Source organism: Akebia trifoliata, chromosome 11 (genome assembly GCF_017979445.1).
Source record: "Akebia trifoliata isolate Shusen 1 chromosome 11, ASM1797944v1, whole genome shotgun sequence".
NCBI lineage: Eukaryota > Viridiplantae > Streptophyta > Magnoliopsida > Ranunculales > Lardizabalaceae > Akebia > Akebia trifoliata.
In genome coordinates this window covers 45,457,529-45,578,605 of record NC_141385.1, presented here as the reverse complement: position 1 = coordinate 45,578,605, position 121,077 = coordinate 45,457,529, and the positions used below count along the sequence as shown (strand labels likewise).

The following is a 121,077-nucleotide window of genomic DNA, read 5'->3' as shown; positions in this document are numbered from 1 at the left end:
GCATGTGGGCCAATGAGAATGTGGGTTCTTTAAAAATGTAATTATGATAAAACACAAGATAGATTATAGAACCTCCATATTAATTATCTCAGGGGGAAATTATATTGGCACAACGACTTGTACTTGCACCATGTCAAGATATCCCCCGCTAAGGTCATTCCAGCACAACTCTATATATTATTATAATTATATAAGAATGCAAATAACCGATTACGACAAAGAGTTTTTTTTTTTTTTTTTGTTTAATTTTCTTTTGAAAAGTAGTTTTTACAATTTATTTGAAAATGTAAGGTTTGGAAGGAGTTATTTCAACTTCAGGGGAGAATGTGTAAACAGAGCATGAGTTTATGGGGTTGGGGTCTATCTAGCCTCCATTGTTGTTGGAGATTCATTATCCATCAAATTGCTGAAATGTGGACATATTTCCGAGGGATTCCCAAGATTCAATGTTAAGATATCTGATTTGGGATTGGCTAGGGCATATGATGAGGAAACTGGACTAAGAGCCAGAATTATTGGAACAATGTAAATTACCAAACCCTCTCTTACCATATCTTTCAATGGGATATCAAGATTTATGATTGCCAATCTATTTTATATTATAATTTATTGTTTTGCAGGGAATACATGGCACCTGGGTATCTAATGCATGGTATCACAACACTAAAGGCAGATGTTTATGGCTTTGGAATGTCACTGTAGAAATTGTCAGTGGAGAGAGATATATTATTGATTTCAATCGAAATGGCAACTTTGATCACTGTTTGGACAAGGAACTAAACTTTAAACTCTCCCTAGATTTTGTTAGTGGAAGCATTAAAATTGATTGGACATGGTTGATTTTTTGTGAAAATTCACCTTCTTAGAGAAGTTTGAAGAATTATTGCTAAAATTTGTTAAACCTATATGATAAAACATAATTGTATATTCCACTTTACTATAGTTTTGTGGGGATAAATGTCATATGCCACCTACAATGGAGTGGGGTCTAGACTATCTCACTTTATTGTTTATCCTCTTTATTCTGTTCATTTTTGTTGTCTTTTCTCTCCTCCCCCTTTCATTAATATTCTTCTAATTTTACTATTTTTAATCTTTTACCCCTCTTTTCAATAATACCATCTAACTTTACTATATTTTCTCTTTTAACCTATTTTATTATCTTTTTTCATCTCCTCCTTTTTTAATAATAGCTCACTAACTTTATTATTTTTCTTTTTTTACCCTTTAATCTTAAAATTTTGTAAGAATAGCCTTCTAACTTTATTATTTTTCCGTTTTAACCACCTTAACCCCGACACAGGCGAACTTTAGTACACTCATATCTTGGGAAATGATATTATAAGCATGACAACCAAAAAGAAAAACAAAAAGTTGGAGTACAGTGCATAAGATGAAATATCATTTTGCACATTTAATACAAAGTATTTAAGGATTTGAGAAGTGGAACAAAATAGCAGTCATTGTAACAAGAAAGCATGGGACTAATTCCAATTTTTGGAAAAATAGAACTGATCTATTTGAAAGCCATTTTATTGCTCGTAATGGCCATATGTACAAAAGTAATTATAAGCAGTTGGTGTAACTGTTCAAACAGTTTAAGGACTTAAATAATGATATTATTTTAACAATTATTATTATCATTTTTAATTTATAGCACTTTCTTTTACAGGTATTTCATAATTTCAAATTTCAAATATGATTTTTAAATTTTTTGTGTGAAACATGATTTAGTATTATCTGTTGGCCTCACCTGAAAATTCCCAACAAATGATATGAAGCCAAATCTTCCATGTGTTGCGTTTGTATGTAGATAGGGGTGGAGCCAAATCTTACATAAACTTGGGTATAAATAATATCATTTGAATAAATATAATTCATTTTACATCTTTGTTTATTTATTTATTTATTTAATTCTTATTATTCTAGACTTTGGTAAGAACATTCGTTCTGAAAGGCCTAAAAATATGAAACAAATATTTGAGCGTTCAAAGATTGAACATAAATTTCTGAGTGAACATGAAATTGAAAAGAAGTATGATTTCCAAGTTGGTCTCCAAATCAGAACCATCAAACATCATCAGCTTACTGATCGAAAGGAAATTTTTTTTCTCTAGGGCTGCATATGACCAAGTATGATTCCTACGTTTCATCAAAATAATATCTAATTTGTTTGCTAACCCAAATCTTCTAACTAGTCATGCATTCTTCTTATAATAGCTTCTCCACCACACAAGGTCATAATCAGTGGTCTACTCTCATCGTATATGAGGTCATGATCGACAAGGCGAATACTAAATGTAATGGAAGGTAGGGTCCACAATATAATATATTAATATGATCAGTCACCCTTAATCCCTGATTATATGTCGGTGCATAAATTCGTGGATCCCCCCCTTGTCCATTATTATTATTATTATTGGATAAATTTCTCCTCACTGTTTCTTTTTTATTCCCTTACCCACAAATTTTCACTCCAATGATTTACACATGGCATTTCCAAAGATGAATTTCAAATTTTGGCAAAAATGTAAGGCCATGAAATAAATTTAAAATGCCTTGTGGCTGATAACAAGAATGGTTTCTTCAAATTTTGAGGCAGGGCTGGCCGCTTCTAAATTGGACTCCATTGCGACACTATGGCCAATCTAAATTAGAGTTGGTGGCTGAAAATCGACCACATACCCAACTTGCTATATTTTCATTTTTTTAACTAAAACACCTAATTTGGAAAAGTTGTAAATCATTAGCTCTTCGTGATTCTTACTCTTTTATGGAAGAGATCCATACAAGAAAACAAATAATATATAAAGAAATCATACTAATGACTCATGGGCCTATATGTACTACTCAAACTTGGAGGGAAAACGAATCGTAGAATATATTTTTTTGTTGAGTACCAAAGGGGGACATATGGCACCAAGAGATTCGAGTAAAGTATGTAGATCCGAGCCAATTCATTCGAGGGTAAACTCAATGGCTTGGCCACAAACCAATAATGGGTTTGGGTCTTACTTGATCAGAAAAATATTGGGTCAAAGATGCATAGTAGAATCGTTTAATCAGTTCAAATTTCTAAAAATCAGGGATTAGATCAAAAGTAGTTAAAATCTTAATGAGAAAAAATTCTAATGACGAGGGAATATATAAGGATTATATTAATCATATACACTCCCAAATCACCAATTAAAATTTACCTTCTAAATTAGATAAGGGTAAAATCAATAACAAGATCTAAAGAGATCCTAGGGTTTCATCTATATAAATACAGAAACATATGTACTAAAAGATATAAGTTCTTCCCGTCTACATTTTACACTATTTTTGTACTAAGGTTCTGACTTCTACATCGAAGAGGTGTTGTTGCAGGCACACTCAAGACACAAAGAGTGGAGATCACAAAGCATCGTCATAGATTCTAAGGTAATGCATGTTTTTACATCTACACAAACCTCATTGAAAGACCTACAATGTATCATATAAATACATTCTAAATTAACAAATAAGTGGAGGGGGAGTTGTCTAGAAGTCTAGCTTAAATACTCACATGCACTCAATTACTAGATTTGTTATTATCTTTCAATGAGACTAAACTTCAAAACTAAACTCTCACTAATACAACTCTACAAACCAAATAAACCCTTGGTTATCTTAAAGCATAATGGAACTTGTTAAATCTCTTAACAAGACTAACCTACAAAAAAAAATTAAAGGTAATTTACAAAAACGATAAAATTTGAAATGAACAATATTTTTATAACAAAAATACACATATTATATTTAAGTAAACAAATAGAAATATAATTATTTTATTATATAGTGATGAAATAAATTAAATCTTAAAGGGAAATATCATTGTACTAAAAATTTCTCAATACATTTTTCTTGCAGTTCTTTTTCCACAGTCCATAGAACATCACATTGAAGAAAAATAATCACTTCGTCCTCTTGTGTTCTAGTTTAGATCAGATTTGAAATAGTCAAGTCTTTGAAAAAGGATGGCAACTGAACTCCTAAACTTAAATAATTGGACGTAGAGGTATTGATGATGTGGCACACCCTCAACCTTTGATAATAGATAAAGAGGGCATTGGGAAAAATTGGCTACAGAGGATTTGCTCTAAGCTGAGATAGTGTCACGTTGGAAACTAAAGTCATGTCAGATTTCTAGCAATCATGGGCTAGATCAAATTTGAGAAAAATAAAAAAATAAAAGAAATATTTCTTTAAGTTCATTGAAAGCTTTAAAATAGATTGTCGCTGAACTTCTAATTTATAGTGTTAGATTTTACTGTTTTGTTATGTGGCACTTTCTCAACCATCAAAATACTACCACGGTTGAGGCTCTGAATCAAATCAACAAAGGCTAGGGATTCCCAAGGTTAACATAAGATGAGACCACAGATCTCCTTGAGATTATCCTTCTAGGGATTTGTACAATCTGTTTTAGGGAGACATTTTCATATATATATATATATATGGGTCCCGTTCGGCACCCTAAGTTTTACCACACACTTTAACAAACGCGTTTTGTCTTACATGGGTTAGAAGTTTCGGAATGAGCTGATTTTTGGTGAGGATGATCTCTATGGTGAGGAGATCATCCTCACCAAAAATCAGCTCATTCCAAAACTTCTAATCCCATCAAAATTGATTTACAAAAAATGGACGGTCCACGATTTTTCAACGTGTAAACATGGGGCTAAACATTTCAGAATGGGCTGATTTTTGGGGAGGATGATCTTCTAATCATAGAGATCATCCTCACCAAAAATCAGCTCATTCCAAAACTTCTAACCCATGTAGGACAAAAAACGTTTGTTAAAGTGTGTGGTAAAACTTAGGGTGCTGAACATTTCCCTATATATATATATATATATATATATATATATATATATATATGGAAATGTTCAGCGCAAAACATTTTGGCAAACATTTTGGCGCCGTTCGATTTAATGTAAATGAACGGATCAGATTTAATTTTACTGTTTTATAAAGTTATAAGTTAATTACAGCGCCGTCCCTCGTTTTCATCATATTTAGTGCGACGCCCCTCTCCTCTTTCAAACCGAACGAGGGTTCTGTTACCTTTCTCCTCTGTCGAACCCTCTCTCTCTCTCTCTCTCTCTCTCTCTCTCTCTCTCTCTCTCTCGCACTCTCGCTCCAGCTCTCTCATTCTCTCTCGGTCTCTCTCTCTCTCTCGCACTCTCGCTCCAGCTCTCTCATTCTCTCTCGATCTCTCTCTCGTTCTCGCTCGGTCTTTCACTTGCTCTCGGTCTCGTTTTTACTCTCTCATTCTTTTTCGTAGATGGAGTTGCAGAGACGTCGAGGTTCCGGGCATTCGTGCTTCGTCGATGGAGTTGCAGAGAGGTCGAAGTTGCAGCGGTTTGTGCTTCGTCGAAAGCGAGAGGGTTTGAGAGAGAGTGAGAGAGAAGGGCGTTAAGAGAGAGAGAGAGAGAGAGAGGTTTGAGAGAGAGTGAAAGAGAGAGAGAGAGAGAGAGAGAGAGGCGTTCTGTCGATAACGAGAAGGTTTGAGATAGAGAGAGAGAGTGAGAGAGAAGGGCATCGAGTGAAAGAGAAAACAGAGAGTTAAACTCTCTGAATTTTTTTTTTGTTTTGATTTTAAAGAGAAAGGGATGGGGCACTAATTTTGGAAAACATTAAGGATGTCAGTGTAATTTTCGTATAACTTATAAGTTATACGTTAAATCAAGTTTGAGCCGTCCGATCTCTCTATATCCGACAGTAGAAAAATGTTTGTCAAAATGTTTGTCAAAATGTTTTGTGCCGAACGGGACCCATATATATATATAGGGTCCCTTTCAGCAACAAACATTTTGACAAACATTTTGGCAAAACATTTTTCAAAACATGGGTTAGAGATTTTGGAATGGGCTGATTTTTGGTGAGGATGATCTCTATGGTGAGGAGATCATCCTCATAAAAAATCAGCCCATTCCAAAACTTCTAGCCCCATGTTTACAAGTTGGGAAATCGTGGACCGTCCATTTTTTGTAAGCCATTTTTTATGGGTAAGAGGTTTTGGAATGGGCTGATTTTTGGTGATGATGATCTCCTCACCGTAGAGATCATCCTCACCAAAAATCAGCCCATTCCAAAACCTCTAACCCATATTTTGAAAAATGTTTTGCCAAAATGTTTGTTGCTGAACATTTCCCATATATATATATATACAGAGAGAGAGAGAGAGAGAGAGAGAGAGAGAGAGAGAGAGAGAGCATGGTGGGGATCGTTAACCAAACAACCATATTTGTCAGCACAATGGCGCTTAATCTTAATTACTTCCAAACACTTCTACCTTCATCTTTCACTCCATTTGCACCAAGAATTTTTCCATTGAGACCTCTAAGCAGCTCTGGCACGACTCCTCCGCGTATCCATTGCCTTCCAATCACTCAAATATGTGTTCCAATGGTTTCTAGACGATCGGCTAACTACCAACCAAGCATTTGGGATTTTGATTTTATTCAGTCATTAAAGAGTGATTACAAAGTGACTACAGTATTGGATAATGTTTAATTAATTTGTTGTCTCTATTCTAGTTTTATTAATTTTAGCTATTAAATGATCATACTGTACTGATTCTTGCTACCCTTAATTCCACAGACGGAGATGTATGAGAGAAGGGCCAAGAAGGTGGAGGATATAAGGTGTATGATCAATGCTGAAGATGTGGGACTGTTAGATCGGCTAGAGCTGATCAATGAAATTGGAAGACTAGGATTGGGGTACCTGTTCGAGAAGGACATCAAGAGAACGCTGGACGTCATAGCTACCGAGAACAATAATGATGGAGCAGAGGAGAGTCTCCATGGCATAGCACTTCGCTTTTGTCTGCTTAGACAGTATGGGTATGAGATATCCCAAGGTATTAGTCCTTGTCCCTCAAATTTCAATTATCTAGTTAAGATGATATTAAATTTAAGACTAATCAGAACCAGTGATTGAGCCAAAAACCTGTCTAATTGGTCAGACCTAAGTTCACTTGTTGGAGGATTAATTTTAGTTTAAAGGACTTGTGAGTTAGATCTTCATTGAAGGATGATTTGTTTCTAGAGAAGAGCTTGTAAGTTGGATGTCCTCTAGAAGAATTAGGACTTGTGGAGTACAAATTTGCTGTTAATGAATCAATGGCATGATGCCACAGTGTATGAAAATTACTAAAAGCCGGACTTCTAACTTCTCAGAATTTTCTCCCTAAACTTTTTCTCCACCAACCAATCACACTCGCTTTTTCCAATACACATGGTGTCGTACCATTGATTCATCAGATTATGATAGAAATTCCTTAACAGGAAATTCTTACTCGGACTTGTGAGCTTGGATCAAATCTTTGGAAGATGCTTTGTCTTTAAACAAGAGCTTGTGAGCTTGATCTCCTCCGAGTCCTAGTGGGGAAATGATCCAAGCTCTATGATGACCTCACTAAGATATTTTAGATGTAGGATTAGAGCGACTTTTAGGTGAAAAAAACATTTATATTTTTTTGACTCATGGAAAAAACACATGATCCCAACCATGTAAATATAAAATCTACTGGTTAAGATTTATCTTCAAAATAAGTATTCTCAAGATTTATGTTTTCTGATATAATTGGATTCATGTTTATATGATTGAGATCAAAAGTTTTCTTATGAGTCATCGGACCCGACAACCCATTTTTTGTAGTGAACTAAAGACATTGGTTTTTAAAGTAAACAGATGTATCTTTGGTTAGTTCTAGATGACACTTTTCGCAAAACATCTTTTGGTTAAGCATATTTTAACTTACGGTGAATGGCTGGTCTTCCATGAAAACTAGTTTTATACACCATTGTAGACACTTGTCACTCTGGGTAAGGGATTCCCAATGATGAGCCATGCTCCAAGAGATCACTTTGAGCATCGAGTCCAACTTTGAAGTGGGCAGGTTACTTCAAAATTTTGAAGGAACCTACTTTTCTTATTACAAGACACGTGGCATTTTGAATTAATTTGAAACTTTTTCACCTAAGTGAGCTAACCCAATTTTAGGCCAACCACGCCATGCCAGCCTATAAAGGGTGCGAGCAGATCCTTGTAGTACGTGTTCCCTGTAGCGAACTTTTAAGTAAGAGAGATAATTGAAGACAAAAATCTAAGGCCACAGCCTTGTAAGGATCAGAGTGTAGATGAGTTTTGAAAAAAGATAAAAAAAAAAACAACTTTTTAAACATGATAAAGTGTTAGATTTTAGTTAAAATGACCAACTTATCCTTGTATATCTCAAAACGCCATTTAAGGGCTATTATACTTCACTGACAAAAGATAAAAAATAAATTAAAAAAAAAAAAAAAAAGTCCCAAAATACTTCTTCGTACCCTGAGCAACATCTGGAATTCATTCTGGAGTCTGAAAAGCATAAAAATAATAAATAAATAAATAAATTTGGGGACCTATCTGATTAGACAACACCCAATAATTACTAAACGCTTTATTTTTGTTGTCCTACCCACCAAACCAACTCAGTTTGGCCTCCAGTCCATAAAGGAAGCCTGGCCCCATTCCATCATATAATAAAAACCCCCATATCCATCAGTAGAAAAAAAAAAAAAAAAAAAGTCATTGTAATCCTCCCCCCTCCCCCGAAGAGAAACATTAAAAAACCTTTGGAAAAAACAAGAGGAACGTCCCAAAAATTCAGGGAACGTCTCCCATCATTTTATTCCCCTAAACCAATGTAAAACCTTGCCAAAATTTGGCTTCAAAAGCTTATATATATGGAAAATTACCTAATGGAGGCTGTGGAAGTGAGAGGGGTTTCTTTCTAAACAGTCCCTGACTTTTGGACGGTATTTTGTATATGTAAATGGTCCTTCAACCCCATCTCCCCTTATAATATTTGGAATATTAAGACTAGCATTTTTCTCATCTTGTTGACATATTTGGATTTTTTAATTGGGATTGAAATCATTTCCAATGATTTTTTATGGTTAGTGACCAAGGGAGAATGACATACTCTTAATTTTGAACGTTTAGATGTATTTTCAATCTTTTTTGATGATTTATAACTAAAAAAGATGAAAAAAGTAGGGATCTTAAAATTTTTGAAGATTTTGTTTTAACGTTTGATTCGAGTACTCATTTCTCAAATATAATATGCATTTTGGTATTTGGAAAAGATCTATAATGTCAGGGTAAAACAACTCAAATAAAAACCCACACCAAAAAAAAAAAAATCTGAATCGCATATGCAATGTCGAGATCACCGTTTTTTATTGTTAAAATCAACAAAAAAATTTTTTTGTTGAGATCAATTCTCTTACTATCAAAATCAACATTTTTTATTGTCGAGATCAACATTTCTTAACAAAAAATAAAAGAAAATACTGTTTAATTCGGAGGAGATATGTCAACAAAAAATAAAATAAACAACAAAAAACAGAAGAAAAAAAAAAGGGTGCTTGCAAGAGGAGCAATGGAGGCACAATGCCAAAAAGGCCCGAATTTAAAGGTCCTGGGCTGTCAAATTTTATAAAATTCTACAAACAAAGGGGTCGAATTGGCGTCGAATTTTTCATTGTTAAGTTTTTTTTCGACGAGTTAAAACTGTTAAATTAATGAAGGATGGCAAAAATTTGATAGCTCTAAGCCGTCAAATCTGAGAATATCTATAATTTCGACGGTCCTAGACAGTCAAAATTCTATATCTAAAATTCGTGAGACTTGACCCATCAATTTTTTCTGTCGAATTTTTCAGTTTTCATGTAGTGAGGGTCCTTTCCCTTCCCTTAAATACCTAATCCTACACAGTTTCACAAAAAAAAAAAAAAAGACTTATTTTGACTCTTTGATTGGTGTTGTAATTCAAGAAAAAGTACACAACTAAAGGATAAAGAAGGGAAATGATTTTCTCACTCCCCCATGACATACTAAAAATACTCTCCTAATGTGGCATGTAGTAGAACCATAGATCAGTTTGCCTCCGGTGTACACAACTGTAGGGCTGTCAACGGATGCTTATCGGTTCGGATACAACAATATCTAAATCCGAAAATTTTATATGATATCCAAATTTGAATTCGAATCCGACGGATGTTCTAAAATCTATCCGAATTCGAATCCGATTATCTTATTGGAGATCGTATAATATCTGATTAGAATTCAAAGAATTTGTATATATAAAAAAAAAATAGAAATTTTCCTTTTCCAATTGATTTTTCATTATTAAAAAAAGAAACTTATTATATATTATATTATTTATATAATAATAAAATAAAATAAAATATATTATATTATTTATATAAAAAATTAATCAAATAAAATAATATATATCATATATTATTTTAAAACGGATATCATCGGATTCGAAATGTTAATATCCGAATCTGTATTCGATAAGGATTTGAATATATAAAATTATTCGAATTCGAATCCGATATCTAAAATTTTCAGATAATATCCGATTTTTAGAATTCGAAATTGAATCGAATTCTAATTTTTGACTATCCATTGACACCCCTACACAACTGCACATATTTATAGGGATGTGAAGATGTGTATCCCGAGGCAAGAAATCTATGGTTCTAGCACATGCCATGCCAAGAGAGTATTTTGAGTATGCTACGTGGGGGAGTCAGATTATCATGACTCAATAAATAACTTGAAAGCTGAAATTGCCAAAAATAATACTAGAACTTGATAAATTTGGAGGTCCAACTCAAAACCAATTGGTAACGAGTGGAGAGGCTAGGAGTTTATAAGGAGAGAGACAAGGCAATGAGTGTCCCATGTGGGACTAAACTCAGCACGCCCCCTCACATGTGGGTCGGACTGGACCAAAGCACATGGAGATATGAATTGGGTAACGTGAAGGAGAAAAAGGCCCGTTCTGATACCAAGATAAATTTGGGGCAATTGATTTTGAGCTGGACCCCCAAACTTATCATGGTCACACACACAAATAACAACAACAACAGTAATAATCTTATTTTATCGTAGAGAAATTCATCATCTCATCCCAAATAGGATGGATCCGATCTTGACCCATCTCGTCAATTCGCAATCATCTACAAGCCATTTTCTTGATACCGGCATAATTCCACAACCCCCCAATCCAAATTGATTCCTCATTTTCTTTAGGATTCCTATTCTTATTGGAATCCCAATTATATCAACAATTAGAGCACCTTCGAAAAAAGGTTCTACTGTTACCCTACAAAGCACAACCTATCTGAGATCACATAGATATTATATAGCATTAAAAATGGAAATGTCAAGAAAAATTCACAACTATAAAATATTTATAACCAATTATGAAATGCTTCAACAAATAAAATTTAAATATCAAATTATTATTATTATTATTACTATGCTAATTTAACTATTTTCTTAACTATTGTGCTAAGAAAGGCATTACAGAAGAGTTCATTGCTTAAAAAATAATGCAACTAGATTGATGCATTTTTAAAATCAAATTTTATTTTATATTTTGTGAAAATAGTGTCACATCTATAATTCATTATCTTGATCTAGTAATAAAATTACATTTTTATGAGAGACAGATGTTTTTAATTGCTTCAAGGACGAGACAGGTAGTTTCAATGCAAGTCATTGTGAAGATGTTAAAGGAATGTTGAGTTTATATGAAGCATCTTACCTTGCCTTAGAAGGAGAAAATATCTTAGATGAGGCCAATAATTTTACAAGTAGACATCTAGAGAATATCAGGGGAGCCATAGTCCCAAGCGTTGCTAAACATGTGAGACACTTCTTGGAGCTCCCCTTGCATTGGAGGATGCTGAGATTAGAGGCAAGATGGTACATTGAAGTGTGCAAGAGTGAAGATTACATCCATCCTGATCTACTCGAACTGGCAAAGTTGGATTTCAATACGGTGCAAGCGATGCACCAAAAAGATTTGAAAGAAATGTCGAGGCAAGGACACAAAAATATAATCAAAATTTATTCTTGTTGGTCGTTTTGATCCAAGTTCATTTGAGGGGCATTTTTTTTCTTTTATAAATTTCAGTTGGTGGAGGGATCTCGGTGTGGGCTCCCACTCTGAGTTGAGGTTTGCTCGAGATCGATTGATGGAGTGCTTTTTATGGACTATTGGAGTGATTTTCGATCCTCAATTTGATAATTGTAGGAAAGGGCTTACAAAAGTCAATTGTTTGATAACAACAATTGATGATGTTTATGACGTCTACGGTTTCCTAGATGAACTTGAGCTCCTGACTGATGTCATTGAGAGGTTGGTAGGAGTTATGTCCTAATTAGTTAACATGCCACGTTATTATTCTAAGTATTCTTCATGTTTCATATTTTGTTGGTTATCTTTTTCAGGTGGGATATTAATGCAATGGAACAACTTCCAAATTATATGAAAATATGTTTCTTATCTCTATACAACACCATTAACGAAATGGCCTTCGACACTCTCAAAGAACAGGGTGTGGATGTCATACCATACCTAAAGAAAGCAGTGCTGCTTCAATCCTTCCATTTCAATTATAATTTTCTTTCTCTTGATTAATTAATTAGTTTGGCTTATATAATTAATTTACCTTTCTATTTTCTCATTTCATCGCAGTGGGCAGATTTATGCAAAGCTTACTTAGTAGAGGCCAAGTGGTATTATAACAATTACACACCAACATTGGAGGAGTACTTAAACAATGCATGGATTTCAATATCAGGGCCTGTCATTCTAGTTCATGCTTTTTTCTTGGTAAAGCAAGAAATCACTAAGGAGTCATTAGAATACTTAAAGAGATATCCAGACATTATACGATGGTCATCGATGATTCTTCGACTTTGTGATGATCTGGGAACTTCAACGGTATCTAAGTCACATACATTCAATGTATATTAATTACAATACTGGATGGAATCCTTCACTGAAAATTGTACTTCTATTTCCTATTACAGGCCGAGATGGAGAGGGGTGATGTGCCAAAATCAATCCAATGTTATATGCATGAAACTGGTGTTTCTGAGAAAGTTGCTCGAGCACACGTTAGACAGCTAATAAACGACATGTGGAAGAAGATGAACAAAGATCGAGTAGATAATTCCCTCTTCTCCCAACATTTTATAGGAATTGCAGTAAACCTTGCTCGAATGGCTCAATGCATGTACCAATATGGAGATGGGCATGGTGTTCCAGATCGAGAGACAAAGGATCTAGTCTATTCATTGTTGGTTGAGCCAATCTCATTAATGGAGAGATAAAAGCTACTAATCTTGTTCGTGCCAGTTTAGTAAGAATTTGTGTGTGTGTGTGTTTGTTTGTTTGTTTGGTTTGCTAATCAAGCAAAAACAAATTGCATATGAAAAATGATACAGTATAGAAGGAGGCGTAACCCCTCCATTACACGAAGGGGTTACACAAACCAGAAACTCGTAAACCCATCAAATCTCCTACAAGATCTCTTCTAACAAATCTTGGCATTTCCTCCATAGAGTTGAACATGGATGGGTTTCTAGTGAAAGATTTTTTGCTCACAGAATTTTTCATCACATGCTCTCCAGTGCGTGCCACGTCAAGCCTAGTGAGGGTAGCTTTGTAAGTTGGGGTTGCTATATGAGCTCATGTGATTGGTGCATCCCGGATTCTATGAGAATTGTGAGCAATTTTTTTTTTTTCAAGGGTGTTGGTCACATAATTTCCATCCCAGTAGAGATGAAGAATTGACCATGAACAATGGTTTAAACAATCTAATAACTTCATTTGACATTCATCAACAATCCATGGGAAGCAACCATCTTTCAAAGATGTAACCAGTCCAATTCAATAACCATCCATTGATCATTAATTTATATTTTTCGTTTATAAACCTTCTGCTACATTATTTGATGCAACAACAATGAAAAAAAAAAAAAAAAAACAACTAGCCCTCAACATTCATCATGCTTATATATATACATACTAGAGTTCACCCATGCCGTATCCTCTCTTTGCGGATACGATTTGAAAATAACACCAAATTAGTGAGTTTGGGGTATTATTGAAATTTTTTAAGGTTAAAAAGGTAAAAGACGAAAAATAATAAAATAAATAAAAAAAATAAATGAGGAAATATAGTAAAGTTATGAGGGGTGAAGTACAAAAAGAAATAAAGTAGGTCCTGAAAAATTATAACTTGATGGGTTAGAAGAGTATTATTAAAGAATTTTGAAATTAAAGAGGGTAAAAGATGAAAAACAATAAAAGAGACTATAAGGGTGAAAGAGAACATATATTTAAGTTAGAGGAGTGAAAATAAAGTTGATAATACAGAAAAAAATAATAATAAAATGATTGAAGTGGTTTTACACAAGTTTGTGTCTAATAAATATACCAACTCAGTTGTGTTTTATTATATAGATATATCTAATAATGCACCCACTCCCACTAAACTTGGCTTGAACCATTTGTTTTCAATTTGATCAAAGAGGACATTGGTTTGGACCAATAAAACATTTTCATTCGGTTGAGTTGAACTCAACAATAAAATGTTGAATTTGAAAATAGAAAGCAAGGATAGTGGGGACACTTGCCCCCACAAGAATTTTTGAAGTCTATGGATTAGTGGGCTATTGTGACATATTTTAGAGGTGAATAAAACAATCTGCCACTATTGCCCCTATAAAAAAAATTCCCTCTTAGTTATCCCCACAAAAAAATTTCTTGTCTTGATTGGCTCCACATGGGCAAAATCTTGGCTTCACCATTGAAAAAAAGTGCTGATGAAATTGATGATAAAAATGTTGAACTCAAGAATAAAAAGTGGTGTCGATACTGTAAATGTGATTTAAATTTATTTATTTTTATTTTAATGCTAGATAGATTTTCTCAAAATACCTAAAATTCATCTATTACAGTTATCAAATGGATACTTGAATAAAAAATTACTACAAATTCTTCAAAAAATTTAGAATCCAACTTCGTTTGTCATTTTTTTTGTCGTAAATCACCAAAAGAAATTGAAAAATACATCTGAATGTTCATAATTAGGAGCATATCATTATTCGTTTGTTATTCATGAGAAAACATTTGTCAAAAATGATTGCAATTTATCCTTGTTTGAAAACCTAAATATGTGAGAAACATGAGAAAAGTGTAGTTTAACTACTTCAAAAATATTGTAAGGAAGGATGAGGTTGAGGGATTGACCATTAATTTAGATATATAAAGATCACCAAATGTACTATTAAGATATTGCCCAAAAGTTGGGGACTATTTAAAAAGAAACTTTCTTACTAGAGAAATAATTGTGTTGTAATCTTTTAAGGTACATTGAGAACCACTGAATCATCTTTAGGATTAAATCAAGTGGTTAAGGTGTTTAATGAGTTATGTAACTACATCTATGCCTTCTCTATTTATTATCTACCTACAAGAGATCAATGTAATTGACTTAACTTCTTTTCAAACAACATTGTTGTCTTTTGTATTTCAATTATATTGTCGGTGATAAGGTCCCAATCATTCGATTTTGGGATCGTAATTGCACTAAGATTACCATTGCATAAATGGTAGTTCCTTTAAATAATTGCAAAATTATTTTATTTATCCAAATTAATAGAGCTAATGATATATTAGTGTTAATTGTAGCACACGTGGAAGTTATCAAATCGTGAAACAATTACGGTTACAATACACAAGCCGAAAGGAAGCATCCAGAAAAACCTCGAAGGATTTGGCCGCCACGTCACCTCGCCACCGCTAGGCATGACCGCGCCGCGGTCATCTCGAGGAATTTGTCCTCGAGATTTTCACAGAAGCTTCCAATTGCTTCGGTGGTTGTAACTGAATGGGTCGTTCGAAACGAATCATCCGAAAAGTTGACCCGATTACCTGAATACAAATGTTATAAATTAGAGGGTTGATTTTAGAGAAAGGTCTTCTCTTAGCTCTCTTCCTCTCTAATTTTTGGTTTTTCCTCTCTTTAATCTTCTTTTATTCTCTGTAATTTTCTTTTGGTTGAGATCTTGAGTGTAATGAGAATATCAAGAGTAAACCATTCATTGTTTGTGTAATTTTTGGGAGAGCTATAAAAGAAGAATTTTGGATCGATCATCATCTTCTTCACCCATGTTCTTTGATCTTTTATTAATTTATGCAATTTTAATTTCTGCGATGATTGGCTAAATTCTCATTAGAGAAGTTAAGGAAGCCAGAACAAATTAATCCCTCTAGTGTAGATTTAAATTCTTGCTTTGCTTACATGTTTTAATTCTGAAAATTCTATTCTGATTAAGGTAATCCAGCTTATAATTCTGATTCAACTTAGATAGTCATTACTTAGATAAGTTCAAGAATGGCTATGCTTTGTGAAAAATCAGAAGATAAGTTGGGCAATCTCAATCATGCTAGTGTTTTCATGATTATCTTTTAATTACTTTCAAGAATTTAATTGTTCCACCATCCGATTCATGAGCAATGACTTGCTCCATGGATTGAGTTGCATTTAGAATTTATCTACATTATGGATTCATTGTAAAAGCCTACTTGACTTCTCTAATCTCTCTCTCTCTTAGATTTTCAATCTTTCTTTTTAGTCTCAATTTCACTTACAAATTAGTTGCTACTTTCATTTCTGTTTTTAAACAAATCAATTTTATTTTTAAGAAAAATCTATTTTCTAATTCTGTTTTGGCCTTTTTATCCGAATGAAATTTTGAATCCAAACTGTCCCTGTGGAAGGAATTCGACTTGCCCAAAGTCTTAGTTCACATCTCTATCTCTACATTTATTTAGTAAGTTTTACAAACGATCAAAATGGCGCCGCTGCCAGGGACAGCGAGTTGATTCATTTTTCAATTTGGAAAGTATCCGAAACAGAACCGAACATGTTTTGCTTGAAACAGAAGCCAAACGAACAGAAAAAAAAATTAAAAAAACTTTCATTACAATCCTCAGGATATCAGAAACCATTTCCAATTTGAAAAATCGATTTTCATCAAAATTTTACCGCGCCGCGGTTGTCCCTAGGTGCTCTGCGGTGACGTGGCAATATTTTCTGCTGATTTTTGTTGAAAAAGCTTCTGGCATCATGGACATTGTAATGGTCATATTGATTTTTTCCTTAGTATTCTGATTTGAATAAATTTGTTATTTTCAGGTGGAGGACTCAACGGAAGTCAACGAAAATTGGTGAAAAAGACGACACGTGGAATTTTTATCCACTGAATTGATTTCCTCACTAAGAAGATCAGCAAACTCAAATTTCTCTGCATTTTATTTTTTTTTAAAAACCAACTTGTATTAGGAACTTGAACTTGTATTAAATTTTAATAGTATCCGAGAGGGCTCGGATTGTAATAGAATTAGGGACAGACGATAGTGGGACAAAACTATCTTAGCCCCTCGGGATCGTACACCAAATTTGGTGTTGGTGTCCTGAGTCGACTCAACTCGATCATCCCCCGTCTAGAACGGGAGGTAAATTTTGAAACACTCATGCATCACTCGCTAGTGAGTTTCTGTATTGCTTTTGAGTGACTAATCTGTACACATTGGATTGTACATAGTAACAAGGGCACCCTTACGAGGATGGCACCATAAGATAAGAATCGAAATTCATTACCGATATCTTGCCATTCTAAGAAAATCATATTCACAGCAAATTAATTAAGTAAAATTTGATTAGACTGGACTCTAGGTTCCATCGAGCTCATTAAGCAAAGCTAATCAAAAGTTGCACCAATTGCACTTCTTGATCGTAAACAGTGCCTAAGCACAATCTTGCCTTATAGTTCTACGTGAATTCAGGGGATAGATTACGTCTATTTAAGACGAGAGGTAATCTAAGAGTGCCATTGCTCAGCATTGTGCGCCACCTCTCATCTGGAGATTAAACTGGCTGTTCCGATTTTAGATATTTGGGTTGGAGGCTTTGATTAATCTTTTGAACCAGTTAGGAGCTGTCTAGTAATAGGCACCCAGTTCTCACGTGTGAATTTATCCCTCCTATTGTATGCAATTTGATAGTGTATGTTAGGTAGGAGATCGCAGAAAAATCCAATTGTATTTGATCCGGAGATCACAAGGTCTCACCCTTTACCTAAGGTTAGAAGAGAAAGCAACACCGTTCTCACTCCATCAGTCCCACAAATGGATCCACATCCACTTCCACCCCATCACATCCATGAGGATCAACGAACGCTCAATGAGTTGTTCGCACCTATTACTGCCAACCCTCCATCATGTATAATTTTACCTGCTGCTAACGTGGCACAATTTGAAATTCGGGCAGCTACCATCAATATGCTGCTCAAATTCCACGGTTTCGAAAACGAACAACCGTACAATCACCTCAATAAATTCTTGACCTTATGCCAAACATTCAAAAATGGTCACCTCGACGATGAGAATGTCAAGCTTAGGTTATTCCCTCTTTCCCTCGAAGACCATGCTGCGGCTTAGTTAAATTCATTGTCCTCCAACTCTATCACTACATGGGATGAGTTGTCGAGAAAATTCATGGCCAAATTCTTCCCTATGGCGAAGACGGAACAATTCAAAAATGCCATTCGGAACTTCAAGGAAAGACCGGATGAAGAATTCTCCTAGACTTGGGAAAGGTTCAATGACCTTCTTGTTAAGTGTCTGCACCATGGGATAGACAAAGCTCAATTGGTTAATTTCTTTTATCGAGGTTTCCCAACAGCCCAGCGCATTCTTCTCGAGTCTATGCATCAGGGTAAATTCATGAATCAAACTCCTAATCAAGCTTATGAATTCTTAGTCGAATTGGCTGAGAATGCTCGAAATTGGAACACAAACATAGGGGATTTTGATAGAGGAGATTTAGGAGTCAAGAAGCCGGGCATGTATGAAGTTAAGTCTGATCCTAAACTTAAGAATGTCATGAATAGCCTTGTGAGTAGCTTACAAAGTCTCAACAAAAAGTTTGACGCTTTCAGTGTCAAAACCAACTTTCAAGAAGCCACTCCAATCCTACAAGTTGCCATAGAGACATTTTCATGTCAGCTGTGTGATAATTTTAATCATTCTACGGAGAATTGTCCCACCTTGACTTTCTCACAGTCAGAGCAAGCCAATGTTGTTGGAAATTACAGCATGTATAGGAAACCCACTCTTAACTCCTATAGTCAGACGTACCATCCCGATAATAGGTTTCACCCCAATTTCTCCTATCGACAAAGTGAACTTATCTAATCAGGAGGTCCTCCAGGATTTCAGAAAAATTTCAATCGTCAAACTCATGCTAGTACGAACCTATCTTTGGTTCCGCAACAATCCTATTCTTCACCTCAAAATTCTCATCAACGGGCGATCGTTGTCGACCCTATGACCAATTACTCTCCTCCGGTTGCTCAATCAAACTCAGCATTAGAATCAATGATGGCTGAGATATTAAAGCAACAATAGCAACTCATACATCAACAAATCCAAACTACCCAGAGCCAGTCTCAGACCAACCAGGTCACTGGCAAGCAATCAAAAATTTAGAGGTTCAGATGGGTCAGTTAGCTTCATCCATAGGAGAGAAAAACAAAGGCCAGTTTCCCAGTCAAACTGTGCCTAATCCAGTAGGAACTATTCCAAAAGGACAGTATGATATCAATAGTCAGGCAGGTCCCTCTAATTCTGTCCAAGCCGTCCACACCTTACGATCTGATAAATTGGTGGACAATAAAGTTGAAATGCCTGAGGAGGTTCTATCCAAAGAAACGACCTCTAAAGCACTTTCCACAGAAAAAGAAGACCAGTCCAAGGAAACACCTCATCCTCTCGAGAGTCAAGTGATCATTCCCAAAGCCCCGTTCCCTCATAGACTTCTAGACAACAAAAAGGGAAAACAATTTGAAGGAATTTTAGAAGTGTTCAAGAATGTTCAAATAAATATTCCTTTCCTTGACGCAATTCGTCAAATTCTCTCGTATGCCAAATTTCTCAAGGATCTTACCACAGTGAAACGAAAAACTCCTGTGCCAAGAGAGGCTATGATGACAGTCCAGTTTTCCTGTCTGATTTAGCAGACAATTGTTCCTAAATTCAAGAACCCAGGCTGTCCTATAATTTCTGTGCACATCGAAGATACGATGATTGAGAAATGTCTATTAGATATTGGGGCTAGTGTGAATCTTCTTCCTTTCTCAATCTACCAGCAATTAGGTTTAGATGAACTTAAACCTACAGATATCACTCTGAGTCTAGCAGATAGATCGGTGAAGATTCCCAAGGGAATAGTAGAGGATGTGATTATCAAAGTGAAGGATTTCTATTTTCCTACCGACTTTGTAGTGCTTGACACTGAACCTGTCATTAACCCAAATTCTCATGTTCCAGTCATCGTAGGAAGACCTTTCTTAGCCACTTTCGATGCAGTTATCAAGTGTCGCAATGGTATCATGACCCTATCATTTGGGGACATGAAGGTCAAAATGAATGTCTTCCAAAATAAGTTTCAATCTACTGACATGGATGATTTAGAAGAAGTCAACATGATCGACACCCTAGTCAGTAGCACTTTTGAGGAAGCGGAGAACAAGGATCCACTAGAAGAGTATTTTGGCCAATTCGACCTTGAGTTCGATACTGAGAAATCCATCAGGGAGGTGAACTCTCTTCTTGAATCCGTCCCTATGATGGATTGGCAGCCAAAAATTCAAAATCTGTCCTCTCTCTCGTCATCCCCAATAGTGGAAGAAATTCCAAAGCTTGAGTTAAAGCAATTGCCTGATACGCTGAAATACGCATTTTTGGGTAATGCTGAAACCTTCCCTGTCATTATCTCCCCTACTTTAAAAAAATCACAAGAAAATCGGTTACTTGACGTTCTGTGCGAAAATCGAGAAGTTATTGGGTGGACCATAGCTGATATCAAGGGCATCAGTCCTTCTGTGGTCATGCATCAAATTCATCTTGAGGAAAATTTCAAACCATCGAGAGAACCACAGAGGCGATTCAATCCGGTGTTACAAGAGGTCGTCTGAAAAGAAGTCATCAAACTTTTAGATGCGGGTATTATATACCCCATCTCGGATAGTAAATGGGTTAGTCCAGTTCAGGTTGTCCCTAAAAAGTCGGGTGTCACAGTTGTGATCAATTAGGATAATGAACTCATACCTACTCGAGTCAAAATCGGATGGTGAGTTTGTATAGACTACCGAAAACTGAATACGATGACACGTAAGGATCACTTCCCTCTTCCATTCATCGACCAGATGCTTGAACGTTTAGCCGGTCATGCCTATTATTATTTTCTTGATGGATATTCAGGATACAACCAAATCCCAATAGCCCCAGAAGACCAAGAAAAGACAACGTTTACCTGTCTATTTGGAACCTCGCCTATCGACGTATGCCCTTTGGGCTATGTAATGCTCTTGTCACCTTTCAAAGGTGCATGTTGAGTATATTTTCTGATATGGTCGAAGACTTTCTTGAAGTCTTCATGGACGATTTTTCTGTATTTGGGTCTAGTTTTGATGACTGTTTGGATCATTTGAAGTTAGTTTTGAAAAGATGTCGAGAGAAGCACCTCGTGCTAAATTGGGAGAAGTGTCATTTCATGGTCACCTCTGGGATAGTGCTAGGACATATCATTTCCCATAAAGGAATTGAGGTAAACAAAGCCAAGGTCGATCTTATCGCAAATCTACATCCACCTAGAACTGTGAAAGAAGTTCGTTCGTTCCTAGGACACGCAGGGTTTTACAAAAGGTTTATCAAAGACTTTGAAAAAATTTCAAAATCCCTGTGTGATCTGTTAGCCAAAGACATTCCTTTCGAGTTTTCTACCGCCTGCTTATCGGCCTTTGAGAAACTGAAAACTGAGTTGACCTCAGCACCTATTATCCAACCACCCAATTGGGATCTCCCATTTGAGGTGATGTGTGATGCATCCGATTACGCTATAGGTGCTGTATTGGGGCAACGAGTTGAAAAACTCTCCCATGTCATCCAGTATGCCAGCAAGACGCTTAATGATGTCCAACTAAATTATTCCACCATAGAGAAGGAACTACTAGCAGTAATTTTTACCTTAGATAAATTCCGTTCCTATCTTATAGGGTTCAAAGTAGTAATTTTCACTGACCACGCAGCGCTGAAATACCTTCTTGCCAAGAAGGATGTGAAAGCGTGGTTGATACGATGGATCCTTCTTCTTCAAGAGTTTGATCTCGAAATTCGAGACAAAAAGGGATGCGAGAATGTGGTTGCAGACCACCTATCTAGGCTAGTAGTTAAACTCTTTCTGACTCTCTCCCAATTTTTGAAAATTTTCCTGACAAGCAAATCATGGCAGTTTCTATTTCTGACACACCTTGGTATGCTGACATTGTCAACTACCTGGTAACAGGTCAAACTCCCACCTCTTGGAGTAAACAAAATCACCTGCGCTTCCTCGCCTAAGCCAAATGGTTCTTCTGGGATGATCTGTATTTATTTAAATACTGCCCAGACCAGATAATTCGTCGGTGTGTTGATGAGAGAGAACAAAGTGGTATTCTCGAGTTCTGCCACAATCACGCTTGTGGTGGGCATTTTGGAGGCAAGAAAACAGTAGCTAAAATCTTACAGTGTGGTTTTTATTGGCCCACAATCTTTCGTGACGCTCATCTCTTTGCTAAATCTTGTGATATATGTCAACGTCTAGGAAAAATCAATCGAAGAAATGAGATGCCCCAACAACCAATTTTGATCATCGAAATCTTCGATGTTTGGGGCATTAACTTCATGGGTCCCTTCCCCATTTCACACGGATTCCAATACATTTTAGTCGAAGTCGACTACGTGTCAAAATGGGTTGAAGCCACAGCTTGTCGAACGAATGATCATAAGGTTGTTGTTCAATTTCTCAAAAATACTGTGTTTGCCCGATTCGGTACCTCTCGTGTTATCATTAGTGATAGAGGGAAACATTTCTGTAACCAAGTTTTTGAAAGTGTGATGCACAAATATTCAATCACTCATAAGGTAGCTACTCCGTATCACCCACAAACTAGTGGGCAGGTCGAAATTTCTAATCGTGAGATCAAAATCATTCTTGAAAAAACCGTCAATCCGACTCGTAAAGATTGGTCCTTACGATTATCTGATGCCTTGTGGGCCTACAGAACAGTGTTCAAAACTCCAATAGGAATGTCCCTTTATCGATTAATCTTTGGTAGAGCATGTCATTTGCCAGTCGAACTTGAGCATCGAGCTTATTGGGCGATCAAACATTTAAATTTTGATCTAGCGAAAGTCGGCGAGTTGAGAAAACTTCAACTTACTGAGTTGGAAGAACTAAGGAATGATGCGTACGATAACGCAAAGCTATACAAAAATAGAACGAAAGTCTGACATGATAGGCACATCCGGAGAAAATCTTTTCACGTAGGCCAGAGAGTGCTCCTGTATAACTCTCGCCTTCGTTTATTTCTAGGGAAATTAAAGTCCCGTTGGACTGGACCATTTTTTATTCACAATATTCACCCTCATGGAAACATCGAGGTACTCAATCCAGCCAATGGAAATATTTTTCAAGTCAATGGCCAACGGTTGAAGCCATTTCAGACTCTCCCTCATTCATCAGAAAAAGATTCATTTTTGAGTAATCCTGTGTACCAGGATTAGCTCTAATTTCATGTCTGGCTGAAGACATTAAACTTAGCGCTACTTCGGGAAGCAACCCTTGATTTCTGTACATATTCTACGTGATCATGTAGGATTTATTTTTTTCTTTATGCATTCACTCACTTTCTTTCAGGTGTATACCCTGTGTAGTGTGCTTTTCACTTTTACACCTTATGTGGAACATTTCTTTTGGTTGTACCCACAATTTTTGCAACGTAATGACATCCACTTTTAGGTATACTCTAAACCTCTACTCTTTAATCATTGAGGATAATGCTAAATTTAGGTTTGGGGGTGTGGGTTAGTACATTTCAATTTGTGTACATTATTTTCAATACATTTGTAAAATACCTTCATCAAAATGTTTATATGTACTGTCATTATACGAATTTTTAAAACCAGGCTCATGTCCAATTTGTTTATAAATTCTTATTCCTCAAAAATAAGATATTTTGAAAAACAAAATTCACGCCACTTCTGATTGTAATGAAAAAGTTATTTTGGATTAAGAGTTGTCTTCTTCGCTGTTTAGAATGAGAGGGAAAGCTTGAAAAATACTGAACTTTGACCTCCTTGTCTTTTGGTTGGCTGAATAGAAGAAAAACAGAACTGTAGTTGATATTTTTGAGACAATAACCATAGGATTAGACTGGGTACCTTGAAAAGGGCTACCTGCTTTTTGAAAAAAGAATATCGAAAAAATGATAAAGCATGAAAAATGTTGAAAAGAAAAGCAGAAAGATGTGAAAGTTAGAACTAAAAAAGTGCAAATTGTGAAAAGAGTCCAATGAGACCAAAATAGTTCAGTAGGGTGAAAGTCGTCAATGGTAAAAACGTGAGTACACTGGAATATCACAAATAAAGCCCCTTAGAGGTATTAAAGTGAACATCTATACTTCTCACAATCCTAGACAGGAGGCTCAGTTTCGAGTTAGAAGTTAGGCAAACCCAACCATCTTAACAGTTAAGAAGGGAAACCCTGTTCTGAAAAATCTTTGTTACAATCAGAAAAATTTGTGCACACACTCAAGATATTTTTGAAAATGAGGAATAAAAAGAAATTTTACTCAAATAGACCTTTGACTGGATTTTGAAAATTGGTGTGATGGCACTATATGCAATAATTTTGAAGTTGTTATCTTTCAAAATGTTAGAATTTTGTGGGTATATTCACTGCAAACCCTCACGAGTCAAACTCGTCCACTAGGGGTAACCTAGGGGTTCAAGAGCTTACTGCATAAGCTAAATGCAGTCGGGAACCTCATGAAAGAGGAGTTGTTTAGATTTAAGTTTTGCTCGGGACTAACAAAATTGAGGTTTGGGGGTATGATAAGGTCCCAATTATTCGATTTTGGGACTGTAATTGCACTAAGATTACCATTGCATAAATGTTAGTTCCTTTAAATAATTACAAAATTATTTTATTTATCCAAATTAATAGAGCTAATGATATATTAGTGTTAATTGTAGCACACGTGGAAGTTATCAAATCACGAAACAATTACGGTTACAATACACGAGCCGAAAGGAAGCATCCAGAAAAACCTCGAAGGATTTGACCGTCATGTCACCGCACCGCGGCTAGGCATGACCGCACCGTGATCATCTCGAGAAATTTGTCCTCGAGATTTTCACAAAAGCTTCCAATTGCTTCGGTGGTTGTAACTGAATGGGTCGTTCGAAACGAATCATCCGAAAAGTTGACCCGATTACCCGAATACGAATGTTATAAATTGGAGGGTTGATTTTAGAGAAGGGGTCTTCTCTTAGCTCTCTTCCTCTCTAATTTTTGATTTTTCCTCTCTTTAATCTTCTTTTATTCTCTGTAATTTTCTTTTGGTTGAGATCTTGAGTGTAATGAGAATATCAAGAGTGAACCATTCATTGTTTGTGTAATTTTTGGGAGAGCTATAAAAGAAGAATTTTGGATCGATCATCATCTTCTTCATCCATGTTCTTTGATCTTTTATTAATTTATGCAATTTTAATTTCTGCGATGATTGGCTAAATTCTCATTAGAGAAGTTAAGGAAGCCAGAACAAATTAATCCCTCTAGTGTAGATTTAAATTCTTGCTTTGCTTACATGTTTTAATTCTGAAAATTCTATTCTGATTAAGGTAATCCAGCTTATAATTCTGATTCAACTTAGATAGTCATTACTTAGATAAGTTCAAGAATGGCTATGCTTTGTGAAAAATCAGAAGATAAGTTGGGCAATCTCAATCATGTAGTGTTTTCATGATTATCTTTTAATTACTTTCAAGGATTTAATTGTTCCACCATCCGATTCATGAGCAATGACTTGCTCCATGGATTGAGTTGCATTTAGAATTTATCTACATTATGGATTCATTGCAAAAGCTTACTTGACTTCTCTAATCTCTCTCTCTCTCTTAGATTTTCAATCTTTCTTTTTAGTCTGAATTTCACTTACAAATTAGTTGCTACTTTCATCTCTGTTTTTAAACAAATCAATTTTATTTTTAAGAAAAATTTGTTTTCTAATTCTGTTTTGGCTTTTTTATCCGAATGAAATTTTGAATCCAAACTGTCCCTGTGGAACGAATTCGACTTGCCCAAAGTCTTAGTTCACATCTCTATCTCTACATTTATTTAGCAAGTTTTACAAACGATCAGTTAGTCTTTCACCTCCCACATGATTTATTAATTAATTTTCCCAAAATAAAATGTGAAGTGCTATAAACAACTTAACAGTTTATTAATTCTTACATTTTTAGTGTTCTTTGACTTATATTTATGTTCATGACATGCAGCCATATAACATGCTTTCGGGCATCATACACTGAAATTGAACATACATGGATCATATCTTCAATTTGCATACATGTCACATATGCCATTTTGAATAACAATAAATTTGAATACATATCTCTAATATGCATAATTAGCCTTATTTTACCCTAGATGACCCCAATCGATGATCCGTCAACATATCCAATGACTTTCAGTATAGACTGATCTTGGGCTGTTTGGGACCAATGCTTAAAATCTTCTAAATCCCATAACACCCTCAAACTAGATCACTAACTCGGATCAACCTTAATTCATATTTGAAATTATACATAGTTCCTAAACATAGATTACAAGGCCACTCCAACCGCAATAGAGGACTCGATTTGAATCCCTAGACGGAGGGGTGCCCACAGTACTCCAATGGTCCATATTATGGTATGTGTATGGTTTAGTGATTCTGTGGCACTATTTTCCATTAGATGACACCACATGATGAATTAAACCTAATGTTAGTTCTAAATCAGGTTAATAAGTTGAATTGTACGTTCTTTGTATGTTCCAAAAGATAATTGTGCCTTTTAATTTTACAATTAGTTTATTTTTAAACATTTCAATAAAGTATTACAATGAACTTCACGAGTACAACCATAGATTTTATATTTACTATTAAACTAATATTTCATAATATTTTTATAAAATATGAAGCTTACAATTATTTAAGAATTGGGATAATCTGACTACCCCACTTGGCAAACTCAATTGACTACCCTAACATGACAAGTTTGAAAATCGTAGATATATGCTCCTCGAGATACATGATTGCACTTCCCCATAAATAAATGTATCTCAAGGGAACCGTGTATCCTGAGGAGCACAGATCTATGATTTCCAAACCTGTCACATCAGGTAGTCAATTGAGTATGTCACGAGGTATAGTCAGATCTTCACAACTCATTATTTAATGTGCACTATCAACACTAATGGAACATGGTACATGCTTAATAAATTAAAAATGTAATAATACTCCAATAGCATATCAATTTAATGTGCACTGACGACACTAATGGACCATGGTAGATGCTTAATAAATTAAAAGGGAAAGTTACTTAATGATCCCTAGTGGAAAGTTTTCTTTCTAATTAGCTCTTGACTTTAAGGGATTAAGCAAATAATCTAATTGAAATGTTAAAATTGCCCTAACCATTCAAACTCACCATTTTCATCCAAGAAAATTGGATTTCCGACATTTCAATTGAGTTTTGGAGATTTCATTCCGATGAAAAGGATTTGAGAAAGAAGAAGAAGCCACTTTCAAGTATTTTGAAAATGTAAGTAAAAAACTAGGATTTTTCCATTCTTTTGTTTCATTTTTCATAAAAATTAATCAAAGATGGTTCTTTTGGTTTGAAATCATCTACACAAGTCGTTATGTCAAGTTTTAAGTCGATCTTTCAGTATTTGAGTTAGAAAAAAAAAAAAAAAATGAAAGTGGGTGGATTTTACAATGTCGATGTCGACAATTTTTATTTTGAGTTTGAGGTTTTTATTGTCGAGTTCGACATTTTTATAAAAACAAAAAAATTTGTCGATCTCACCAATAATTATTGTCGGCTTCACTAGTTTTAATTATTGTTGAGTTCAACAATAAAAATATTGAATTCAAAAATAAAAATTGTCCACCTCAACGATGTAAAACCCACTTGTTATCATTTTTTCGAGTTTTTCCAATTAAAATACAAGGAAAGATCAACTTAAAACTTGACATAACGACTTGTGTTGATGATTTTAAAACAAATGAACAATCCTTGATCAACTTTCATCCAAAAACGAAGTAAAACAATTGAAAATTAATATTTTATATACATCTTCAAAATGCTTGAATTCTCAAATCCTTTTCATTGGAATGGAATCTCCAAAACTCAATCAAAATGTCGGAAGTCCAATCTTCTTAGACGAAAATGGTGAGTTTGAATGGTACAGGCAATTTTATCATTTCAATCATGAAAAATGTCTATAGTGGGATTCATGGACTGAGTATAAAAGAGGGATTTGCTAAATGGACTATTTAACTAACCCATAAAAGACAAAGACTAATTAGAAAGAAAATCTTCTATCACGGACCATTAATCTCAAATGAAAAATGTGATCAAGCTTTAATAGCATATCATCTATAGGTTCTCCTAATTACTTATCATTTTATTCATAATTTAGTAAAAGATTCCTCATGGTTCCTTGCCGTAGTGAGTTGTAAGACTCAATGTAATTTAATCTAGTTTCTTTTATTGTATATAGGTAAGTTATCTTTGACTCATCGATTAAAATAATTTAAATCATTTAAAAAACCTATTTTTTAAAAGCAACTAGAAACGTTTATATTTATCACATGCCCTACACATGTTTTCATTTGAATTACTTCGAGAAAATGACCTTTATCATTTGGTGTTGTATATATACATATTTGGGTTATGGTGAGTAGGGCTATCAACGGATAGGTATCCGATCGGATATTGCTATATCCGAATTCGATTCCGAAAAAAAAATACTATCCGAATTCGAATTCGAATCCGATCGGATATCTCTAACAAACATTCGAATTCGAATCCGAAAATATATATCGGATATCCGATAATATCTGACCGATCGAAATTCGCAGTCAAAACCCACGGATTTCATCTGAAAAATCACTCCAGCGGATTTAGATCGGAAAGAGAGAGAGAGAGAGAATGTACCTGAATGCTCGTTGAGCGGAGTAGACGTGTCGGAGTTCGCACAGTTGAACTTGAAACCCACATATTTCCTTCAAAAAATCACTCTTATACTTGTACCTACATCTTTCACTCCCTTTGCACCAAAATGTTCTCTTTGAGACCTCTACAAAACAGCACTTGCATGGCTCCTCCTCAATACGTCCATTGTGTTGCCGATGCTCATCAAACCTGTGATCCAACGGTTGAGAGACGATCAGCCAACTACCAACCCAGCATTTGGGATTTCAATTTCATTCAGTCGTTAAAGAGTGATTATAAGGTGATTACATTAGCCCATAATGTTTTATGGGGAAAATATATGGAAATGGGTAAAATTTTTGGTCAAATTATGTAATTAGATTCGGCACCTAGATATAAAATTTTTTATCAGCAGTTTACCATTATACCCCTTTGATTTTAAAAGATTTGGTTATGCCGACTATATTTGGCCAAAATATTTGGTTACCTCTATAATTATCCTGACTATATATATATATACTAATTTTACTCTTGATTCAGCAGGGGGAGATGTTTGAGAGACGAACCCAGAAGATGGAGAATGTAAGGTGTATGATCAATGCTGAAGGTGTGGGACTGTTAGATCGGTTAGAACTGATCGATGGAATAGGAAGGTTAGGATTGGGGTATTTGTTTGAGAAGGACATCAAGAGAGCGTTTGGATGTCACAGCCAATGAAAACTGCACTCTTGGGACTGAGGAAGGTCTATCTCAAAAAAAAAATTAAAATTCGTTACTATTACAGCATTAAACTCGACGGCCAAGTCTCACGTTTATTTTAGCCAGCCCAATAAGTGAAAAAAAAAAATCGACAGCCCAACTCAACGAACCACCGAAATTAAAAAAAAAAAAAAAAAACACCTGAATCATCTTTACCGATTTCCTTCTCAGCCATCTCTGCGAAAATGAAATCAGATCCAACTGCAAATTCAGTTCTTCCATCCATACCCATTTTCCTCATCTCATCGAAAACGAAACCTGATCCAACTGCAGAGTCAGTTCTTCCATCTTTACCGATTTTCCTTCTTAGCCATCTGTACTAATTTTTGAGTTCGAAGAAGTTTCTTCCATTTCAATCGACGATCTCTCAATCTCCCATTTCAACACCGAACGATCTCTCAATCTCACTCACGTCCCTCAATCTCCCATTTCGGATTGATAACTCACTTCGTCAATGGCTCTAATCTCTCAGAGCTCAAAACGAAGAAGAAATCAAAGCTCAAAACGAAGAAGAAATCAGAGCTCAAGTGGAAAACCTTAAGAACTGAAGCTCACTTATCAGTGCCACCGATCAAACCACTCCAACTCTCATTTGTAAGCAGGGGCGGACCACGATTTTCTTTTAGTGGGGGCAAACTTATAGTTAACTGGAGGGGGAGGGGGCAAAAATTGTAGGGAGATGAGAAAGTGGGGGCAACAAGGTCAAATGGGGCATATCAGTAGTTCTAAATGCAGGGGTATCTCGAATTTAAGCATAAATTCAAGGGTATCTAAAATGCCCAGAAAAGTTGAGTGGGGGCAATTGCCCCCAATGTCTCCTTGCTAGCTCCGCCCCTGTCTGTAAGTCTCTCTCTCTCAAAACCCTAAAAGAACCCCTAAAAAACCACTCTAGATCTCTCTGTATGGTTTGTGTTATTGCCAGCCCTCTTGTAGCATCTTTAATTATGTCTGTATTTTATATTTGATGAATGATGGTTAAGCATCTTAGATCAATAGAGGTGGTTGCATCAATTTCAATGGATATCTGCTTTGGTAGTTCTATTCTTGCATTTATATGATAAATTTGTCGTAGATATCTTTTGTTTTTCTTACACAATTTAAAATAGCAAAACAATAAAATAAAATCTATCAAAAAGTTTAATGAATTTTGTTTGTTTGGCTTTAGTTTCTGTTGTCTCTAATTCTATAATTCGAAAAAAAAAAATGTTGTTGCCCATGTCTTAATTCATAAGGCTTAAGATGCTGATGATGATGTGCTCTTGCCATTGGTACTGCATCCAATGATTGTGTGTATGTGTGTGCGTGTGCTCTTGCCATTGGTACTGCATCATAAGTGAGATTTTTTAATCATTAGTGCTTTTATAACAAGATTAACTTCTTGAATGAGCTTGGAGATAATTGAACAAGACCTCTACAGAGCCATTAAGAGTACTCTCAAGAGTGGCAAGATTATTAGAGAAGTGAATGCTACTGCTGTTACCAATATCTTTAATGACTATATAGACCAATATCTTGCTGCAATGTTCTTTACAAATGCATCTCCAAGCTCCTAGCCAACAGAATGAAGAAGGTGGTTCACCAATTAGTTAATAGCAACCAATCTGCTGCCTTCACCAAAGGGTGTAAGAATCATAGACAACATCTTGCTTTGGAACTCCTAGATGTGCCATTAAAGTTGACCTCAGAAAAGCTTTTGATAATGTCTTTGCCAATCCAACACCTAATCCATTTATAAACTCCCTTTTATATCGATTTCTTGTTTTCTAATCCATTTATAAACTCCCTTTTAGATCCCTGAACAATGTTAGAGTTGAACACTTAGATATTCACTTCCTATCTTGTTGCCCTAAACACCTAAAGTTTATCTAAAGATGGATAAAGTTTGCAATTTTGCCACATTTTAATAGGTTGAAATTTGAAAATGGAAAGACAAAATACCGTCATTAATTCTCGCAATTTTTTACTCTCATGCTTTACAACTTTCCAATCTGGTCTTAGCCAGAAGAGAAACTCAGTTTGTTCAAAAGAAAGAAAAGGTGAAGTCCAATCAGTATTTTTAAAATCAATTAAGAAAATTTTTAAACCCTAAAAACGTGGTAATCTTGGAGGGGTTCTATTCTTTGTATTGTATGATGGTATCGATATACATCTATCTGTGAATGGCTCAAACACCCAATATGGTTTATTGCATATTAACCAAAGATTTGTCTTACTCTATATTGAACTTTCAAACTTCTTATCCCTGAAGAGTGAAGGCAATCCTAACCTGAATTTGTACTCTAATATGTTGTGTAATTTCTTCTTTGGTGCTCATCATCATCATCAAAGCCTCTATCCCTTAAATTGGTGCTAATTTTTTTTTCCTTCTTGCAGACTTAAAATCTTTGTTCCGATCACATTCCTTGCTTTTGCAATCTTGGTACCTGTGAATTGGACTAATGACACACTTGAGCAATCTAAATCTAGTCTGACTTACAGTGAAATAGATAAACTTTCTATTTCAAATATTCCCGAGGGATCACAAACGTGCGTAACCATTTTCTGTTGGTAAGCTGTTGTTTATTTTCAAAATATCATTGGCTAAGATGATGGATACAGACACAGTGCATTTCTTTGATCCCAAAATCCAGGATATGAATGTAGATACAGTTCTTTTAGTGTTTCCATCATGTTAAACTTAAAGAATCCGTTCTTAGAAAAAGTATGTTTTATTATTAAATAAAACATATTAGAAAAATTCCCTGTAAAAAGTATGTTTTATCATTTAGAAACTTCTAAGTGTGAAGGATTTAGTTTAGAAGATAACCAATAAATAAAATAATAAATAAGAAAATTGAAGACGAGGGCATTAGATGATTTTATATGGGTGTGGAAAAAACTTTCAACATTACTAATGTTTCTGTTCAGCCATCTGTACCAATTTTTGATCCGACACATCGGCCTTAACAAAACGTACAAGGAAGACATAGGGTGTAGGGACTGTTATGGTCCATTTAAGTGTGCCCAATATTTCTTTCTCCATGGCCAACATCAGATTTATTTTCAGCATAGCTATTAGCCGTCTAAACCCTCTGTTAATCCTTTATCTTCAGCTCACAAACCCTAAGATATCAGCTCCTAAAACCCATAATTATGGTACCATAAGAGAATCGGGGTGAAGCTTGGGGATGGCAGTCATACCAAGTTTTGGGAGACATACGGTGTAGGGATACCCCTCTAGCTTCACAGTTTTCAGAGTTGTTAGGGTTGTCACAAAAAAAAGGGCTTGCCCATTGCTTCATTCCTAAACAAAATTCGAGAAGGAGGGGGGGAGGTTTGGAGATGGTGGCCTCTTCGTTGGGTTCACTAGAGGGTTGTGTTGAGGAGTGGGGTGGGGGATGGGAGAATTTGGGTGGGCGGAAAAGATGGGGCTTTCTCGATTAGGTCATTCTATTCTTCGTTGTGGATCAAAGCTACCCTAGCTTCCCTTTTATTTGGGGTCCTAGAGTTCTGCCAATGGTTGCGTTCTTCATTTGGTGTGCCTTGGTCATTTCAAAGTGTCTTCGAAGTTTAGGCTCGTTGGCCAACTCATTTTTGGTGTGGAAGGAGCATAATAGCCGTGTCTTTGATGCAAGGAATGCGTCTAAGAGAAGCTTGTTGTGTCGTTCTTGGGTTTTTTATTTTTTAAATTTGTCGATTTCTCATCTTATTTAAACCGATTTCTATCATATCTAATATGGGTTGGATTTGTTGTCTTTGGTTCGTTATGCCTTTGAAGCAAAATGTTTGAGAAGTCAAAAGTTGCCTTCTTTGACTGTGTAATAGAACTGTGTATTTGGATTGTTCTTTCTGGGTAGTTGTTGTTTGGTTGCCTTTCCTTGTTTCTGTTTTTGATGCACATAACGTTATATCAATCTCTTGTTTTCTTTTCCCTAATTCAGTTCAATTTGTAAGCATTTTTCTCACCTTCTTTAGTATAAATTTATCAAGTCAGATAATCAATTGAAAAATGAAAGGTTGATGTTGACAAAGGTCTTTGCTATGTATAGTGCAAGTTTACAATTATGATAAAAGAGAACACTTTCAAAGAACTATCCGGCTTTGAACCAGTGTCTTGTGAGCATTAAAAACACTATGGTTTACATGGTCATATCCCATTTTGTTTTTCTGTTTGAAATTTTAGTAAGGTGATGTTGTTTTTCAGATGGAACAATTAAGCTTTATCACAATGGGGGAAGACCTGCTTCCAAAAAAGGCTTGGTAAGGTGTCCAATGTATTTTAAACTTCTACCAAAACAGGCCACGTAGACACTGTTCTTATGCTATAGGAAGAGGATGCCATTCTGGATCTTGTCTCTAAGAGAAGAGTGTTGATAATCTGACTTAGGCACGTGGCAACTCAATCAACTTACCTGACGTGACAGGCTCAATCAGAATCAGTATTACAGATGTTTGTTTCAATCAGAATCTTGAAGTCTTGCTTTTGATTAATTTGTATATCGCTTTAGTTAGATCTGATTAATCATTGTGATTTTCACTTTTTTCTTTCCCAAATCTGTTCAAGTTCTAATTAATGTGCTTTGAAACCAAATCTGGGGACTTGTATCTAATTAGTTTTGATTCTTGCAGGTTTATCTCACGTTATGTTGTGCTCTGATAGCTTCGGCTGCTGGTTACTCACAATAGTAGGATGCGTCGGAAGTATGATTTGGTTACTCTCAACTCCTCCACATGAGGAGGTAAGCTTGTTATCTCGCTTTTTTGTCACAATTTTTAGTGTTATGAGCTTAATTTTTGAATTTGGTTTACCTTTCTTGATGTACAGAAGACCTGCTTCCAAAAAAAGGCTTGGTAAGGTGTCCAATGTATTTTAAACTTCTACCAAAACAGGCCACATAGACACTGTTCTTATGCTATAGGAACAGGACGCCACTCTAAGAGAAGAGTGTTGATAATCTGACTGTGGCACGTGGCAACTCAATCAACTTACCTGACGTGACAGGCTCAAGAATCATAGATGTGCTCTCCTCGGAATATAAAATTATGAATCTCCATAAAAAGATGCAGTTTTGTATCACGAGAAGAAAAAGATGTCATTGCTGAATGAGATTGCTTGTTCGGATGGGGATTCCGTAACAACGGCCAATTGGATGTTGGAACTTGCAATTCACCGGTCAGAAGAAAAAAAAGAGAATCTGTTGAACGTAAAAGATTTATTTTAACTCCTATGTAATAAATGGCATTGCTCAAAGTTAGATAACCTTGATATACAATAGAAATCATGCTCTGTTCCTTAATAATTATATCCCCTTCATCTGAAGCTATGGCCTAAACTGGGTTGGGTCTGAGTCAGACCCACCCAGATGCATCCATTCCAGATATGAATTTACATTTGCTTTACTGGCATTCTTGATTCCAATAGTTTTCACACTGTATCCATCTGAACAAATCCAGTATTTTCACATACTTCTCTAGCCCAAAGAGATCAATAAACATATTTTCAAATGTCTCAACCATTATCATTGCTGGTTGATAAACCAATTTTAGGATTAAAAATGCTACTAGTAGTTAGGCCCAAAAAATGAGGGTTCCATGGAGTTCAAATCAGAACCAATCTTATTGGGCCTTTGTTTTTTGGATTCCCAAATGAAGCTTAGAATAGAAAAGAAAGATGCGAAAGAACTGTCTCAAGCCGACGAAAAATTGGTATTCGACGGCCTCTAGCCATCGAAAATATGTTATTCGATGGTCTAAAGCCGTCGTTATTGTTGTAAAAAATCTCCAATTCGATGGTTTTGGACCGTCGAATTTATGAAAATTCTATGGTCTCTAACCGTCGAATTTTTTTCGATAAGGCCTAATTCGACGGTCGAGGCTGACGAATAGTTACATAATTTGACGGTTTTGGGCCGTCGAAGCACTACGCTTTAGGCTCCTTAGACAATATGGATATGAGATATCCCAAGGTGCTTAACTCCTATCCCTCAAGTTTTAATTATCAAGCTAAACCATAGTTTTAAATGTTAATCGTAATCATAAAGTTAATTGGCTAGAAACGTGGTTGAGTCAACTCAACTGGATTTTGAGGTAACATGGTCGAAAAACGTGATAGCACCAACTCACTGAGTCAACTCAATTGATCATTTAGTCAATTCACCCCTCAAATTTCAAAAATAGAGTTCGGACCAAGGTTTCAAAACTTGTCTGAGACAAGATTACTTGGCCATGTCATCTTGAAAATGCACCGGGTCAGATTGGAAACTTAACCGAGATAATTAATGTACATATTAAATTTTTGTGAAGCGAAAAAACATTTTTTTATTAGTTTCAAAAATATTTCTAATTATTTAAAAATATTTATAGATTAATATAATTTTTAACTTATACAAATCTGACTGGTGAGTTGCCGACTCGACTCAGTAGAGTGGACATCTGAGTAGAGTCAAGCATTTGAGTTTTTAAAAAAAGTTAAGATGATACTTAAAATTAAAGTTAAGAATACCCAATAGTTGAAGTGATATTTAAATTTCCCAAAAGAGTTAACAATATAAAGTATTCATAAAAGTGCATTATTTCAAAAATGATTAATAAATACCATTTTTAATTTCATGTCTTTTGAAATTACAATTCTATATATTGTAAATAATCTAAAAGATATATAGTTCATTAATTTGATCTAATTATAGAGCTACATATATGTTTATGAGATATTAATGTTTTTAGTGGCTGCATGGATGAGATGGTTAATTTCAAAGCAAGCCTATGTGAAGATGTTTGAGGAATGTTGGGTTTGTATGAAGCTTCTCAATTTGCTTTAGAAGGGGAAATTATCTTTAGATGAAGCCAAAGACTTTACAACTATTTGTCTAAAGAAAATCAAGGGGTCCATAGGGCCAAACCTAGCTAAACAATTGAATCAATCCTTGGAACTTCCCTTGCACTGGAGGATGCCACGATTAGAAGCTAGGAGGTTCGTTGAAGCGTGCAAGAATGAAGATCGCATCCATCCTGATCTACTTGAACTTGCAAATTTGGATTTCAATATGGTGCAAACGGTACACCAGAAAGATATGAGAGATTTGTCGAGGTAAGGCCATACAAATCTTGAAACAAATTAACGAAATTTACGATAATTGGATCCTTATATATGCTCATTTTTTCTTCTTTGTCATGCATTCAGGTCGTGGAGGGATATCGGTCTAGGGTCCCATTCTGAGTTAAAATTTGCTTGAGACAGGTTGATGTAGAATTTTTTTTGGACCATAGGGATTATCTTCGACCCTCAGTTTGGTTATTTTAGGAAACAAATTACAAAAGTTAATGCATTTATAATAACAATTGATGATGTTTATGATGTCTATGGTACCTTGGATGAACTTGAGCTCTTTACTGAGGCGGTTGAGAGGTTCGTATATAATTAATATATGTTCTAATTACCTAACACGCCATTTTACTGTCTTAATTAGTCGTTGTAATTCAAATTTGATTGGTATTTACAGATGGGACATTAACACAATTGAACGACTTCCGAATTATATGAAGATATGTTTCTTATTTTTGTACAATACCGTTAACGAAATGGCTTATGATACTCTTAAGGAACAGGGTTGGGGCATCATACCATACCCAAAGAAAGTGGTAATATTACATCTTCTATCATTTTTTTAATTCATGAGTTTATAATTTTTCTAATAATTTTTTACTTTTTCTCAGTGGGCGGATTTATGCAAATCTTACTTAGTGGAGGCAAAGTGGTATTACAACAAATATACACCCACCCTTTGATGAGTACTTAAATAATGCATTGATTTCATCATCGGGGTCTGTCATACTAGTTCATACTTTTTTCTTTGTAAATAAAGAAATAAAAAAGGAGTCATTAGCATTCTTAGAGAGATTTCCAGATCTTATACGTTGGTCATCCATGATTCTCCGACTTGCTGATGATTTGGGAACTATTCAAAAGTTGGCAGTCACAATTTTGATTGTCGTTATAGTGTACAAGTAAGATTCCTTTACTGAAAAATTGTACTTCTGTTTTCTATTGTAGGCCGAGATTGAAAGGGGTGACGTGCCAAAATCAATCCAATGTTACATGCATGAAACTGGTGTTTCCGAGAAAGTTGCACGTGAACACATTACAAATCTAATCAGTGATTCATGGAAGAAGATGAATAAAGAACGAGTCGATGATTCCCTTTTCTCCCAAACTTTTATAGGAACGGCAGTAGACCTTGCTCAAATTGCTCAGTGCATGTACCAATATGGAGATGGGCACGGTGTTCCAGATCGAGAGACAAAGGATCGAGTCTTCTCATTATTGGTTGAGCCAATTTCACTATTGGAATGATAGAACCTCATAGTGGTCTTGTTGTTGCCTGTTTAATCATAATTTCTACATGTTTGCATTAATATTCAGTTAAACCCAAAAGGTTAAAAGGTGCATTGTTTGTGTGTTGGTTTTCATTTAAGAAACCAATTAGCACTATTGTATGTGCGTGTCGCATCTTATGTACACACCTTTTGAAATAATATTATAGTATGTATGAGGTGTATTGTATTTGTAATATATTTTCCCAAGACTACAAGTCATGCAAGTTTTATCCCCCCAGCACCGAATTATTGTGCATGTTTAGATCCACGAGTTGCCAGTCCATGATTTCTGTGTATTTGAAAAATAAATACATTGGTTTTGTGTAAATTTTCTTTAGAAAATGAAATGTTCATCAAATGTCAAAACATATTTTTATTATTATGTTAGAACATATTTGTGGATAAAAAAAAGAGAAAAATCTACTATGAGTATCTGTATAATAAAAATGAGCGCAATTTCGGGGAATAACATTTGAAGATCCTTAGAGAGACTCCACATTCTCATTGGTCTATGTGTATTGAAAATTATCTCAACGTGGGTAAAATGTATGTATTTTTGTAAATTTGGATACCTTGCAATGCACATGGGCCAATGAGAATGTGGGATCTTTAAAAATGTAATTATTATAAAACATAATAGTGGGTCCCACTCTTTTGGTCACAAAATTTATACCCGCATAGACAATGTATGTATTTTTGTAAATTTGGATATCTTGCAATGCACATGGGCCAATGAGAATGTGGGATCTTTAAAAATGTAATTATTATAAAACACAATAATAGGTCCCACTCTTTTGGTCACAAAATTTATACCCGCATAGATAATGTATCTCGATGATATGTTTTACATTTTTTCTTCTTCCTCTTTTTAAAAATAGTCCTAATTTTATTCTCTTGCTTTTATCATTTAACAATATTACCTCTTCAACTTTATTGTCTTTTATTTTTCTCCCCATTTCTTATAATATGTCTCTAATTTTATTATTTTATTATTTTTTAGACCATTAATCCCAATTATTATTTTTAATAATACCTCTTCAATTTATTTTATTTTATTTTTCTCTTTAACCCTAAAGAGATGGCCATAGACAAACTCTAGTTGTTTATATTTTTATTTTTAAAAATAGATGGGTATACTTTTATTTTTAAAAATAAATAATAATTCAAAAATGTTTAACATTTTGTGTTCACCTACATTCAACACTACTACTACTACTAGACTGTTATTATTATAAGATTAATGTTAGAGTGGCCTTTGAAGAGGACACACGGGGATATCTTGATGTGGTGGCACGTACATGCCTATAGATGTGTTTTCTCTAAGATACAAGTAAAATGCATTTACGGACATGTGCGCTGCCACATCAAGGTATCCCTGTTGAGGTCATTCTAGCACGACTATATATTATTATAATTATCTAAGAGTGCAAATAAACGATTATGACGACGAGTTTTTTTGTTTTTTTTGTTTTTTTTTTTTTGAAAAGTAGTTTTATAATTAATTTGAAAATGCAAGGTTTGGAAGGAGTTATTTTATCTTCAGGGGAGAATGTGTAAACAGAGCATGTGTTCATGGGGTTCTATCTAGCCTTCATCGTTTGTTGGTGGTTCATTGTCCATCAAATTGCTGAAATGTGGACATATTTCCTAGGGATTCCCAAGATAGATTCTAGAAACTCTATATTAATTATCTCAGGGGGAGATTATATTGGCACAGCAAATTTTACTTGCACCACACCAATCCTTTTGAAACTAATATACATATGAATTGGTGTCTTATAAGTAAAATTTAGTGTGTTAATAAAAGCACTCCTATTCAGCTATTCCTTCGGACACCGAGGCTTTTTGGATCATGACCAATAAAAGTCGGTGAGGCAGCCTAAGTTGTCTGTTTCCACGGAAAAGGAATCAACTTTAAATTTTATAATATAAAGTTTAGAAACGCCTTTTTCCGCACTAAGTCAGGAAAGTGTGAGTGTATAATTAGTTTCAAAACCACTCTCAAACACCTAACTGTTCTTGATTTCTACTATTTGCAATGATTTGAAGCTCTTCTCAAACCAAATTACCAGAATCTGAGCAATAAAGAGTATGTACATGTGTTCAAAGTTCAATTCATGCTTTTATCTGATCTCACTATGTTTTTTTTTTTTATATTTTATAATATCTTGTTTTTCTCAATTTAAAAATAGAACTCATTTCAGAATGCAAAAATAGCTTAATTTGTTTAGTATCAATTCGATCTCAAAGTAACAAAATTATGTTTAGACTTAAATTTTTTTTTCTTTCCTGTTAGAAGCTAGATTAATAGATGCTACAATGACATAATATCATTTTATATTAATAAAAACATTTATATTGTTAAAAATCCTTTATATATTGGAAAACAAAACACTTAAACCCACAGAATTATGCACTTAACAGGGAAATTCGAAACAGGGATTGTGTTGGTTCATGTTGAATTCACATGGGAGGAGTCTAGTTTTAAAACTATAAGGGTAGTAGAATCTTATGAAATATATGGTCCTTAGGATTTGCACCAATAGATTCAATTTTGTGGATATAAAGACACCAAACTTAGAACTTATAGCTCACAACTCTAATAGTATTTATGCAAATCACTTGTTTGGGCACACTTAAACATAGATGTTAACACATGGAGTGACTACATTAAAAAGGGGTAAATTCGACACTAAGGTCACTTGAAATTGTTGAACTTCTTACTTAGTTAGGGCATTTCCTTACTTGTTTTTATATTGAGAGAAAGAAAAGATTACAGATTTGGAGAATTTACAAGTATACCCTCATATTCTACAAACACCAAAACTGCTAAACACACACCCATAGACAAACAATGAACACCTAACAACAAGGTTTGTTAAATTTAACCAAATTCGATAGACCTTGGTGTCGAATTTCCCCCTCTTTTATTTTTTTTTCACGTAGTGTGTTAATGATATGTTGAGCGACAATCAAAATTGTGACTGCCAACTTTTGAATAGTAAAACTAATTCAGATCATCATCGACATTGTCTACAATGTATTTCAATTAATGGTCATGATCGATTGTAAACTTTGTGGATAAATGCAGAGATATAGAAATTAAGAAATGGACTTTGGGTAAGTCGAATTCGTTCCACAAGGACAGTTTGGATTCAAAAACTCATTCGGATAAAAAGGCCAAAATAGAATTAGAAAACGGATTCTTTAAAAATCAAATTGATTTGTAAAAACTGAGAAGTAAGTAGCAACTAATTTGTAAATAAAATTAAAACTAACAACAGAGATTGAAGATATAAGGAAAAGAGCTTAGAGAGGTCAATTCAACCTTTGCAATTCATCCAAAATGCTGATTTATTCTATTTATAACTCAATCCATGTAGCAAGTCATTACTCGTGGATCGGAAGATAAATCGAATTAAACATTGATGGTAACCAAAGAGTATTCATAAGAATCCCAAACTTAAATAAGATTAGCTGACTTATACTTCAATTCTTCACATAGCATGATTGTTTTTAAGCTTATCTAAGTAACAATCATCTAAGCTTGATTTGAATGTATAAGTTTGCTGATCTTATCCTAAGAGGATTCTCAGAATTAACTTGTAAAGCAGAAAGAAAGAATTAAAACAACATAAGTAGGATGAAATTGCTCTGGCATTCTTGACCTCTCTAAAGAGAGTCTAGTCGATTATCACAAGAGTCATATTGCAACAGTAATAAAAGTAAGAAAATAATAGATGGAGAAGATAATGTGAAACAGTGTTGCAATGTACTTTTTTCTTTGATGGTCTCTCAAAAGAGTTACAATAGATGTTCTCACTACACTCAAAAGCTTACCCAAAGGAAAATTATAGAGAATTTAGGAAAGAAAAACAAGAAATTACAAAAGAGAAGAAGGTCCTTTTCTTTGAAATCACTCTTCCAAATTATAATGTTCGTATTCGAGTAATCGGAGTGATTTGACGGATAATTTGATTCAAATGACCCAATCAGCTACAACTACCAAAGCAATCAGAAGTTTCTGTGCGAATCTCGAGGATAAATTCCTCGAGATGACTGCGGTACGGTCTTGACTAGCCGCGAAGCGGTGACGTGGCACTTAAATCAGTTTTGCTTCGGCTAATTGTTCCCTCTTTGCTCGCATGTTGTAATAGTAAATATTACACCTTTTGTTGGTTTCCGAATATACGCTTTTCACCTAAAATCAGTAATAAACTATTGTTAGCTACATTAATTTGGGATTTGAATGTAATTTATTATTATTTTAAGGGAACTAGTATTTAAACTTTGATAATCTTGGTGAAATTACGGTCCCAAAGTAAAATTATCGGGACCTTATCAATGTAGAAAACTCCTTGGATCATATATGACTAAAAAAAATGAGGAATTAATTGAATTTAATAAGTTCTGAATAATAAAAGAAGTTCATATGTTTCATGATTTAATGGTTGGATATATTACAGATAACAAGAAAGAGCGAAGCAATGGCTGACCCACTCATGAGTGCTATACTTCAACTCCTTGTGCAACAAGTATATACTTCCCTTGAAAATCAGAAAAAATTCTTAACTGAATACAGAACTGAATTAAATGAAATGATGGAAAAGTTTGATGTAATGAAGAACTTTCTGTACGACATTGAAAAGCTTCAGAGTAATCATGGTCCCTACCATTCTGTCAAGAAATTCATGGATAAATTGAGGGAATTTGTTTATGATGTCGATGACATACTAATAGATTGCCGGATTCGAGCTTCCATGCATCGGAAATTGTCTCCAAGTGAATTAGTATTTCGAAGTGGAAAGGGAAAGGAGTTGATGGAAATTAAAAAACGCATCGAACAGTTGGAGAAGCAAATGAACACTTACCTACATCCGATCATAGCTCAGATGGCTCACAAGAGTAGCGAAGAAAGTAACAGAAATATGGGATGCACCACAAAAAATTTAAAGCAATCAGAGGTAATCGGCTTGATAGAGGACACGGAAAATATAAAACAATGGATTGTTCCCATAAACGGAGAGCAAAATCGAATTGGAATTGTGGGGATGGGTGGTGTGGGTAAAACAACGATTGCTCATAAGATCTTCTATGATGAACAAGTTGGCAACCATTTTGAGAAGAGGATTTGGGTGTCGATGTCTCAAAATGTTGACGTGAGAGAGGTCATGAGGAGTATATTGGAACAATTGGGAGAGGATGACATTAGATCTGCTCGAGGTGATCACTTGATCAAAATTCATCAAGCTCTCCAAAATGAGACTTATCTCATCGTGATGGATGATGTATGGAGTGCCGAAGGTTGGTGGGATCAAATATCCGAGGGCCTACCAAAAGGGGAAGGATGTAGTAGTTGCATCATAATCACAACAAGAAAAAAAGAAGTTGTGAAAAGCATGGGAGTTGTGAAAGAACGGATTCACCGACCAAAAGTTCTTGATGTAAATGAGAGTTGGTTATTATTCCACAAAGTTGTGTCTTCAGCAAGCAGAGGCAAACGTTTGAATTGTCATCTGGAAGAAGTTGGGAAGGAAATTGTGAAGAAATGTGGTGGTCTTCCACTAGCAATCAAGAGAATAGGAAAATTTCTGTCGACAAAAGGCGAATCCCCTGCCGAGTGGAAAAAGATTGACAATGATTTTCGCAATATGTTGGCGAACGAAATAGACCGTTTTTCACTAATGGCATCTCTACAACGGAGCTATGATGATCTTCCGGCTCATCTAAAATATTGTATCCTATGTTTCTCTATTTATCCCGAAGACTATGAGATCAATGCTGAACAGTTGGTTTATTGGTGGGCCGGAGAAAGTTTCGTCAGTGGAAATGACCCTAAAACCGCATTAGAATTGGCCTTTGACTGCTTATCAGAACTGAATAGTAGATGCCTAGTTGAAGTTGTGAATCAGAGGGGTTACGATGGAAGAGTCTATAGCTGCAAAATGCACAAAATTGTGTGGCATATGATCATTAGAATGGCCAAAAAAGAGGCATTCTGTTGCTTTGATCAAAGAAACAGGCAAGTATTTGATGTAAATTCTCTCCATTTGGGTTTTACAAGTGAAATTAATGTGAATCCACTGAAAAAAAGTAATTCAAAGCTACGGGCCTTGCTAGGCTTTCAGTTCAATTTCTGTTGGAATAGTGAATTGGCGACAGTAAAGTCTCTCAGAGTGTTGGATCTTTCACACAATAAGCTAAAAGGTTTTAATATTAAGGATTTATTAGACTGGATCATATCGCAAAAACGGCTAGCATATCTCAACCTGCAAGGAGTTGTTGGACTGAAAGGGCTGCCAAATTCGATCAACGAACTCCGAAACCTTCAATTTTTGGTCTTGAGCGAGTGCAATGGCCTAGAAAGGCTTCCTCCTTCCATCACAAGTTTACAAAAGCTTACAGTATTGGACATTGGGAATTGCTCTTCTCTTCAAAACCTTCCACAGGGATTGGGGAAACTCTCCAATCTTCAAGTGTTATCCGGATTCAAGCTACCAAGCCCAGGTTACAATGGCTGTTGCCTTGGCGAGCTCAAGGGGTTGAGCCAACTCAGAATCTTACGAATAAACATTAGTGGGAGAGATGAAGTTGGAGAGGATGAACTTGATGTCCTGTCACATCTCCATCAACTTCAGGTTTTATCATTCGGCACAAAAGATTGTGTGGATAAACAGATTCTACAAAAGCTGGATAAGCTTTGTCCGCCCCCACATCTGCAAGAGCTTGATATTCAGTACTACAATGGAGACATTCTTCCAAAATGGGTCAATCCTTCATCCCTTCCCGAGCTCATATTTCTTTGTATCAAGAATGGTGAAGTACAACGCATGAGTCCTGACTTCTATGGTAGTATGGACGGAACTTGGAAAATAGAAGGCCTGTGTTTGAAGAACTTGCCAAAACTGAAGGTGGAGTTGGAGATTTTGCGGGGTGTGATGCCGTTATTAAGGTATGAGGAAGTTCATGACTGTCCTATGTTGCAGTCATCATCTGCTTGTCAAGTTGACAACCCTGACTTCGAGAGGAAAGAAGCGGAAGAGATTGAAGATGGAACGATTGAGAACAGGCATGAGGAAAAGAACGAATACAAATATTCCTTTGAGGAAGAAAGCGAAGATGAATTTTCCTCTGAATTGCCTAATTATGAGGAGAATATGCCTACTATTCCCACAAAAACAACTGCTTCTTTGATAGGTATGAGTTTGAACGATCTCCAATATATTATCTCGTTGTGCTTGTCTTGAATTTGGCTTAGTTAATACTTTTCTTTAACACTTACCGCTTGAAACAGGACCCGTAGACGTAGATTTGACTAAAGGATCTATCACTTACAAACAGATAGTAGAAGGTACTCGAAATTTCAGTCCTGAGATGGAGATTGGCAGAGGAGGTTTCGGGACAGTTTATAAGGTTTTGTATCTGTGGAAGCATAAATCACTTTGGATTTTTCACTGGCTACATTATATGCCAAAAATGTTGTTATTTAACTTGAATGCAGGCTGAACTGCAAAATGGGAGTGTAGTCGCAGTGAAGAGGTTTTCACGAAGCTCAAAGCAAGGAACCCATGAATTCAATAATGAAGCAACTTTCCTTTCTTCCTTGGAACATCCAAATCTTGTCCGACTTTTGGGATGCTTTTCACCTGGTGACAATCGTCGAGGCCCTTTCTCCAAGATTTGGGGTCGGCAAAAAAATTTGTATATAGCGAATGACGAATATTTTCTAATATACGAGTACATGGAAAATGGTTCCCTCTGTCGTCTACTTGGTAATCCAGAATAGCCTATCTATGATTTGTCTAAATACACCATATTTTTTTTCTTTTAGAAAATTTTAGCGTCCAGTGGCATTGGTCTCAAATGAACCAATGAGATAGTGATGTGGGAAGACAGATACAGATTACCGAAACAATTGGTTTTCCTTTACTTTCTCTTTTTTATTTTTCAAAAACGGAAATTGATTCCTCCTATAGCCTATATCTCTTTCACATGTCACGATCTCATCTGTTGTATCCAATGATGTTGGACCCTACAAGACTTGGGAGATGACCAAATGTTAACAATTTACGAGTTTATGGAAAACAATTCTCTCCAACATGCTTTATTTGGTAATCCAGAGCAACCTCTCATTGATTGTTTAATTTTAATTTCCCCTTAAAATGTGATGAGTAGAGATTGGGTGATCAACAGGTCCAGGATCCGAGTTGTTACTTAACTGGGAAACAAGGTATAAGATTTGCCTTGGAATAGCGAAGGGCTTAGCTTACCTCCATGGAGAATTGGAACTGAAGATTGTTCATAAGGATATCAAGCCCAGCAATGTTTTGTTAGACAGAAACCTCAATGCTAAGATATCTGATTTTGGATTGGCTAGAGAATATGATGTGCAAAACACACAAACGACCAGAGCAGGAGGAACACAGTAATCAAACAAATCCTCAATTTTACATTCAAAATTTTCACTTTCATTGAGACAATATAAACGCCTTCCCAATCTGTTTTTCTCTTGCAGTGGATACATGGCACCTGAGTATGCAATGCGAGGTATATTAACAGAAAAAATAGATGTTTACAGCTTTGGAGTCGTCACCCTAGAAATTGTTAGCGGGAAGAGTAATGCAGGGGAGCATCCGAATGAGATGGAATTCCTTTTGGACAAGGTATTATATTATTAGCATATATATATTTGCTTATCATGGGTATCCCCACCCTTCAGGTGAGATTAATCCCGTGGTCACATGCACCACCCCTTCGGAAAGTCCTACATGCAATTAGTTGGGTCAACTGGACCCTGGAGGGTGGCCCCAAGGAATTCATTGCTTTGTGGGGTTTCGAACACTTGACCTACCCTTCTTGAGGAGCTTATCAAGGCTTGGCTTGCCACTAGGCCAACCCCTTGGGTTCAAGGGGTTACTCGGCCTAATATGAAAACAACACATCTCACTATATTATTGTAAATATATGAACCACTAATCAGATTATGTTATGGTGTGAGACTACAGGCCTACGTTTTGCGCAAGGAGGAGAAGCTTTTGGATTTGGTTGATGGAGCTGTTGTAGATGGACCGGGCTATTCAGAGGATCAAGCAAGCATGATGTTGGAATTAGCAATGAAGTGCACTGATTGGTCCCCTACGCTCAGACCTACAATGTCTGAAGTGGTGAGCATTCTTGAAGGCAACAAAACTATAGAGGAGGTTTCTGCCACTAACCAATCCATCTCAACCAATCCCCATGATAATCCTTCTCTCTCTACTGGAAAGCCCAGCACTTCCACTTGGAAAATGGGCTGGCTGAGACGTAAAAAATTACCCAAATATGGTGAGAACTTTACACTTACTGATATGGCTACCCACTCACATTCCCACTAGGCACTTAATGATAATTTTTGTTTATTTAACACATTTCCCTTCAAACAGAACTCCAGGGTCCAGAGCTTATAAAAAAATCTATTACCTTTCAACAACTAGTAGATGCTACTCAAAATTTCAGCCCTGCCAATGTAGTTGGCAAAGGAGGTTCAGCAACAGTATACAAGGCATTCTTTCTTTTATGGAAGCTTACATCTTTTTAGCCCCTTTTTTTTCATTTGTTTCATATATTAGCCAAATGCATCGTTTCCCATGAATGCAGGCTGAATTGAAAGATGGGCTCGTACTGGCAGTGAAGAAACTTTATCAAAAGTCAATGCAAGGAACTCGTGAATTTATGAGTGAAGTAACTGTCCTTACTTCCTTGAAACACGAAAATCTTGTCCAACTTTGGGGCTGGTGTTTAGGAGATGACCAACTCTTGCTAATTTACGAGTACATGGAAAACAATTCCCTCGCCCATACTTTATTTGGTAATCTATAACAACCTCTCATGGATTGTTTAGGTGCCCCATGTTTTTTCCCCCATAAAACGTGATGAGTGGAGATTTGGTGATCAACAGGTACAGGATCCAACTTGTTATGTAATTGGCAAACAAGGTATAAGATTTGCCTTGGAATAGCAAAGGGCTTAGCTTACCTCCATGGAGAATCAGAACTGAAGATTGTTCATAGGGATATCAAGGCCGGCAATGTTTTGCTTGACAGAAACCTCAATGCTAAGATATCTGATTTCGGATTGGCTAGGGCATATGACGTGGAAATCACACAAATGACCAAATTTGGCGGAACACAGTAAGTAAACAAATCCTCTTTTTACCACATCAATTTTACATTCGAGCATATCACTTTCATTGTGAAAATGTAGTCTTAATAGCACTTCCCAATTTGGATGCAAGAGTTGTGATTCATGAATACTTCTAACATGGTTTGGTTGTTTCTAGGTTATTTAGATATTTCCCCAATCTATTTTATATTGTAATTTTTGTTTCTCTTGTAGTGGATACATGGCACCTGAATATGCAATGCGGGGTATAATAACAGAAAAAATAGATGTTTACAGCTTTGGAGTCGTCACCCTAGAAATTGTTAGCGGGAAGAGTAATGCAGTTGAGAATCCAAATGAGGAGACGGAATTCCTCTTGGACAAGGTATTATATTATTAGCAACAAAATATGTTACCATGCTTCAGGATTTGTAAAGTTAATGCAAATGAGTTTCGCTCTCCCTCTACCTAATATATATATATATATATATATATATATATATAAATATATATATATATATATATATATATATATATATATATATATATATATATATATATATTTTCTTATCATGGGTATCCCCACCTTTCGGGTGAGACTAATCCCATGGTCACGTGCACCACCCTTTCGGAAAGTCCTACATGCAATTAGTTGAGTCGAGGGTCAACTGGACCCTGGAGGGTGGCCCCAAGGAATTCATTACTTCGTGGGGTTTCGAACACTTGACCTACCTTCTTAAGGAGCTTGTCAAGGCTTGGCTTGCCACTAGGCCAACCTCTTGGGGTTACTCTGCCTAATATATTATTGTAGATATATGAACCACTAATCAGATTATGTTATGGTGTGAGACTACAGGCCTATGTTTTGCGCAAGGAGGGGATGCTTTTGGATTTGGTCGATGGAGCTGTTGTAGATGGACCGGGCTATTCAGAGGATCAAGCAAGCATGATGTTGGAATTAGCAATGATGTGCACCGATCAGTCCCCTACGCTCAGACCTACAATGTCTGAAGTGGTGAACATTCTTGAAGGCAAAAAAACTATAGCGGAGGTCTACCGCTAAACAATCCATCTCAACCAATCCCCAATATAATCCTTCTCTCTCTACTGGAAAGCCCAGCACTTCCAATGGTGTAGTTGTTGCATAGAGTGGGATGGAACTTAAGCTCTTCCTTACTGATTTGGTTATATATGTACTTGGTGAATCAGCTACTTGTGCTTGTATTTGTTTTGTGCTTTGATATCTGTTTGTTGTATCTAGTATTGGTAATGGAAGAATATATGGTACCTAGGGGTCGTTTGTTAAATAAGTGTTAATAGACTATAATTGTGGAAATTGTATAAGTGTTAAGAATGTTGTCTGTTTACCTGTTTGAATAGTGTTGAATTGATTCAAATTAAATATTGCAACAACAAAATATTGTTGGTTAGTTACTACTAAAAGCTGATAAAATGACCATATTACCCTTTTCAATCACAATATACTCTATTTGATTATTTTAGTTGTTAATTCAATCACACATAATGAAAAGAGCATAAATGTAAAAGATAATATGTTTTGATATTCTAAATTATGTACATAATTCATTATACCAAAATTTTAAATTACAAGATAATAACGTTCTTATTCAATTTTAAATTTGTTCATACAACACGCACAATCTTCTCTCTTGTAGTAGCAATTGGAGCAGTCCACTATCTTATTTCAAAGATGAAAGAACTTAATTTTGGGTGAATAATTTTCGATGGAAATGAATGATGGGTAATTATAAAAACATCTCGCGAATTAATAAGGGCAAACCAATTATTTTTGTCTTATATAGGTTAAAATTTTTGGAATGAGCCAATTTTTGTATGGATGATCTATATGGCCTGGAGATAATCCTCACCAAAAATCAGTCCATTCCGAAACTTCTAATCTCATTAAAATTGATTTTCAAAAAAAAAAAAATGGAAGATTTACAGTTCTTAAACTTATTTTGATGGGGTTAGAAATTTCAAGATGGGCTGATTTTTGGTGAAGAAGATCTCCTCATCATAGAGATCATTCTCACCAAAAATCAGCTCATTCCAAATCTTTTAACCCATATAAGATAAAATAATTCGACTATGGTTTGGATTGTCCTTATTAATAAGTGGGATGCTTATATAATTATTCATGAAAGATAGATGAGGATATGATAGGTAATATCCTTTTAAGTATAAGGGTATACTGGTCCTTGATAAAAAAGACTGGTACTTACCAATTCAACAAAAAAAAAAAAAAAAAATTAAGTGAGTCAACTTCACTTATTTTTCAGTTGTAAGTGCCCAAAAATAGAGTAAAAAACATGTTGATTTGTCAATAAGTGTTGAGTTATTTTCTTTCAACATTAAATGCTGAAAATAAGCGCGAACGAATAACCCAAGTTTTATGTAAATACTTCTTTTTTAATTTTGGACTTATTTTGAGTTGATTCCTCTGAGTGCTTCCGGCTCTGATGGGGAGTGAGAAACGCTCATTCTATCATTTGGTCAATGCTGTGAAAAAGTATTTGCCCAAAGTGCAATTTTTCCGTCACATATTATGGTGCGATTCTAATATTACCCTCAACTCCTCAAAAGTAACAAAACCCATTATCGTTTTTTTTTACTCAAACCTCAAAACAGAAACTGAGAGAGAGAGTCTCTCGTTTGGAACCCTCGACAGAACCCTCAAGAGCAGATCTCTCTCCCTCCGGAAGAATCACCTACGCCTGGCGATTACGACGGTGAGTTGTCCACGGCAAAAGCTTAAGAAAGCCAGAGCTTCTTCCCATACAACTCTCTTCCTCTCTCTACTATGGTCCAATCAGAGGAGAACATCATCCTTTCAAATCTCTCTTGGACCGTTCAATCTATCTGATCTTGACGCCAACATGGTATGGAGGAGTGATGATCAAGTGAACCAATTTTGTGGTTGGAATACCACAGATGATAAAGAAGAAGCAAAGTGGGACCTGTCGTATTTCTTCTTCAATCATCGATGGTACAGAGCAATCTGCCTTAAAGGCCATCCGATTGGATACGTATTTGTGAATCAAGGTCAAAATAATGAGAGAAGTAGAGGAGAAATTGCGTAGGCTCTTGCATCTAAGTATTGGGGACGAGGGATTCCAACCCTAGCTATGAAGATGATGGTTTCCTCTGTCTTTGCAGATTTGCCTGATTTAGAGAGATTGAAGCTCAGATTGACGTGGAGAACGTGAGATCACTCAGAGTGGTTTTTGAGGGAGGGTGTTTTGAGGAAATATTTGTTTCTTAAGGGGCGAACTAGGGATATTGTTATGTATAGCGTTCTTAGATCTGATGTAGTTGATGGTGTGTAATGTGTTGGATGAACATTGAGAACAACGTCAATCAAGTTTATATTTATGTATTTATTTTCGGGGTAATTATCAAAAAAATACAAAAAAAAAAAGTATTTATGAAAACAAATCGAATTTTTCAAATATTTTTAAAAAGATACAAAACCGGTCTTTAAAAGACCGGTTTTTCTCTCTCCTCAAAATTTTTCAATAAACTCTCTCTCCTCTAATATTTAAAAAAAAAAAATGAAAATTTTTTAAAACCGGTCTTTGAATGACCGGTTTTTATCTCTCTTAATTAATCTCTCACCATTTCTCTCTCTTCAATTATTTAAAAAAAACAAACGAATTTTTTTTTAAAAAGTTTTTCTCTCTCATCATTTATTTCTCACTTTTTTCTCTCTCCTTAAAATAAAAAACGAATTTATTTTTTAAAATTTTTTCTCTCTCTTCATTCATTTATTTCACCCATTTCTCTCTCCTATTATTTAAAAAAAATGATTTAAAAAAAAAACGATTTTTTTTTAAAAAAAATTTCTCTCTCTTCATTCATTTCTCTCACCCCTTTCTCTCTCCTATTATTTAAAAAAAAAAGAATTTTTTTTTAAAATTTTTTCTCTCTCTTCATTCATTTATTTCACCCATTTCTCTCTCCTATTATTAAAAAAAAAAAACGATTTTTTTTTTAAAAAATTTCTCTCTCTTCATTCATTTCTCTCACCCCTTTCTCTCTCCTATTATTTAAAAAAAAAAACGAATTTTTTTTTAAAATTTTTTCTCTCTCTTCATTCATTTATTTCACCCATTTCTCTCTCCTATTATTTAAAAAAAATGATTTAAAAAAAAAAAACGATTTTTTTTAAAAAAAAATTTCTCTCTCTTCATTCATTTCTCTCACCCCTTTCTCTCTCCTATTATTTAAAAAAAAACGAATTTTTTTTTAAAATTTTTTCTCTCTCTTCATTCATTTATTTCACCCATTTCTCTCTCCTATTATTTAAAAAAAAAATGATTTTTTTTAAAAAAAATTTTCTCTCTCTTCATTCATTTCTCTCACCCCTTTCTCTCTCCTATTATTTAAAAAAAAAAACGAATTTTTTTTAAAAAAATTTTCTCTCTCTTCATTCATTTATTTCACCCATTTCTCTCTCCTATTATTTAAAAAAAAAGATTTAAAAAAAAAAACGATTTTTTTTAAATAAATTCGTTTTTTATTTTAAGGAGAGAGAAAAGAGTGAGAAATAAATGATGAGAGAGAAAAACTTTTTAAAAAAAAATTCATTTGTTTTTTTTAAATAATTGAAGAGAGAGAAAGGGTGAGAGATTAATTAAGAGAGATAAAAACCGGTCATTCAAAGACCGGTTTTAAAAAATTTTCATTTTTTTTTTTAAAATATTAGAGGAGAGAGAGTGCATTGAAAAATTTTGAGGAGAGAGAAAAACCGGTCTTTTAAAGACCGGTTTTGTATCTTTTTAAAAATATTTGAAAAATTCGATTTGTTTTCATAAATACTTTTTTTTTTGTATTTTTTTGATAATTACCCCTTTATTTTCAAAGAACCTGATGTAATATATTTTTTATTTTTAAATTATAATTTAGGGGTAATTATCAAAAAAATACAAAAAAAAAAAGTATTTATGAAAACAAATCGAATTTTTCAAATATTTTTAAAAAGATACAAAACCGGTTTTTCTCTCTCCTCAAAATTTTTCAATACACTCTCTCTCCTCTAATATTTAAAAAAAAAAAATGAAATTTTTTTAAAACCGGTCTTTGAATGACCGGTTTTTATCTCTCTTAATTAATCTCTCACCATTTCTCTCTCTTCAATTATTTAAAAAAAACAAACGAATTTTTTTTAAAAAAGTTTTTCTCTCTCATCATTTATTTCTCACTCTTTTCTCTCTCCTTAAAATAAAAAACGAATTTATTTTTTAAAATTTTTTCTCTCTCTTCATTCAATTATTTCACCCATTTCTCTCTCCTATTATTTAAAAAAAAAACGATTTTTTTTAAATAATAGGAGAGAGAAAGGGGTGAGAGAAATGAATGAAGAGAGAGAAATTTTAAAAAAAAAAAAATCGTTTTTTTTTTTTAAATCATTTTTTTTAAATAATAGGAGAGAGAAATGGGTGAAATAAATGAATGAAGAGAGAGAAAATTTTTTTAAAAAAATTCGTTTTTTTTTTTAAATAATAGGAGAGAGAAAGGGGTGAGAGAAATGAATGAAGAGAGAGAATTTTTTTTAAAAAAAAAATCGTTTTTTTTTTAAATCATTTTTTTTTAAATAATAGGAGAGAGAAATGGGTGAAATAAATGAATGAAGAGAGAGAAAAAATTTTAAAAAATAAATTCGTTTTTTTTTTTAAATAATAGGAGAGAGAAAGGGGTGAGAGAAATGAATGAAGAGAGAGAAATTTTTTTTTTTAAAAAATCATTTTTTTTTTTAAAATCATTTTTTTTTAAATAATAGGAGAGAGAAATGGGTGAAATAAATGAATGAAGAGAAAGAAAAAATTTAAAAAAAAAATTCGTTTTTTTTTTTAAATAATAGGAGAGAGAAAGGGGTGAGAGAAATGAATGAAGAGAGAGAAATTTTTTTTTAAAAAAAATCGTTTTTTTTTTTAAATCATTTTTTTTTAAATAATAGGAGAGAGAAATGGGTGAAATAAATGAATGAAGAGAGAGAAAAAATTTTAAAAAATAAATTCGTTTTTTATTTTAAGGAGAGAGAAAAGAGTGAGAAATAAATGATGAGAGAGAAAAACTTTTTAAAAAAAAATTCGTTTGTTTTTTTTAAATAATTGAAGAGAGAGAAATGGTGAGAGATTAATTAAGAGAGATAAAAACCGGTCATTCAAAGACCGGTTTTAAAAAATTTTCATTTTTTTTTTTTAAATATTAGAGGAGAGAGAGTGTATTGAAAAATTTTGAGGAGAGAGAAAAACCGGTCTTTTAAAGACCGGTTTTGTATCTTTTTAAAAATATTTGAAAAATTCGATTTGTTTTCATAAATACTTTTTTTTTTTGTATTTTTTTGATAATTACCCCTATAATTTATAACAATAGAGAGAGTCTACTGGCACACCAACTTTTACTTACAATACACCAATCCTAATGAAATAAATGATTATGTACTTATGATTTTGTTGTTATTAGTAAAATATTGGCATGGTGACACAACCTCTTTAAAAATATCTAAATAGAGGTTTTTTTATATAATAGATGTTATATTTTTACACAGATTTTATTTTTCGTATGTCCAATATTTAAGAGAAGTTTTATCGATTTTTTTTTAAAAGAAGTATATTTTGAGTTTAAAATGATGTTATAATATTTTTATTGAATAAAAATAATAATTGTTACTTTTTTTTTAACAAGTTGTTAAGTTATAGTGTAAAAAACAGTAATTGTTACATATAAGGGCATTCTGATCATTTTAATATATCCCAAGGTGCTTAACTCCTATTCCTCAAGTTTTAATTATCAAGTTAAACCATAGTTTTAAATGTTAATAGTAATCATAAACTTAATTGGCTAGCAACGTGGTTGAGGTAACATGGTCGAAAAACGTGATGGAACCAACTCACTGAGTCAACTTAACTGATCATTTAGTTAATTCACCCCTCAAATTTCAAAAATAGAGTTAGGACCATGGTTTCAAAAATTGTCTGAGACAAGACTACTTGGCCATGTCATCTAGAAAATGCACCGGGTCAGATTGGAAACTTAACCGAGATAATTAATGTACATATTAAATTTTTGTGAAGCAAAAAAACATTTTTTCATTAGTTTCAAAAATATTTCTAATTATTTAAAAATATTTATAGATTAATATAATTTTTAACTTATACAAATCTGATTGGTGAGTTGCCGACTTGACTCAGTAGAGTGGCATCTGAGTAGAGTCAAGCATTTGAGTTTTAAAAAAAAGTTAAGATGATACTTAAAATAAAAGTTAAGAATACCCAATAGTTGAAGTGATATTTAAATTTCCCAAAAGAGTTAACAATATAAAGTATTCATAAAAGTGCATTATTTCAAAAATGATTAATAAATACCATTTTTAATTTCATGTCTTTTGAAATTACAATTCTATATATTATAAATAATCTAAAAGATATATAGTTCATTAATTTGATCTAATTATAGAGCTACATATATGCTTATGAGATACAGATGTTTTTAGTGGCTTCATGGATGAGGTGGGTAATTTCAAAGCAGGCCTATGTGAAGATGTTAGAGGAATGTTGGTTTTGTATGAAGCTTCACAATTTGCTTTAGAAGGGGAAATTATCTTAGATGAAGCCAAAGACTTTACAACTATTCATCTAAAGAAAATCAAGGGGTCCATAGGGCCAAACCTAGCTAAACAAGTAAATCAATCCTTGGAACTTCCCTTGCACTGGAGGATGCCACGATTAGAAGTTAGGAGGTACATTGAAGCGTGCAAGAATGAAGATTGCATCCATCCTGATCTACTTGAACTTGCAAAGTTGGATTTCAATATGGTGCAAACGGTACACCAGAAAGATATGAGAGATTCATCGAGGTAAGGCCATACAAATCTTGAAACAAATTAACAAAATTTATGCTAATTGGATCCTTATATATGCTCATTTTTTCTTCTTTGTCATGCATTCAGGTGGTGGAGGGATATCGGTCTAGGGTCCCATTCTGAGTTAAAATTTGCTTGAGACAGGTTGATGGAGAATTTTTTTTGGACCATAGGAATTATCTTCGACCCTCAGTTTGGTTATTTTAGGAAACAAATTACAAAAGTTAATGCATTTATAATAACAATTGATGATGTTTATGATGTCTATGGTACCTTGGATGAACTTGAGCTCTTTACTAAGGCGGTTGAGAGGTTCGTATATAATTAATATATGTTCTAATTACCTAACACGCCATTTTACTGTCTTAATTAGTCGTTGTAATTCAAATTTGATTGGTATTTACAGATGGGACATTAACACAATTGAACGACTTCCGAATTATATGAAGATATGTTTCTTATTTTTGTACAATACCGTTAACGAAATGGCTTATGATACTCTTAAGGAACAGGGTTGGGGCATCATACCATACCTAAAGAAAGTGGTAATATTACATCTTCTATCATTTTTTTAATTCATGAGTTTATAATTTTTCTAATAATTTTTTACTTTATCTCAGTGGGCGGATTTATGCAAATCTTACTTAGTGGAGGCAAAGTGGTATTACAACAAATATACACCCACCCTTGATGAGTACTTAAATAATGCATTGATTTCATCATCGGGATCTGTCATACTAGTTCATACTTTTTTCTTTGTAAATAAAGAAATAAAAAAGGAGTCATTAGCATTCCTAGAGAGATTTCCAGATCTTATACGTTGGTCATCCATGATTCTCCGACTTGCTGATGATTTGGGAACTTCTACGGTATATCAACTACATTTTCTAACATTCAATATTTGTCGTTATAGTGTACAAGTAAGATTCCTTTACTGAAAAATTGTACTTCTGTTTTCTATTGTAGGCCGAGATTGAAAGGGGTGACGTGCCAAAATCGATCCAATATTACATGCATGAAAATGGTGCTTCCGAGAAAGTTGCACGTGAACACATTACACATCTAATCAGTGATTCATGGAAGAAGATGAATAAAGAACAAGTCGATGATTCCCTTTTCTCCCAAACTTTTATAGGAACGGCAGTAGACCTTGCTCAAATTGCTCAGTGCATGTACCAATATGGAGATGGGCACGGTGTTCCAAATCGAGAGACGAAGGATCGAGTCTTCTCATTATTGGTTGAGCCAATTTCACTATTGGAATGATAGAACCTCATAGTGGTCTTGTTGTTGCCTGTTTAATCATAATTTCTACATATTTGCATTAATATTCAGTTAAACCCAAAAGGTTAAAAGGTGCATTGTTTGTGTGTTGGTTTTCATTTAAGAAACCAATTAGCACTATTGAATGTGCGTGTCGCATCTTATGTACACACCTTTTGAAATAATATTATAGTATGTGTGAGGTGTATTGTATTTGTAATATATTTTCCCAAGACTATAAGTCATGCAAGTTTTATCCTCCCAGTACCGAATTATTGTGCATGTTTAGATCCACGAGTTGCCAGTCCATGATTTCTGTGTATTTGAAAAATAAACACATTGATTTTGTGTAAATTTTCTTTAGAAAATGAAATGTTCATCAAATGTCAAAACATATTTTTGTTATTATGTTAGAACATATTTGTGGATAAAAAAAAGAGAAAAACCTACTATGAGTATCTGTATAATAAAAATGAGCGCAATTTCGGGTACCCACATTTGAAGATCCTTAGAGAGACTCCACATTCTCATTGGTCTATGTGTATTGAAAATTATCTCAATCGTGGGTAACATATATGTATTTTTGTAAATTTGGATACTTTGTAATGTACATGGGCCAATGAGAATGTGGGATCTTTAAAAATGTAATTATTATAAGACATATAAGTGGGTCCCACTCTTTTGGTCACAAAATTTATACCCTCATAGACAATGTATCTCGATGATATGTTTTTACATTTTCTCTTCTTCCTCTTTCTAAAAATAGTCCTAATTTTATTCTCTTTCTTTTATCATTTAACAATATTACCTCTTCAACTTTATTATCTTTTCTTTTTCTCCCCATTTCTTATAATATTTCTCTTACTTTATTATTTTTTTCTTTTTTAGACCATTAATCTCAATTATTATTTTTAATAATACCTCTTCAAATTTTTTATTTTTTATTTTCTCTTTAACCCTAAAGAGATGGGCATGGTCAAACTCTAGTTGTTTATAAAAATGGATGAGTATATTTTTATTTTTAAAAATAAATAATAATTCAAAATGTTTAACATTGTGTTCAATTACATTCAACACTACTACTACTACTAGACTGCTATTATTATAAGATTAATGTTAGAGTGGCCTTTGTGGAGGACACACGGGGACATCTTGATATGGTGGCATGTACATGCCCATAGATGTGTTTTTTCCGAGATACAAGTAAAATGCATTTACGGACATGTGCCCCACCGCATCAAGGTATCCCTGTTGAGGTCATTCCAGCACGACTCTATATATTATTAGAATTATCTAAGAGTGCAAATAAACGATTATGACGACGAGTTTTTTTTTTTTTTTTTTTTTTTTAAATAGTTTTTATAATTAATTTGAAAATGCAAGGTTTGGAAGGAGTTATTTCAACTTCAGGGGAGAATGTGTAAACAGAGCATGTGTTCATGGGGGTCTATCTAGCCTCCATCGTTTGTTGGAGGTTCATTGTCCATCAAATTGCTGAAATGTGGACATATTTCCTAGGGATTCCCAAGATAGATTCTGGAAACTCTATATTAACTATCTCAGGGGGAGATTCTATTGGCACAGCTACTTTTACTTGCACCACACCAATCCTATTGAAACTAATATACATATGAATTGGTGTCTTATAAGTAAAATTTAGTGTGTTAATAAAAGCACTCCTATTCAGCTATTCTGTCGGACACCGAGGCTTTTTGGATCATCACCAATAAAAATCGGTGAGGCAGCCTAAGTTTTCTGTTTCCACGGAAAAGGAATCTACTTTAAATTTTATAATATAAAGTTTAGAAACGCCTTTTTCCGCACTAAGTCAGGAAAGTGTGAGTGTATAATTAATGAACTCTTTTTTCCTCATCAATCTATTCTTTTTCACTTGTAAGCTGTAACCAATTTTTCTTGTTAGTTTCCAAAACCACTCTCAAACACCCGACTGCTCTTGATTTCTACTATTTGCAATGATTTGAAGTTCTTCTCAAACCAAACTACCAGAATCTGAGCAATAAAGAGTATGTACATGTGTTCAAAGTTCAATTCATGCTTTTATCTGATCTCACTATCTTTTTTTTTTTTTTTTTTTTATTTTATAATATCTTGTTTTTCTCAATTTAAAAATAGAACTCATTTCACAATGCAAAAGTAGCTTAATTTGTATAATTGTATCAATTCGATCTCAAAGTAACAAAATTATGTTTAGACTTAAATTTTTTTTTTCTTTCCTGTTAGAAGCTAGATTAATAAATGCTACAATGGCATAATCTCATTTTATATTAATAAAAACATTTATATTGTTAAAAATCCTTTATATATTGGAAAACAAAACACTTAAACCAATCTAAACCAACAGAATTATGCACTTAACAGGGAAATTCGAAACAGGGATTGTGTTGGTTCATGTTGAATTCACATGGGAGGAGTCTAGTTTTAAAACTATAAGGGTAGTAGAATCTTATGAAATATATGGTCCTTAGGAGTTGCACCAATAGATTCAATAGTATTTATGCAAATCACTTGTTTGGGCACACTTAAACATAGATGTTAACGCATGGAGTGATTACATTAAAAAGGGGTAAATTCGACACTAAGGTCACTTGAAATTGTTGGACTTCTTACTTAGTTAGGGCATTTCCTTACTAGCTTTTATATTGAGAAAGAGAAAAGATTACAGGTTTGGAGAATTTACAAGTATACCCTCATATTCTACAAACACCAAAACTGCTAAACACACACCCATAGATAAACAATGAACACCTAACAACAAGGTCTGTTAAATTTAACCAAATTCGACAGACCTTGGTGTCAAATTTCCCCCTCTTTATTTTTTTTTCATGTAGTGTGTTAATGATATGTTGAGCGACAATCAAAATTGTGACTCTGCCAACTTTTGAATAGTAAAACTCAGTCATATCATCATTGACATTGTCTACAAAAGAAGTTCATATGTTTCATGATTTAATGGTTGGATGTATTACAGAGAACAAGAAAGAGCGAGGCAATGGCTGACCCACTCATGAGTGCTATACTTCAACTCCTTGTGCAACAAGTATATACTTCCCTTGAAAATCAGAAAAATTTCTTCACTGAATACAAAACTGAATTAAATGAAATGATGGAAAAGTTTGATGTAATGAAGAACTTTCTGTACGACATTGAAAAGCTTCAGAGTAATCATGGTCCCTACCATTCTGTCAAGAAATTCATGGATAAATTGAGGGAATTTGTTTATGATGTCGATGACATACTAATAGATTGCCGGATTCGAGCTTCCATGCATCGGAAATTGTCTCCAAGTGAATTAGTATTTCGTAGTGCAAAGGGAAAGGAGTTGATAGAAATTAAAAAACGCATCGAACAGTTGGAGAAGCAAATGAAAACTTACCTACATCCGATCATAATTCCGATGGGTCGCAAGACTAGTGAAGAAAGTAACAGAAATATGGGATGCACCACAAAAAATTTAAAGCAATCAGAGATAATCGGCTTGATAGAGGACACAGAAAATATAAAACAATGGATTGTCCCCATAAACGGAGAGCAAAATCGAATTGGAATTGTGGGGATGGGTGGTGTGGGTAAAACAACTATTGCTCAGAAGATCTTCTATGATGAACAAGTTGGCAACCGCTTTGAGAAGAGGATTTGGGTGTCGATGTCTCAAAAATTTGATGTGAGAGATGTTATGAGGAGTATATTGGAACAATTGGGAGAGGATGAGATTAGATCTGCTCGAGGTGATCAATTGATCAAAATTCATCAAGCACTCCAAAATGAGACTTATCTCATTGTGATGGATGATGTATGGAGCACCGAAGGTTGGTGGGATCAAATATCCGAGGGCCTACCAAAAGGGGAAGGATGTAGTGGTTGCATCATAATCACAACAAGAAAAAAAGAAGTTGTTAAAAGCATGGGAGTTGTGAAAGAACGGATTCACCGACCAAAAGTTCTTGATGTAAATGAGAGTTGGTTATTATTCCACAAAGTTGTGTCTTCGGCAAGCAGAGACAAGCGTTTGAATTGTCATTTGGAAGAAATTGGGAAGGAAATTGTGAAGAAATGTGGTGGTCTTCCACTAGCAATCATGAGAATAGGAAAATTTCTGTCGACAAAAGGCGAATCCCTTGCCGAGTGGAAAAAGATTGACAATGATTTTCACAATATGTTGGCAAATGAAAGAGACCGTTTTTCACTAATGGCATCTCTACAACGGAGCTATGATGATCTTCCGGCTCATCTAAAATATTGCATCCTATGTTTCTCTATTTATCCCGAAGAATATGAGATCAATGCCGAACAGTTGGTATGTTGGTGGGTCGCAGAAGGTTTCGTCAGTGGAAATGACACTAAAACTGCTTTAGAATTGGCCTTTGACTGCTTATCGGAACTGATTAGTAGATGCCTAGTTGAAGTTGTGAATCAGAGGGGTTATGATGGAAGAGTCTACAGCTGCAAAATGCACAAAATTGTACGGGATATGATCATTAGAATGGCCAAAAAAGAGGCATTTTGTTGCTTTGATCAAAGAAACAGGCAAGTATTTGATGTAAATTCTCTCCATTTGGGTTTTACAAGTGAAACTAATGTGAATCCACTGAAAAAAAGTAATTCAAAGCTACGGGCCTTGCTAGGCTTTCAGTTCAATTTCTGTTGGAACAGTGAATTGGCGACAGTAAAGTCTCTCAGAGTGTTGGATCTTTCACACAATAAGCTAAAAGGTTTTAATATCAAGGATTTATTAGACTGGATCATATCCCAAAAACGGCTAGCATATCTGAACCTGCAAGGAGTTGATGGACTGAAAGAGCTGCCAAATTCGATCAACGAACTCCGAAACCTTCAATTTTTGGTCTTGAGCGAGTGCAATGCCCTAGAAAGGCTTCCTCCTTCTATCACAAGTTTACAAAAGCTTACAGTATTGGACATCAGGAATTGCTCTTCTCTTCAAAACCTTCCTCAGGGATTGGGGAAACTCTCCAATCTTCAAGTGTTATCCGGATTCAAGCTACCAAGTCCAGGTTACAATGGCTGTTGCCTTGGTGAGCTCAAGGGGTTGAATCAACTCAGAATCTTACGAATAAACATTAGTGGGAGAGATGAAGTTGGAGAGCATGAACTTGATGTCCTGTCACATCTCCATCAACTTCAGGTTTTATCATTCGGCACAAAAGATTGTGTGAATAAAAAGATTCTACAAAAGCTGGATAAGCTTTGTCCACCCCCACATCTGCAAGAGCTTGATATTCAGTGCTACAATGGAGACGTTCTTCCAAAATGGGTCAATCCTTCATCCCTTCCCGAGCTCATATATCTTTGTATCAAGAATGGTGAAGTACATCGCATGAGTCCTGACTTCTATGGTAGTATGGACGGAACTTGGAAAATTGAAGGCCTATGTTTGAAGAAGTTGCCAAAATTGCACGTGGAGTTAGAGATTTTGCGGGGCGTGATGCCGTTATTAAGGTATGAGGAAGTTCACGACTGTCCTATGTTGCAGTCATCATCTGCTTGTCAAGTTGACAACCATGACATCGAGAGGAAAAAAGCGGAAGAGATTGAAGATGGAACGATTGAGAACAAAAATGAGGAAAAGAGTGAATACGAATATTCCTTTGAGGAAGTTCACGACTGTCCTATGTTGCAGTCATCATCTGCTTGTCAAGTTGACAACTGTGACGTCGAGAGGAAAGAAACAGAAGAGATTGAAGATGGAGCGATTGAGAACAAGAATGAGGAAAAGAGTGAATACGAATATTCCTTTGAGGAAGTTCACGACTGTCCTATGTTGCAGTCATCATCTGCTTGTCAAGTTGACAACCGTGACGTCGAGAAGAAAGAAGCGGAAGAGATTGAAGATGGAATGATTGAGAACAAGAATGAGGAAAAGACTGAATACAAATATTCCTTTGAGGAAGAAAGCGAAGACGAGTTTTCCTCTGAATGGCCATATTATGAGGAGTATATGCCTACTACTCCCACAAAAACAACTGCTTCTTTGATAGGTATGAGTTTGAATGATTTCCAATATATTTTCTCGTTGTGTGCTTGTCTCAAATTTGGCTTAGTTAATACCTTTCTTTAACACTTACCGCTTGAAACAGGACCTGTAGACATAGATTCGATTAGAGGATCTATCACTTACAAACAGATAGTAGAAGGTACTCGAAATTTCAGCCCAGTGATGGAGATTGGTAGAGGAGGTTCTGGGACAGTTTATAAGGTTTTCTATCCGTGGAAGCATAAATCTCTTTGAATTTTTCAATTGCTACATTATATGCCAAAAATGTTGTTGTATAACTTGAATGCAGGCTGAACTGCAAGATGGGAGTGTAGTCGCAGTGAAGAGGATTTCACAAAGCTCAAAGCAAGGAACCCATGTATTCATTAATGAAGCAGCTTTCCTTTCTTCCTTGAAACATCGAAATCTTGTCCGACTTTTGGGATGGTGTTCAACTGATGGCAATCGTCGAGGCCTCTTCTCCAAGATTTTGGGTCGGCGAAAAAAATCGTATTTAGCAAATGATGAATATTTTCTAATATACGAGTACATGGAAAATGGTTCCCTCGCTCTTTTATTTGGTAATCCAGAACAGCCTATCTATGATTTGTCTAAATACACCATATTTTTTTCTTTTAGAAAATTTTAGCGTCCCATGGCATTGGTCTCACATGAACCAATGAGATAGTGATGTGGGAAAACAGATACAGATTACTGAAACAATTGGTTTTCCTTTACTCTTACTTTTTTATTTTTCAAAAACGGAAATTGATTCCTTCTATAGCCTATATCTCTTTCACATGTCGCGATCTCATCTGTTGTATCCAATGATGTTGGACCCTACAAGAACGTGTTTTTTTTCTTTTTTTTGCTTTCAGGAAATGGAATGAGTAGAGATTGGGATCTTACTGGTGCAGATTTAGCATATAAGTGGAAATTTGATTGGAAACTTGATTGGAAAACAAGGCATAAGATTTGCCTCGGAGTAGCAAAGGGTTTAGCTTACCTCCATGACGGAGTGAGCATGAAGATTGTTCATAGGGATATCAAACCTAGCAATATTCTGCTTGATGGAAGTTTCAATGCTAAGATATCTGATTTGGGATTGGCTAGGGCATATGATGGCGAAGCCGGACTAAGAACCGGAATTATTGGAACAAGGTAAATAACCAAACCTTCTCTTACCATATCTTTCACAGGGATATCAAGATTTATGATTGCCCCAATCTATTTTATATTATAATTTATGGTTTTGCAGGGGATACATGGCACCTGAGTATCTAATGCATGGTATCGCAACAGTAAAGGCAGATGTTTATGGCTTTGGAATTGTCACTCTAGAAATTGTCAGTGGGGAGAGATATATTATTGATTTCAATCGAAATGGCAACTTTGAGCACCGTTTGGGCAAGGTACTAAACTTAAAACTCTCCCTAGATTTTGTTAGTGGAAGGATTAAAATTGATTCGACATGGTTGATTTTGCGAAAATTCGCCCTCTTAGAGAAATTTGAAGAATTATTGTTAAAGTTTGTTAAATCTATATAATAAAACACAACTGTAGATCCTACTTTGTTATAATTTTGTGGGAATAAATGTCGTACTCCATCTACAGTGGAGAGAGGTTCAAACTATCAATCTTTATTGTTTGTTCTCTTCACCCCATTCAACTTTATTGCTTTTCCTCTCCTCCCCCTTTCATTAATATCCCTTTAATTTTACTATCTTCCTCTTTTACCCCCCTTTTCACTAATACCCCTCTAACTTTTCTATCTTTCCTCTTTTAACCCACTTTATTGTCTTTTCTCATCTCTCCCTTTCTTAACAATGGCTCACCAACTTTATTATTTTTCTTCTTTTACCCTTTAATCTCAAAATTTTGTACAAATAGCCCTCCAACTTTATTATTTTTCCGTTCCTTAACCCCGGTATGGGCGAACTTTAGTACACTCATATCTTGGGAAATGATATTATAAGCATGACAACAACAACACTCCTCATACCAAAAAATAAAAAAACAAGTTGGAGTACAGTGCATAAGATGAATATCATTTGCACATTTTAATACAAAGTATTTAAGGATTTGAGTAGTGGAACAAAATAGTGGTCATTATAACAAGAAGGCATGGGACCAATTCCAATTTTTGGAAAAATAGAACTGATCTATTTGAAAGCCATTTTATTGCTTGTAATGGCCATTATGTACAAGAGTAATGATAAGTGGTTAGTATAACAGTTCAAACAGTTTACGAGCTTAAATAATGATATTATTTTAACAATTATTATTATTATTTTTTTAATTTATAGCACTTTCTTTTACAGGTATTTTCATAATTTCGAATTTCAAATATGATTTTCAAATTTTTTGTGTGAAACATGTTATTTCAAACATGATTTAGTATTATCTGTTGGCCCCACCTGAAAATTCCCAACAAATGATATGAAGCCAAATCTTCCATGTGTTGGGTTTGAATGTAGATAGGAGTGGAGCCAGGATTTTATCGTAGTGGGGCAAACAATAGTTGATGGTACAATTGAAGAGCTTGAAGATGAATAGTCATAGATTTTTGGTTGGAAGTTGAAGAAAAGGATATTTAGGTCTTTTTCAATTAGTCTATGAGAGAAGGCACAATCAAGAGGCAATGTCATCTTAAAAAACTGAAAAGGGGGGGCAAATGAGGGATGTAGTCCGTCAGTTGAAAATACAGGTTATCACAAAGTTCTGTGGGGGCAACTGCCCCCATAGGCTCCTTACTAGCTCTGCTCCTGTATGTAGACAGACATTGGTTTTGTGCACTTTCCTTAAAGATGCACACCTTAAGGAAACAACAGTTTCATGAAGAACACTTTTTTGGTACTAATAGATGAACAACGAAAATATAAATATAGAAAAGGAAACTCGATCTGTGACTCCACCATTGTCACATAGCGTCACCATGTTACATAAGCTACCTTGGTTATAAATAATAACATTTGAGTAAATATAATTCATTTTACATCTTTGTTTTTTATTGCCTAATATTTTTATTTATTTAATTCTTATTATTCTAGACTTTGGTAAGAACATTTGCTCTAAAAGGCCAAAAAATATGAAAGAAATATTTGTGCATTCAAAGTTCAAACATTTGTAATATTGATGTAACATAAATTTCTGAGTGAACATGAAATTGAAAAGAAGTACGATTTTCATTGTGGAACAACTTCACAATATGCAAGCCCAGGAGCATTTGGTCATAACTTTGACTCTTTCAGGTTTTCAATCGACATTGTTTGATGTAATAGTTGTTTTCACCAAGGAAACTCTCAAAAACAAGAAAATGTTGAAAGAAACAGGGTATAACTGTTTAAAACACATCAATTTTAACATTTGGACTTCGAATTAATTTGATCAATATATTAAGAGTAAATTACATTTCTCCAGGTCAGAAATCAATGAAATTCGTAAAATTATTTTTACTAGTTTGTATGTCACACTTCCTAATTTGGCAAGTTAACGCAATGTACTAAGGTTAAGACAGCACAACTCATTATATTGCTGGATATGTATGTACTGATCAAATACCTGTATGGTGTGAGACTGTAGGCCTATGTCTTGGCTAAGGAGGGGAGGCTTCTGGATATGGTTGATTCAACTATCTTATCTGAACCAGACTTTCCGGAGGAAGAAGCGAAAACGGTGTTGGAATTAGCAATGTTGTGCACTAAGAGGTCCCCCAAACTCAGGCCTACAATGTCTGAAGTGGTGAGCATTCTTGAAGGCAAAGCCAAAATACCCTTCTCAACGGATGCCTGTGGTAGTTCTTCTCGCTCTGCTGAAATCCCCAGCACTTCCAAGGTACGGATATCTAATACCTTTTTTTGCCTATCGTGGTCCCCCCCCCCCCCTCCCTGCTCGGGTGAGACTAATCCCATGATCACCCGCATCGCCTCCTCGGAAAGTCCTACATGCAACTGGTTGAGTCAAGGATCAACTGGACCCTGGAGGTTGACCCCAAGGAATTCATTGTTGCCACCAACTCCTTGGGGCTCGTATATCTAAGGCCTGAGTTGTAAATAGAGGCATGAAATATAGCTCTCCCCTATTTGGCTCCTTATTTTGGTTTTATATGTGGTGTGGTGTTTCACCTCTCCTTAATCACCCCAACTTAGTAAAGGCAACAGACAGTATTGTGCTTCTATTGGTCTGCATAATGTATGATGCATGCTTTCAACTATCTGTCCCTATTGATAATGTATGAATTTGTGCTTCTGTTTTATACCTTTGAATCTTATAGGAACGATGATAGGCCTTGCTCGAATTGCTCAGTGCATGTATCAATATGGAGATGGCACGGTGTTCCAGATCAAGAGACAAAGGATCGAGTCTTTTCATTATTGGTTGAGCCAATTTCACTATTGGAATGATAGAACCTCATGGTAGTCTTGATGTTGCTTGTTTAATCATAATTTCTATATATTTACTTTAATATTCAGTTAAACCCAAAAGGTGCATTGTCTGTGTGCTGGTTTTCATTTAAGAGACCAATTGGCACTAATATATGTGCGTATCGCATCTTATGTACACACCTTTTGAAATAATATTATATTATGTGTGAGCTGTATTGAATTTGTAATATATTTTCCCAAGACTACAAGTCATGCAAGTTTTATCCTCCCAACACCGAATTATTGTGCATGTTTACATCCATGAGTTGCCAGTCCATTATTTCTGAGTATTTGAAAAATAAATACATTGGTTTTGTGTAAATTTTCTTTAGAAAATGTGATGTTCACCAAATGTCAAAACATATTTTTGTGGATAAAAAAAAAGAGAAAAACCTACTCTGAGTATCTGTATAATAAAAATGAGAGGGGACCCACATTTGAACATCCTTAGAGACCACACATTTTCATTGGTCTATGTGTATTTAAAATCCTCTCAACGTGGGTAAAATGTACATATTTTTGTAAATTTGGATGCCCTGCACATGGGCCAATGAGAATGTGGGGTCTTTAAAAACGTAATCATGATAAAACACAATGGTGGGTCCTACTCTCGGTCACAAAATTTTGCAACCATATATAAATCATGATTGAAGGTCTCAAAGCACATCACAAATTTGACCTCCATCATGGCCCCTCAAACAAGTAAGAAAACATAAAAAAAAAGTAGATTTCAGATCACTAAGGAATCTGGTGATATCCAAATGAGACTTAATTAATGGGGCAACCCTTTTCCTTTTATTTTTCCTATCCATTATATATTGATTCCGCTTCCTGATTATACATAAATGATCGGTCTCCAAATGTGAGCATATAATCCTTTTTTTTCTTTATTGATAGATACCATCACATCACTTTCTTTGTACCTTCTTAAAGATCTACCCTGGGATTGTTGAGTAAATGTCTTGTTTTCTGTTATGCTATGCAGAAAAGGTCAATGATGTAATATTTTCTTAAGGGACTTTCTGTTTTGGGGTGTTTTACTTATTTTGATAACTCTTGATTATATAAATAGAGATCTTTATACAGTAAAACTTAAGAGAGAAAATAGTGATTGTTCTTATTTTATTATGTAGATGTAGGCAAAATCATATAAATCCTTGTATTTTGTGCGATTGTGTTATCTTTGTTATTGCAATTTTTTCACAAGGATTATTTTGTAACATTGATGTTAGATCATATATCTAACTTCCCATAATGGAGATGTACATAATGCTATATATCTATTACATCATCACCTCTTACAATTGGAATATCAATAGCTAAATAGTTTCGCATATTGAATTTCTTTAAAAAAAATTCGATATATATCTTTTGAGACAAACTCTACCATTTATCAAGATTGGTTTCAAATTATCTAATCATTATAGTTACCTCACCCATATCTTTTATTATGAAGTTTCTACTGAAAATATCCAGTCTTGTGCAATAAACCTAAATCATTACCAATGAGCAAGTTATCGTCTTAATCAAAATATACTTACTATCACTGATTTTTAGATATAAATACTGATTAATAATATTTTCCTTACATCTAAAAGAGATTATGGTGTCATTATGTTTAAGGTAAAGCTGTTGAAAAGTTTATTTAAGACTATACATAGACTTTTTAAGATTTTATACCTAGTGTTTCCTTTATATTTTGAGAAGCTCCAAAGGTTGCTCAATACAGAATTTTCCTTTTTTAATTCCCATTAAAAAAATAATTTTGACATCCTTATCCTATAAAATTATGATTCTGAATTAATCATTCTTAGATAATAGCGAACATGTATCTCTTTAATCAATGCCTACTTTTTTAAGTGAAATACTTGGCCACAAGTCTACTTTTACATCGTTCATATTGCCTTTAGTATCTTACTTTGTATTGTTGGGTGAAAAATGCTCATCATATTTGTAAGGTGATTCTTATCAAGTATAAGAACAATTAATGGTATTATGACCTAAGACAGAAAATGCTAAGTGCCCTATGAACGTCCAAGTTGGTCTCCAATCAGAACGATCTAACATCATCAGCTTACGATCGAAAGGCAAAAAAGATTCTCTAGGGCCTCATATGACCAAGTATGAACCCTGAAGCCAGAGAAAGGGTTCAATCACAATCACAATCACAATCACAAGAGGATGAAATGATCACTCCCATACGTTTCATCAAATTAATATCTAATTTGTTTGCTAACCCAAATCTTCTAACTAGTCATGCATTCTTGTTATAATAGCTTCTCCACCACACAAGGTCATAATCAGTGTTCTACTACTCTCATCGTATATGAGGTCATGATCGACAAGGCGAATACTAAATGTAATGGAAGGTAGGGTGCACAATAATATATTAATATGATCAGTCACCCTGATTCCCTGATTATATGTCGGTGCATAAATTCGTGGATCCCCCCTTATCCATTACTATTATTATTATTGGATAAATTTCTTCTCTGTTTCGTTTTTTATCCCTTACCTACAAATTTTCACTCCAATGATTTACACGTGGTATTACAAAGGATGAATTTCAAATTTTGGCAAAAATGTAAGGCCATGAAATAAATTTAAAACACCATGTGGCTGATAACAAGAAGGCTTCCTTCAAATTTTGAAGCGGGACTGGCCGCTTCAAAGTTGGACTCCATTGCGACACTATGGCCCAATCTAAATTAGAGTTGGTGGCTGAAAATTGACCACATACCCAACTTCCTATATTTCCAATTTTATTTTAATTAAAACACCTAGTTTCGGAAAGTTGTAAATCATCAGCTCTTCGTGATTATTATTCTTTTATAGCTCGTGGAAAAGACCTATACAAGAAGATAAATAATATATTAGACAAATCATGCTAGTGACCCATGGATTTGTATGTGCTACCAGGGGCGGAACCAGGATTTTCTTGTAGTAGAGGCAAACTATGATTAGTTGTATAGTTGAAGAACTTGAATGGAGGGAAGTGAGGGTGTGGGGGCAAATGGAACATGTAATTAGTTAAAAATATAGGGGTGTGTCAAAGTTCTGTGGGGGCAATTGCCCCCACCAGCTCCTTAGTAACTCCGCCCCTGTGTGCTACTCAATCTTGGAGGGAAAACGAACCGTGGAGGATATTTTTTATTGAGCACCAAAGGAGGACACATGATGCTTAGGGATTTGATTGAGGTATATAGATCCAAGCCAATTCATTCAAGGATAAGCTCGATGGTTCGGCCACAAATCAATCATGGGTTCGGATCTCAGTTGATCGAGAAAATATTGGATCAATGACACATAGTAGAACCATTTTATTAATCCAAATCCTTAAAAATCAGGGATTAGATTAAAAGTGATAAAAATTTTGGTGAAAGAAAGTCCCAATGAAAAAGGAATGTATGAGTACGAAATATTTGTTAGATACCCCCTAAATCACCAATTAAGATCTACCTTCTAAATTGGATAAGGGTAAAATCAATAATAAAATCTAAAAGGATCCTAGAATTTCATTTAAATAAATACAAGAACATATGTACTAAAAGATTTGAATTCTTCCCATCTGAATTTTATATTATTTTTGTATTAAGGTTCTAACTTCAACATTAAAGAGGTTGTTGTAAGTACACAAAAAATATAAGGAGTGGAGATCACGAGACATCGTTACAAATCTCAAGGTAGTGAAGTTTTTGCATCTACACAAACCTCATTGAAAGACCTACAATGTACCACATAATTACATTTTAAATTGACAAATAATTGGAATGGGAGTTCTCTAGAACTCTAGCTTGAATACTCACTCACATGCACTCAATTACTAGATTTACTATTACCTCGCAATGTAACTAAACTTCAAAACTTCAACTCCCAAGAATACAACTCTCCAAACCAAACAAACTCATGGTTTTCTTAAAGCACAATGGGACTTGTTAAATCTCTTAACAAGATTAACCTACCAAAGAAAAATAATAATAATTAAAGGTAATTTATCAAAACAATAAAATTTGAAATGAATAGTGTTTCGATAACAAAAATACACATCTCATGTTTAAGTAAACAAATAGAAGTATAATTGTTTTATTATAGAGTGATGAAATAAACTAAATCTTAAAGGGAGCTATCACTATACTAAAAATTTCACTATACATTTTTCTTGTAGCTCTTGTTCCACAGCTCATAGAACATCACATTGAAGAAAAATAACCACTTCGTCCTCTTGTGCTCTAGTTTAGATTAGATTTGAAATAATTAAGTTTTTGAAAATGGATGGTCACTAAACTCCTAAATTCAAATAATTAGACGAAGTCGTATTGATGATGTGGCACACCCAACCTTTGATAATAGATAAAAGGGCAGTAGGAAAAATTGGCTACATAGGATTTGCTCGAAGCTGAGATAGTGTCACGTTGGAAACAAAAAAATAAAAGAAATATTTCTTTAAGTTCATTGAAAGCTTTAAAATAGATAGTTGCTGAACTTCCTAATTTATAAGGTTAGACTTTACTGTTTTGTCATGTGGCCCTCTCTCAAACATGGTTTTTAAACTCGTCCGAGACCGAGATGTGTCGCTCGAGTTAACTCGGTATCGCAGCCTAACGAGACCAACTCACAATGAGTCATGAAACGACCGCGTATCGTGAATTATGCGAGTCGTCTTGGACGATATTTTCTCAAAACTCATCCGAGACGAACGAGATATTCGAGACATTACAGTTTTTTCATTAACTCGCGAGACAAACGAGTTGACTCGAACGAGATTTTGAAAATCTCGTCCGAGTTAACTGAATTTAGATTTTCAAAACTAAATGTAAAGTTTATATTTAGGTGCAAATGGATACGGATGGAAAATTATAATTGGTTCGGTTTTGGATCAAATCTATTTTTTGATAAATATCTAAAGGACCAGTATCCTTAATCCTTTTGCCCTTGATGGGTTGGGTTTGATCCGATCCATTGGCAATCTTAGCGGAATGACTTCCGATTCAATAAGAAATCTGAACCAAAAATCATATTGGATTGGTTTATGGGTAAATCATATCCAAATCCAATAATAGATGTGGATTGTGGATCAGTTTTATTGAAATCCGGTAGGAGAATCCAATTGGACCACCCTTTTTCTGATTTTAAAAACAATAATAATATTGAAGTGACCTCAAGCTTGGACCTCACATTAACACATCTAGTCATAAAAGTGTCATAGATAAAATAAAAAAAAAAGCATCTATGGCTCCTATCCACTTTCATGTCAAGATTTGTGATATGAGATCCAATCTTGAGGTCACTCTCGCACGACTCCAAAAACAAGGCCAACACAACATAGGAAAAGATGAAGCATTTTTCAAATTTAACATTCAAAACTTGAGAAGGGATAACTATGGGTGTGTTAATAAGAAAAAGATAAGTTATTTTTTCCCATATTTTAATTTTATATTTTTTTTAGGGATTCATTTTTTAATAGGAATCAATTCTGAATTTTTCCTGAATTTTTCAGATTTTTTAAATGGTTAAAAACCATTATTTCAATGTTGAACGAGACGAGATGTATCGTTCGAGTCAACTCGGTATCGGAGGTGAACGAGACGAGACCAAATACCGAGTTTAAAAACCATGCTCTCAACCGTCAAAATACTATCACGGTTAAGGCCCTGAATTAAATTAACGGATGCTAGGGATTCCCAAGGTTAACATAGGATGAGAACCACAGATTTCCTTGAGATAATCATTCTAGGGATTAGTACAATCTGTTTGATATATATATATATATATATGCAGAGAGAGAGAGAGAGAGAGAGAGAGTTCATGGTGGGGTTGATATATATCTATATATATGCAGAGAGAGAGAGAGAGAGAGAGAGTTCATGGTGGAGTTGGTTAACCAAATAACCATATTTGTCAATACAATGGCGCTGAAGCTTAATTACTTCCAAACACTTCTACCTTCATCTTTCACTCTCTTTGCACCTAGATTTTTTCCATTGAGACCTCCTTTAAGCAGCTCTGGCACGACTCCTCGGCATATCCATTGCCTTCCAATCACTCAAACATGTGTTCCAATGGTTTCTAGACGATTGGCTAACTACCAACCCAGCATTTGGGATTTTGATTTTATTCAGTCATTAAAGAGTGATTACAAAGTGACTACAGTATTCGATATTGTTTAATTAATTTGTTGTCTCTATTCTAGTTTTATTAATTTTAGCTATTAAATGATCATACTGTACTGATTCTAGCTACCTTAATTCCACAGATGGAGATGTATGAGAGAAGAGCCAAGAAGGTGGAGGATACAAGGTGTATGATCAATGCTGAAGATGTGGGACTGTTAGATCGGCTAGAGCTGATTGATGAAATTGGAAGACTAGGATTGGGGTACCTGTTCGAGAAGGACATTAAGAGAACGTTGGATGTCATAGCTACCGAGAACAATAATGATGGAGTGGAGGAGAGTCTCCATGGCATGGCACTTCGCTTTCGTCTACTTAGACAATATGGGTATGAGATATCCCAAGGTATTAGTCCTTATCCCTCAAATTTCAATTATCTAGCTAAGATGATGTTAAATTTAAGACTAATCAGAATCAGTGATTGAGGCAAAAACTTGTCAAATTGGTCAGACCTAAGAGAAGAGCTTGTAAGTTTGATGTCCTCTAGAAGAATTAGGACTTGTAGAGTTCCAATTTGCTGTTAATGAATCAATGGCATGATGCCACATGTATTAAAATTATTAAAAAAATCGAACTTCTAACTTCTCAAAAAATTTCTCCCTATACTTTTTCTCCGCCAACCAATCACACTTGCTTTTTTCAATACACGTGGCGTCGTACCATTGATTCATCAGCTTAGGATAGGAATTTCTTAACAGCGAATTCCTACTCAGCCTTGTGAGCTTGGATCAAATATTTGGAAGATGCTTTGTCTTTAAACAAGAGCTTGTGAGTTTGATCTCCTCCGAGTCTTAATGGGGAAATCATCCAAGCTCTATGATGACCTCACTTAGAGATTTATAGACGCAGGATTAGAGTAACTTTTGGGTTTAAAAAAAAATATATATTTTTTTACTCATGAAGACTGACTCATGAAAAAAACACATGATGCCAACCGGGTAAACATAAAATCTATTGGTTAAGATTTATCTTCAAATTAAGTATCATCAAGATTTGTGTTCTCTAGTAACATATGAATCCCGACAATTGGATTCATGTTTATACATTTGAGATCATATGTTTTCTCATGAGTCATCGGAGCCCAACAACCCATTTTTTGTAGTGAACTAAAGACATTGGTTTTTAAAATAAACAGATGTCTCTTTGGCTAGTTTTAGATGACAATTTTCACAAAATTTCTTTTCATGAAGTGCATTTTAACTTACAGTGAATGACTGATCTTCTATAAAAATTAGCTTTATATGTACCATTGTAGACACTGGTCACTTTGGGTAAGAGATTCCCAATGATGAGCCATGCTCCAAGAGATCACTTTTAGCATCAAGTCTAACTTTGAAGCAGGCAGGTCACTTCAAAATTTTGGAGGAACCTACCCTCTTCGTTACAAGATGTGTGGCGTTTTGAAATTATCTCATGCCCCTACATTTCTGTCAAAATTTAGAAAACTGCCTTAAAATGCCACGTGTAATTCAATGGAGAGTATTTCTTCAAAATTTTGATGCGGCCCAACCACTTCAAAGATTTTTCCTTGAGCATTCCTTGAAGCAATCTATGAGATAAGGCCAACCACGCCAACATCAGAGCGATAAAGTGTTGGATTTTAGTCAAAATGACCGACTTATCCTTGTATATCTCAAAACGCCATTTAATGTCTAAAATACTTCACTGACAAAAGATAAAAAGATAAATTAAAAAAAAAAAGTCCCAAAATACTTCTTTAGACCCTGAGCAGCACTTGGAATTCTTTTTGAAGTCTGAAATTCATAAAAATAAAAATAATAAATTTGGTAGCCTATCTGATTAGACAACACCCAATAATTACTAACTACCACCAAACCAACTCAATTTGGTCTTCAGCTCATAAAGGAAGCTTGGCCCCATTCCATCATACAATAAAAAACCCCATATCATAAGTAGAGAAAAAAAGTCATCGTAATCCAAATCCCACTACCGAAACCTCATGTGACATCATGCGATTAATTCATCCGTTTGACACGTAAATTTATAAATAGAAAAATCTTTGTTTTATTTATTTATTTATTTTTGGTACCCTACCACCAAAAAATACTCAAGTTGGCATCTTAAAATTAACCCCACCCCCACCCCCACCCCCACCCCCAAAGAGAAACATTAGAAAACCTTTGCGAAAGACAAGAGGAACGTCCCAAAAATTCAGGGTGCGTCTCCTATATTTTTATTCCCCTAACCAATGTAAAACCTTGCCAAAACTTAGCTTCAAAAGCTTATATATATGGAAAATTACCTAATGGAGGCTGTGGAAGTGGGAGGGGTTTCTTTCTAAACAGTCCTTGACTTTGGAAGGGTATTTTGATAGGCCTATTTAGTAAAATTTTGTATATCTAAATGGTCCTTAATATTTGGGGTATTAAGACTACCATTTTTCTCATCTTATTCACATATTTTGGTTTTTTAATTGCGATTGAAATCATTTCCAATGATTTTTTATGATTAATGATCAAGAGAGAATGACACCCTTAATTTTGAACTTTTAGATGTATTTTCATTTTTTTTTTTTTTTGATGATTTATAACTAGAAAAGATGAAAAAAGTTAGGATCTTATATTTTTTGAAGATTTTGTTCTAACGTTTGATTCGAGTATCAATTTCTCAAATATAATACGCATTTTGGGTATTTTGAAAAGATCCATAATGTCGGGGTAAAAAAAATCAAATAAAAACACAAAAATAAAAAAATAAAAAATAAAGATCTGAATCACATTTGGAATGTCGAGATCACCATTTTTTATTGTCAAGATCAACAATTTTTTTTTTTGTTGAGATCAATTCTTTCACTATCAAAATCAACATTTTTTATTGTCGCAATCAACATTTCTTAACAAAAAATAAAAGAAAATACTGTTAAATTAGGAGGAGATATGTCAACAAAAAACAGAAGTAAAAAAAAAAAAAAAAAATTGCTCGCAAGAGGAGTAATGGAGGGTTCTTTCCCTTCCATTCAAGACCCAATCCTACACAATTTCTCAGAAAAAAAATAAAAAATAAAAAACCGAACGAAGACTTATTTTGACTCTTTGATTGGTATTGTAATTTAAGAAAAAACACATAACTAAATAAAAATAGAAAATTCCTAAGGATAAAGAAGGGAAATGATTCTCTCACTCCCCCACAGCATACTCAAAATATTCTCCTGATGTGACTTGTGTTAGAAACATAGATTTGTTTGCCTCTGGCGTACACAACTGTAGGGCTATCAACGGATGCTTATCGGTATGGATACAACAATATCCGAACTTGAATCTGAATCCGACGGATGTTCTAAAACTCAATCCGAATTCGAATCCAATTATCTTATCGGATATCGGATAATATCTGATTAGAATTCAAATAATTTGTATATATATATATATATTAAAAAAAACATAATTTTTCCTTTTCCAACTAATTTTTCATTATTAAAAAAATTTATTATATATTATTATATTATTTATATAAAAATTAATCAAATAAAATAATATATATCATATATTATTTTGAATAAGATATTATCTGATTCGAAATGTTAATCTCTAAATCCGTATTTGATAAGGATTCAAATATGTAAAACTACCTGAATTCAAATCCGATATCCGAAATTTTCGGATAATATCCGATTTTTCGAATTCGAAATTGAATTGGATTTGAATTTTCGACTATCCATTGACACCCCTACATAGATTGCACATATTTATAGGGATGTGCATATGTGTATCCCGAGGAAAGAAATCTTTGGTTTTAGCACATGCCATGCCAAGAGAGTATTTTGAGTATGCCACATGGGGGAGTCGGATTATCATGACTCGATAAATAACTTGAAAGCTGAAATTGCCAAAAATAATACTAGAACTTGATAAATTTGGAGGTCCAACTCAAAACCATTTGGTAATGAGTGGAGAGGCCAGGAGTTTATAAGGATAGAGACAAGGCAATGACTGTCCCATGTGGGACTAAACTCAGCACATCCCTTCACATGTGGACCGGACTAGGCCAAAACACGTGGAGATATGAATTGGTAATGTGAAGGAGAGAAAGACTCGCTCTGATACCAAGATAAATTTGGGACAGTTGCTTTTGAGCTTATCATGGTCACACACACAAATAACAACAACATCAATAATAATCTTGTTTTATCCTTAGAGTAGAGAAATTCATCTTCTCATCCCAAATAGGTTGGATCCATCTCGTCGATTTGCAATCATCAACAAGCCATTTTCTTGATACGGACATAATTCCACAACCCCCCAATCCAAATTGATTCCTCATTTTCTTTAGGATTCCTATTCTTATTGGAATCCCAATTATTTCAACAATTAGAGCACCTTCGAAAAAAGGTTCTACGGTTACCCTACAAAGCACAACCTATCTGAGATCACATAGATATTATATAGCATTAAAAATGGAAATGTTAATAAAAATTCACCACTATAAAATATTTATAACCAATTATGAAATGCTTCAACAAATAAAATTTAAATATCAAATTATTATTATTATTACTTTGCTAATTTAACTATTTTCTTAACTATTTGTGCTAAGAAAGGTATTACAGAAGAGTTCATTGCTTAAAAAATAATGTAACTAGGTTGATGCATTTTTAAAACTATGCTTATATATTAATCTTCTAGATGAATATTAAATTTTCTTTTATATTTTTTGAAAATAGTGTCACATCTATGATTCATTATCTTGATCTAGTAATAAAATTACATTTTTATGAGTGACAGACGTTTTTAATTGCTTCAAGGACGAGACAGGTAGTTTCAAAGCAAGTCTTTGTGAAGATGTTAAAGGAATGTCGAGTTTATATGAAGCATCTTACCTTGCCTTAGAAGGAGAAAATATCTTAGATGAGGCCAATAATTTTACAAGTAGACATCTAGAGAATATCAGGGGAGCCATAGTCCCAAGCGTTGCTAAACAAGTGAGACACTTCTTGGAGCTTCCCTTGCATTGGAGGATGCTGAGATTAGAGGCAAGATGGTACATTGAAGTGTGCAAGAGTGAAGATTACAGCCATCCTGATCTACTCGAACTGGCAACATTGGATTTCAATATGGTGCAAGCAATGCACGAAAAAGATTTGAAAGAAGTGTCAAGGCAATGACACGCAAATATAATCAAAATTTATTCTTGTTGGTCGTTTTGATCCAAGTTCATTTGAGGGGCATTTTTTTTCTTTTATAAATTTCAGTTGGTGGAGGGATCTCGGTGTGGGCTCCCACTCTGAGTTGAGGTTTGCTCGAGATCGATTGATGGAGTGCTTTTTATGGACTATTGGAGTGATTTTCGATCCTCAATTTGATAATTGTAGGAAAGGGCTTACAAAACTCAATTGCTTGATAACAACAATTGATGATGTTTATGACGTCTACGGTTTCCTGGATGAACTCGAGCTCCTGACTGATGTCGTTGAGAGGTTGGTAGGAGTAATGTGCTAATTAGTTAACATGCCATGTTATTATTCTAAGTATTCTTCATGTTTCATATTTTGTTGGTTATTTCTCTCAGATGGGATATTAATGCAATCGAACAACTTCCAAATTATATGAAAATATGTTTCTTATCTCTATACAACACCGTTAACGAAATGGCCTTTGACACTCTCAAAGAACAGGGTTGGAACGTCATACCATACCTAAAGAAAGCAGTATTGCTTCAATCCTTCCATTTCAATTATAATTTTCATTCTCTTGATTAATTAATTAGTTTGGCTTATATAATTAATTTATCTTTCTATTTCTCGTTTCATCGCAGTGGGCAGATTTATGCAAAGCTTACTTAGTAGAGGCAAAGTGGTATTATAACAAATACACACCAACATTGGAGGAGTACTTAAATAATGCATGGATTTCAATATCAGGGCCTGTCATACTAGTTCATGTTTTTTTCTTGGTAAAGCAAGAAATCACTAAGGAGTCATTAGAATACTTAGAGAGATATCCAGACATTATACGGTGGTCATCGATGATTCTCCGACTTTGTGATGATCTGGGAACATCAACGGTATCTAAGTCACATATTAATTTTCACATTCAATGTATATTGATTACAATACTGGATGGAATCCTTCACTGAAAATTGAACTTTTATTTCCTATTACAGGCCGAGATGGAGAGGGGTGATGTGCCAAAATCAATCCAATGTTATATGCATGAAACTGGTGTTTCTGAGAAAGTTGCTCGAGCACACATTAGACAGCTAATAAACGACATGTGGAAGAAGATGAACAAAGATCGAGTAGATAATTCCCTCTTCTCCCAACATTTTATAGGAATTGCAGTAAACCTTGCTCGAATGGCTCAATGCATGTACCAATATGGAGATGGGCATGGTGTTCCAGATCGAGAGACAAAGGATCGAGTCTTCTCATTGTTGGTTGAGCCAATCTCATTGATGGAGAGATAAAAGCTACTAATCCTGATCATCCCTTTAGTAAGAATTTGTGTGTGTGGTCGTTTGTTTGGTTTGTTAATCACGCAAAGAAAATTATATGTGAAAAATGATAAAGTATAGGAGGCGTGACCCCTCCATTACACGAAGGGGTTACACAAACCAGAAACTCGTAAACCCATCAAATCTCCTACAAGATCTCTTCTCACAAATCTTGGCATTTCCTCCATAGAGTTGAACATGGATGGGTTTCTAGTGAAAGATTTTTTTCTCATAGAATTTTTCATCACAGGCTCTCCGTGCGTGCCACGTCAAGCCTAGTGAGGGTTGCTTTGTAAATTGGGGATGCCATATAGGCTCATGTGAATGGTGGATCCCGAATTCTGTAGAACTGTGAGCAAAATTTTTCTTTTCCAATCTCATGCACATAGGAAGCAATGGTGTTGGTCCCATAATTTCCCTCTCAGTAGAGATGAAGAATTGACCATGAACAATGGTTTAAACAATCTAATAACTTCATTTGACATTCATCAACAATCCAGGGGAAGTAACCACCTTTCAAAGATGTAACCAATAACAAACAGTCCTACTCAATTACCACCCATTGACCATTAATTTATATTTTCCGTTTATAAACCTTCCACGAATGGGACACCCCATGATTTTTTTAGGAGCACAAGAGGTCTCAGGCAAGGGGATCCCCTTTTTCCATTCTTGTTTATCATTGTGGCAGAAAAACTTGGGAAGATGATGGAGAGAGGGGTGGCAAATGGTTATTTCTCGGGGTTCAAAGTAGGAGAAGGCACTATTTCTATTCCACACCTTCAATTTGCATATGATACACTAGTATTCTTAGACGATTTCTATAGATCAAACAAGGAGATTAGGTGGTTTATTATGTTGTTTTGAAGCGGTGTCAAGCATCCCGGTAAATATGAGGAAAAACAAGATATTTTCGGTAGGTATGGTTAGATGTGTCACTCTTTTTGCAGTTTCGTTGGAATGGAAGGTTGGTAGACTACCTTCTTATTTGGGGATTTCGCTAGGGGCCCCATGTAGGAGGGTGGTAGTTTGGGATCCGATAATAGAAAGAATAGAAAGGAAACTAGCAGCGGGACAAGCTAACTCTCTCCAAAGGGGTAAATTGACTTTGATTAAAAATATGCTATCTAGTATCCCAGTCTATTTTCTCTCTGTACTCTCGATGCCCCAAAATGTGGAAATAAGACTAGATAAGATTCTTCGTAATTTTCTATGGCATGACAGAAAAGGGAGTAAAAAACATCACTTAGTCAATTGGAAATAAGTGTGCTCAGATAAGAAACACGGCGGCCTCGGTATTAGGAGACTCGAGACAATGAACATGGCTTTGAAGGGGAAGTGGCTTTGGAAGTTTGGGACTGACGTGAATAGTTTGTAGAGACAAGTTGTAGAGAGCAAGTACGGCTCGAATCAGATAGGGTGGGAAAGTAAGCCAGTTAGATATTCACATGAATGCGGGATGTGGAAAGGCATTATGAAGATCATTTCATTATTCAAAATGAGAATCAAGTTCAAAGTGGGTCAACGCAACCGGGTAAGATTCTGGGAAGATATCTGGTGTGGGAACCGTCCCCTTATAGAGGTATTTCCAACTCTGTACTCCATATCCTAAAAAAAAAGGCTCCCAATCACATCTTTCCGATGTTTGATAGAGGGAGAATAGGCATGAGAGTTTGGCTTTCGGAGAGGCATCGATGAATTGGACATTGACGAAGTTGATAGATTAGTTGATGACACTTCATGCATCGAATTGAGTACGGGCAGAGAAGATGAGAGAGTGTGGACGGCTAGTAAGGATGGTAAATTATGTCCTTCTATCACTCTTTGTGCAACAATGGAGCTACCTCATTTCCGCATGTCTCAATTTGGGGGTCGACAGTGCCAAATAAAATTGCTTTCTTTACATGGACAACGTCTTTAGGAAGGATTCAAACAATGGACTTTTTGATGCAGCGTGATCTGTACGGGGCGAGTTGTTGTGTGCTTTGTATGGATAATAGAGAATCATGGGATCATCTTCTCCTTCATTGTAAGTTTGCACATGGTATTTGGGCTCACTTCTTTAAGCTTTATGGAGTATTAACTTGCTTACCTAAAATAGTAAAGGATCTATTCGCTTGTTGGTCGACAATTGGTTTCTCATTTGGTGGCCCGATAAGGTTGTTGTGGAGTATTACACCATTTGCAATTTGTTGGGGGGGGGGGGGGGGGGTGGCTCGAGAGAAATAGGCGCATTTTTTAAGGGAAACAGAAAGATTGTATAGATACGATTATATCTATTTTGGGTCTTATTTTTTGTTGGTCCAAAGTCTATAAAGAGTTTAGAGGGATTTTCTTCGAGGACTTTCTTTATAATTGGGATGGGATTCGGTGTATTTCGTGTGAGTAACGTCTTATTTGTAAGGTTTGGCTAGGCTGGTCACCTCGACTAGCCTGGTGTTTTTTTGAATGAAATGTTATTTATCAAAAAAAAAAAAAACACATTATTTGATGCAACAACAATGAACATAAAAACAACCAGCCCTCAACATTTCATCATGCTTATATATATTAGAGTTCACCCGTACCGTATCCTTTCTCAGTGAACACAATTTTAAAATAACATCAAATTAGTGGATTTGAGGTATTATTGAAAAAATTTTAAGTTAAAAGAGTAAAAGACGAAAAATAATAAAAATAAGTTAAAGAGATAAATGAGGAAATATAGTAAAATTATAGGAGGTGAAATATAAAATAATAAAGTAAGTCCTACACAATTATAACTTAATGGGAGGATTAATTACATAAAAGTAAAAAAAAAAAAACGTTGGAAGGATATTATTAAAGAATTTTGAAGTTAAAGAGATTAGAAGATGAAAAACAATAAAAGAAGTTATAAGGGGTAAAAGAGGAAATATATTCAAGTTAGAGGAGTAAAAAAGAAAGTTGAAGGATAAAGAGAAAAAAATAATAAAATGATTAAAGTGGGTCCCACACAAGCTTGTGTCTCATAAATTACCAACTCAGTTGTATTTTATTATATAGATACATCTAATAATGCACCCACTCCCACTAAACCTAACTTGAACCATTCGTTTTCAATTTGATCTAAGAGGACATTGGCTTGGACCAATAAAACATTTTCACCTAGTCAAATTGCATCGACACTAAAATGTTGAACTTGACAATAGAAAGAAGGGGTGGATTTATAGTGGGGGCACTTGCCCCCACAAGAATTTTCGAAGTCCATGAAGTAGTGGGCTATTACGACAGATTTTAGAGTGGATAAAAAAATCTGCCACTATGGCCCCCAGAATAAAAATTTCCACTCTAATTAGTTGTCCTCACAAACAACTAATCTTTTAAGGTACATTGAGAACCACTGAAATCATCTTTAGGATTAAATCAAGTGGTTAAGGTGTTTAGTGAGTTATGTAACTACATCTATGCCTTCTCTATTTATTATCTACCTACAAGAGACCAATGTAATTGGGTTAACTTCTTTTGAAACACCATTGTTGTCTTTTGTATTTCAATTATATTGTCAGTCTTTCACCTCCCACGTGGTATATTAATTAATTTTCCCAAAATAAAATGTGAAGTGCCATAAACAACTTAACAGTTTATTAATTCTTACATTTTTAGTGTTCTTTGACTTATATTTTATGTTCATGACATGCAGCCATATAACATGCTTTCGGGCATCATACACTGAAATTGAACATACATGGATCATCTCTTCAATTTTCATATATGTCACATGCTATTTTGAATAACAATAAATTTTATTACTTATCTCTAGTATGCATAATTAGCATTATTTTACCCTAGCTGACCCCAATTGATGATCCGTCAAAATATCCAATGAATTTCAATATAGACTGTTCTTCGGTTGTTTGGGACCAATGCTTACAATCTTCTGAATCCCATGACTAGATCACTAACTCAGATCAACCTTAATTCATATTCAAAATTATACATAGTTCCTAGACATGAATTAGGAGGCCACTCCAACTGAAATAGAGGACTCGATTTGAATCCCCAGATCTAGGGGTGCCCACAGTAGTCCAATGGTTCATATTATGGTATGTGTATGGTTTAGTGATTCTGTGGCACTATTTCCGGCCCCTTAAATGACACCACATGATGAATGAAACCTAATGTTAGTTCTAGATAAGGTTAAGTTGACTTGTTCTTTGTATGTTCCAAAAGATAATTGTGCCTTTTTATTTCACGATTAGTTTATTTTTAAACGTTTCAATAAAGTATTACAATGATCTTCACGAGTACAACCTTAGATTTCATGTTTAATATTAAATTAGTATTTCATAATATTTTTTTATAAAATATGAAGTTTAGAATTATATTCAGAATCATGATAGCCTGACTACCCCACTTGGCAAACTCAATCGATTGCCCTGACATGACAAGTTCGAGAACTGTAGATTTAAGCTCCTCGAGATACATGGCTGCACTTCCCCATAAATAAATGAATCTTGAGGGAATTGTGTATCCCGAGGAGCATAGATCTATGGTTCTAGAACTTGTCACGTAAGATAGTCAATTCAGTATGTCAAGTGGGATGGTCAAATTATCACGACTCATTATTTAATGTGCACTAACGACACTAATGGACCATGGTACATGCTTAATAAATTAAAAACGTAATAATACTCCAATAGCATATCAATTTAATGTGCACTAATGACACTAATGGTCCATGGTAGATATTTAATAAATTAAAAGGGAAAATTATTTAATAATCTCTAGTGGAAAGTTTTCTTTCTAATTAGTCCTTGATTTTTAGGCGCTAAGTAAATAGTTCAATTGAAATGTCAAAATTACCCTAACCATTCAAACTCACCATTTTTATCTAAGAAGATTGGATTTTCGACATTTCAATTGAGTTTTGGAGACTTCATTCCGAATAAAAGGATTTGCAAAAGGAAGAAGAAGCCACTTTCAAGTGTTTTGAAGATGTATGTAAAAAATTAGGATTTTTCAACTCTTTTACTTCATTTTTCATAAAAATTGATCAAGGATAGTTCTTTTGGTTTGAAATCATTTACATAACTAGGTTATGTAAAGTTTTAAGCCAGTCTTTCTTGTATTTGAGTTGAAAAAATCTAAGAAAACAAAAGTGGGTGAATTTTACAGTGTCGATGTTGACAATTTTTATTTTGAGTTCAATATATTTATTGTTGAGTTTGACATTTAAAAACAAAAAAAAAAAATTGTCGACCTCACTAGTTTTAATTATTGTTGAGCTCAACAATAAAAATATTGAACTCAAAAATAAAAATTGTCGACCTCGACGATGTAAAATTCACCCGTTATCATTTTTGAAAGTTTTTCCAACTAAAATACATGGAAAGATCGACTTAAAACTTGACATAACGACTCGTGTTGATGATTTCAAAACAAATGAACTAACCTTGATCGATTTTCATCCAAAAACAAAGCAAAACAATTGAAAAATAAATTTTTATATGCATATTCAAAATGCTTGAAAATGACTTCTTCTTCCTTCTTAAATCCTTTTCATCGGAATGGAGCCTCCAAAACTTGATTGCAATGCTGAAAATCCAATCTTCTTAGATGGAAATGGTGAGTTTGAATGGTTAGGGCAATTTTAACATTTCAATCATTAAAAATGTCTATAGAACTTGATCGAAATGCTGAAAATCCAATCTTCTTGGATAAAAATGGTGACTTTGAATGGTTAGGGCAATTTTAACATTTCAATCATTAAAAATGTCTATAGTAGGATTCATGGACTGATTAGAAAAGAGGGATTTGCTAAATGGAGAGTCAAGGACTAATTAGAAAGATAATCTTTTGTCATGGACCATTAATCCCAAATTAAAAACGTGATCAAACTTTAATAACATATCATCTATGGGTTCTCCTAATTACTTATCATTTTATTCATAATTTAGTAAAATATTCCTCACCGTTCCTTGCTGTAGTGAGTTGTAAGGCTCAATGTAATTAATCTGGTTTCTTTTATTGTACAATAGATAAGTTATCTTGGACTCATCGATTAAAATAAATTAAATAATGTAAAACCCTATTTTTAGAAAGCAGCCAGAAACGTTTATAGTTATCACTTTAGATTTACATGCCCTAAACATGTTTTCATTTGAACTACTTGGAGGAAATGACCCTTATCATTTGGTGTTCTATATATATATGGGTTATGGTGAGGATTATTAATCAAAGCAACCACAGATATTATTACAATGGCTCTTAATCTCCACCTCCTAACACTCGTACCTACATCTTTCACTCCCTTTGCACCAAAAATGTTCTCTTTGAGACCTCTACAAAGCAGCACTTGCATGGCTCCTCCTCGATACGTCCATTGTGTTGCCAATGCTCGTCAAGCCTGTGATCCAACAGTTGAAAGACGATCAGCCAACTACCAACCCAGCATTTGGGATTACGATTTCGTTCAGTCGTTAAAGAGTGATTGTAAGGTGATTGCATTAGTCAATAATGTTTTATGGGGAAAATACACGGAAATGGATAAAACTTTTGGTCAAATTATGTAATTAGATTCAGTACCAGGATATAAAATTTCTTGTCAGGAATTTACCATTATACCCCTTTGATTTTAAAATGTATGGTTATCCTGACTATATTTGGCCAAAATATTTGGTTACCTCTATAATTATCCTGAATATATATATATATATATATATATATATATATATATATATATACATACATACATACATACATACATATATATATATATATATATGTATGTATGTATGTATGTATGTATGTATGTATATATATATATATATATATATATGGGAAATGTTCAACACCCTAAGTTTTACCACACACTTTAACAAACGTTTTTTGTCCTACATGGGTTAGAAGTTTTGGAATTGGCTGATTTTTGGTGAGGATGATCTCTATGATTAGAAGATCATCCTCCCAAAAAATCAGCTCATTCCGAAATGTTTAGCCCCATGTTTACACGTTGAAAAATCGTGGACCGTCCATTTTTTGTAAATCAATTTTGATGGGGTTAGAAGTTTTGGAATGAGCTGATTTTTGGTGAGGATGATCTCCTCACCATAGAGATCATTGTCACCAAAAATCAGCTCATTCCGAAACTTCTAACCCATGTAGGACAAAACGTGTTTGTTAAAGTGTGTGGTAAAACTTAGGGTGCCGAACGGGACCCTATATATATATATATATATATATGTAGAACAGCGTTCCTAAGACTCATATTGGGACTCACATTGCGACACACCGTTTTGTCTTATATGGGCAAAAATATTTGGAATGGGCTGATTTTTTGTGAGGATGATCTCTATGGTGAGGAGATCATCCTTGCCAAAAATCAGCTCATTATGAAACTTCTAGACCGTCCAATTTTTGTTGAAAAATTATAGACCGTCCAATTTTTGTAAATCAATTTTGATGGGGTTACAAGTTTTGGAATGGGATGATTTTTTGCCAGGATGATCCCCTCATCACAAAGATCATCCTCACAAAAAATCAGTCCATTCCAAATATTTTTGCCCATATAAGACAAAACACGTTGTCTATATGTGTGTTGAAATGGTTGTCCTTTATATATATATATATGGGTCAGGTTCAAAGGACAACCATTTCAACACACATATAGACAACGTGTTTTGTCTTATATGGGCAAAAATGTTTGGAATGGACTGATTTTTTGTGAGGATGATCTCTGTGATGAGGGGATCATCCTGGCAAAAAATCATCCCATTCCAAAACTTGTAACCCCATCAAAATTGATTTACAAAAATTGGACGGTCTATAATTTTTCAACAAAAATTGGACGGTCTAGAAGTTTCATAATGAGCTGATTTTTGGCAAGGATGATCTCCTCACCACAGAGATCATCCTCACAAAAAATCAGTCCATTCCAAATATTTTTGCCCATATAAGACAAAACACGTTGTCTATATGTGTGTAGAAATGGTTGTCCTTTGAACCTGACCCTATATGTATATATATATATATATATATATATATATGGGAGGCGTTCGGATGCCTCCGTTTTATCAGTTGTTTTAACAAAAGAAACCCGAGCGTTAGATATTTTTGAATCGGACGGACGAGATTGCATTTGCGTTTAAGTTATAATATATGGTTTTTTACAGCGCCATCCCTATTGTTTCTGATTATTAGTGCCACCTCCCCGAGTGAATTACAACGACAGTCTCTCTCGTCTGTTCTCTCTGTTCTCTCTCGTCTGCTCTCTCTAAACCCTCGAACGCCTCTCTCTCTCTCGCTCGCTCGCTCGCTCGCTCCGCTGAAACCCTCTATCTCTCTCCCTATATATATATATATATATATATATATATAGATTTCTCATCAAATCCATTAGACAGCAACATCTTTCATATTAGCTGCGCCTGCGCGATAACAGTTGTACACGTCAGATGCCACATGGGACTAAGATCTCCCGCCAATGACATTTTCTACTGTTTCAGCGCTTCGTATATAAAAGCACAAAACTCCACTCTTGAACTGCTCGTCTCTCTCTCTCTGCGATCAGGGCGAGTAGAGGTACACAACGCATTATCTCCCTGTTTCTGCTCGTTTTCTTGATAATCTATAGGTTCGAACAAATTCTCCTGTAAATTATCGTTTATCATGTAATTGATACTTCTACAATTTTCTTTATGACTTTGTTCTGATTTATCGGAGGAAATGAAGATCAAATCTGGATTTCTTTTTTATGTTCTGCGTTTTTGCAATTTAGTTTGTTATTGTGCTCGAATGAAACGAGCTCCGCTTTGGAAAGTAGAGCTTAGGAGAATCGAGAACACAACAAACAGACAGGTGAAGGAGAACTCTCTGTTCTTCTCTTATTTAATTGTGCCAGGGAGGTGGCACTAAATATTATAAAATAGAGGGATGGAGTTGTAAAAATCTTATAAATCTATAACTTAAACGCAAAAAACAGCGCGCTGTTTTTTAATTGTGCCAGGGAGGTGGCACTAAATACTTAAAATATAGGGATGGCGCTGTAAAAAACTCATAAATTATAACTTAAACGCAAATTCAATCTCGTCCGTCCGATTCAAAAATATCTAACGCTCGGGTTTCTTTTGTTAAAACAACTGATAAAACGGAGGCATCCGAACGCCTCCCTATATATATATATATATATATATATATATATATATATATACTAATTTTACTCTTGATTCAGCAGGGGGAGATGTTTGAGAGACGAACCCAGAAGATGGAGAATGTAAGGTGTATGATCAATGCTGAACGTGTGGGACTGTTAGATCAGTTAGAACTGATCGATGAAATTGGAAGGCTAGGATTGGGGTATCTGTTTGAGAAGGAAATCAAGAGAGCGTTGGATGTCACAGCCAATGAAAACTGCAATCTTGGCCCAGAGGAAGGTCTCTATGCCATGGCACTACGCTTTAGGCTCCTTAGACAATATGGATATGAGGTATCCCAAGGTGCTTAACTCCTATCCCTCAAGTTTTAATTATCAAGTTAAACCATAGTTTTAAATGTTAATAGTAGTTATAAAATTAATTGGCTCGAAACATGGTCGAGTCAACTCAAATGGATTTTGAGGTAACATGGTTGAAAAACTTGATGGAAGCAACTCACTGAGTCAACTCAATAGATAATTTAGTCAATTTGTCCCGCAAATTTCAAAAATAGAGTTAGAACCATGGTTTCAAAAATAGTCCGAGACAAGATTACTTGGCTATGTCATCTTGAAAATTCACCAGGTCAGATTGGAAACTTAACCGAGATAAGTCATGTACATATTAAATTTTTGTGAAGAAAAAAATAATTTTTTTATTAGTTTCAAAAATATTTCTAATTATTTAAAAATATTTATAGATTAATATAATTTTTAACTTATACAAATCCGACTGGTGAGTTGTCGACTTGACTCAGTAGAGCGGACATCTGAGTAGTGTCAAGCATTTGAGTTTTAAAATAAGGTTAAGACAATACTTAAAGTTAAATTTAAGAATACCCAATATAAAGTATTCATAAAAATGCATTATTTCAAAAATCATTAATAAATACCATTTTAATTTCATGTCTTTTGAAATTACTATGCTATATATTGTAAATAATCTAAAAGATATATAGTTCATTATTTTGATCTAATTATAGAACTACATATATGTTTATGAGATACAGATGTTTTTAGTGGCTTCAAGGATGAGTTGGGTAATTTCAAAGCAAGCCTATGTGAAGATGTTAGAGGAATGTTGGGATTGTATGAAGCTTCTCACTTTGCTTTAGAAGGGGAAATTATCTTGGATGAGGCCAAAGATTTTACAACTATTCATCTAAAGAAAATCAAGGGGTCCATAGCGCCAAACCTAGCTAAACAAGTGAATCAATCCTTGGAACTTCCCTTGCACTGGAGGATGCCGCGATTAGAAGCTAGGAGGTACATTGAAGCGTGCAAGAATGAAGATCACATCCATCCTGATCTACTTGAACTTGCAAAGTTGGATTTCAATATGGTGCAAGCAGTACACCAGAAAGATATGAGAGATTCGTCGAGGTAAGACCATACAAATCTTGATACAAATTAACAAAGTTTACGCTAATTGGATCCTTATGTATGCTCATTTTTTCTCCTTTTTCATGCATTCAGGTGGTGGAGGGATATCGGTCTAGGCTCCCATTCTGAGTTAAAATTTGCTCGAGACAGGTTGATGGAGAATTTTTTTTGGACTATAGGGATTATCTTCGACCCTCAGTTTGATTATTGTAGGAAACAAATTACAAAAGTTAATGCATTTATAACAACGATTGACGATGTTTATGATGTCTATGGTACCTTGGATGAACTTGAGCTCTTTACTGAGGCGGTTGAGAGGTTCGTATATAATTAATACATGTTGTAATTACCTAACACGCCATTTTACTGTCTTAATTAGTCATTGTAATTCAAATTTGATTGGTATTTACAGATGGGACATTAACACAATTGAACGACTTCCGAATTATATGAAGATATGTTTCTTATCTTTGTACAATACCGTTAATGAAATGGCCTATGATACTCTTAAGGAACAGGGTTGGGACATCATACCATACCTAAAGAAAGTGGTAATATTACATCTTCGATCATTTTTTTAATTCATGAGTTTATAATTTTTCTAATCATTTTTTATATTATCTCAGTGGGCGGATTTATGCAAATCTTACTTAGTGGAGGCAAAGTGGTATTACAACAAATATACACCCACACTTGATGAGTACTTAAATAATGCATTGATTTCATCATCGGGGTCTGTCATACTAGTTCACACTTTTTTCTTTGTAAATAAAGAAATAAAAAAGGAGTCATTGGAATTCTTAGAGAGATTTCCAGACCTTATACGTTGGTCATCGATGATTCTCCGACTTGCTGATGATTTGGGAACTTCTACGGTATGTAAACTACATTTTCTAACAATTCAATATATGTCGTTATAGTGTTCTAGCTAGATTCCTTTACTGAAAAATTGTACATCTGTTTTATATTGTAGGCCGAGATTGAAAGGGGTGACGTGCCAAAATCGATCCAATGTTACATTCATGAAACTGGTGTTTCCGAGAAAGTTGCACGTGAACACATTACACATCTAATTAGTGATTCATGGAAGAAGATGAATAAAGAACGAGTCGATGATTCCCTTTTGTCCCAAACTTTTATAGGAACGGCAGTAGACCTTGCGCGAATTGCTCAGTGCATGTACCAATATGGAGATGGGCATGGTGTTCCAGATCGAGAGACAAAGGATCGAGTCTTCTCATTATTGGTTGAGCCGATTTCACTATTGGAATGATAGAACCTCATAGTAGTATAGTTGTTGCCTGTTTAATCATAATTTCTACATATTTGAATTAATATTCAGTTAAACCCAAAAGGTGGATTGTTTGTGTTGGTTTGCATTTAAGAAACCAATTGGCACTATTGTATGTGCGTATCGCATCTTATGTGCACACCTTCTGAAATAATATTATAGTATGTGTGAGGTGTTTTGTATTTGTAATATATATTCCCAAGACTACAAGTCATGCAAGTTTTATCCTCCCAACACTGAATTATTGTGCATGTTTAGATCCACGAGTTGCCAGTCCATGATTTCTGAGATTTTCTTTAGAAATGAAATGTTCATCAAATGTCAAAACATATTTTTGTTATTATGTTAGAACATATTTGTGAATAAAAAAAGAGAAAAACCTACTATGAGTATTTGTATAATAAAAATGAGCATGATTTCGGGGTTCCACATTTGAAGATCTTTAGAGAGAGACTGTGCATTCTCATTGGTCTGTGTATTGAAAATTATCTCCACGTGGGTAAAATGTATGTATTTTTGTAAATTTGGATACTCTGCAATGCATATGGGCCAATGAGAATGTGGGATCTTTAAAAATGTAATTATGATAAAACACAATAGTGGATCCCACTCTCTTGGTCACAAAATTTATATCCCCGTAAATAATGTATCTCGATGATATGTTTTACATTTTTACATTTTCTCTTTTTCCTCTTTCTAGAAATAATCCTAATTTTATTCTCTTTCTTCTATCATTGTACAATATTACTCGTTCAACTTTATTGTTTTTTTGTCTTCTCTCCACTTTTTATAATATATATGTATCTAACTTTATTATTTTTCTTTTTTTAGACCTTTAACCCCAATTGTTATTTTTAATAACATCTCTTCAATTTTGTTATTTTTTCCTCTTTTATCCACTTAACCCTAAAGAGATGGGCATGGACAAACTCTAGTTGTTTATAAAAATAAATGAGGTTATTTTTATTTTTAAAAATAATAATAATTCAAAATGTTTAACATTTTGTGTTCAACTACATTTAACACTACTACTACTAGACTGCTATTATTATAAGATTAATATTGGAGTGGTCTTAGTAAGGGACACGCAGGGGACATCTTGATGTGGTGGCGTGCATATGCCCATAGATGTGTTTTTTTCGAGATACAAGTAAAATGCATTTATGGCTATGTGCGCCACCACGTCAAGATATCCCCGTTGAGGTCATTCCAGCACGACTTTATATATTATTATAATTATATTAGAGTGCAAATAAACGATTATGACGACAAGTTTTTTTTTTTGAAAAATAGTTTTTACAATTAATTTGAAAATGTAAGGTTTGGAAGGAGTTATTTCAACTTCAGGGGAGAATGTATAAACAGAGCATGCGTTTATGGGGTTGGGGTCTATCTAGCCTCCATCCTTGTTGGAGGTTCATTGTCCATCAAATGGCTGACATGTGGACATATTTCCTAGGGATTCCCAAGATAGACTATAGAAACTCTATATTAACTATCTCAGGGGGAGATTCTATTGGCACAGCGACTTTTACTTGCACCACACCAATCCTTTTGAAACTAATGTACATATGGATTGGTGTCTTACAAGTAAAATTTAGTGTGTTAATAAAAGCACTCCTATTCAGCTATCCTGTGGGACACGGAGGCTTTTTGGATCATCACCAATAAAAATCTGTGAGGCAGCCTAAGTTGTCTGTTTCCACGCAAAAGGAATCAACTTAAAATTTTATAATATAAATAAGAGTTCGACTAGCCTTACAAACATCGTGAGAAAAAAAGGCCTTATTAAGTCTTTTATGTCGTCAAAAAAAACCTCGAGATTCTTTAAATAGTGATCGAGATCTTTTATAAATCTCGAGGTCTTGTTGACGGTGGATGAGGCTTAGTAACGCCTTTTTCCTCACTAAGTTAGTCAGGAAAGTGTCAATGTATAATTAATGACCACCGACTCAAAGACAAGTGTCGACTGTCGACTGTCGACCTCTAAAAAATTCCCATCTCTTGAACTCTTTTTCACTTGGAACCAATTTTTTACTCTCAAAAACCCAACTGTTCTTGATTCTTCTATTTGCAATGATTTGCAGTTCTTCTGAAACCAAACTACCAGAATCTGAGCAATAAAGAGTATGTACATGTATTCAAAGTTCAATTCATGCTTTTATGTTACTGAAACCTTCTCAATAGATTATAGATCTGATCTCACTTTGTTGTTATTTTTTTATTTTATAATTTCTTGTTTTTCTCAATTTTAAAATAGAACTCATTTCAGAATGCAAAAGTAGCTTAATTTGTATAATTGTATCCAAATGATGATTTAGCCCTAGTGGGTATAATTCTTCCTTAATCTTTCTGAATCGATTCGACCTCAAATTAACAAAATTATGTTTAGAATTAATTAAATTTTTTTCCTTTCTTGTTAGAAGCTAGATTAATAGATGCTACAATGACATAATCTCATTTTATATTAACAAAAACATTTATATTGTTAAAAATCCTTTATATATTGGAAAGAAAAACACTTAGACCAATCTAAACCGACCGAATTATGCACTTAACAGGGAAATTTGAAGCAGGGATTGTGTCGGTTCATCTCCAATTCACATGGGAGGAGTCAAGTTTTAAAACTATAAGGGCAGTAGAATCTTATGAAATATATGGTCCTTGGGATTTGGACCCATAGATTCAATTTTGTGGATATAAAGACATCAAACTTAGTACTTTAGCTCACAACTCTAATAGTATTTATGCAAATCACTTGTTTGGGCACACTTTTAACATAGATGTTAATGCATGGAATCACTAAAACTGCTAAGCACACACCCATAGACAAACAACAAACTCCTAACAACAAGGTCTGTTAAATTTCACCAAATATGACAAACCTTGGTATTGAATTTCCCCCTCTTTTTTTTCTTTTTTTTCCATGTAGTGTGTTAATGATATGTTGAACGACAATCAAAATTGTGACTCTGCCAACTTTTGAATAGTAAAACTCAGTCAGATCATCATTGACACTGTCTACAATGTATTTCAATTAATGGTGTAGACAACTCCTTGGATCATATATGACTAAAAAAATGAGGAATTAATTGAATTTAAAAAGTTCTGAATAATAAAAGAAGTTCATATGTTTCATGATTTAATGGCTGGATGTATTACAGAGAACAAGAAAGAGCGAAGCAATGGCTGACCCACTCATGAGTGCTATACTTCAACTCCTTGTGCAACAAGTATATAATTCCCTTGAAAATCAGAAAAATTTCCTCACTGAATACAAAACTGAATTAAATGAAATGATGGAAAAGTTTGATGTAATGAAGAACTTTCTGTACGACATTGATAAGCTTCAGAGTAATCATGGTCCCTACCATTCTGTCAAGAAATTCATGGATAAATTGAGGGAATTTGTTTATGATGTCGATGACATACTAATAGATTGCCGGATTCGAGCTTCCATGCATCGGAAATTGTCTCCAAGTGAATTAGTATTTCGAAGTGGAAAGGGAAAGGAGTTGATGGAAATTAAAAAACGCATCGAACAGTTGGAGAAGCAAATGAACACTTACCTACATCCGATCATAGCTCAGATGGCTCACAAGAGTAGCGAAGAAAGTAACAGAAATATGGGATGCACCACAAAAAATTTTAAGCAAGCTGAGATAATCGGCTTGATAGAGGACACGGAAAATATCAAACAATGGATTGTCCCTATAAACGGAGAGCAAAATCGAATTGGAATTGTGGGGATGGGTGGTGTGGGTAAAACAACTATTGCTCAGAAGATCTTCTATGATGAACAAGTTGGCAACCACTTTGAGAAGAGGATTTGGGTGTCGATGTCTCAAAAAGTTGATGGGAGAGAGGTCATGAGGAGTATATTGGAACAATTGGGAGAGGATGAGATTAGATCTGCTAGAGGTGATCACTTGATCAAAATTCATCAAGCTCTCCAAAATGAGACTTATCTCATCGTGATGGATGATGTATGGAGCACCGAAGGTTGGTGGGATCAAATATCCGAGGGCCTACCAAAAGGGGAAGGATGTAGTAGTTGCATCATAATCACAACCAGAAAAAAAGAAGTTGTGAAAAGCATGGGAGTTGTGAAAGAACGGATTCACCGACCAAAAGTTCTTGATGTAAATGAGAGTTGGTTATTATTCCACAAAGTTGTGTCTTCGGCAAGCAGAGACAAGCGTTTGAATTGTCATTTGGAAGAAGTTGGGAAGGAAATTGTGAAGAAATGTGGTGGTCTTCCACTAGCAATCAAGAGAATAGGAAAATTTCTGTCGACAAAAGGCGAATCCCTTGCCGAGTGGAAAAAGATTGACAATGATTTTCGCAATATGTTGGTGAACGAAATAGACCGTTTTTCACTAATGGCATCTCTACAACGGAGCTATGATGATCTTCCTGCTCATCTAAAATATTGCATCCTATGTTTCTCTATTTATCCTGAAGACTATGAGATCAATGCTGAACAGTTGGTTTATTGGTGGGCTGGAGAAGGTTTCGTCAGTGGAAATGACCCTAAAACCGCATTAGAATTGGCCTTTGACTGCTTATCGGAACTGATTAGTAGATGCCTAGTTGAAGTTGTAAATCAGAGGGGTTACGATGGAAGAGTCTATAGCTGCAAAATGCACAAAATTGTGCGGGATATGATCATTAGAATGGCCAAAAAAGAGGCATTCTGTTGCTTTGATCAAAGAAACAGGCAAGTATTTGATGTAAATTCTCTCCATTTGGGTTTTACAAGTGAAATTAATGTGAATCCACTGAAAAAAAGTAATTCAAAGCTACGGGCCTTGCTAGGCTTTCAGTTCAATTTCTGTTGGAAAAGTGAATTGGCGACAGTTAAGTCTCTCAGAGTGTTGGATCTTTCACACAATAAGCTAAAAGGTTTTAATATTAAGGATTTATTAGACTGGATCGTATCGCAAAAACGGCTAGCATATCTCAACCTGCAAGGAGTTGTTGGACTGAAAGGGCTGCCAAATTCGATCAACGAACTCCGAAACCTTCAATTTTTGGTCTTGAGCGAGTGCAATGGCCTAGAAAGGCTTCCTCCTTCCATCACAAGTTTACAAAAGCTTACAGTATTGGACATCGGGAATTGCTCTTCTCTTCAAAACCTTCCTCAGGGATTGGGGAAACTCTCCAATCTTCAAGTGTTATCTGGATTCAAGCTATCAAGTCCAGGTTACAATGGCTGTTGCCTTGGCGAGCTCAAGGGGTTGAAGCAACTCAGAATCTTACGAATAAACATTAGTGGGAGAGATGAAGTTGGAGAGGATGAACTTGATGTCCTGTCACATCTCCATCAACTACAGGTTTTGTCATTCGGCACAAAAGATTGTGTGAATAAACAGATTCTACAAAAGCTGGATAAGCTTTGTCCGCCCCCACGTCTGCAAGAGCTTGATATTCAGTACTACAATGGAGACATTCTTCCAAAATGGGTCAATCCTTCATCCCTTCCCGAGCTCATATTTCTTTGTATCAAGAATGGTGAAGTACAATGCATGAGTCCTGACTTCTTTGGTAGTATGGACGGAACTTGGAAAATAGAAGGCCTATGTTTGAAGAACTTGCCAAAATTGCAGGTGGAGTTAGAGATTTTGCGGGGTGTGATGCCGTTGTTAAGGTATGAGGAAGTTCACGACTGTCCTATGTTGCAGTCATCATCTGCTTGTCAAGTTGACAACTCTGTCGTCGAGAGGAAAGAAGCGGAAGAGATTGAAGATGGAGCGATTGAGAACATGAATGAGGAAAAGAGCGAATATGAATATTCCTTTGAGGAAGAAAGTGAAGACGAATTTTCCTCTGAATTGCCTAATTATGAGGAGAATATGCCTACTATTCCCACAAATACAACTGCTTCTTTGTTAGGTATGATTTTGAATGATTTCCAATATATTTTCTCGTTGTGCTCGTCTCGAATTTGGCTTAGTTAATACCTTTCTTTAACACTTACCGCTTGAAACAGGACCCGTAGACATAGATTCGACTAAAGGATCTATCACTTACAAACAGATAGTAGAAGCTACTCGAAATTTCAGCACTAAGATGGTGCTTGGCAAAGGAGGTTTCGGGACAGTTTATAAGGTTTTGTATCTGTGGAAGCATAAATCACTTTGGATTTTGGATTTTTCACTTGCTACATTATATGCCAAAAATGTTGTTGTTTAAATTGAATGCAGGCTGAACTGCGAGATGGGAGTGTAGTCGCAGTGAAGAGGCTTTCACAAAGCTCAAAGCAAGGAACCCATGAATTCCTTAATGAAGCAGCGTTCCTTTCTTCCTTGAAACATCCAAATATTGTCCGACTTTTGGGATGGTGTTCACCTGATGACAATCGTCGAGGTCTTTTCTCCAAGATTTGGGGTCGGCGAAAAAAATCGCATTTAGCAAATGATGAATATTTTCTAATATACGAGTTCATGGAAAATGGTTCCCTCGCTCCTTTACTTGGTAATCCAGAATAGCCTATCTATGATTTGTCTAAATACACCATATTTTTTTTCTTGTAGAAAATTTTAGCGTCCAATGGCATTGGTCTCAAATGAACCAATGAGATAGTGATGTGGGAAGACAGATACAGATTACCGAAACAATTGGTTTTCCTTTACTTTCTCTTTTTTATTTTTCAAAAACGAAAATTGATTCCTCCTATAGCCTATATCTCTTTCACATGTCACGATCTCATCTGTTGTATCCAATGATGTTGGACCCTGCAAGAACATTTCTTTTTTTTTTTTTTTTTGCTTTCATGAAATGGAATGACTAGAGATTGGGATCTTACAGGTGCAAATGCTGAATATAAGTTGGAATTTGATTGGAAAACAAGGCATAAGATTTACCTCGGAGTAGCAAAGGGTTTAGCTTACCTCCATGAAGGAGTGAGCAGGAAGATTATTCATAGGGATATCAAATCTAGCAATATTCTGCTTGATGGAAGTTTCAATGCTAAGATATCTGATTTGGGATTGGCTAGGGCATATGATGGGGAAGACGGACTAACAACCAGAGTTGTTGGAACAATGTAAATAACCAAACCCTCTCTTACCATATCTTTCACAGGGATATCAAGATTTATGATTGCCCCAATCTATTTTATATTATAATTTATGGTTTTGCAGGGGATACATGGCACCTGAGTATGCAATGCAGGGTATCGCAACAGTAAAGACAGATGTTTATGCCTTTGGAATTGTCACTCTAGAAATTTTCAGTGGGAAGAGACCTACTTATTGCAATCAAAATGGCGAGTACGAATACCTTTTGGACAAGGTACTAAACTTCAAACTCTCCCTAGATTTTGTTATGGAAGGATTAAAATTGATTCGACATGGCTGATTTTTGTGAAAATTGACCCTCTTAGAGAAATTTGAAGAATTATTGCTAAAGTTTATTAAATCTATATAATAAAATACAAGTGTAAGTCCCACTTTGCTACAGTTTTGTGGGGATAAATGTCCTACTCCACCTACAATGGAGTGGGGTCCAGACTATATCACTTTATTGTCTTTCCTTTTCACCCCTTTCAACTTTATTGTATTTGCCCCTCTTTTCAATAATATCCTTCCAATTTTACTATCTTTCCTCTTTGCCCCTCTTTTCAATAATACTTTTCTAACTTTACTATCTTTCCTCTTTTAACCCACTTTATTGTCTTTTTTCATCTCCCATTTTCTTAGTTATAGCTCTCCGACTTTATTATTTTTCTTCTTTTACCCTTTAACCTCAAAGTTTTGTAAGAATACCCCTCCAACTTTATTATTTTTCCATTTTTACCCCCTTAACCCTGGTGCGGGCAAACTTTAGTACACTCACATCTCAGGAAATGATATTATAAGCATGACAACATCGCTCCTCATAACAAAGTAAAAAATAAAAAGAAGTTGGAGTACAGTGCATAAGATGATTATCATTTTGCACATTTTAATACAAAGTATTTAAGGATTTGAGAAGTGGAACAAAATAGCAGTCATTGTAAGAAGAATGCCTGGGACCAATTCTGATTTTTAGAAAAATAGAACTGATCTATTTGAAGGCCATTTTATTGCTTGTACCATTATGTACAAAAGTAATGATAAGTGGTTGGTATAACAGTTCAAACAGTTTATGAACTTAAATAATGATATTATTTCCACAATTTTTTTTTTTTTTTTTTTTAATTTATAGCACTTTCTCGTACAGTTATTTTCATAAGTTCAAATTTCAAATATGATATTCAAATTTTTTGTGTGAAACATGTTATTTCAAACAGGATTTAGTATTATCTGTGGGCCCCACCTGAAAATTCCCAACAAATGATATGAAGCCATATCTTCCATGTGTTGGGTTTGTATGTAGATAGGGGTAGTTGATGGTACAATTGAAGAGCTTGAAGATGAATGGTTTTGGGGGAGAAATTCATAGATTTTTGGTTGGAAGTTGAAGACAAGGATATTTAGGTTTTTTCCAATTAGTCTATGAGAGAAGGCCCAATCAAGAGGCAATGTCATCTTAAAAAACTGAAAGGGGGTGGGGGCAAATGAAGGATGTAGTCAGTCAGTTGAAAATACAGGTTATCACAAAGTTCTGTGGGGGCAACTGCCTCCATAGGCTCCTTACTAGCTTCTCCCCTGTATTTTGACATTGGTCATGTGAACTTTCCTTAAAGATGCACGCCTTAAGGAAACAACAGTTTTATGAAGAACACTTTTTTGGTACTAATAGATGAAGAACGAAAATATAAATATAGAAAGGAAACTTGATCTGTGACTCCACCATTGTCACATAGCGTTGCTATGTTACATAAGCTACCTTGGTTATAAATAATATCATTTGAGTAAATATAATTCATTTTACATCTATGTTTTTTTATTGCCTAATCTTTTTATTTATTTAATTCTTATTATTCTAGACTTTGGTAAGAACATTTGCTCTAAAAGGCCAAAAAATATGAAACAAATGTTTGTGCATTCAAAGTTCAAACATTTGTGATATTGATGTAACATAAATTTCTTAGTGAACATGAAATTGAAAAGAAGTACGATTTTCATTGTGGAACAACTTCACAATATGCAAGCTTAGGAGCATTTGGTCTTGACTTTGACTCTTTCAGGTTTTTCAATCGACATTCTTTGATGTAGTAGTTGTTTTCATCAAGGAAACTCTCAAAAGCAAGAAAATGTTGAAAGAAACAGGGTATAACTGTTTAAAACACATCAATTTTAACATTTGGGTCTTCAAACAAATTTGATCAATATATTAGGAGTAAATTACATTTCTCCAGGTCATAAATCAATGAAATTCGTAAAATTATTTTTGCTAGTCTGTATGTTACGCTTCATAATTTGGCAAGTTAACGCATTGCACTAAGATTAAGACTACACACCTCATTATATCGTTGGATGTGTATGAACTGATCAAATACCTGTATGGTGTGCAACTGTAGGCCTATGTTTTGGCTAAGGAGGGGAGGCTTCTGGATATGGTTGATTCAACTATCTTATCTGAACCAGATTTTCCGGTGGAACAAGCAAAAATGGTGTTGGAATTAGCAATGTTGTGCACTAAGAGTTCCCCCACACTCAGGCCTACAATGTCTGAAGTGGTGAGCATTCTTGAAGGCAAAGCCAAAATACCCTTCTCAACAGATGCCTGTGGTAGTCCTTCTTGCTCTGCTGAAATCCCCAGCACTTCCAAGGTACGGATATCTAATGCCTTTTTTTTGCCTATTGGGGGTAAACCCCTCCCTCTTCGGGTGAGACTAATCCCATGATCAACTGCATCGCCTCCTCGGAAAGTCCTACATGCAACCGGTTGAGTCGAGGGTCAACTGGACCCTGGAGGTTGACCCCGAGTAATTCATTGCTTTGTGGGGTTTCGAGCCCTTGACCTACCCTCCCTGAGGAGTTTATCAAGGTTCGGCTTGCCACTAGGCCAACCCCTTGGGTTTCGTATATCTAATGCCTGAGTTGTAAAGAGAGGCATGAAATATAGCTCTCCCCTATTTGGCTCCTTATTTTGGTTTTATATGTGGTGTGGTGTTTTACATCTCCTTAATCACCCCAACTTAGGATAGGCAACAGTCAGTATTGTGCTTCTATTGGTCTGCATAATGTATGATGCATGCTTTCAACCATCCCTTGCTATTGATAATGTAGCAATATGTGCTTCTGTTTTATACCTTTGAATCTTATACATGGCAGATTTATTTTCTTGCTGTCATAATCCCCCATTAAATGGCTCTTCCCAAGAGATCCCTTAGGCCACAAGTAGAGAAATTGAACAATCCAAACCATCTAATTTATCACAAATTCAAGATGATCAAAACTAAACCACTTTCATTAAAATGAGATTTTAATGAAAATGCCTTACTAGTAGATGCGCAGATTATCATTATCGTTATTTTATTGGCCTCCTCTCAGTTGGCAAAATGATCCTTTACTAGCTTTAAATGATCCTTTATTAGAACTATTTAATGGCTTTATCTTGCCAAATCGTTATAGTCCTATACATAACTTTATGTATGATGTCATTACAAAGGTCTGTGGAAGTTAACTACTGTCCTATGTTGCAGTCATTCAGTGAAGATGGAACGATAGAAAACTCGGATGATGAATATTCCTTTCAGGAAGAGAACAAAGAAAAATTTTCCCCTGACTTGCGTAATTATTTGTGGGGTCTGAGTCTGAACAATTGAGCTCTTGCAAATATAAATTTTCCATTGTGCACTTATTGACAATCTTGGTTTAATGAACACATTTCTTTTACATTTTTCCCTCAAAACAGGAACCCAAGACAAACATTCCTCCGAGGAAGAGATCGAAGACAAATTTTCCTCTGAATTGCGTAATTTTGGTTAGATATGCCTCCTATTTTCTCACAAATAACTGCTTCTTTGGCAGAATAAATTTGAATGGTTGAACATGGCTTAGTTAACACCTTTCTTTATAACTAACCCCTTGAGACAGGATCCCAAGACATAGATTTGAAAAAAGGATCTATCACTTACAAACAGATTGTAGAAGCTACTCAAAATTTCAGCTCTGAGAAGGAGATTGGCAGAGGAGGTTTCGGGATAGTTTATAAGGTTTTCTATCTGTAATGGAAACTTAAATCTCTTTGGCTCTTTTTACTTAGTACCGTGTAGGCCAAATTTTTTGTTTAACATGAATGCAGGCTGAGATGCAAGATGGGAGTGTAGTCGCAGTGAAAAGGCTTTCTCAAAGGTCGATGCAAGGAATCCAGGAATTCATTAATGAAGTAATGTCCCTTTCAGCCTTGAAACATCCAAATTTTGTCCAACTTTTGGGATGGTGTTCACCAGATTACCAACGTCAAGGCCTTATCCAAAAGATTTGGGGTCGAGGAAAAAAATCCAATTCAGCAGATGACCAATGCTTTCTAATATATGAGTACATGGAAAACGGTTCCCTCCAAGATGCTTTATTTGGTAATCCCAGATAGCCTATCTATGAATTTTCTTGTTCACCAATTTTTCTTTTAGAAAAATCTGGCCTCTAAAGTCATTTGTTTTAAATGGACCTATGAGTTAGTGGTGTGAGAAGATAGTTACAGATTATTGAGGCGACTAATTCTCCTTTCTTTTTCATCTCTGTTTTTCAAAAGAGTTGCAATCCATTACAGTATCCCTTTCCTATCTATAGGAACGGTATCTATGTGGCATGTTTTGGTTGGAGAATAAACACAATGGGCTGCGTGCACGGCTTGGTTAGGAGTCCAAGGTGTTAAGCTCCAACTAAAGCATGCCACGTAGAAACTCGTTCCTATTTTATTGGAACTGGACACCTTATTGGATCCCGAGTCTTTTCAAAAAAGGAAATTGATCCATATGTAGCCTATATGTATTCGCACGTGCCACTATCTATTCCATTGTGTTCCATATTGATATTGGACCCTAGAAGAAGTTTTTGCTTATTTTTATTTTTTAGTTCTTGGTTTTGGTTTAGTTTTTGTTATTTTTTAAATGGAATGACTAAAGATTAGGTGATCCACATGTGCAGATCCAGCATATATGTTGAAACTTGATTGGAAAACAAGGCATAAGATTTGCCTAGGAATAGCGAAAGGCTTAGCTTACGTCCATGGAGAAGGGCCATTGAGGATTATACATAGGGATATCAAGGCTAGCAATATTCTGCTGGACAGAAACTTCAATGCTAAGATATCTGATTTTGGATTAGCTAGGGTCTATGATGACGAACACACACATTTTCTCACAACCAGACAATGTGGAACACAGTAAATAGCCATATCCTCTGTTACCATATCTTTCATAAGGATATTGAGAGTCATGATTTCCCATCTAATTTATATATTATAATTTATGTCTTTTCAGTGGATATATGGCACCTGAGTATGCAATGCGGGGGGTCATCACAGAAAAAACAGATGTTTACAGCTTTGGAGTTGTTACTCTAGAAATTGTTAGCGGGAAGAATAACATATATTACAAGCGGAGTAAGGAGAGTGAATTCCTTTTGGAAAAGGTACCAAACTTCAACTTTTCTCTAGTTAGTTGAAAGTTCAAATTGATTCAATATGGGTTTGTTTTTCCCTTTTTATGTATTTATTTTTGTTTTTAATGTGTGTGTGTATCTGATAATTTGCCCGCTTAGAGAAGTTGAAGAATTACTGCTAAAATTTCCTCTTAAAGAGCTAATATTTCAGGAAATGACATGACATCAACACTCATCATACCCCCCAAAAACAAGTTGGGAGTACTTGAATTATTAAGGATTTGAGAAGTGGAACCAAAATAACAGCCAGTGTTACAAGAAGGCCTGGGACAAGTTCAGATTTTTGGGAAAAAGGAAACAATCCATATCAAAGCAATTTTATTGTTTGTGATAGTCATTATTTTTGCAAATAATGATAACTGGCTGTTATAAATGTGTGTCACAGCCTTATTTTGGTGTAGTTTTTTATATATATATATATATATATATATATATATATAACAGTTTTCAAACTTAAATATTGATGTTATTTTATGATTTTGTTTTTCTTTACAGGTATTTTCATTACTTAATTTCAAATTTCAGATATGTTCAAAATTGTTGCATGAAACATGTTATTTTGATCAATATTTAGTATTATCTATGGGCCCACCTGAAAAGTCTCAACAAATGAAATAAAACCAAAACTACAATGTGTTGGGTTCATATGTAGATAATGGTCTTGTGAACTTCCCTCAAAGATGCACGCCATACTTCCAATGGTAAAATACTAAGTAAAGAAGTAATATAAAGAACAAAAACATTTTGTTTTTCTATTATATGAAGGGAAATCTTGGACACCATTGTTACATATTGTCGTTATGTTGCATATGCTTCAATTAAATATAATATAATATAATTCAACTACATCTTTGATTTTATGCCCAAATCTTTTATTTAGGTCAATACAACTGTAGCAATCCTCACTATGTTACTGGATTTTTTTTTTTTGACTAAGCACTATGTTACTGCACTTACATATAGATTAACGATTGATCAAATTTTGCTATGGTGTGAGATTACAGGCCCATGTTTTGTGCAAGAAGGGGAAGCTTTTGGATTTGGTTGATGCAACTGTTGCATGTGAACCAGATTTTTCAATGGAACAAGCAAGAACGATGTTGGAATTAGCAATGTTGTGCACCAACCAGGCCCCCGCACTCAGGCCTACTATGTCTAAGGTGGTAAGGATTCTTGAAAGCGAAGCTAAAAAACCCTTCTCAGCTGATACCAGTTGTGATCCGTCTTGCTCTGCTGACACCCCCAACACTTCCAAGGTAAGGATATCAAATGCATGAGTTGTTGTGAAGAAGCCATGCTATTATATAAACTACTAGAAAAATCAGACTAGCTGACACCCCAAATAAACAAATATATGTGTTTTTTTTTTTTTTTCAAATCTTACTTCTAAATTTCATTAAATGCGTTATCTTTTGCATATCAATGAATCAAAAATCTAGTTTTCGCACTTCTAAAGAACTGTGTTGTTCTATAATCACGACGCACACTAGCTTAAATGCATTTAAGCCTTTTATTTCCACATTATATATAGGTTAGATGATTTGTGCTAGAGGTGTCGGTATTTTCCCCCCTTTTTTGAAGAATAGATAAGGCTTTTTTATTGCATAAGGAAGTATTTTTTTTCATTCACAGTCGAAATAAGATTTGGAGGTGATGATGATGTAGTGACATTGATCTCATTTTTTCTTTGGGATTGTCCCATAAGTATTTTAATTTTAATTTTTTTTAAATAAAGATGAAGTTTGTTTAGTTATAGTGAAGCTCAATTTTATTCTATCAAATATTGTTGTTTATGGGTTTGTTGGTAATGTCGTTTTATAGTTGATAATGTGCGCAATGATGTATTTATGAGGGCATGGCATCAATGATTTAAAACTTAAAAACTCTTTTATCAGGATACGCGTTACCTGTTAGCAAAAGGTAGGAGCCTCACGGATTAGTGAGTTTTTCTATTGGGGTATCTGGTGCTTTTATACTTTTAACACTGACATTTATTTGATGTTTATAAAAATATAAAAATTAATTTTTTTATAGGAAAAAAGATTTATTAAAGAAGAAGAGAAAAGAATGTACAAGGTGTTCGAGAAGAACCACCAAAAAATACATCAAAGAAGAAAACAACAAGGAAGATAACTAATCCACTGTCAGACTACAGATGGGATTCCATCTAACTAGAAAATCCTCAAAAAAGACCCCCTAAAAATCTGGAACACCTTTCCTTAGAAGTAAATGAACGATAAAATGGAGAAAATTACATCTTGTAAATCGAGTTCCTCATCTTCGAAGATTCGCCTATTCTGTTCCTTTCATAAACCCCAACAAATAGGAAAGGGAGTTATGCTCCACAAAATGCTTTTCGCATCGCAAAATGAGATCTCACAATACAGCCAAGATTCAAAAAGAGAACGAATAGTGTTAGGAAAACAACTCACCAAACCAAACAGCCCAACGAAGCGCTCCCGAACTTGTTTTGTAAGACAACAATTCAGCAAGACGTGATTCATAGACTCCCCCTCCTTTTTGCACAAACAACAAAAGCTTGGAAGAATGAAACTGCTTCTCTGAAGCTGATCCACAGTGGGGAGCTTTTCTAGTGCTGTTAACCAAACAAAAGAGGAGATTTTAGTATGCAATTTAGGACCACAAATAGCTGAAGCGGGGAAGGTGATTGGATTAGGAACAAGTAGAGAATAGTAGAACAAGCACACAGTAAAGTTCCCATTTTTGCTTCCTAACCAAACCCTCTTATCCTGGGCATGGGTCTCAAAGACACCTCCTCTAGATAACAATTCTCGTATCTCTTCTCCTTCCCATTCATTGAAACCTCTTCTAAATCCGATGTTCCACGCTAGATCTCTCCCATACAAAGTAGGGAAGTTTTCCACCAAAGGAACATCTCCGCACCAAAGATCCCCCCAAAACCGAACCCTCATTCCTTTGCCGACCTTGAAACTAACTCTTTTCCAAAAGTTTGACAATCTTTTAAGAATTCCTCTCCATAGACCACACCCATACGTATCCTTCGCCTCCCCGCTCTCCCACCCAAATTCTTTAATCCCAAACTTACTAGCTATGACTTCCCTCCAAAATCTGTTCCCTTCGTCACCAAATCTCCACAACCACTTAACAAGAAGTGCTGAGCTTATGCACTCAAATCTCCTCAAACCCAAACCGCATTGGTTCTTTGGCCTACGCATATTCCTCCAGCTCCCCATGTGCCACTTCCTTGACCCTTCCCTATTATTCCAGTAGAAGTCTTTACATATTTTATCCAATTTTTTCTGTACACTTTTCAACAATGAGAAGAAAGAAAGAAAATAATTTGGGATGCTAGCTAGAGAGCTCTTGATAAGAGTTAACTTGCCCCCCTTTGAAAGATACTAAGCCTTCCATGAGCTAAGCTGCTTATCAAATCTCTCAATTACCGGATCCCACAAGGCTTTACTTTTATAAGCGGCTCCTAAAGGATGACCAAGATAGGTAAAGGGAACAGTTCCAACCTAAAATCCGATTGAAGCCGCCCAAACCTACACACTCAGATTTTCACCCACTGCAAACACTTTGCTATTTCTATGGTTAACTGGGATTCCATAAATTACTTCGAAACAACCCAGGATGTCACTAATCTCAACTGAGGCTCTAATGCATCTAGGAACACTAATGTATCATCTGCAAACTAAAGACATGAATTACTGGGCCCAGTAACCCATGTGTCAAACCCAATCATCTCACCCAAATCAACGGCCCTGGAGATCATTTTGTTCAAAGCTTCGGCCACTAACATGAACAAGAAGGGTGACAATGGATCTTTTTGCCTCAACTTTCTCTCTCCCTTGAAATAGCCTTCAAGAGATCCACTAATCAGGATAGAGAAGGAAGACGAAGTGACGCACTTCATAATCCAATTTATCCAAGTCAAGCCAAACCCCATACGACCCATCATATATCTTGCATGCCCTATTTTATACTCTTCCCACTCTTTTTTCCCCCTGATCTTTATTGTATTTGTTGGGGAGGTGGGGTAGGGGAGGTTTTAATTGACAATCCCCTAAGTGAATTAACATATCTAAAATAACTCAATAAACTGCATGACAAGTAGCTCCTAAAAAAAAAAAAAACATAAAATCATTCAAGGGTTGGGATTCCTATATAATTCTTGCAATAGCTGAAAAGAAAGTTAGTTTGGGTGTCAATTGAAACTATATGAGGATCTCAAATGCAAGATTACTGATTGCAATCTTTGTTCATGCTTTCTCCTTTTTGAGTACGGATATAATCTAATGAACTAAATGTTGGAATTTTGTGGCCATTGAGGCCTTAATACTCTCTATTAACTACTTGTATCGTGTAATCATTATGATGAATGTTTATTTAAGGAGGGGCACATGTATCTTAGTTCCCTATGGACCCTTAGTATGGCTTGTGTGCTAGGTCAACACAACAAGTCCTAAAACCCAAGTTAATCGTGTCCATAAGGCATGAGGTCTAAAGCATCGCATTTTTGGGTTTATGGGTTAGCCCATATTGAGATTTATAATGGCCGATGCCTCTTGTGTGAAGGTTCAAAGGCTTGAGAGGACAAGAGCTTAAACCTCAAAGATGGTGGCCTTCACCGCATGCATGATGATAGTCGCAATTTAAGATCAAAATGATAGATCTTTCCATGCATGTGCTATGAGAGAAATACCCTTACACTCATATGGAGTGTACATGTGATGGATTCATGTATATACTTTTCCTTAGGGGACACCTGGAACCATTAGATGAATGATTGGTTCATTTGATCTTTCCTAATTTTTTATTGATCAAACATTGTTGACTACTGCAAAGAGACAGATTAGCCATGGATCAATTGGACTTAGTGAGGATTATATCATAATCAATTGCAAAAGGCTCACAAATGATGCCTTCTTATGTTATTCACCATAGTTTAAGTCCGCACATGCTTGCATTTTTACTAAAATTTTCAAAGTTTAATTTGTGTATATATTTTAAGTCCTTGATGGCCACTACCCACAAGGACCTACTTGTTTTTATCTTGGTAAATGTTTTTCACTTTATTTATTTTCTTGTTAATTTTGCAAGCATGAAAATTATGACAAAGAATGGATAAAGGTGATTTAGAGATGATGGTGTATCTAGATCCAAGGGCTGAGATTAATTCTCACTTCTCTCACCCCAGGCACCCTTCAATTATAGAGAATAAATGTGAAGCTTCAACCATAAGGGAGTTTTCATTTTTCCATTATTAGGAAGAGTACATGTGAACCTCAATCATGAGAGAATTTTCATTTTTATAAGTCTTTTCAAATACCCATGATAATTTATCCCATTATAAGCCTTTTTTATAAGTCTTTCCATATCTCCCTGATAAGACTTTTGGCCTTGTCTCTTAATGCTCTTAATGAAGTTCACACCCTCAAAACTCTATAGATAGCCCTCATTGGTTCCGACCTTGATATAAGAAAATTGCTAGAGCATTCGTCTAAGTGTGTTGAAGAGTTTATTTAAGTAATCTCCAATTTTGAAGCGGTGTACCATCAATCCGAAGGATAACATGGGGTGTACTAAGTCCTATTGGGGTGACCTTTAGGCATTAACAATTTATATCCTTTCTCATGTTACTATCTTAGTTACTAACATATCTTGATCTTATAATTTGTGTGTGTGCGTGTGTGTGTGTGTGTGTGGTGGCAACACCTTGTTGATCTTGTTTATTTATTTATTTGTGTATAAGAAGTTGTAGTATCACTGTAAATGGTGAGGTTTAGTGAATAGAATTGTTAAAATCACAAAAAATTATTTTTAATTTTTACGATACCCGCCATCTAATAATACGCACACCAAAATATTAAGCAAGACACTTTAATAACATTGGTCATGTCAATGTTTCCTTTTTAGTCAATTTCTCCCTCCCACTCCTAACAAAAACTAACTGCTCCTCATATGGAAAACAACTTGCTGATCTAAATTCCATCTCATACTGAACTACTGTGACTCACCCTTATAATGGAAGACCATAAATAGGTAAAATACAAAAAGAATGCTTCCACTTACACATTTGTCAAAAACTTGGATGTTTTCAACTGTTTTTGTTCAGATTTGGATGTTGTGGGGAGTCCCATCAACCTCCTACACATCATCTGTACAATTTTTTTCCCTCTGAGTACAACAAAGAACTTCTGAATTTAAAAACAATAAAAAGTCATACTGACCTGAAGAACTTTAAAGAATAGCAATTAACTATTAGTAGTGTGATAAATGTTGGTGCAGATTATCAATAAAAATAGAGGACACAATAATAAGCCTTGGCAAACAAAGATCGATCCACAGAGACGACGTTGATTCACAATTTCGGACTTAAAACGATCACAGTTCAAAGTATAAAAGAAAACTGAAATAAAACTAATTTAAGATGAGCAAGAGTCACAATGAAAAGAATTAGATCAGTCAAATCCACTGAAAAGCAGTCCATCTCATTAATTTATTTGTTTATTTATTATCTCAATCCAATTAACAAAGTTAATGTTATTGGATCGGAAGATGAAATCTATTAATCCAAATATGTAATATAAATTCTGTGATAATATTTAATAAGACGAAATCTAAAGATCAAACGTAAAATCTCTAATAAGGCATAGTTTAACTTGAACTTATCTAGGATTAAACTATCAAAATTAGATGAAGAAATATTATATCAAATGATCATTATTTAACAAATTGGTATTACAATAGAGCATTGAAGCATGATTAGAAACAAATAAAATTAACTAAGATGATATTGCTTAGGCTTCATTGACCTCTCAAATGGGGGTCTAGCCACAGATCATTGCAAGAATAATAAAAGCAATTATAAAAAGAAACAGAGAAAAGATTGGAAAGGAAGTGAGGCTCCTTTTATTAATCTTGGCCTAAAATTGGCAGAGAACTCCTTCTATTTACAAAGCTTGAATAGAAAATAAACTAAAAACTGAAAACTAAAAGATTAGGAAAGGACTAGAGAAGATAGGAGAAGATGATCAAAAGCTCTTGTCTGGTCTTCTATTTATAGAGACCAGATTAGGGTTTTTAGAATTTGGAACACTTTCTTGTTTTATAAAGATTCTAAACCCTAACTTGTTACGTCACAAATCATGTCACCTTAACATTGCACGAATCTCGAGAAAAATCTTGTCGACATTACCTCGCCGCGGCTCTTGTGGGCCCAATGAGTTTGGTCTTCAGTCTGTGGTCTTGTCTTGGGTCTTGAATCATAATGTACTTTTCTAATTATTTTACTTCATCCTTTTGAATCTCGTGATTTTGACCTATCACAACTAAATAACCGAAAATTAGGCTAAATATTTAAAATTTATTTAAAAACAGTATAAACATGGACTATCAATGAATTATGTCTATTTAGGAAATTTTATATATGATTAAACCTTAAAGTCTCTGTAAATAGGGCCCTAGAAACAATTTTCTAGGCCCTGATCAATAAACTAGGTATAAATATATTATATCATCCCCATATCTCTATCCTTATGAGGTGTACATGCTCATCAATCCAACATTGCAATCAAGAGTCCACCTCTTGGATTACGTACAACAACAAAGCCTTTATCTCAACCATTTCATTTTTTTATCTAAATGTTTAGAGGTCCATAGCAGCTGTATGGTTGCTGGAAATTGGAATGCATTTTTCATAGGAAGACCATGTGGGCTTCATGGTTAATAGTCAATGCAGGATATCCTATGTAGTTTTAACCAACCAACTACTCCAAAAGATCAATCTGTCACAGGGCTTATTGGGGTTTGACACACCTGAGAGGAGAATATTCACTCTATACTCTTCCTCACCCATAAGGGTGGAAAGAATCGAACCTAGCACTCTGATACAATTTTAATCAACCAACTACTCCAAAAGATCGATCTGTTGGAGAAGGGGAGAATTAGGAATATAAGGGGGTCAAAGGGCTTATTGGAGTATGGCACACCCGAGAGGAGGAAAATATTCATTCAACACGTAGTTGCCTCATTGTTTGAAGGGTAAATAACTGAAATGCCCTTAAAATTAAGACATTAACATCACATAATTGAGCTGCTTGTTCCATAGATTGTTATCTGAGCTTAAGCTCTGTGCCTTTTTGAAGTGCAATTTTTAATTTTCTAACATCAAAAGCACACAAGGCAAAAGCTGAGGGTAAAATAGCTATAAGATAATCTCAACTCTTGAAGTGCAGTTCTTACTATTTGTGGCAATCTGCTTGATCTATTTGTTTCTTCTGTATGTTATATTTCTGGATCTGCTCACTCATGAAAGCCTCTATGGCTCTTAAACATTTTTCTTTTTTTTACTTCATGATGCAACAACTCTAATATTGTGTTTTTTGTTTCAGTGAACTCTGTCAGATGGTCTTACTTGAACAATTAGAAGGAAGATATAGATTTACCAATTCTTCCACTATCAATGTTGCAATAGAAGAAAAAACAGCGTACCAACATTTTCCAAGCATGATAGAGCTAATTGTATTGTAATCATGCTTAAACTTTGTTTTTTTTTTATTATATATAATTTAATTATTTTATTGGTTTCACAAGCACATTTAATTTATTGTATGCTTTTTACTATCCCTCATTGCATTGATAATGTATGAATATATTAACTTTTCAAAAAGTGTTTCTGTATTATCCCTTTCATTCTTGTCGATGACAGATTTTTATTTTCGTGTAGTTTTGATCCACCATTAGATTGTTCTTTATTCCCAAGAAATCTCTATGGAATTTATCAAATTTAATGGTCACTCCAAGAACATTCTAGCCAAAGCCTCTTGATTTCTCCTCCCCTAACGAACAAAGGTTTGTTGTTTCGAATTTTATGTGCTAAGCTGATCAAACAATGATATGCCATCATGTGTATTGAAAAACAAGTAAAATCCAACCACTTAAAACTGCTCATAAATTTTCTCTCCACCAACCAATAACTTTCTTATTTTCTGTACACATGGCGGCATGCCATTGGTTCATCAGCTTAGCATATAAAATTCAAGACAGGAAATCTATGTTCTAATCTAAGGTACAGTTTTTTTACCCTGATTTTCAACCTTAGGATTCTATTAAGAAAACGTTGAATAGGTCAACAGAATTTGCCTTGGAGATTAAGGTGCTTGAAGATAGTAGGCTTTTGGGTTATCAAGTGTTTTTCGCAGGAGGATGAAGATGAGGGCATTTAGATCATTTTATGGAAGTGTTGTAGACGAGACTGAGGTCAAGGGGTAGTCTTTGTTTAAAAGCACAGGGAGCATATCTAAAAATATTAACCAAAACCTAGAGGAGAATATCTAAATCAGCCTAATTTTATATGTTTGTGATCCATCTCAAATAAGATTTTATATAATAAAATACAACGGTAGGTATCACCATTGTTAGCAATCTCTCGTTTAATTTTTGAAAAATTCACGAATTTGTTTTTATTTTTTTTAATGAAAGTATTATTCTCCGGATTATTGAACTATTTTGAATAATTCACGGATTTTAAGTTTGAAATGAATAAAATTATTTTATTTTTTAATTTTACGACTTTTACAAATTTTTATAAAACTAAATGGAAAAAAAAAAAAAAAATCTACTATAACTTATATGTTTTTTTTTATTGATTACTATAACTTATATGTTGCAAAGTATAAACTTGTAAGTTGTGATGTGTAACTCAAGTTAACTTTCAAGTGGCCATGCTTCAAAATTTTGGAGGAATCCACATTTTTACGCTATAAATCTCTCTTTTATCTTTAAAAAAATAATGACATGGTTCCTCTACATTTATTTTTCAAATTGATGATTTGTCCCTTGACTTTGGTCTTTTTTTTTTAAATCAATGGAAGAATAACTTCAATGTCCTCATTATCACCACCATCATTATTACCGTTACCTTCACAATTACCATTTGAAATGAAACCAATAATAATACACTTATGAAGCATATGCCACATATTTTCCATTTATCAAATTTTTGGTCAAATTTTAAATCAGATTTTTGCAATTCAAAATTGAATAGAACTCGAATTTTTGCCATATTCCGAATTGATAACAAAGGGTCCTACTCCAATTGTAGTGGTGTGGGATCCACTCTACCCTACTTTATTACCATTCCTTTTCACGCATTTAATTTTATAGTCTTTCTTCTCTTCAACCTCATTTTTCAATAATATACCTTTAATTTTAGAGAAATTTACCAAAATGGAGCTTATACATCTTATTTTCAAAATCGGTAAATTACTAGTTTTGAAAATATTTTTATACCAAAATGGTATAAACAATAATTTCCAAAACTTTAGTATTGGAAGTACCTTTTTTTAAAAAAAAAGTTCCATGTCAATGAGATCTTTTTGACACTGTACAAAAATAAATTCGGATCTCATGCCAAAAGGATCTTGTTGACATTGACTTTTTTTTTTTTAATTTTTTTTAATTTTCTTTGTTAATGAGATTCTTTTGAAACTATATAAAAATAAATTTTGATCTCACGTCAAAATGATCTTGTTGACATTGAGTATTTTTATTTTCTTTTTAAATTACTTTTTATATGAGATCAATATATATATATATATATATATATATATTTACAATGTCAATATCCACTTTTGAAATGGGATCAAAATTTATTTTTGTGCAGTGTTAAAAGGATTCCATTGAAATTGAACTTTTTTTAAAAAAATAAGGGTATTTTTCGATACAAAAATTCTAAAAATTACTATTTGTACTGTTTTGATAAAGTAAAATATTTTCAAAAAAGATAACTTATTATTTTCATAAATAAATTCAAAAGTACTCCATTTTGAAAATTATTCAATTTTCAATGCATGTTTTGATAAATTTTTCTTAATTTTATTATCTTTTCTTTTTTACTCCTTTAACCCCAAAAAGGATGCGGCCTAGGCAAACGCTAGTATAAATATAAAACGTAATCAATTTTAAAAAGTTGAGTGTACGATACGATTTGGATGAATCAACTTGATCTCCATGGATATGAAGATGAGATAAAATAGCGAGTTTGCAAACCATGAATAACAGAAAATATAGGAAAGTAGGGAAAACTATAGAAGCAATTAAGAATTGTTCGAAAATTAAAAAGTGATAGGTTAGCTATAATATCTGAAGTGTTTGAGCAATTTTAAGGTAAAACAACCATCGAACAATCTCCTAGTTGATGCCCATTTGCGATACCCCAACCTATGTTTTCAAACTAATTACTAATAACATGCCCACTTGACGTTGTGGCCGCCTTCCCCTCAAATTTTTGTTTGTGTAGACACCTATCAAACTGGTGAATATTTGAGATACCCCTGTTTTCTCAAACTGGCGACATGCCCCCTTTGACCTTGTTCTTCTTTTGAAGACTAATACAAAATAACCTAATTAAATACTTTCATTTTTTACTTGTAACAAAAAATACTTAATTTTTCTTGGTAAACCCAGTCATTTTCAAGCTCTTGACCTCAATAGTAAATTACTTTTTAATCTATTTAACTTCATCTTCAATTCATTACTTTGAATATCTTCTTAATCCCTTGTAGAAAATCCCAAGAATTTCTTATCAAAAATCTCATCATCTTCTATTTCAAAAATCCTCTCTTGACTGATTTAGGGCTGCGGTTAAGAGTATCTGCCATATTAATAAAGGTACTCCAAACAATTAAAACTTTATTTTTTTACTTAAGTTTTACTATGATTAGAGCACCCCACCATGTCGACATACCTCCAAAAGATTTTTTTGGCCTATGTCGATTTTGCATGGTAAATGATGACATGAGCATGTCGACAAAAAAATGAGGTGCTTTGATCAGCTGGGGTACCCTGATCGTCAAAACAATTAGTTAGGATGTCTTGGATAAATGGAGTGCCCTAATTAATAATTTAGGTGCCTTTAACACGGGCGCTGATTTAGGAAAGAGAAATCAAAGGGTTTTTATTTCAGGTTGAAGATGAGGATAATTAAGTTATTTTTGCATTAATCTATTGGAGAAGATTGGTTTAAAAGCGCCCAGCTGAATATTTGAGCTGATGACATTGCCCCTTGACTTGAGTCTTTTTTCATAGACTAATAAGAAATTACTTAAATGCCCTTTTCTTCAATCTCTAACCAAATCTCCATGAATTTTCTTCCCATCACCTTCAACCTTACCACAAACTTTAGATTGCAACCTTTAGATTTACATCGTATCATCTCAAACAGCAGATTTCCATCAAAATTCTCCAAAATGTCGGGATTTATGAAAATTCTCTAAAATGTCCCATTTTTGCCTCATTTTCTATGAAGCCTTTGACAGAAGGTCTCCAATTCCAGCAAGCATACGCCTGGTCTAATAAACAAGGGGGTCTTTTTCTACTTCATCAACATTTTGCAGAAAGAGAATAAGTGCACAAAAAATGAAAAATGAGTTATGCTCATCATGATGTGATGAGTCAAATCTCAATTTACACTTGTTCAACCACAATGTGATAAAAGCCCATATTTGACTGTCCAAGGCCATCGAATTTCATAAAATTTGATGGGCTAAGACTTCAAAATTTTCATTATCGATTTTTTTTCGACTGGCTGAAACCATCAAAGTAATGGAGGATGGGAGAAATTTGACTGCTCTAAGCAGTTGAATCTAGGGAACATAAAATTTTCAGCGGTCCTAGCTTAGGCCGTAGGAATTCGATTTCTAAAATTCATGGGCCTTGACCCGTCGAATTTTCTTGTCGAATCTTCCAATTTTCATGTAGTAAATGGAGTATTCTCCTCTAATTAAATGCCATACTTATGGGAAAAAGGATGAGGCCTAATTACTAAATCTTTTTATCTTCAAAATAGATAGTGCATGACTTATTCTTGTCGAACTTGAGCTTGATCAACTGAGAAGAAGGCTTTACTTTTAGAGAAAGGCATGTATATTGTAAAGGTTTTTCTTGTGCAAGCTTGTGCTTAACCAGGCGAAAAAATTGATTCTTGGTATTCTATGAATAGGTTTTGTAACTATCCATGTGATTGTTGGTATGAACCTAGATTTTGAAACAAACCCAAACTCTTCCAACAGTACTACCTACATATCACAATGTGAAAAAAGCCCAAATTTAAGTCATCAAATTTCATAAAATTCGACGGACCAAGAGATTGAATTGGCGTCAAAATTTTCATTGTCAAATTTTTTTTTTGACGGGCCGAAACTGTCAAATTAATGAAGGATGAGAGAAATTCGACAGCTCTAAGCCGTCAAATCTGGGAACATCAAGAATTTTGACAATCCTAGACCGTCAAAATTCAGTTTCTAAAATTCTTGAATCTCGGCCCGTCAAAATTTTCTATCGAATTTCCAGTTTGCACGTAGTGTACGTAAATGTTAAGTTTTATTGAATAGTAACTTATATATATAGAGAAAGAAATTTCAATTACATATTCAACAATGATAAAAGGTTTTATTCTGTCATTAACGAGATAGGCTCAACAAACAATGACAACACTTCATCCTTGGTCTCTTGGTTTGTAGCACCAAAACCATCTCCATAATGGTATATGCATTGTCCCCCTCGAGCAACATTTACTGCAATTCCTATAAAATTTTCATTGAAAAGGGAATCATGTACTCGATCTTGGTTCATCTTTTTCCATGTTTCGCTGATTAAATGCCGAATATGTTCACGAGCAACTTCCTCGGAAAAGCCAGTTTCATGCATGTAACATTGGATTGATTTTGGAACATCCCCTCTCTCAAGCTCATCCTATAAGAGGAAATGCAAATTAGATTATTCCATAAAGATTCTAGGATTAAAAAAAAAAAAAAAAAACACTGAGTCTAAATGTTAGAAAATGTGTTGTACACACCGTAGAAGTTGCCAGATCATCACAGAGTCGAATAATCATTGCCGATGAACGTATGATGTCTGGGTAACTCTCTATGCATTCTAATTGCTCCTTAGTGATTTCTTGCGTTACAAGGAAATAGGCACTTATCATTACCAAAGGTGCAGATACTGAAATCCATGCATTGTTTAGATACTCCTCAAGAGTTGGGGTATATTTGTTGTTATACCACTCTGCCTCTACTAAGTAAGCTTTGCATAAATCCGCCCACTAGGACAAAAAGGGACAAATAATGGTTAGGGATTATTTAATTAGCCATAATAATTAATAATTTAATCAAGATAATTAATGGTTGACATAGAAGAAAAAAAAAACTAAATCGATACCGCTTTCTTTAGGTATGGTAAGACGTTCCAACCATGTTTCTTAAGAGTATCGTAAGCCAGTTCGTTACTAGTGTTGTGCAGTGACAAGAAACATAACTTCATATAATTCGGAAGCTGATCCATTTTGTTAGTTTCCCATCTGCAAATAATTCATCAAATTTCATCAGGATTGTAAATTAAGATATTAATGCTAATACATGTTAAGTAAATTAGAATATAAATCCCACTAACCTATCTACAACATTAGTAAAGAGTTTGAGTTCATCCAAGGAACCATAGATATCATAAACATCATCAATCATTGTTATTAGTATAGCCAATTTTGCACATGCTTTCCTACAGTAATCAAACTGAGGTTCGAAGACTGTTCCGACAATCCATAAAAAGCACTCCGTCAACCTGTCTCGAGCAAATTTCAACTCAGAATGGGTGCATAGGCCAAGATCCCTCCACCACCTGAATTGTTAATTTAGAACAACAAAATGATTATATATGGATGGACCGCGACTAAACTTGGATCAAACCCCATGTCAAAAGTAAAAAAGTACATTCGGGTTATATTTTGCATGCTCTTACATCAATAAATCTCTCAATTCTTTTTGGTGTGCTACTTGCACCATATTGAAATCCAGCTTTGCGAGTGCTAGTATATCAAGATTGATGTAATTTTCTTTTGTGCACATTTCAATGTACCACCTAGCCTCTGTTCGTAACGTCCTCCAATGCAAGGGAAGTTCCAAGGAGTGGTTCACCAATTTCTCAAGGCTTGGGGCTATGGAGTACCTATTAATGTTCTTTAGATGTTTACTTGTAAAATCTTTGGCCGCATCCAAGAGATTTTCTCCTTCTATAGCAAGGTGAGAAGCTTCATACAAACTTAACATTCCTCTAACATCTTCACATAAACTTGCTTTGAAACTACCGGCATTATCCTTGAAGGCACTAAAAACATCTGTCACTCATAAATATTTAGTTATAAGAACAGATAATAGTAACTAATCATTGAGACCTTACAAGATTTAAAAAAAAGAAAAATGGAGAAGTTTAGGGTGGAGATTGGGAAGGAAATAGCTCTATAGGAAAGCAATGGGCTGGGATAGAAATATATAACATAAAATCCATTTCAAGTGTTGGTGATGGTTGTGGGTACTTGCGACATAGCTGAAGTCACGATTCTCCTTACAGGTTAGGAGAATTACAACCTCATTGTGGTGATCACTGAACAAATTCTCGATCCCAATAATCGGAATGGTGAGAAGGGTGGAGGAAGGGAAGAGTGATATCTTCAGGAGAGTTTGGTAGATGAATGGAAAATTTAATTTGAGCCTATAATATAATCTAGGCTGTTTTAAACTTTTGATCCAATTACGTCACCAAATATGATTTTAAAATATTTACATAGCCGGATAAATTTAGAGAGCTGTTATTGCCATGCCAACTTTTACTAATGTCACACCAACTTGTGCAATTCTTTGGTGATTTGTATTGGAATTGGTGTGGCATTAGTAAAAGTTGGTGTAGCAATAGTAGCTCTCTAAATTCATTCATTCCTTAAAAAAAAAAAAAAATTCACAGTAAATTCACCTTTGTAATCCTTTGCTTTTCAAAAATTATGCAACCAAATATTTCAAAGCCAAAGGAATATGAAGGTAAATTTATTATGATTTTTTTTAGAGACTGATATAAACTTTTTATTTATCCATGCAGGTAAATATTTTAAAACTGTATCTAATTACATATTTGGACAAAAAAAAAATTAGATTAATGCTGGACTTACCTCAGTGGGGACACTCGGGGGGGGGGGGCGGGATCTTGAAGTGGTGGCGCACACATGCCTGTAGATACTTTTTCTTCGAAATACGAGCAAATTGTATCTACAGGCATGTCCCCCGTTGAGGTCATTCCAGCATGACTCAAAAAATTATTCGATAGATTTAAAAAGTTATTGTCAAGTTACATGAAAAAAAAAAAAAAGTAGGGGAGTGCTCGGAGGCCCTAAAGAGAGCCAAAC

General features: G+C 34.7%; 8 protein-coding genes, 1 long non-coding RNA gene and 1 pseudogene across 18 annotated transcripts in view; 9 read left to right on the top strand and 1 right to left on the bottom strand.

The window, feature by feature from the left end:
• Positions 1-6,238: 6,238 nt before the first annotated feature.
• On the top strand, positions 6,239-13,535 carry LOC147392062 (alpha-terpineol synthase, chloroplastic-like). Its single transcript, XM_086417429.1, has 7 exons — positions 6,239-6,513; positions 6,628-6,889; positions 11,544-11,916; positions 12,011-12,235; positions 12,328-12,466; positions 12,575-12,823; positions 12,913-13,535. Exons 1-7 carry the CDS (start codon positions 6,241-6,243, stop codon positions 13,213-13,215), a joined length of 1,824 nt encoding a protein of 607 aa, XP_086273555.1. The 5' UTR covers positions 6,239-6,240; the 3' UTR covers positions 13,216-13,535.
• A 15,669-nt stretch (positions 13,536-29,204) lies between these two features.
• LOC147392060 (myrcene synthase, chloroplastic-like) lies at positions 29,205-38,365 on the top strand (annotated as a pseudogene). The gene is made up of 8 exons (XR_015182958.1): positions 29,205-29,342; positions 29,585-29,756; positions 35,698-35,745; positions 36,487-36,866; positions 36,960-37,184; positions 37,279-37,417; positions 37,493-37,751; positions 37,830-38,365. The product of XR_015182958.1 is annotated as a myrcene synthase, chloroplastic-like (transcript).
• On the top strand, positions 29,931-35,079 carry LOC147392061 (uncharacterized). Of its 7 annotated transcripts, none has more exons than XR_015183237.1 (5): positions 29,931-30,394; positions 32,174-32,326; positions 33,984-34,229; positions 34,409-34,518; positions 34,605-35,079. It is a non-coding gene; the product is annotated as an uncharacterized LOC147392061 (long non-coding RNA). The 7 variants fall into 7 exon arrangements; XR_015183235.1 differs by having other exon boundaries at positions 32,174-32,347; positions 33,984-34,218; XR_015183234.1 differs by having other exon boundaries at positions 32,174-32,347.
• A 1,764-nt stretch (positions 38,366-40,129) lies between the features above and the next one.
• On the top strand, positions 40,130-49,649 carry LOC147392059 (disease resistance RPP13-like protein 4). The gene is made up of 12 exons (XM_086460128.1): positions 40,130-40,241; positions 42,619-45,349; positions 45,447-45,565; positions 45,654-45,924; positions 46,346-46,577; positions 46,668-46,815; positions 47,158-47,476; positions 47,575-47,693; positions 47,789-47,999; positions 48,090-48,321; positions 48,527-48,677; positions 49,149-49,649. The coding sequence occupies exons 2-12, from the start codon at positions 42,640-42,642 to the stop codon at positions 49,353-49,355; spliced, it is 4,719 nt and encodes a 1,572-aa protein (XP_086316254.1). The 5' UTR covers positions 40,130-40,241; positions 42,619-42,639; the 3' UTR covers positions 49,356-49,649.
• Positions 49,650-55,174: 5,525 nt separating this feature from the next.
• Positions 55,175-57,719, top strand: LOC147392058 (myrcene synthase, chloroplastic-like). The gene is given in 5 exon segments (XM_086459468.1): positions 55,175-56,171; positions 56,265-56,489; positions 56,584-56,722; positions 56,798-57,046; positions 57,144-57,719. Coding segments are annotated over 5 exon segments (1,269 nt in total). The 5' UTR covers positions 55,175-55,815; the 3' UTR covers positions 57,444-57,719.
• A 1,604-nt stretch (positions 57,720-59,323) lies between these two features.
• On the top strand, positions 59,324-68,144 carry LOC147392057 (disease resistance RPP13-like protein 4). Of its 2 annotated transcripts, none has more exons than XM_086458014.1 (8): positions 59,324-59,464; positions 60,430-63,454; positions 63,554-63,672; positions 63,761-64,031; positions 64,368-64,611; positions 64,709-64,862; positions 67,033-67,284; positions 67,724-68,144. In XM_086458014.1, exons 2-8 carry the CDS (start codon positions 60,451-60,453, stop codon positions 67,730-67,732), a joined length of 4,053 nt encoding a protein of 1,350 aa, XP_086314140.1. In that variant the 5' UTR covers positions 59,324-59,464; positions 60,430-60,450; the 3' UTR covers positions 67,733-68,144. The 2 variants fall into 2 exon arrangements, with proteins under 2 accessions (XP_086314140.1, XP_086314139.1); XM_086458013.1 differs by having other exon boundaries at positions 64,329-64,611.
• Positions 68,145-73,723: 5,579 nt separating this feature from the next.
• Positions 73,724-80,896, top strand: LOC147392056 (alpha-terpineol synthase, chloroplastic-like). Its single transcript, XM_086458016.1, has 7 exons — positions 73,724-74,014; positions 74,128-74,389; positions 78,787-79,159; positions 79,254-79,478; positions 79,571-79,709; positions 79,817-80,065; positions 80,165-80,896. Exons 1-7 carry the CDS (start codon positions 73,739-73,741, stop codon positions 80,465-80,467), a joined length of 1,827 nt encoding a protein of 608 aa, XP_086314142.1. The 5' UTR covers positions 73,724-73,738; the 3' UTR covers positions 80,468-80,896.
• An 8,791-nt stretch (positions 80,897-89,687) lies between these two features.
• LOC147392055 (myrcene synthase, chloroplastic-like) lies at positions 89,688-92,301 on the top strand. Its single transcript, XM_086458015.1, has 6 exons — positions 89,688-89,949; positions 90,656-91,028; positions 91,122-91,346; positions 91,441-91,579; positions 91,655-91,903; positions 92,002-92,301. The coding sequence occupies exons 1-6, from the start codon at positions 89,694-89,696 to the stop codon at positions 92,299-92,301; spliced, it is 1,542 nt and encodes a 513-aa protein (XP_086314141.1). The 5' UTR covers positions 89,688-89,693.
• A 1,995-nt stretch (positions 92,302-94,296) lies between these two features.
• On the top strand, positions 94,297-113,437 carry LOC147392054 (uncharacterized). 2 transcript variants are annotated; one of them, XM_086458012.1, is made up of 15 exons: positions 94,298-94,446; positions 95,484-98,214; positions 98,312-98,430; positions 98,526-98,796; positions 99,130-99,367; positions 99,465-99,615; positions 101,768-102,019; positions 102,896-102,998; positions 103,108-103,176; positions 103,290-103,408; positions 103,498-103,771; positions 104,343-104,580; positions 104,678-104,828; positions 105,863-106,114; positions 113,237-113,437. In XM_086458012.1, the coding sequence occupies exons 2-15, from the start codon at positions 95,505-95,507 to the stop codon at positions 113,237-113,239; spliced, it is 4,950 nt and encodes a 1,649-aa protein (XP_086314138.1). In that variant the 5' UTR covers positions 94,298-94,446; positions 95,484-95,504; the 3' UTR covers positions 113,240-113,437. The 2 variants fall into 2 exon arrangements, 1 of the variants encoding a protein (XP_086314138.1); XR_015182669.1 differs by lacking the exons at positions 104,343-104,580; positions 113,237-113,437 and having other exon boundaries at positions 94,297-94,446; positions 105,863-106,001.
• A 4,805-nt stretch (positions 113,438-118,242) lies between these two features.
• LOC147392053 (myrcene synthase, chloroplastic-like) overlaps positions 118,243-121,077 on the bottom strand; it is a 3,817-nt gene continuing 982 nt past the window's right edge. Inside the window, exons 3-7 of the mRNA XM_086460061.1 lie at positions 119,643-120,018; positions 119,298-119,522; positions 119,067-119,205; positions 118,702-118,950; positions 118,243-118,598 (exon numbers count right to left, since the gene is read on the bottom strand). Of these exons, the coding sequence (XP_086316187.1) occupies positions 118,296-118,598; positions 118,702-118,950; positions 119,067-119,205; positions 119,298-119,522; positions 119,643-120,018 (1,292 nt within the window). The 3' untranslated portion in view covers positions 118,243-118,295. The remainder of the gene's footprint in view (positions 118,599-118,701; positions 118,951-119,066; positions 119,206-119,297; positions 119,523-119,642; positions 120,019-121,077) is intronic.

Coding starts and splice junctions, on each gene's coding strand:
- LOC147392062 (XM_086417429.1), top strand. CDS start 6,241: ATGGTGGGGATCGTTAACCAAACAACCATATTTGTCAGCACAATGGCG. Junction 6,890..11,543: donor TGGGTATGAGATATCCCAAG/GTATTAGTCCTT, acceptor TATGAGAGACAG/ATGTTTTTAATTGCTTCAAG. Junction 11,917..12,010: donor GATTTGAAAGAAATGTCGAG/GCAAGGACACAA, acceptor TATAAATTTCAG/TTGGTGGAGGGATCTCGGTG.
- LOC147392059 (XM_086460128.1), top strand. CDS start 42,640: ATGGCTGACCCACTCATGAGTGCTATACTTCAACTCCTTGTGCAACAA. Junction 45,350..45,446: donor AACAACTGCTTCTTTGATAG/GTATGAGTTTGA, acceptor CGCTTGAAACAG/GACCCGTAGACGTAGATTTG. Junction 45,566..45,653: donor GTTTCGGGACAGTTTATAAG/GTTTTGTATCTG, acceptor ACTTGAATGCAG/GCTGAACTGCAAAATGGGAG.
- LOC147392057 (XM_086458013.1), top strand. CDS start 60,451: ATGGCTGACCCACTCATGAGTGCTATACTTCAACTCCTTGTGCAACAA. Junction 63,673..63,760: donor GTTCTGGGACAGTTTATAAG/GTTTTCTATCCG, acceptor ACTTGAATGCAG/GCTGAACTGCAAGATGGGAG. Junction 64,863..67,032: donor TTGAGCACCGTTTGGGCAAG/GTACTAAACTTA, acceptor GTGAGACTGTAG/GCCTATGTCTTGGCTAAGGA.
- LOC147392056 (XM_086458016.1), top strand. CDS start 73,739: ATGGTGGAGTTGGTTAACCAAATAACCATATTTGTCAATACAATGGCG. Junction 79,160..79,253: donor GATTTGAAAGAAGTGTCAAG/GCAATGACACGC, acceptor TATAAATTTCAG/TTGGTGGAGGGATCTCGGTG. Junction 79,710..79,816: donor TACCATACCTAAAGAAAGCA/GTATTGCTTCAA, acceptor GTTTCATCGCAG/TGGGCAGATTTATGCAAAGC.
- LOC147392055 (XM_086458015.1), top strand. CDS start 89,694: ATGTTTGAGAGACGAACCCAGAAGATGGAGAATGTAAGGTGTATGATC. Junction 91,029..91,121: donor GATATGAGAGATTCGTCGAG/GTAAGACCATAC, acceptor TCATGCATTCAG/GTGGTGGAGGGATATCGGTC. Junction 91,904..92,001: donor ATGATTTGGGAACTTCTACG/GTATGTAAACTA, acceptor TTTATATTGTAG/GCCGAGATTGAAAGGGGTGA.
- LOC147392054 (XM_086458012.1), top strand. CDS start 95,505: ATGGCTGACCCACTCATGAGTGCTATACTTCAACTCCTTGTGCAACAA. Junction 99,616..101,767: donor ACGAATACCTTTTGGACAAG/GTACTAAACTTC, acceptor GTGCAACTGTAG/GCCTATGTTTTGGCTAAGGA. Junction 102,999..103,107: donor CTTGCGTAATTATTTGTGGG/GTCTGAGTCTGA, acceptor CCCTCAAAACAG/GAACCCAAGACAAACATTCC.